The following is a 144179-nucleotide window of genomic DNA, read 5'->3' as shown; positions in this document are numbered from 1 at the left end:
AGTTCAATTGTACAGAGTGGTAGGGGTGGTGTGCCATCACCCTTCATCCCCATGCTGGGATAGGGAGGCATGTGTTTGTCCTTCGTTCCAAGTTGCATGAGAGAAGCTTCCAGAGAAGCACTAAGAATGCAGACACAGGAAATAGGGGTCTGGTACATGCCCACCTGAGGACCCTAATGGGGCTGAAGCTTTCGGCATCTCAGAGGCAGAGTGGAGCTGTTCTTGGAGGTACAGGGGAGTTGCAGGTATGAGGAGTAAGTCTGGCTGTTTTGGAAGTGTCTTCACCTGTGTTAGTCCACTTTGCATTGCCATAAAGAAGGATGTGAGGCTGTGTAATTTATAAAGAAAAGAGGTTTATTTGGCTCATGGTCCCACAGGCTGCAAAAGAAGCATGGCATGAGCATCAGCTTCTGGTCAGGACATCAGGAAGCTTTTATTCATGGGGGAAGGGGAGCAAGGGAGTCACATGGTGACAGAGGGAACAAGAGAGAGAAGGGAGGAGGTGCCAGGCTCTTTAAAAAACAAGCTCCCATGTGAACTGTAGAGTAAGAACTCACTCATCATGAAGGAGATGGTGCCAAGCCATTCAGGAGGGATCTGCTCCCCTGACCCAAACACCTCCCACCAGGCCCCACCTGTACTATTGGGGAATCACATTTCAACATGAGATTTGGAGGGGACACTCATTCAAATTATATCAATCACCCACGAGGACTGCTTGAAGGAGCTAAGTGACTCTGTGGAGAGGTGGCCATTGGAAGCTCAGGGGCTGAGGCTTGAAAGGGAAAGGTAGGGTGAGAGACAGGGCTGGGTAATTAGAGCTGTGGATGGAGGCTCATGTGAAACTTCTTGTGGACTCATAGGAAGCTCTTCAAGGAGAGATCATCCTTATTGGGAATCTGCTTTCCCAGAGGCCACAAAGACCAGATTATGTCTGAGCCTGCCAGTGTCCCTCTTACCTCTCTCCCTTCATTCGCTTCAACCCCAGTGGAGCCCAAAGGCAGCTTCATGGAGCCAAAGAGTAGAAGAGAATGGCCAGAGGAGAGAGAAGCAGCTGACTATGTATCTCTCCCTCATTGCAGCCTCCTAAGTGTGATGGTTGATATTGAGTGTCAACTTAATTGGATTGAAGGATGCAAAGTATTGTTCCTGGGTGTGTCTGTGAGGGTGTTGCCAAAGGAGATTAACATTTGAGTCAGTGGACTGGGAAAGATAGGCCCACCCTCAATCTGGGTGGGGACAATCTAATCAGCTGACAGCTCAGCCAAATAAAAGCAGGAAGAAGAACATGAAAACACTAGACTGGCTTAGCGTCCCAACCTACATCTTTCTGCTATGCTGGATGCTTCCTGCTCTCAAACATCGAACTCCAAGTTCTTCAGCTTTGGGACTTGGACTGGCCTCCTTGCTCCTCAGCTTGCAGACAGCCTATTGTGGGTCCTCAAATTGTGATCCTGTGAGTCAATCTACTTAAAAAACTCCCCTTTATATATACATCTATCCTATTAGTTCTGTCCCTCTAGAAAACCCTGAATAATACACTAAGCATGAAGCAGGACCCTGAGTTGGTACAGATATAAAATTTTAAATTGCATTAGTGGATGGTGTATATGTTACTTTAATTATTTAATTAAATCATTATTAAATTATTGAATGGTATATTTTAATTATTAAAATGAGGCTTTTCATGCCTGAAAGTGACTAAAGACAATATAAAATACATATATGTGTGTGTATATGTATATAAAATACATATACATATATAAAATCTGAGATGACCTGGAAAAGTTAAAGGCCTGCCTCAAGAGTTCCATTGCACAGGTTTAAAGGAACAGTTGAAAAAAGAAAGTTGCCTTCTGCTTATACACTCTGGAGTTCATTATGACCAACAAAACATGCTCACATCAAGTTGATATAATACAGATTATACAATTTTGAATTTTGCCTTATTATTTAAGATTATAACATGAGTACTTCCTCATATGCAAGAAGTTTCATAATATTTCATGGCTGTATGATGATCCACTCAATGAATGTGCTTCTCCAGTGATTAGATATTTGGATTTTTTCAAATAATTTACATTGTATGCTCAGAATTATTGCATATACAACTATATAAGCCAAGTGGAACAAGTAATGTTGAACTCTAATTTGTTTTTCATAAAGCATTGGAGTGAATGAATGTTACCACTCACTGGGGGGAATCAACCTAAAACATTAGATTTTCAAGAAATGTGGGCTTCTTTAAAACAATAGGCTAATTGTCCCACTTGACTAAACTTCAGAATGATTCTACACGGGAAGTGGGAGGAGTGGGATCTCAGCCCCCAGTTGGGCAATCTGACAAGCTTCCACAGAGGGTATCAGAGATGCCACAGATTTAACAGTGAACCAATACCCTGAATGATTTTTATTTCAGAATAGACAGTACACACAACCTAGGAAATTCCCTTTCCCGAAAGTTGCTGAACCTCTCCTATCTAGTATTATTAATCCCCAGGACCCACAGTATTTCATCAGGGCTTTAAAATAAGCCTGGCCAGTGAGTAGGAGAAATTCATTCTCCCCATTTGCAGATGAGAAAACTGAGGCTCAGAGCTTTTCCAAATTCACTCTATTGGTGGGTAGCAGAGTCTGAGGACCAGAACCTTCTCTCTCCTAATTCATATGTATGTATGCATGCATCTATGTATGTATGTATATAATTGACACTACTTGCAATAATCTGGAATGCATGTATATAGATATAAAATTTTGACACTGTTGGCAATAGTCTAGGACTGGAATGGTTTGCTTGGGTAAGGAGACCCTGGAATGTGATATGGTCTGATTTCACTGGTGCAGTGTGTGTTCAGTTCTTCAAATTCTTGAATTTCAAGCCAGAGCTGAGCATTTAGCAATTAAGAAAACTCAGTGAAGTATGGTCTGGAAGAGGGAGAGAGCTCTATTCAAAGTGCTTTTTAGAATATATAGCATTTCCTTCCCTTGATGAATACAGTGATCTAAGCCCTCCATTATTCAAACATGGGGTGAATAATAATAAGGTGCTGGCTGGGACTATTAAAGTGAAAAAAATACTTGGAGGGTTTTATAAGCCTTTACATTTAAACTCGTTCGACCTCTTCTCTTGGAGAAAACATTCCCAAGACTCCTTTGCTGCATGCTATTTTATTTTCTATTCAGGTAAGAGTTGCTAAGAAATCCTTGCTCTCTCCAGTGTAAGAGGCAGTGGGTTATAGAATCATCAAAAGGAGACACAGGGAATAACTGCAAGGCGATTGCCTTCCTCCTATGGGGACAAATGCTGGATTCCACCCTATAATGTGTTCCTCGTGTAGCTGAATCTGATTTCATTGGTGGGTGTAACCAGAGACCTTTGCCCCCAAATTCATTGCAAGCGGCTGTGGACAACAAAGGCCTCTGACGACTGACGAGGGGTTCTTCTGGAATGAGCGTAATCCAAAACCCATCACAGAGTTTTATTAGAACCAGCAAAGGCGACAGAACTATTGGTCATGACTCCAAAGAAGTTACAGAAAACCCACACACTTCAGGTACTGATGCAAAGTTATTGCTTTAGCCAGAGGCTTGCATCAGGGTGTTTTTTTTTTTTCTTTTTTAATTCCTTTCTCTTTGACTGAAGGTGGAAGAAAGTACCAGTGTTGTCAAATTTGGGCCACTATTTTGGCTTTATTTTTTTCAGCTTTTTGGGAAAATATGATCACAAACCTCTGTAAGCAGAGAACCTCTTCTGTTAGTTTAAATTTGACACATATCATCTCTAACTCAAGGTGCTTATGGGAACTAAGTAGAACTTAGGTTTAGCTTAACTTGTTTGCTTGGCAATATCCATTTATTTTTATTGTCTTTTTTAGGGGAGAAGACAATCCCTTAAGAATTATTGGAATACATTTCAGACTGAGTCACAAACCTAGCTTTTATCAGTTATCGGGATGCTACCCCAGGAAAAGTTCGCAACTTCCCAGTGGGTTTTGAGACAGCAATTATATCAAGAGCAGTCTAATTACTTAGGGCTCATCATTTTAATTTCACAGATGAGAAAATAAATGTTACTGAGAGAAATTCTATACTTTGCACAAAGAGCAGAGTGAGCAGGTGTGGAACTAGATGCTCACCGAGGCTTATTTACCATGCACTCAATTCGCTCTGCAGTGTTTCCTTTTGTAGAAAATACATTCTCTAGATTGCACTTTCCATAGGACATTCACCTACTCTTCCTTCCCCAGTCATGCACTTTGCCAAATTTTGGACCAACATATAAACACAAACCTTAGTTTAATTCTGAACTCCAATTTGCTTTTTTTTTTGAGATGGATTCTCGCTCTGTCACCCAGGCTGGAGCGCAGTGGTGTGATCTCAGCTCCCGGTTTCATACCATTCTCCTGCCTCAGCCTCCCAAGTAGCTGGGACTACAGGTGACTGCCACCATGCCCGGCTAATTTTCTTTGTATTTTTAGTAGAGATGGGGTTTCACCGTTTTAGCTAGGATGGTCTCGATCTCCTGACCTCGTGATCTGCCCGCCTTGGCCTCCTAAAGTGCTGGGATTACAGGTGTGAGCCACCGTGCCCGACCTCCAATTTGCTTTTAATCACCTCTCCTGCATTTCTTGATCTAAACTGACCTCACAATATGCTATAAATTATGGAAAGGAGGGATTTTTGATGTGTAGGATATCAGAGCATTCATAATTCTGTTTCCAGAAACATACTACTTTCTGGACCTCCCCAAATAGTACATCAATGGAGGTTTTGAGATAATTCTATTATGATAGCATGGATGATACTATAGTATAGTTTTTATTTTATATGTCTATCAAATCAACTAGTTTTAAACTCAAATAGGGCAGGTGATGAGTTTCCTAAATTTGTAAGTGAATTTAACTGGGTACATGAATTGGCTGTAGGACATTTTTCGAGACCCAACCAAATAAAAATTTACATTGGGTATATACACACACAGTCATTTAACAGCTTCATATTCACACTTAAAAAAATTTACTGTATTTAATAAACTCCTCCTTCATATAAGGCAATATACTGTCAATATACCAGGCAGCAAGCCATACATATGAGGTTTCTGCCCTCACAAAGCCTCCTGGTTAGCGGGGAAAACATAATTATACAAATAATGGCAAGTGTAAAAAGTTTAATGAAGAAATAAGGTGGGTGCTATGTAGGCATAGCTTTAAGAAGTGTGGGCAGACATTGCTAAGAGGGCTTTCTGGAGAGTATAGCATTTAAGCAGAAATGTAAAGAGTGGTCAGGAATTAATTAGGTAAACTGGGATGGGGGAAAAAGTTTATTCTAAGCAAAAGTAACCAACACATGATAACATCAAAAATGGGACAATCTATGGCACTTTTCTGACACCGACAAAAGTCCAGTGTGGCTGAACTGTAGAAATAAAGTTCTGTGGTGAGTTTGAGGGGATGCTGAAGTAATGGGTCAGGAATGTGGTGGCACCAAGAGCAATCGGTGTTGATGCATTTAAAATTTTGAGCAGCAAGATTTGATTTGAATTTTTAGAAAAATGCCAACATTTCCACATAAAGCACGAATTTGGAGGGTGCAAGGATGGATTTGAAAAGACTAGTAAGGACGCAAATATAATAAAGTTACATAGGCTGGTGGCTTTAACTAGGATGAAAAGTGTAGAATAGAAGAGGAAAGAGTTAAGCAAATAGATTTGAAAAATACTGAGGGAGTGTAATCAATCAGTTATTTACTGATTTTATCCATGTGGGAGGATAAAAGAAGTGATCCAAGATAAAGTTGCAAATTTCTAATTTTAACGACTATTGGGTGGTGGTACCATTTATCAACATAAAAAACCTGGGGAAAGAGCAAATTTGGAGTGGGATGGTGATAATAACTGTATTACCTGATAATTACTGAGCATTTACTATGTGCCAATAACTGTTTTATATATATGTATATGCTCATTTCATTTTCTAATTACTTTTAAGTAGATACAGTTATGAATAGTTTATTTAACCCCCCTGGCCCCCCCACACATAGAGTCATATAGCTGTACCTGGAAGGACTAAGATTTCAACACAGTCTAATCTTAGAAGCTCTGAGTTTACTTATTACCCTATTTGAGGGTTCATGTAGAAATGGTGATTAGCAAATGAAATATATAGTTCTAGATCTCAGAAGCGAAGACTAATCAAAAGATCTACATTAGGGTCTCATTGGATTAGTCATGATGGGCTATAAAATCTCAATGTTTTAACAGAAGAAATGTTTATTTCTTGCTTACACGTCCCTCTCTGGTGGCTCTCCTCGGCAGCCCTTCTCCAAACGTTGACTCAGGGATCTAGACTTCTTCCAACCCGTGGCTCAACCACTCTTTGGAATTTCCTTGGAGTCCTCCACTGGTTTCCCTGCATTCAGTTAGCTGATGAACTAGGAGAAAGGAGTGCAAGATTTCTCATGGTATTTTAAGGGGCGAGAACTAGAAGTGGTATGCACCATTTCCACCCAAATTATAGTGGCCAGAACAATTCATGTAGCCGTAACTGGTCACTTACATTTAGGTCTTGGTTCAGGAGGAAAATAGATTTTTCATAATCATATAGATGGTGACTGAAGCCATGGGAGTGAATGAGCTCACCTAGTGAATGAGTAAAGAATTAGAAAGATGGCCTAGGTCCGATATCTGACAAGATCTGTATAATAATGATGATGATTAATAATAGCTAAAACTTTTAGAGCACTTACCATGTTCCAGGCACATTTACATATATTAATTCATGGACTCCTTATAAAAGCCCTTTGATGTACTGCTATTATTATATCTTTTTATATAGATAAAGAAATAAAGTTACAGAGATAGTAAATAACTCTCTGGAGGTCACATAGTAAGTAAGTGGCAGAATAAGAATTTGAAGGCAAGTAGTTTGTTTCCAGAGTCTATGAGTTTAATCTATGTCATATGCTACATAATTACTAACCTCAAGTACCTGAAAAATGTCACATTAATATGTAAGTATCTTTGCTACGAGTTCCCAAGGGGCAGGACTAAAACTAATAAATGGAATTTAAATTATGCAAGTGTTCAGCCCTGGAAGAAGGCAGCTCTAACAGAGCTATCTAAAAGGAAGCAAACTGCATTCTGAGCTAGTGAGATTCTCATCAGTTGAAGTACCCAAGCATAAGAAGAACAAATCCTTGGTAAGGGTGTCATAGAGAGGATTCAAGCATCAAATGAGTGCTTGGGAGAGATAACATTTTTTATTATTAATTTTTATTTTAAGTTCCAGGATACATAACATTTATGTTCTCCATATATTCACCAATTTCTTCCAGTGAATGTCTAACACTTCTGCCAGCCTGATTTCTGAATTAGTTACTTATAGTAAGTTCCAATTTCTGTATTTTCCACGTACTGGCCCTAAAAGTAGGAGGAGAAAGGAAAGAAAACATAAAAGAAGAATGTGCCTCTGTCATTAAGATCTTACAACTTACTTAAAGAGAGAAGACACACATGCGTGTATCATCCCTTGAATTGCCAGAGAGCCACCTATTTAGAGTCTAATCGGGAAGAGATTGAGAAGTGATTTATAGATGGCAGAGGATCTCAAGGTTAGTTCAGATGTGTTAGCTCTCTGCACCAAAGTCCTTTTGTCCCTCCACAATCAAGGTGGTTCTCCAGTTTTAGCAAGCATTGAATCACTTGGAGGGCTTATTAAATCAACCTCAACTTTCTTATTCAGTAGATTTGGATTAGGGCCTGCAAATTTGCATTTCTAACAAGTTCCCAGGTGATGTTGCTACTGCTGGTCATGTGATCACACTTTGGGATTCCTGCTCCAAGACTTATCACTCAATACCATAATCTTCTGTTTGTGTGTCTAGCTTCTTCTTTTGAACTGGAACACAGACGATCTTGTTTGTCTTCGAATATGCAGGGTCTACCCTATTGTTCCTCAGTAAATTTGGGTGAAGTACGCAATTTGAAAGAAATGTGTGGTTTTCTAGAAGCACAAAGAGGGAAAGAAACTATAGCAGTCAGCAGGGAAGAATCCTATGTTCTCTCCTCCCACATGTTTGGAAACATGATTCATGCAAGGAGGTGTCTTAGATTAAAAGCAACCTTATGCAAGTACAAATATGTATACAAATACCCCATTTTATAATTACGCACACAGGACTACAGTCCCCAAAGGGGCATCAGAATATTTTCTTCTCACTTTTCTTTTTTGTCATTTTCCTTCCTCTTCAGACTGTTACAGCCACTTCATGAAGGAAAATATTCTTTCTTGTACATTGAATGTAATTTGCCCCTTCCTGGAGTCCATTCCCTTTGGGTTGGCGCTGGCTGAACTTTGCAGTCTCCACTGAAGGGGGAACCCTTTCTCACTGTTCTCTGGGAGAGCAGCCCCTTTGAAGTCACAGCTGGCTTGACTAAACTCATTTCCTCCATCCACAATGTGCCTCTGATGTAGTGTTGGCTGAGGCTCCCTCTTGCCGGCTCCCGCTCTTGAAACAGACCCAAGTGCAATGTTCAATGTGAGTGTTTGGCTTGGCTTAAATTTGGCCAAATCATCTGTACTTTGTTTCATTTGAAAGCCTTACTTTTTTTCTTGCTCTCTCTTTTTCTCTCTCAACTAGTTCATTCCAGATGTTTTTGATTTGTCTTTTTGTGGTCTACTCCACCCAGTTCCTAAATCAGTAAATCATTTTCATGCTTCTTCCAAAATCTAAGGAAAGAAAATGCTCAATTAGAGAGAAACTGATTATAGGTCTCATAGAGCTTATACTTGGGGATAGCTGCTCTCCTCAGGAACTACCTTTGAAAGGTAGGAGAAAATGTCTTCCAATTGAGGATCTTAGATTTGGCTTCACCATCCTTTCAACTTTTTAGCATTTGGAATAGGAGATTAGGCAAAATATTGATATGCTAATATAATGCACATCCAAGCTCATCCTCTACTTTAAGTCTTGATATATAATTGCTATTCTTGCTTAAAGTCGTTCAATTACTGAAGTGCAAATAGAAGTTCCCATTCTATGAACTCATATGTGGTAGCGATAGAATGCACTAACATATAATATTAATGGCCTTTCTCTCTTTACTGTCACCTTTTACCCTTCTCAGCATTTTGATTGTGGTGATGTGGGTAAGGGCAAAGTGTTTGCTTTATTGTCATCATGCGGAGTGAAGAACTTGTCCTTGGTGGAAATCACAGACCTGATAGACTAGTGAAGGAATTTAGAGAGAAAACTCAGTAGACTCCCTGAATTTGGGAAGAGAGTTTTGGATATATTGAGAGCAAAGATGAGAGATTGAAGGTAGCTGATTTTATAATAAGTTAGAAAAAAAATAGAGAAGAAAATTTTAAGACATTTTACCATTACAAATGCAATTTCTTTCTGGTGCCTTTTCAGGTGATTTTAGTTAAGACGTACATGTCTTTCCAAGAATTTTTTTGTTGAGGACATGTTTTGTCTTTTGGATTTGATATTCATATGAGACATACCGTTCAGGTTGCACCTATGAAATGTTGCGATACTTAATTTATTTCATTCTGCTGTATCATTATCTGACACCAGGACCCAGCAGAAGGCAAATGGCTTTTAGAGCTATACAGATGCTCTAGTATTTTTGTGAGAAGAAGAGTTCTAGTTACTCATGGAGTAGTGCATTTAATTAGGTTAATTACTCAACTTTTCTGAATCATTTCTTAAAGGTGATTCTATCAATATCCAACTTTCAGGACCATCTTAAACATTAAATGAGCTCATTTAAAGTACCTGTCACTGGTAAAATTTGTAACTGGTGTGTTGAACAACCATGAATCATAAAGTGGCATCAAAACGCAGCTTCATTTTGATCTTCAACTTTAACTTTGTTATTTAGTTACTCAGTTATCGAGGCCACTGGTTGAAAATGTCAGCAGATTGCATCAATTTTTGGACATTCTTAGATAATAGATAATAGACGATAGAAAATTATCCAATCACTCTGTATATCAAAATCAGATGAGTCAGAAATGTCCAGTAAATGTCCAATTCAACATGGTAATCTAGAAATTAATATTTTAGTCTTCATTCAAAGATTAGATATCTTCCCCTAACCCATTTATTAAGTTGGGCAACCTAATTAGGCCAGTCTATATTTGGGAGGATGGGGTATGATTAGTCCCCTCTTTTCACTCACCTTCCTTCCCTTCTTTACTGCATGTTCACCTATTTTCTTAAGCTTGAATTGACAGCCTGTCCTGGGCTGAATGCAGGAAGAGAATTTGGATAGATGTGAGAATTCTGATTTGGCCAGTTGTGAAATGCTTCTTATTTGAGCCTGGCCAATGAGTTCAGCTAACTCTTTCTCTAATGAGTATTTCTGTGGGATCTTCAGAGCCTCCTCAACTGAATTTCTTTTAGCAGGATGTCCCGGATGTAGGAAGTGTCTTGACTTTTGGTCAGTGTAATCCTGATCCACAGTAAACTCATATATCTGGCAGTCTACTCAATATATGCTCAATGGATGTCTTTGCCCTATGGCGGAAGCCCCATTTGGCAGATCTGTATTTAAATGACTGATCTTTCCAATGAAATTCAATATGAGAAGACTGCAGTGCACACTGACGGAGGTGCAGTGATTTTCCAGACCCCTATTCCCATCCTGTGATGGCAGGCCATTTCACCTTGTACCTTACCTGAATATTCTCCAGGCATATGTTACTCATCAGGCCACAGCATTTCCCCAAATTCTCTCCAGAATGCACAAAACATTCTCTTCAGCCAGAGAAACTCTCTTTAATCTTACGGTAAAATAAGGGGGGAGTAGGGGAGAGAGAGATGGCATCAGAGCACAGCTTTTTAAAAACAAACATTCTCCAGAAAAGCATTCTTTCTAATCTCTATTCTTTCATCACCCTTTTAACATGTCTGTGGGTTTTAGATCCATATGACTCTCAGACTTACTTTGAAACTTCTGCAGGTGACATAGCACCCCACCTTAGAACTTTTTATGTATTTCATCTTGCTGCTTTAATAAAACCTTCCAAGTTTACATCCTGTTATACACTCAAATGTCACAATTTTTCCATTTTAATGTTACCAAATGAAACATAAGTTTTTTGAAAACTGTAGCAATTATAATGTCTTTGGCACACTCTATGATGTACCTAATATGGCAATGCTCACAGAGATGTATAAGAAAATAGTTTTAATTAAATTGAACTCCTCAGGTTTGCCTTAATTAACACATACATAGAACTGTGGTATAGTTGAGTGTTCTATAAATATATGCTGAATGAAAGAAAATGAGTTATCATGAACTCTGACTTTGCCATTTGGTTTTGTAACATGAGGTGAAGCATTACTTCAAAAGATAGTTTCTTATTTATCAAATTGAAATTTTGTTGCTATCACCCATGAGCCCCTGTTATTAATAGCTATAAAAGCCTCAGAATTTTGTCATTCTACACATGGATTTTTCTCCTTATAATAGTTTCACATGTGTGCCTCATATGGTCAAGTAGACAGCAAGGGGAATGTGGGTAGGGACTATGAATCACCTGTGTGTTTGTAGGTGTAGATGTAGTCAGTAAAGTTTTTCACCTCATGTTCTATAAAGAGCCCAACTGTCCTAGATGAGAGAGGCTAATACAGATCAAAGGCAATGCCAAGGATGCTACTATTGGGTAACCTTTCTAATTGGTGGATGATTAAGAACTGATTAAAGGATATGTCACTATAGTGTTGTCTTTTGGAGTCTCCTCTTTGGTTTTGCTTCTGAACATTATGAAATTTGTGAATTTTGTACATAGATATATAGGCAAAATAATTTCTGTAGGATTCAGTAATCTACAAGTCCTATGCAGAAGAGCCATCTGTGAAAGCTCAAAGGAGGGAGCGGTCACTTTACCTCTGTGGGGTTAGGAGGAGTTTTCACAGAAGAGAGGAAGTTGGATGAGTCTTAGAGAATTATTAAGCATTTATGAGATAGAAAAGGAAGAAAGAAAGCTGACCTTAGGTAGAGGAAAGAGGAAGCATCGATTATCTCTTCCTTTCTATGGGATTGGCAATAACTGAGAAAACTATGAAGAATTAGGGATCCAAATATCAGCTTTAGCAATATATACTAACAATAAAAATACACCTACCTATGATACATTATTTCTTTTCTGAGACACACAACCTAGAGAAGCTGTCATATATGTGGACGTGGAAATATGTCACAAAATATTCGTTGCAGTATTATCTGTAATAGTGAAAAATGAGAAACCATTTAAATATTTATCATCATATATATGCAGCATATTGGTCTGTGGGAGTACTACAATAAGGTGAATGAGCTAGCAATAAGTCTATCAATATGAATAAATCCTTACAACATAATATTGAGTACAATAAAGAAACTTTTTGTAAGAATGTTAATATGATACCCTTCACATTTAAAGTTTATAAATATGCAAAAAACCTTGATATTGTTAAAGAATACTTTCATATCAGTATGAAAACATTCAGTAAAATGATAAACACAAAGTTTAGTGGTGGTTCTCTCTGGGATAGGAAATGTGTGAGAGAAGAATGGGAACAAAAAGGTATATACAAATAATATCAATTATATTGCTAGTGTTAGCTCTTAAGCCTAGTGGCAGGGGTATTTTTCTTTATGGTGTTCTTTAGAATTATCTGAACATGTTGGATGCCTGAACTATATGTGCCATATACATGTACACACACGAAACGTCTTTTTAAAAAATAAGCCTTATTTCTGACAAATGTACATTGGGACATATGACTTAGGCTCAAGACCAAATGGGCTCTCAGTGCTTCCTTCTAAACAAACTTCACCCCCCATCACAGAGCAGAAAATCTCTGCACTACCGACCTTGTCACAGTGCAGCAGGAACAGAGAAAAAAGCATGATCCATGGTCCAGGTAATGAGTCACAGAGGTTGACTAACTTGTTCCTCTCATCCATTAATCAGACAAATCTTTCCTCAGCAGAGACATGAGTGAGAGGTTGTATTAGTCTGTTCCCATGCTGCTATGAAGAAATACCCCAAGGCTGGGTAATTTATAAAGGAAAGAAATTTAATCGACTTGCAGGTCTGCAGGGCTAGAAGCCTCAGGAAACTTACAATCATGGCAGAAGGGGAAACAAACATGCCCTTCTTCATAGGGCGGCAGGAGAGAGAATGCCGAGCAAAGGGGGGAAGCCCCTTATAAAACCATCAGATCTTGTGAGAACTCAGTCACTATTACAACAACAGCATGGAGGAAACCACCCCCATGATTCAATTACCTCCCACAAAGTCCCTCCCATGACAAGTGGGGATTATGGGAACTACAATTTAAGATGGAATTTGGGTGGGGACACAGCCAAACCATATCTGAGGTGGAGGAAAGGTCAAAGCTTGTCCTCATTATTTCTGAGAAAGCAGAAGTTTCTATTATGAGCCCAATCGCTTCCCTTTCCTCTTTAATAGCCTGAGTCCTCAATTACTACTTACATTATTAGAAAATAAGTTTTATTGATATAAAATGTGTCCAAGTTATCTATAGCTATTCTACTATATAAACTAGAGTTGTAGTTAATATAATTAGATTTCTAAAGAGTTTCATGATTCTTTATTTGGAAAGATAAAGGAAACAAACACCTCTTGAGTGCCCATCATGGCTAGCCTTTTGTAAGCTTGGGAACTGTGATGCCCTGCTCTGACTGGTTCCCTGAAGAAGCATCTCAAATTGCAAACAGCTTATGAAACAAGAGAACCTGATTAGACAGCCTCAGGTATGTTCAGGTAACTAGTGTTCCACAAATTACTTAAGAAAGACTGATGGAGAACCAAGAAAAGCCTGGCAAGGTTAGCAATTTTTGAATTCATTCAGACATTACTCTCATAGGCTTTCGATGCAACATATTTTCCCCAAATTCTAATACCTGTAGATCACCTTGGGAGGCTCTGCATAAAAAAACATGGCCATGATGGCTGATGAGTGGAGTCTTGGGAGGGAAAAGAGGTATTACTGATTTCCAGAACCTAGTTCTACTAGGTTTCAAGGTCAGGAGCAGAGCCAGTTAGGAATTAAGAACAAGGTGTTGGTTGAAATTGGAGGTGAACTACCATAGTAGTTACCACAGTGAACCTTGAATAGGTACCTAAGAGTGGTACATGGCATTGAAGTTGGGCATCATGCCCATTCTCTCATCACCAAAGTTCTCTATAAGAGGAACAAATTGGAACTGCATGATAAATAATAAAAGTCATGTGAATTATATAAAGCATTAGTTTTTGTTCTATTTGATTTGTTACAGAGTAGATAATAAATTTTTCACTGAGAGAATAAAACAGGAAGACACCATGTCTTTTACGGAGGAAAACCTACTATGACTAATCTAAGCAATCTATAAGTCAATTCCTAGATATTTCAGTCTAGAAGCAACACTAAGAAAGCCAACAGTCAGATTGGAAGTGCCATATCACAGAAGCTGGAGGTTAGACAATGAGGACTCCAATCAGGGTTCCCAACCAAACAGTTCTATAATGTTGGGGGAGAAGTTGCTTAAGGTCTCTAAGTAAAATTTTATAATGTTACTGATCTTAAAGGTGTTCAGTGAGATAATGCATGTAAATAAGAATATAATGGGCCATTCCAAAGTGGACTTCACTTTTTCCCTTAAAGGTTGCTGCTCGACTTCAAAGCTGAGGATTTGAAGTTGAATCAAATTTCCCATCACCTAGCACCATCTGAGAATTCTAGTCACACACATTCAGAGAAACCTTTCTCACGGTGTTTCTGCAATTCTGTTGCCAGTCTTGACTAGGAGGCAGGGGGAAATCATTACAATATTTTGGAAATGCTTATTGAGTTTTAATTTTTGTCAGTGGTGGGTGGATTTATTTCTCTGAACACATCTGCCCTGAATTTGCATATATAATGAAAATGATTGTTTGTTAAAATGTTTTGTTTTGCGTGTGTGTTTAAATTTTTATTTTGAAATATTTTGTTGTGGCTGAAATACATGCTTTCCTAAGAGGAATTCCCTTATGAAAAAAATGTGGATAACCCATAGGGTATGGCTGCTCAGAGAAAGAACACAAGACTAGAAATATTCATAATGCCAGCAATTCCCAGCTGTGGGGAGGAAGGAGTCAATTATCATTTAAATAAAATGTTTATTGAGGTGTAGATACATACACAAGTCTTAAACATACAAATTAATATATTTTATGTATGGAATATTCTCTTTCTTTTTAAATTTTAGATTCAGGGGGTGTACGCGCATGTTGTTACATAGGTATATTCCTTCATGTTGAGGACTGGGTTTCTAGTTAACTTGTAACCAAATACTAAACATAGTACCCAATACGTAGTTTTTCAACCCTCATCTCCCTCCCACTCTCTCCCCTTTTGGAGTCCTCAGGGTCTCTTTTTTCCATTATTACGTCCATGTGTACTTATTGTTTGGCTTCTACTTAGTGAAAACATGAGGTATTTGATTTTCTGTTTCTGAGTTGTTTCACTTAGGTTAATGGCCTCCAGCTCCATCTGCATTGCTATGAAGGACATGATTTCACTCATTTTATGGCCGCATAGTATTCTGTGGTGTATATATATCACAGTTTTTAAAATCAAATCAACCATTGATGGACACTTAGGTTGATTCCATGATTTTGCTATTGTGAATAGTGCTGCAGTAAACTCACAGTGCAGGTATCTTTCTGATAAAATAATTTATTTTCCTTTGAGTATATACCCAGTACTGGGATTGCTGGGTCAAATTGTAGTTGTAGTTTTAGTTCTTTGAGAAATCTCCATACCGTTTTCTACAGTGGATGAACTAATTTACATTCCCACAAACAGTCTATAAGAATTCCATTTTCTCCATATCCTTGCCAACATCTGTTATTTTTTGACTCTTTAGTAATAGCCATTCTGACTTGTGTGAGATGGTATCACATTGTGGTTTTAATTTGGATTTCTCTGATGATTGGTGATGTTGTACATTTTTTCATATGTTTGTTGGCCACTTGAATGTTTTCTTTTTAGAAGTGTTTGTTCATGTCCTTTGCTCACTTTTTAATGGGGTTATTTGGTTTATTACTTGTTGATTTATTTATTTCTAATAGATTCTGGGTATTAGTCCTCTGTCAGATGCATAGTTTGCAAGTATTTCCTCCCATTCTCTAGGCTGTCTGTTTAACCTGTTGATTATTCCCTTTGCTGTGTGGAAGGTTTTTAGTTCAATTAAATCCCATTTATCTATTTTTGTTTTTGTTGTGATTGCTTTTGAGGACCTGGTCATAAATTCTTTCCCTAGGCAAATGTCCAGAAATGGTTTTCCTAGGTTTTCTTCTTGGAATTTTATAAGTTTACACCTTACATTTATGTCATTAATCAATCCTGAGGACTTATTTTTAATGATGTGAGAGATAGGGGTCCAGTTTTATTCTTCTGCATATAGTTTGCCAGTTTTTCCAGCACCATTTATTGATTAAAATTTCTTTTTCCCTAGTGTTTATTTTTGTTGACTTTGTTGAAGATCAAATAATTTCAGATCTGTGGCTTTATTTCTGGGTTCTCTTTTCTGTACCTTTGATCTCTTTCTGTCTGTTTTTATACTAGTATCATGCTGCTTTGGTTACTAAAACCTTGTAGCATAGTTTGAAGTCAGGTAATGTAATGCCTCTGACTTTGTTCTTTATTCTCAGGATTGCTTTTGCTATTTAGGCTTTTTTTTTGGTTGGGTCCTATATAAATTTTAGGGTTTTTTTTTCCTAATTCTGTGAAAAATGACATTGGTAATTTGATAGGAATTGCATTGAATCTATTGGTTACTTCGGGAAGTAGAGTTATTTTAATGATATTTATTCTTTCTATCCATGAGTATGGGATGTTTTTTCATTTGGTTCATCTATGATTTCTTTCATCAGTGTTTTGTAATTCTCCTTGCAGAGGTCTTTAACCTCCTTGATTAAATGTATTCCTAGATATTTGATGGCTTTTTTTTGTGGCTATTGTAAATGAGATTGAGTTCCTGATTTGGTTCTCAGCTTGAACATTGTTGGTATATAGAAGTGTTACTGATTTTTGTGCATTCATTTTGTATCCTGAAACTACCGAAGTCATTTATCAGGTCTAGGAATCCTTTGGAGGAATCTCTAGAATTTTCTAGGTATATAGTCATGTCATCAGTGAGTATGACAATTTTACTTCTTTTCCAATTTGGATGACTTCTGTTTCTTTCGCTTGACTGATTGCTCTGGCTAGAACTTCCAGTACTATGTTGAATAGGAGTGTTGAGAGTGGGCATCCTTGCCTTATTCCAGCTATTAGGAGGGATGCTGTCAACTTTTCCCCATTCAGTATGATGTTGGCTGTGGGTTTGTCATAAATAGCTCTTATTATTTTGAGGTATGTTCCCTCAATGCCTAGTTCATTGACGGTTTTTATCATGAAGGGATTTTGTAATATTTTCAATACCCAAGAGGGGGCCTTCATTTCACTTCCCCTACTTGCTGCAACCTCCTTAAAATCAGGTAGGCAATATTCTGACTACTGTCACCACAATTTAGTTCTTGACTTTTATGTAATTTAATTATACAAAAATAGTGTGTCCTCTCTTGTAGGTATCTTCTTTCACTCATTCATTGCTTTGCCTGTGAAACCCAATGGTAATATTGTTTGTAGTAAATGTTCTGTTTTATTGTTGCATAGTATTCCATTTTATGAATTTGCTGCAACTCATTTATCTGTTCTACTATAGATAGACATTTGGATTGTTCTAGTTTTCAGTTACTATAAATAAAATGTTTTGAAATTCTTATACTTTGAGTGGGGTTCAAAATGAAAGAAGGCTCTGCAACAGGTCCAGGCTGCTGTGCAAACTGCTCTGCCACCTGGGCCATATGAGCTAGAAGATATGATTCTTAAAGTGTCAGTGCTATATAGGGATGCTGTTTGCAGTCTTTGGCATACCCCTATAGTTGGATTGCAGCACAAGTCCTTGGGATTACAGAACATATTCCTGCCATCCTTCACAGATAATTACTGTCCTTTTGAGAAACAGGCTTTTTGGCCTGCTACTGGTGTTGTAACTGAGTCTTTAAAAGACATTTCAATTTCTATCAAACTGTCTACTTTAAGATGGTGGGGAACAAGATAAGACTAGTGAATCCTATTAGCGTGGTCCTATTGCCAAACATCTTTGCCCATGAAGTGAGTTCCTTGATCAGAAGTAGTGCTGTGTGTAATAATGAAGGTGGGTAAGGTATTCCATGGATGGTAGTTTTGGCAGAAGCATTATGTGTAAGGAAAGCAAATCTCTATTCATAGTAAATGTCTATTCCAGTAAGAACAAAATATTGCCCCTTTTATGATGGAAGCACTCCAATGAAATTAACCTACCCCAAGGAAATGTGCCATATTAGGGATCCTGTGTTAGTCTCTGTTGCTGGAAGATTGAGCACTCAGCAGTGGCCATAGCAAGATTGACCTTACTGAGTAGAAGTCCATGTTGCTGAGCCCATGCTTATCCTCTACTTCTGCCACCATGGCCAGTTTGTCATAAGCCCATTAGGCAATGACAAAGTGGCTGGGGAAAGAAGCTCACTAGTATCCACAGAACAAGTCATCCTGTTCATTTGATTATTAACATCTTTCTCTGCCTAGGTCACTGTTTGGTGAGCATTCATGTGGGACATAAACATCTTCATTTTCTTGCAGTTCAGAGAGGTCCATCTACATACCTCTTCCCCTGACCTCCTTGTCACCATCTTACTTCCAAGTCTGTGACTGCAACTGGAATTTACACCACTGGCTTTCCTGATTCTTAGGGCTTTGGACTTGGGCTGAAGCTACAACATTTACTCTCCTGGGTCTCCAACTTGCCAACTGCAGATTTTGTGGCTTCTCAGTCTCCATACTGTGTGAGACAATGCCTTATAGTAAATCATGTACATACATACAGGCATATTACATACATATGTACCTACATTTATACACTTACAGATGAAATATTATATTGGTTTGTTTCTCTAAAGAACTTAGAACAATACAAATTTTGGTAGGCAAATACGCTCATTTACCTATGCTGAGGAATAGAATTGCAGGGTCGTAGCATAGACATGTGTTTAGTTTTAGAAGTAGACAGTTTCAAAAGGTTTTTCAAAGTGACAGCTTTCATTTAAGGGGAAAAAGTGATTTTGTTTTCTTTGGAGAGGGAGAAAAAGAGAGCAAGAGATGCTATTGGACCATATCTTTATAAGTTTCACATGAAACAATGCGATTATGTTTCTCAGATATTCTCTGTGTTAGGTGGAAGAGGCGGAGAGAATTTTTGTTTTTAGGGACAATAACCCAAGGAAGGATACTGAGACCATTTCTTCCTTTTGATTCTTCTCCTTGTTTGCTGCCTTTTGGTAAAGACACAGATGACAGCCTACAGATGGATGAATAAAATAGAGATGTCAAGTGAAATCACAGAGCTAAACTGTAAATAACCCTGATGTTTTAATACTGAATCAAACTACAGAAAGATAGGGGGTTACTTTTTCTTAGATCTACTGTGGGAAAAGAAAGAAAGGAACAAGATTAGTAACAGATTAGTGAAGAAACTACATAATTATACCTGTGTCTCTTTCAAAGCTTAGAATGTACCATGTTAAATACAGTGTCTAGTAAAAATCAATGTTTACTTTGGAAGAAAAATTGTTTATTGAGGATTCAACTTCCAAAACTATACCACAAAAAAGATAACAAACATAGGAATCTACTTTATGGTTGCCTTGTAAAAGGAAAAGCAACTTCGGTTAACTTCTCTTTAGGAACCAGGTTATCTAATACCATGGTACTACAAATCACTATCTTGTTAATTATTCACATATGTTCTTGTTCAGACCTTGGTGAGTATGTGTTCTGAATATTTACAGGTGGCAATCCATCCCTCTCAGTCATGACAAATTTCTCTTAGGATCAGCAATACGAGTACATTGTCAGCTGCAGGCTTTAGAAGGCATCTAACTGTTATATAGGGCTTTGGGGGTATTTTTAAATTATTTGGTTCTATGCCCAAGCTAAATGGGGATCTGGCAACTACCTGCCTTGTGATCAGTGCAAACATATACAACAGATAATTCAGGTTCTCACAGGAAGAGCTACATAAACATTTTGTAATGTGAACTCAGGCATGTCACTCTCCCTCGTTGGCTCTCAGCCTTTTTATCTGGCAGAAATGGAGGTTGGAGGAGATAATCTCTAAAGGCATCTGCCAGCTCTAATGCTCGATGACTTTATAATTTTCATCTGGAAATGTGGTTATTTTACCAGTAGATCTCAGAGACCTGAATTGTCAATATTTATCAAAGAAAGCTAATCAATTCAACTAGACAAATAGCGTGTGACCACTAGTGGGCTGACACTGTTCAAAAAAAAAATCAAGAAAAAGTTGTGAAATAAATTGATGAATAAATAAATGCATGCATCAACACAGAAGGCATTACAAAACCAGAATGACAAATTTGTCTGAAAAATAATTACTCTACTTAGTTGAATGAAATACTAAAACCGAGTGCCAGTAGATGTCTGAGTAACTTTCCTGAAATCTCAGATGCCCTCTGATTACAGTGCTCAGTGTGGTATAGAGGGAAAGAACATGGGGTCAGAAGATCTGATATCACTTCTTGACCTTGCCACCTATCAGCACTGTGACATTGGGAAAATCACAGTACCTCTTTGAATCTGACTCATTAGCTGTCAAAGACTTAGTTGAACTTGATAGTTTAACTATCAAGGAAATAATTTCTTAGTGATCCAAGAATTGATGATATTGTGAAGATAAGGTTATTTTACAAACTGAAAATAACTATTCAAGTTTTTACTTCATATAATTAATAAACAATGTGGTTTGAAAACAGAAGGGAATTAATGCAAGAATTAGGACCGGCAGATATTGAGGAGACTTGACAAAAATGGCATTTGGCAAAATAACTGTGTTTTTAGTTCTTTCTATTTTCTGGCATGAATCAGGCATAAATTAAGGAATTCAACCTAAATTGAGCATTTATTTTATGCCAGGGCCTTTCTACATGTTAAAGATGCAAAAATACCTGTATGTGATTCTTTTAAAAAATTATTTTTATTTTTTGTGGGTACATGGTAAGTTTTATTTATGGGGTATATGAGATGTTTTGATACAGGCATGCAATATCAAATAAGCACATCATGGGCCGGGTGCGGTGGCCCACGCCTGTAATCCCAGCACTTTAGGAGGCCGAGATGGGTGGATCACAAGGTCAGGAGATCAAGACCATCCTGGCCAACACAGTGAAACCCCGCCTCTACTAAAAATACAAAACATTAGCCAGGTATGGAGGCGGGCGCCTGTAGTCCCAGCTACTCAGGAGGCTGAGTCAGGAGAACAGCATGAACCCGGGAGGCGGAGCTTGCAGTGAGGCCACTGCACTCCAGCCTGGGCAACAGAGTGAAACTCCATCTCAAAAAAAAAAACAAAAACAAAAACAAAATAAGCACATCATGAAGAATGGGGTGTCCATCCCCTCAAGCATTTATCCAATTGCACTCTTTCAGTTATTTTAAAATGTACAATTAAGTTATTACTAACTTGTAGTTCTTGATCTTACAAAGATCACAATCTTGTGGGATTCCTACATATTTGCTGAAAACTCTCTCTGTTTCAGGCAGCTGTTAGGTTCCAACAATATAGTGGGGAACATGGAAGGCACTGACCTTGTCTTGAAGCGTTTACATTCAGGCATAAAAGATAGACCTTCAGACAATCGATTTCAAGACAATGCCATAACTGCTATGATAAAGGACTTGTGAGTTGTTAAGGGAAGCCATTTGAGGGGTACTTAGACTAATGTGGAGAAAAGAGGAGAGTGTTTAGAAGTGGTGTAAATCAGTGCTCCTCAAAGCTGAGTTGCATAAGAATCACCTGCGGATCTTGCTACAATGCAAATTCTAAACCAATAGGACTGGGGTGGAACCTGGGACTTGACATTTCTAACAAGCTACCAGGTGGTGTTGATGCTTCTGTCCAGTGACTTGCAATGAGCCTTGTGGATATAGGAAACACAATAAATTTAAAAATAAATCATTCATTTGACATCTCTGCCAGACATGACTTTGCCTGGTTGATCTTTCTTTCTTGAGAAAACAAACAAAAGACCAACTTTTTAGCTTCCTTCCAATGGTTCTCAAAAGTTCTAAAGAGGTATGCTCTCTAGGGAGGCATGTCTAAACTATCGAAGATTTTTTTAAAAACTAAGCCCATGCCAGGCCCTTGGTGATCCCTTTTCCTGATAATCACCACTACAGTAAGCCCTGTTAAATAAGAGATTGTTGAAACTGTGTATCCTAAAGACATGTTGAGATTGAAAACCACTACTACCATTTATAACCTGGCACAGATTCAGAGTTTGATAATCTCCATGAAATCTGTTGATAGTTTTTTTCTTTAATTCTTCTCACTTTAAAATATCATTATGGAAATAATGTTAAAAGCCCCTCTTTTCTTTCTTCTCAGGGTGTAGGGATGAGTGGGCAAGTTGACTGTCAGGTTGAAGGATACACAGTGATGTGAATTACATTGAACCCAGACAATTATCATAGGGTGGACAATGTACTGGGTATACATGTAGACAAAGTCTGGGTGCCCAACTCTCTCTTTGTGTGGCTTTAAACAAATTAGTTAATTTCTCTGAGTCTTGATGCCTCACCTTAAAAAATGGTAAATAGCATATGTCTCAGAGGGTAGGTGTTAGGATCCAGTGAGATGATGTGGGTAAAACAGTTGGCAGGTAATAGGTTTTCCATCAATGTTAGTGTCCTTTCTCTTCCTCACTCTATTTGGAGTAAGAGAAGTTTGGATTTCGTGTTCTCCTTCCACAATTTTTTAAGAAAGTCTTCATCTCTGTCAAATAGAAGGTCTGGAAAACATCTGCTGCTTTTCCTTTCTCTTGACACCAAAAATGTGTGTGTGAAAGTCAAGGCAATGAGAAAGGTCACCTAAGTCTTCACAATTCAGTGCTTACAATTCAAATGGAAGGGTCTTTGTTTTTTCTGTGAGTTAGGACTCATTATTGAGTTCTGTCCTTTATCTATAGAGATATCTATTCATGAAGTTAGCTCACTATGACTGAAGAAAATCCAGCGATTGGGAGATTCAAGATCATTAGATATTTAATTAAATTTTTTCCCTATTACAGTTATGCTACAATAAAATGGGTTATCATAGGAGCTAGTGGATTTTCTAACACTGAAGGGTAAACAGATATTGAATATGGATTGTTTAATTAACTAATTCATGCATCAAAAACCTATTGGATACCTTCTAAGTGTCAGACACTGTGTTCAGCATTAGGGAAAAGAGTTGGGATTACACACATGATGACCGATATGACCAGATTGAGAACTTGGATCTCTTTCAAAGAATATTCTTTATTTTAAAAAATATTTATTTAGCAGGGTGGGTAGAAACTTTCTATAGACAAAGCTTCTATGTGTAATATATAGGACTCATTACATGTTCTATAAAATATTTTACTTGTTAGAAATTGTTTTAAAATTATAATTTTCCAAATTAGCCTACCTTATTGTGGTCATATTGAAGAGTTTAAATGTTAGATATGCTAATAAAGACACAAATTATAGTCAGTAGAACTAAATCATGCAGTATTTGGTCTGGGGATATAGCTGATTTTGCTGATGCCAAATGGTGCTCAGTTGGTCACCCCATATTAATGGTGAAGCCAAGACTGCATGCTATAATTTATACATGCCTGCAACAAAAAAGTCTAACAGACAGAGAGTAAGGCTGGTGAGGAATGTTTTAACATTTCACTCGGGTGTGCCATCTCCTTGCAAAGCAGTAGGGTCAGTTTCCATTTTCTAGCTGTGTAAGATTAGTGTGAATAAATATAATCCAATGAGTGCCATATTTCCAGTTTGCTCCAAATTTTACTATGCCTTATAGATTATATATCCCAAGAGGCTGCCTGACTAACCTCTTAATATTTCTTGTTCCCAAGTAGCCTAATGATTCATAAAAACAGGCGTGAAAACAAATAACCACAAGCTATTGTGATAAATGTGATTATTTCTGTTTGGCATCTGGTCAAGGAGAAACAAGGTGAGGCCACAGAGTGGTCAAGTGGTCACCAGGACTCTATGGGAACTGAGCTAGATTTGAAAGGACTTCTAACAATAAACAGAAAATACCTAGGCATTTCAGGTACAAGACAGGCTGTTGGTTTATGTTATTGTTGCTTTCTTTTCAACAAGATCATTTTGGCTATGATTTTATAGACTGTGTCTGTATAGAGGGAAAGCTAGTGATGAAATTCTAAAAAGGAAGTCATTTACTATTTTCTCCAGAGAATCTACTGATTTTTTTTTTAAAAAAAGGGGAGCCAGATTCTGCCATTTGAGATGTAAGAGCTCTTTCCTCCAGAGTGATGTTGAAGTTCAGAATAGGATTCACTTGGAATCTTTTGTCTAACAATATCTGTAATTAGATGATGTGGAAATGCTTCCCCTATTTTCACTTGCCTAGTTCATTTGGCCTGTGACGAGTATATAGGACCCATTATACCCCAAATACTTAAAAGAAGGAGAATGAGGTTTTGGGGACATAATGTCTTTGTGCTTACTCCCCAAGGATTTCTTTTTAAATCAGTAAAGAGAATATTTACTGTGTGTTTGTAGTGAGCCTTGAATTATGCCCAGTATTACAGGAGTTCTTCTCTCGCCCCAAACTCATTCTACCTCATCCAGTCCTATCTCAGTGAATGGTACCTGTTTCTACACAGCTGCCTAAGACAGAAATTCAGGACCCACCCTGCACTGATCCCTCTTTCTTAACTACTGTGTTAAGTAAAGTAAGTACTGTTGATCGGACAGCTGTGCTACCCGTCCTTTACTGATAAATGCTGAGTTACCCTTGTGTAGGTACCTTAATCACTTTGATTACTAAAATTACTTTTTTAATTATAAAAATTTCAAAAATACATAAAATTATAGTGTAACATAAAAACATCGCTATACTCCCCGCCCTATTATTGACAAAACTTAACATCTTTTATACATACTTCAAACTTTGTTAAAAATAAAACATAGGCCAGGTGCGGTGGCTCACACCTGCAATCCCAGCACTTTGGGAGGCCAAGGCGGGTGGATCAGGAGGTCAGGAGATTGAGACCATCCTGGCTAACACGATGAAACTGTCTCTACTAAAAATACAAAAAATTAGCCAGGTGTGGTGGCAGGTGCCTGTAGTCCCAGCTACTTGGGAGGCTGAGGCGGGAGAATGGCCTGAACTCGGGAGGCAGAGCTTGCAGTGAGCTGAGATGGCAACCACTACACTCCAGCCTGGGTGACAGAGTGAGACTCCCTCCGTTTCAAAATAAATAAATGAATACATATATACATAAATAAATACATAAATAAATAAAATACAACATAAACATAGTTGAAATTCCATTTAGTATTTATCTGTTTCCTTTACCTTCTTCCTTCCTTCATCAGAGACAGAGATTGTGCCACTGCACTCCAGCCTGGGTGACAGAGGGAGACTCCATCTCAGAAAAACTAAAAATGAAAAATAAAATAAAATAAAATAAAACATAAACATAGTTGAAATCCCATTTAGTATTTATCTGTTTCCTTTACCCTCTTCCTTCCTTCATTAGAGACAAGAAGCCATGCAATTGTTGTACATTCTTCTATTTTATGTTTTTAAAAATATTTATTACACATGCATTTATAAATAGCATTTGATATTCTGTGTATTAAAATACATCCATATAGTATTAAACTGTATACATTATCTTATCATTACAACTTTTTCTTTTATGTTTCAATCTTAATGAAATTCTTTACTTGTCATCATTATGGCTCATTCTAGCTTCTTCCCCTTGCTTATATGTAAACTCCTGGTCCAACAGCAAGAAATCTGACTCTTACCTTTGAGATCTGTTTACTTAATTGTTCAATTTCAGTATACAGACGGTCCCTGACTTACAATGCTTCAGCTTATGATTTTTCAACTTTATCATGGTGAAAAAGCAATGAATTCAGTAGAAACTGTACTTCAAATTTTGAATTTTGATCTTCTCTTGGGCTAGCAGTAGGTGTATTAAATGTATCTTCAACTTATGGTGTTTTCAACTTAAACTGGGTTTATCCAGGAGTAAGCCCACTGTAAGTCTAGGAGCATCTGCAATGTTTCATAATAACAGAATTGTTAACCTGCATCCCTGTGGGAAACAACTTTATCAGCTAGAGCACAGTACTTAAGTACAATTTATTTTGCCTTTCTACAGCATCTGCTTGTTTCCAAAGTTATTTGGGTCAACATTTTCCTCCACCCACCACTTAAAACTGATTTGTTTCATACATTTGAAATGTATGAAAAGCCAGAAATCCAGGACCCACCCTGGCCTGCTCCCTTTTTCTTACCTACTGTGTTAATTACTGTTGATTGGCAAGCTATGATACCTGTCCACTTTTACTGATAAGTGGTTACATTTGTAATGTATGAAACAGAATCTTTTGTCACAGCTGCATTCCATTGGAGTGTCTTGAACCTGTAAATAATTTTTAAAATTTGCATGCATAAAGGCTTACTCTTTGTGCCATAAGGTTCTATGGATTTTGCCAAATACGTGGTGTCATGTATCCACCATTACTGTATCATAAAAAATAGTTTGACTACCCTACAAAATCCTCCATGCTTTACCTATTCAGACCTCCCCTGGCAACAACTGTCCTTTTTATTGTTTCTGTCGTTTTACCCTTTCCAGAAATCCATTCATTTGAACCATGCAGAATGTAGCCTTTTTAGATTGTGTTTTGTTTGTAACTTAGCAATTTGTATTTAAGATTTGTCCACATCTTTTTTTGTGGCTAAATAGCTTATTTAGTTTTACCCCTGAATAATGTTTCATTATATAAATGTACTGCAGTTTGTTTAACCATTCATCTATTGAAAGACCTCTTTGCTGCTTTTAGTTCTTGGATATTATAAATAAGACTGTCATAACATTTATATGTATATTTTTCTGTGGACATAAGTTTTTGAACCAGTTGGGTAAATACCTAGGAGTGTGATTGCTGGCTCATATGGTAAAGCTAACCTTTCACATTGCTGGTGACAGTATACATTGCTACAAGCTTTCTATAAAGTACTTGCACATTATTTCTCAAAAGCCTTCACGTTCTAATACCATTTGACCCACTATTTCTATTTCTAGGAATGCATCCAAAGGAAATAATCACAAATGAGAATAAATATTTATGAACAAATACGTGCATTATTTATGAGAGTAAGAAACTGGAAACCACCTAAAAATCCAGTACTATGAAAATGAATGTGTAAATTGTTATGTATGCTCATGTGAAGAAACAGAATGTAATTATTAACAATTATATTTGTAATGTTTATTAATGATAATAAAAATACTTATAACATTAAATGAGGAAGGTAGATTATAAAATTATATTATCTCAGTTATGTAGAGAAAAATGCTTAGCACAAGTCTGAAAGAAAACATGTCTAAAATATTAATGACAGTTTCTTCTGGGTATAGAGAAGAGGTGATTTTCTTCCCTGTTTTGCTGAAGATGTCTGTAATTTCTGATTCTTACTCTAAGTGTTAAAGTATTTGATAATCCAGAAGGGGTTTTAAAGTCATTTTAGTAGGGTATTTTGGAAGTAGAGACAGTTTTACACCCAAATCCAAATACTACCTCCCCCGTAAAGTCTCCCAAAGTCCTCTCAGTTAAAAAATAACTCCCTACTTGACTAATTTTACTCATGTATTAATTTATCCATTTAGCAATCTGTATGTGATATGCTATGCTTGTGATAGGCACATATTCTATGCCCTAAGGGAGTCCTGGATTTATAGGACAGGAAAGCACATAATTTTTTTTCATTACGAGATTTGTGCAGCTTTATTACGAATAGCAAAAATCTAGAAACAACCCCATTGTTTATAAGTGGATAAATGGATAACAAACTGTAATACATTCATACAATGAGATATTACTCAAAAATAAACAATATCAAGCAACTAATATAAACAAAAACATGGATGACTCTCAAAAATGTTATGCTGAACAATGGAAGTTACAGGATAATGAAATAATTCTTCAATGGAAAGCACATAATTAACAGTGATTTAAAAAAGATGCACCACATCTAATGAATGTATTTATACAGTGGCTTGGGACAACAGAGGAAGGAATGACTAATTTGCTTTCCTGAGGAGTTAGAAATATTGAGTTGACTTATAAGAACTTTCAATGGTAGTCACCTGTTAAAGAGTCAGACATGGGAAGGTAGGGATTTGTAATCACAGGTAATAGGGGGTGCAAAGTTCCCAGTAGCTTCTGGATGGATGGGAGATTAACTACAACTGAGGAGAAGTTAGTTTAATTAGATGAGGGTAGATGATTTACGGACTTGCCTGCCAGGTCATGGTGGTTGGGTTTTATAGTTTATATTGTGTTAGGGAGCCATTGAAGGTTTGATTTAGTAGGGAATTGATACGACCACTTTCTTATTATTTAAGGTCTGTTTTCCCACAGCACAATCCAGTGTTTGGGATTCATTTTTTTTTTCTTTTTTTTGAGACAAAGTCTCACTCTGTCACCCAGGCTGGAGTGTAATGGCGCGATCTCGGCTTACTGCAAACTCCATCTCCTGGGTTCAAGCGATTCTCCTGCCTCAGCCTCCCGAGTAGCTGGGACCACAGGTGCATGCCACCATACCAGGCTAATTTTTATATTTTTAATAAAGACGGGTTTCACTATGTTGGCCAGGCTGGTCTTGAACTCCTGACTTCAAATGATCCACCCACCTTGGCCTCCCAAAGTGCTGGGTTTATAGGCGTGAGCCACGGCACCTGGCCTTGGCATGCAATTTTAAACAGGCTTGGTGCTCAACAAATGGTGGTGGTAGAAGAGAATTCTGACTTTGGTCAAGTGTAAGTTGTGTCTGAGATGGGCAGAAAAGATCTCTTGCAGGTGTTTGAAAATTGAAAACTAAAACCCAGATATAATTTAGAGCAGGAGTTCTCAATAGCTTTTCATGACTGATCCCATAAAGAGCCTTTTTAGATGATTTTTACCCCATAATCACTGCACCCCCGCAGAATTTGAACACTGCAGATACGCTTTTTATTTATCTAACTTTATGTTTATCTGTGCTTCCTACCAAAGAAGGTACAATTTTTTTTATTTCTTTCCCTCAAGATCAATTTTTGTCCACTTAGTGGTGATAGGATCCCCACTAAAAGTACGAGTTGAAACCTTTTAAAAAATTAATTATGGCAAAATACATATAATGTAGAATTTACCATGTTAACATTTTAAGGGTACATCTCAGTATTGTTAAGCATATTCGCATTGTTGTACAGCCAATCTCCAAGTCTTTTCTTCTTGCAAACCGAAACGCTATACCCATTATACAACTCTCCCTTCCCTCCTGCCCCAGTGCCTGGCAATCACCTTTCTATTTTCTATCTCTGTGAATTTAACTATTCTCGGTATCTCAGATAAGTGAAATCATATTATATATATGTTTTGTGGCCAGTTTTTATTTTATTTTATTTTTTATATTTTTTGAGACGGAGTTGCACTCCTGTTGCCCAGGCTGGAGTGCAATGGCGAAATCTCGGCTCATCACAAACTCCGCCTCCCGGGTTCAAGCGATTCTCCTGCCTCAGCCTCCCGAGCAGCTGGGATTACAGGCATGTGCCACCATGCCTGGCTAGTTTTGTATTTTTAGTAGAGACAGGGTTTCTACATGTTGGTCAGGCTGGTCTGGAACTCCCGACCTCAGGTGATCCGCCTGCCTCGGCCTCCCAAAGTGCTGGGATTACAGGCATGAGCCACCATGCCCAGTTGTGGCTAGTTTTTTTTTACTTAGTATAATATTGTAACTTATGTCAGGATTTCCTTCCTTTTTAAGGTTAAATAATATTCCATTATATGTATAGAACCACATTTGTTTATTCATTCTTATGTTAATGAACACTTGATTTACTTCATTTTTTTGGATATTGTAAATAATGCTGTTGTGACTATAATTAGGTAAATATCTCTTTAAGACCCTGCTTTCAATTATTTAGGGTTTATACCAAGAAGTGGAATTGCTGGACTATATGGTAATTCTGTTGTCAACGTTTAGAGGAACTTCCATACTGTTCTCCATAGGGAAGTGATTGCACTATTTTACATGTCCACGAACAGTATGCAAGGGTTGCAATTTCTTTCCATCCTTGCTGACATTTATTATCTTCTTTCTTTCTCTGTCTCCTTCCCTCCCTCCCTTTCTTCTTCTCCTTCTTCCTCCTTTCTTCCTTTCTCTTTCTTTTAATCGTATTCATTCTAATGCATGGAAGGTGGTATCTTATTGTTGTTTTGATTTGCATTTCCCCAGTAATTAGTGATGTTGAACATCGTTTCAAGTGCTTGTTGACTATATATCTTTTTTGGAGAAAGATTTATTTAAATCCTTTGCTCATTTTTTAATTGGGTTATTTGTTTTCGTTGTTGTTGAGTTTTAGAAGGTCTTTATATATTCTGGACAATAACTTCCTATCATATACAGAATTTGCAAATGTTTTTTCCTATTCTGTAGGTTGCTTTTTCACTCTGTTGTCTGAGTCCTCTTGAAACAGGAAAAGTTCCCTTATCCCCCTCACAAGGCATGTGATGAGGGTGTGACTCGCTTCTCCAGTGCCCCACTGCTCATACCCCTAAGTGAGCATGCAGACGGGCAGGTCGTTGCTCTGACACCACGGCAGTGTCTAGGGTTGAGTGTTTACAGCTCCCAAAGCCCCAGTGGGCATGTGTTACAGTGTGCTCTTTCAGTTTAGCCATCCATAGGCAGCTTGTGTTAATCAGCTCAATTAGACGTTAATCAGCTCAAAGGACAGAGGGCTTTCTGTATCCCGGGGTTCTTGCCTTAGTGTAACAGAAAAATCGGATCACACATGGGCTTGGAGAATGAGTGCAAGGTTTTACTGAATGGTGGAAGTAACCTTCAGCAGATGGATGGGGAGCCAAAAGGGGAATGGAGTGGGAAGATGGTCTTCCCCGCGAGTCACACCACTCAGTGGCTGGGCTCTCCTCTGACCACTCTAGGCCGAATTTCCCTTGACATCTGCTTCGTTTCAATGTCAATGGCCTGCCTGCTGGTGTGTTCCTTTCCATGTCCATCTACTTGTGTGTCTGTGCCTGCTATGGTCTTGAGGTTTTTATAGGCACAGAATGGGGGGTGTGGCAGGCCAGGGTGGTCTTGGAACATGCAACATTTTGGTATGAAAACAGGAGTGACTGTCTTCACCTAGGTCAGTTGGCATAGGCCCGAGGGTGGTGCCCTTGCTAGGGACACCACCTGTCTCTACTCAGCACTTGCCCTCTTCCCTACTCCCGTATCACATTGATGGAATTAGAGCTTTTTAAAATTCACTGGATGTTTAGTTTTTCCATGGTCTTTGACATTCTTTCCCTATTTCTTCTTCACCTGGGAACTAGGAGGTTGAAACTTGAATGGTGGTATTATAGGCCTGGGCAGACACTGAGATCTAACCTGTACCTGAGATTTGGATTGTGGGGTCTTAGGAATGTGCTTGATGAAGGATCTTATGGATTTCTGCATCATTCGTGGAAAGGTGGATAATGCAAATCATTCAACCCAAGCACAACATGATAGGAAGGGTAAATCACACCACCAAGCAGAGACAAGAAAGGAAAATGGGCATGAGAAGATGAGACACAGAAAAGACTGAAAGCAGACAGTCTCTTCTGAATATTCTTGTTTTCACTTCATTCATTAAGGCCATTGGCTATTAACTGTCAGCATGAGGTTGTCTCCACCTTGTCTATATAACCAAGTTTTCAACCTATCTCTCTCACTGGTGTTTTCTAGATGGACATCCAGAAAATTTATCTGAGGTTTTCTTTTTATCTAGCAATTTGGTGAGGATCAACACTGTGATCTTTAGCAGGTACAGCTCCAAAGCCAGGAGCTCAATACCTCTCAGAAAGTGAGTAGGTCTTGACTTCACTCTCAATTTATGTATCAACCCATCACCTGTGAGAAGATTAGACTTATTGCAATAGGAGAGAAAAAAATCTTCTCTGTTATTCCTATGGGAGAGAGGTAATCTATTTAAAAATCTTTCTGATGTCATGACCATAAGATTAATGCTTATGTAATCCAGCTTGTTATCTGTCTGCTATGTCTCCTTGTGTCTAGGATAAGTCAATTGAGCTTCACTTCTCTAATTGAAAACACTGTGCTGATGGAGTCTGTCTGTGGAAATGAAAGGTGGCTGCCATAATCTGTTGGGAGTTGAATTAATCCTCTGGGAGTGAGGCTGACCTAATTACTCAGAAATACTGGGCTTGCTTTCATTCTGCGGAATACAGCCATGGGAAAGAGGCCAGCATGCCATTTTCCTAATCTTTTCTTGAATTGCCTAAAACTCACCTAGCATGAAACTGAGAACTGCCTTTTCATTTGAAAGTGGTATTTCTTATGTTTTTCACCTTTTTGCTTGAAAGTATTCTTAAAGAAAGGAGAAACAGAAAAGGTGAAGAAGCCAAGAGGCTGGAGTTTCCTTTTGAAAGGATATTCATCCATGAAGCTGTTGATTCTGTTTTTCTGTTCCTCTGGGTGTCTATGCTTTTACCTCTGCTTGCCTGATACAACCACCACCAGTCACCTCACAGAATAACTCACCCCTTAAGAATCTGATCAAGAATCAGCCTTCCCTGATCACAAACACTGAGTTTAGAAGTCCCTCCACAGTGTCCTCTGTGACGCTGTGCTACCTCACTGCCTCATAGTTTAGTGCCATTTGTGTACATGCCTATCTTCGTCCATGGATCCAGAACAACCTGTAGAAATGATGGTACTTACCACCTTCAGTATTCAATGACTAAACTCTAATTTTAACATATCTGGCAGAATGAATCACTTGGGGATTTCTGCCAACACTACCAATATATTACTCCTAATTTGTAATTATTACTTAGTATGGATTATAGTACCAGCTGTTAGAGAGCCAATGTGGCAGACCCTAAGTGGAATAATCCTGCACATTGTGCACATGTACCCTAAAACTTAAAGTATAATAAAAAGAAAATATCAGTAGTAGTCTAGCACCATATATTTATTGGACTAGATCATTCATTCATTTGTTCATTAACTAATTTTTTCATTAAATAAACATTTATTAAGCACTCATGGTTTAGGATGCATTTTGTACATTTACTCATTTATTTGTTCATCTGACACATTGTTTATTGAAGGGCTATTAAGTGTTAACATTGTGTGTTTACTGGTGAATGTAACAGGCATGTTTCTCCTATGGGAATCTTTTAGGATAGTAGAGATAACAGACAATACAAATGTAAACATACAAATGTAAGTTATGTAAAATGTAAAATTATGAATTGTGATAAGTGCTTTGGAGGAAACCAAAAATGTGTAATAATAAAGAATAAAAATGAAAAGATAGGGGGCAGATGGGATATCTCAGAACCTTCCTCTCAATTTTGCTGTGAATCTAAAACTGCTCAAAAAAATAAAGTCTAGGCCGGGTGCAGTGGCTCACGTCTATAATCCCAGCACTTTGGGAGGCTGAGCCGGGCGGATCACGAGGTCAGGAGATCGAGACCATCCTGGCTAACACGGTGAAACGTCATTTCTACTAAAAATAGAAAAAAATTAGCTGGGCGTGGTGGTGGGTGTCTGTAGTCCCAGCTACTCGGGAAGCTGAGGCAGGAGAATAGCATGAACCCGGGAGGCAGAGTGAGCTGAGATCGCGCCACTGCACTCCAGCCTGGGCGATAGAGCGAGATTCCGTCTCAAAAAAAATAAAAAATAAAATAAAATAAAAAAAGTCTTCCAAAAAAAAAAAAAAAAAAGAAAAGAAGGAAAGGGTGGTCAGAGAAGGCCTCTCAGAAGAAGAGACAATTAAGCAAGCATTCTCCGAGATGGTAATTTCCTGAAGAACCGAGAGACTGCTGGGGAATGTGCATATAGGTGTACAGTGTGATGCCTCCTGTTGAGAACAGTTCCAGAGAATAGAATGTGGGTCAAGAACAAAGACGGGATTACCAGCTCTAATAAGATTCGCCAGGAAAGGTTTCCTAGAAGGGATATTTGAACTGAACCATGAAGAATGATAAGGCATTTTTGAAACCTTCCAGGCAAGAAGATTAATATCCTGCTTAAACTTCTCTCCCCATGACCTGTATTTCTACCCTCTAGTTCATGCTGCAAGATGAATCTTTCTAAACCTCATAGCGGAATATAAGAATGCTCTAATGAACAGGTTCTCATATACTCTACGGGTAACACAGACCAAGTATTAGAGCATGGCGTATTTTGTAACATGGTCTCAATGTTAACAACAGTTCGCTCCTTGCCCTCAACCTCATTATTTTTTAGCAATGGATTCTCAACTGGTCTCCTTCACACATTGCTTGTGAAGAATCCCAAGGTATTCTTTCTGCTTGGGCAAGCTCCAACTTCTAAGATTCCACTCAAGGTCCAGGTCACCTGGGTGACACCTCCTCTCATCCCTCCTCTCACCCCTACCCAAGTCCTAGGGAGAATTGGCCTCTCCTTTCTCTTGTCCTTCCACAGCATTTCCAATCTACCTCTACTTTGGAAATGATTTCACTACTCCTTAATTATTTTGAGGTTGGCCTCCCTCATGAGACCATTTGCTTCACAATGGCAAGGCTTATGTGTTAGTAATCTTTGTATTCCCAGGCTGAGAAAGTACTGTGATTATATTATAAGTGAACAATCAATGTTTTTTAATTGATTGAAAGAATGGAGGGAAGGAAAATGACTTACTGGGTGAATTCTCATGGAAACAGTTTAGCTTAAAGGATATAGGCTGGCATGAGGAACAGAAGGAAACTAAGATCACAGAGACAAAATTTAACTCTACAAGGAATAGAAAAGGAAGTAGGAAACATTGGCTCCATATTGCCAGTTTCCTGAATTCATAAAAGCCATTAAGGCAAAACAGAATTAAGTTATTAGCCACAGACATCCATGGATAAATCTGGGGATTTCCTAGAGCAGCCCTTATCCAATAGTTATATGAGAGCCATGTATATATATATGAATTTTCTAGAAACCACATTTAAAAAGTAAAAAAACAGACAAAATTAATATATTTTACTTAATCCAATATATTCAAAAGTCATTTCAACATGTAACCAATATAAAACTATTTTATTTGTTTTAATGTTATTTTATTTTGTTTTTGAGATGGAGTCTCACTCTGCCACCCAGGCTGGAGTGTAGTGGTGCGATCTCAGCTCACTGCAACCTCTGTCTCCCGGGTTCAAGCAATTCTCCTGCCTCAGCCTCCCGGGTAGCTGGGATTACAGGCATGTGCCACCATCCCCAGCTAATTTTTTTTTTTTTTTGTATTTTTGGTACAGACAGGGTTTCACCATGTTAGCCAAGGTGGTCTCAATCTCCTGACCTCGTGATCCACCCGCCTTGGCTTCCCCAAGTGCTGGGATTACAGGCATGAGCCACTGCACCTGGCCAATCAATATAAAAATATTAATGAAATATTTTAATTCTCATTTTTGGTACTGAATCTTCAAACTCTGGTATGTATTTTACTTAATTTTTAAAATTTATTTTTAATTTTTGTGGGCACATAGTGGATGTATATATTTATGGGGTGCATGAAATGTTTTGTTACAGGCATGCAATGTGAACTAAGTACATAATGAAGAACGGGGTATCCATCCCCTCCAGCACTTATTCTTTGATTTACAAACAATCCAATTATACTCTTTAAGTTACTTTAAAATGTATAATTAATTTATTATTGATTACGTCACCCTGTTGTGCTGTCAAATCGTAGGTCTTATTCATTTTTTCTATTTGTTTAACCCATTAACTACCCTCATCTCCTTTCCAGCCCCCCACAACACTTCCTAGGCTCTGCTAAGCATCCTTCTACTCTCTATGTCCATGAATTCAATTGTTTTGCTTTTTAGATCTCATAAACAACTGAGAACATGGAATTGGTGTGTGTATTTTATACTTACAGCACATCTCAGTTTGGAATGGCTAGTGGCTGTTACATTGTACAGTTCAGAGTTAGAGCATGTGTCTGTTCTTTCCCATTGCATAGTCAGGAAAAAAGAGAATGTTTACTTAAGTGAAGTGTTTGATTATTACTTTACACAATTGCACCAAACTGGTTTGTATAGGCTATCCAATTGCTTTGGAACTTGTATTGCAGAAGTTGGGGTTAGAAAAGATGGAAGAGAATGAAGAAAAACAATTAGAATTCCTATTTACAGAGAATTTTAAAAGGAGTATAAATTTGCAAGCTCTCCCTAAAAAGTTACCAGGATCCTTAAGAATGTTCATACCTACTATTTGACATAAGAATCCCACTTCCAGTAATCAATCTGAGGAGATATTTAGAAATGCAAGCTGAAACTTAGGCATCAAGATTTTCATTGCCATTTTATTTCACAAATTAGTCATTAGAAAAATCTCAAAGTCCAACATACTTGAAGTTTTTAAATAAATTATGGTACATATTTGTAATGAAATATCATGTTGCCACTCAAATTTATGCATAGGAAGATTTTCGATGATAAGGGGAATTGTCTATGACATAATGTTAAGTAAGAGGCACAGGAAACAATTGTGTATTCAATATAAAATAAACCATGTAGAAGGTGCAATGAAAGGCTGGAATGAAAGATATTAAAGTGGTAACTATCTCAGAATAGTGGAATTGTGGGAGTGACTCATTTTTTCTTTATATTTTCATTAATTTTATAATTTTTTTCACAAGAAGTCCATACCATATGTACATGCGAGCAAACACAATCAAGGAAAATACTACAGTTTGTTTACTTTCTCATGACCATCTTAGCTTTAGCAAGGAGCCCTTTCCCGCACCCCCTCTCCCCACCACACACATCCTAAAGCCATAGAAGCTTTGAGGAAGAATGCTCTGAGGGATGGTGTGAGAGATGAGCAAGTTCCCAAAGCACTGCGTTGACAAGACAGCTTGCTGGAGGAGAAGACGGGAGACCAGCCTTCTTGTTCTGGATTTCTAATGCTAGCTGGGAAAATCTCATCACCCCCTGGGTCTCAGTTTCTCATTTGCAAACATCAGTGAAGATCATTGAAAGGGTTCCTCTTCACCTCTTCTAACTCTCTATCAAGAGCGCTCTGACAACAAAAACAAAACAAAACAAACACATCCTCACAACACATACTTTCACCTGTGGCTTTTCTGATTCTGTGTGTTTATTTTACAAATGACATCCGAAGGTATAATTGACCCCCAAAATGTCTACAGCCTCCCTACTCCCAAATCCCCATAGTGCCTCCCAATTCAAACCTTTAGTTCAGCAAGATGTTCTTGGTTGACATATTTTTGGAACACCATTCCTCTCCTAGATCAGTAGCAGGAAAGAGAATCTTAGATCTATTTTAGAAATTGTGTCAAGTAATGACATCACTGTGAACAATGAACAGTCCTGTTTTGGAGATGTTAAGTTAGAAACTAGAAAACCTTTCCTGGTATCTCCTCTTGATCAGTTGCCTTTTGGTAGTCATGTGGAAGCTAAGGACATTGATGAACAGTGGTCTGCAGATGCCCTTGTGAGCTTCAAAACATGGCCCTCTTCCCTCTCCAAAAGATTACGCAAAAGGAATATATGCAAAAATAGCTCCAGAGTGGAACTTTGTCTAATTCTGCATTATGCATCATTCAGCAATACCTCTTTTGGGAAACAGGTTTTGCCCTTACTTTATAAGCCTTATGCAAACTTTTCTCTATGCAAATTATAACAAATGCTTTGAAAAACTAGACGTTGAGATCCTCAAGGGCCTTATTATAGCCCTGTTACCTATGTGCTATCTGGTAATTGGTAAGTCCTTCATATGTGCTTCTTGAGCAGAACCGTTCTTAGATTAATAAATCTCAACAAATTATTTAACTTCTGACCTTCCCTAAAAATTGTGTGTTGTATGGTTGGCAAACTTTTACAGCACCACAATATTATCTGCTTCCTGAGATGATGTTCAGTGCACTTTAACTTGTTCACTTGTTCATATTCATTATTTCATGAAATATTTTGGAGGTATTGTGCCAGTTGCTGCCTTTTGACACCTGTCAGCCAGCAGCAGACTGCAGAGAAGAGCATAAGCTTGAGATTTAAACCATTTATGATTCAAAGTCAAGTGCTAGCCCTTACCAGGTGCACAAACTTGGTCAGGTTAATCTCTTGCAGGCTCAATTCCATTTTCCATAAAATAGGGATATCACTACCTGTGTCACAGGGCTATTATGAGTATGCCATGAAATCACTTGTGTAAATCACAAACAGTTACTGAGATAAACTTGAAATTATTCTTTAAAGTAACTGTTTAAACTAGGTAGGGAGCGTAAAACAATTTTCACAAATGCTCCCTCTTGTAATCTGTTGTATCTCTGTGTGAAAGGTTGGATTATGTTCAGGTTTTGCATGAATGGGTATTGCATGAATGATTTAGGGGGCAGAAACTTCGGGGCAGGGTGGCCAACAGAACATTGGTGTCATGGAATACAGTCCTGATGCAATGATAATGTTTATGGCTAGAAGTGAGGTGTGCATGGGGTAACAGGTACAGAGGATCTTTGTAAAGTGAGATTTAGTAATGCTTTAAATATGGCCTGGCTAGGGAGAGAGCTAACATTTATTTATTTATTTTTTGGAGACAAGATGTCACTCTGCCACCCAGGCTGGAGTGCAGTGGCATGATCACAACTCACTGCAGCCTCAACCCCTACGCTCAAGCAATCCTCCCACCTCAGCCCAGCCCTACAAGTTAGATGGGACTACAGGCATGTGCCACCACATCCAGGTAATTTTTTTTTTAAATAGGGACAGGGTCTCTCTATGTTGCCCGGGCTGGAGCTAACATTTAAACGTTTACTTGTTATAACCTTCATTATTACCACCATAATCCTCAACCAACAGATGTGTTCATAAGTAATATATAGTTTCTCGTGTTGTAAATAATGAATACATAATAGTATATTCTCAGGTATAGATTTAAAAAACTAAGGTGAAAGACACTAAGGAACTTGTCTAACATCACGTGGCTATTAAATCCACGTTCTGATTCTGGGATCCTTAACTTCACCCTAACAGAACTATTTTTAGAAGTCAAGTTACAGATCAAGGTTAAGATTAATGACCTTTATGACTTATAAATGAATTCTAACATAGTCTATAACTCAAAATGTTTGCTACAGCTTTTCATATTTAATCATAAATGAAAATAAAAATATTTGCATTGTCAGGACTATAGGGGCAACTAGAAAACTGTGAAATTATGGCTTTGATTTGCATGCCCATGTTCTTAGCTTTGTCTTCATCTAATTTTTATATTTTCTGAGGAAAAAATAGTCATAATTGCTGCCTGCCTGGTAAGGTCGACAATATCCATTTATCTCCATCTGAATGTGGTCTTAGTCAGCAAGGTGTGAGCAATTTATCTTGTTGATATCTCTTCCTGATTTCACGTGTTTAGGTCACTATCTCACTTCTTAAAAATTCCTCTCACTTTACTCTTTTTTTAAAAAAAATCGTTTTGTTATACTTGGGGAAAGGCAGCTTTAGAGAGAAAGAAGACTCCTAGATTTGTGAATTTCTGAATGGGTGAGAAAGCAAGCTTGCCAAGTTAGATGCCACAGGTTGTGTACTGCAGTAACATAGAAGACACCATTTGCATTTCATATGATGTGAGTTGTGCAATGAGTGTTCTTGTACTTATATCAATATTGATGGGTGTGTTGTTATGGGTAGCATAAAAGTGTGTATAAATATGTGAAAAATATGGATTCATGATTGTGCACATGTGAATTTGTGGGTATATGTGTGGTTGTGTCTCAGTATAGGTTTTGATGGTGGAGTGGGAGATATGGGACAGGAGAGATTAAATATCTTAATTTCTATCAGGCACATGAGAGACCAGCAAGAGGAGTCACATGTTCCTCTTGTCAAATGAAAGAAGTAACATCAGGCATGATATTTGGTATGCTGCATTGACAAAGTGTCCAACAAATGTACTTAATGGTTGTCCAAAGCTCCTCCAAATATATTCATTTTTAAGGAATGTACTTCTTTTCCACCTGAATGGCATGATTTAATTTACTCCAGTATGGCAGAATATGTAATTGGAGCTGCAGTTCTGAACTTTATACCTAGCTTTGTAAATTTTTTTTCTTAGACCTATAAAAAGCATATCTATCTATCTATCATCTATCTATCTATCTATCTATCTATCTATCTATCTATCTATCTATCTTGTCTCATACCTCAGGGAACTGCTCTAAAATCAAATCATAAAAGTTAATGAAAACACATTATTAATTTATGATAGGTCATATGGATATTTAATACCAATTTTCTGCTTTTCTTATGTGCTAATATGTTTATGAATTAAGTACACTCATTCTTCAATAAACATTCAGTGAGCAAGTATATGCTTTCAGGCATTGTGTTAGATACTTGCGATGCCTGTACTATCCTCAAAGCACTTACAGACTGTAGGAAGATGCATGTTCATAAAAAGACATTACAATGAAACATATAGTTAAGAGAAATTCATGACTTTACTATACTCATATCCTAATTGAGGCAATGGGCTAATAAACCATAGAAATGCTGATGGATAACTACTGATTTTGACACATTTGTGGGGAACAACAGGGTTTAAGGGTCCAGATGTCTTTGTGAAGAAGATAACTTTTTATATTACTTTGTTTTATTGAGGTATAACTTATAACTAAGAAAATGTACCCATTGTGAGTGTCTAATTCAATGATATTTTGTAAAATTATAGACTGATACAACCATGACCACATCAGGTTTTAGAATAGTTCCATTATCCAAAAAGTTCCCTGGTGCTCTTATAGTTAGGTAATCCCTAGTGAGACCCTAAACCACATATTTGTCCACTTTCCATCTCTACGGGTTTGTCTTTCCTGGGCATTTCGTGTAAATGGAATCACACGTATATAGTTTTGTATATCTGGTTCATTTACTTAGCATGGTGTTTTTTGAGGTGCATCCATGTTACACGAGTGATTCTTTTTTATTGGTGAATAAGTTTTCATTGTATGTTATGTTACATTTTGTTTATTCAGTCACCAGTTGATGGACATTTATATTGTTTTTAGTTTGGAGCTATTATGGATAATGCTGCTATAAACGTTTGTGTACAAATCTTTGAGAGGGTATAGGCTTTTACTTCCATTGGGTAAATACCTATGAATAGAATTTCTGGGTTATCTAGTAATTTTTAAATAGGATTATTGAGTTATGATTCATATAATATAAAGTCATCGTTTTAAAGTATACAATTAAATGCATTTTAAATTCAGCATTTTTAAGAAACTGCTGAATTGTCATCTAAAGAGGCTGTACCATTTTGCATTCCCACTAATAGTGTGTGAGGGCTTCAATTTCTCCACTTTCTTTCCAACACTTGATATTGTCAGCCTTTTGGTTATAGCCACTCTAGTGGATATGTAGGGTTATTTTACTGTGGTTTTAATTTTCATTTTCTATTGACTAATGATCTTTAATATCTTTTCATGTGCTTATTGTCCATTTGTATATAATCTTTTTTTTTTTTTTTTTTTGAGACGGAGTCTCACTCTGTCACCCAGTCTGGAGTGCAGTGGCACAATCTCGGCTCACTGCAAGCTCCACCTCCCGGGTTCATGCCATTCTCCTGCCTCAGCCTCTCCGAGTAGTTGGGACTACATGCGCCCGCTACCATGCCCGGCTAATTTTTTTTTGTATTTTTAGTGGAGACGGGGTTTCACCATGGTCTCGGTCTCCTGACCTCGTGATCCGCCCGCCTCGGCCTCCCAAAGTGCTGGGATTACAAGCGTGAGCCACCGCGCCCGGCCTGTATATAATCTTTAGTGAAATGTCTATTTGCATATTTTACTCTTTTAAAATTGCACTGTTTATTTTTGAGTTGTGAGAGTTTACTATACATTATGGATATAAATACTTTATTAGATATATTATAAGTATACATGTGTAACTTTATGAGATTAAAAACAACCTATTTAACATTATCTGGTAAAGTTGAATCTATCTAATGATCTAGCCACTTTACCCCTAGTTATATACCCAATAGAAATGTGTGCACATATGAAACAAAAGATAGAAGTATGTTTATAGCTGAACTATTTGTATTATATCAAAAATGGGAAAAATGCAAATTTCCATCATTAGTAGGATAGATGTATACATTTTGGTATGTTCACAAAATTGAATTGCACAGTGACGGAATGTAGGCATAATAGCTAAAGCAACAACATGGATAAACTTAGAAGAGAACATGGAATATAAAGCTAGATAAAGAAGATACAAACTGCAAAATTCAATTTATATGAAGTTCAAAGATAGTCAAAACTAATCTATGGAGTTAGATGTCATATCATTGTTCTACTTGGAGGGGAGGAAGGAATAGCGATTCAGGGTGGGTTAGGAAGGGGCTTCTGGACTGCTGGCAGCATTCTGTTTCTTAACCTAATTGATGGTGGTTACATAAACGTGTCATTCTGTGAAAAATTGTGTTGTGTGTTTATACTGTGTGAGCTTTTTGTATACAGGTTATACTTCAATTAAAAAGTTTTTAGGAAAAAAAAATAAAACATGTACTCTGGTCCTAAACTCTCTGGGTACAAATCCTGGCTTCTTACTCCCTAACTGCAGGACCTTGGCTAAGTTACGTAACAACTTTATGTTCTAACTCCCTCCTTTGGAAAAGGTTGATGATAGTAGTACCTATCACTTGAATTGTGAGAATTATATTCCTCATGTAATGCATTTAGAATAGTGCTTATACTTAATGTGTGCTCAATACATATTGGCTATTGTTATTATACTCTAGATGTTTCTTCCTTCTTTTTTTTTTTAATATTGTCTCCATATTCCACCCTTTGAACCCAGTTTTTCTCCAGGATTCCATCTCAATCCTCCATTCATCTCACTCTGCATCTCTCATGTATTCATATCATCCTCTCTCATGCTTCCCCATCACCATTTATGTTGGCTTCTCAATTCTTCTCAGACATTTCTGAATACCTGATGACACCTCCTCTGACAATCCCAAAATTAGTCAACTGAACTCGATACTTTCCTTCAAAACCAGTTTTTCCTCTTCTGTTCTTAGTTATGCTCCTTATCCGTAGCCAGTTTCCTACACTTCAACCAAATGGATGTGGAGTCAAATCCTAGTTTTTCTTAGGTCTTTCTTAGCTGTCTTGGGAAATAAAATTAACCCCTATACACTTCGCTTTTTTATTACATAATATAAACAAGATGATATAACCTACCTAGGTTTGGTTGAGAGCATAAAATATTACCATGCTAACAGAGTAGTGAGTTTTGGTCTGGAACATGGTAGGCATATGATAAATGTTGGCTTTCGTTATTTTGTTATGATGCTATCAGTTTGTTCACCTTCATTCCTATCAATTAAGTTACGTGTGATTCTCTGAGTATGTCCCTGTTCTTTATTTTTACTACCACCAGCAGGCTGCAGTTTAGATTCTTATCATCTTTTGAGCTTCTACAAATGTCTCCTTACTTTTCCAAACTTGGACACTCAATTTCATCATCGACATTATCTCACACTGGTTTATCTAAAACAAAACCATGCCATCTACTGCTTAAGACCTCTTAATGTTTCCCTCTTATCTCTTGGATTATGTCCAAGTATCTGAAAGTGAATTGAATTCCATAGCAAAAGATGAAATCATCTTTTCTGAAAAGGATGTACCATATTGCCTTGATGCAGGGGTTTGGACCATATGATTTCATTAGTTCTCTTTTACACTTGGGAGTCTTGGTATAGAGAAGCATTTTCTTCTTTTGCAAAAGAGGTCAGGGAAAGGGCAGTACAGTGTTTTCCATTAATGAAATAAGAGTGGGAGATCAAGTCCCTCAAGGAGTTTGACTCTTATTTTTAGCTCAGCTCAAAAGGCTGTAGCCCATTTTAGCCAGCCCTGGGACTTCCCACAGCAATCTGACAGATAGATGCCTTGGCTGCAAATATGCTCAGATTTTTCAAGTGAAAGAAAGCCATGATTTTAGAGTAAAGAGATAATACCCATCACCAGACCAAGGAACGTATGTTTTGACTAAAAAGGGTTCAACTTTTTATGGAAACTTGGCCACAAGAAGTTTTATGTTAACATAAATAAAAGCTGATATTCATTAGAGAGGCCTGGGTTCCAATTCTGTCCCTATAAGTTGTTTGCTGTTTAACATTGAGTAAAAGAGTTAATTTCACTGAGCCTCAGTTTCTTCATCTGTGAAATAAGAATAACAATTCCTATCACAAAGTGTTACTGTGAAAATTAAAGATAAGACATGTACGATACCTGTCACGTAACAGGTGTTCAAAACATGCGAGGTACTTTCTTCCCCATGGTTGGTACATTCTGGAATGGCTACATGGATTTTCACTGGCTGTGTTACTGTAATATTACTATGGGCACAAGAAGGATTAGGAAATCAAATCTGGTTCATTTTCTGGACAAGGGATATTAAAATTGTCCTAGGTTGGCAGCTCAGGGCCATGAATCTATTCCTTCTGGCATATATTCTTGCTCCAATTAAGCCTTCACAATTTATTCCAGTCCTTGTAAAGGCTTCCTGCCTTTCCACATCTGAGTCCTGTTCATCTGAAAGGCTACGTATGGCATATTGGAAAGAGCAGAGTGTTAAACGGCCTCAGAGTCCTGTTCATTATTAAATCCAAACTTACAATTTGGGACGGATTATCTGCTTCTGGACCTCATTTGGGTTGAATCGTGCATATTGACCCAAATTTGCTTACTTCTATTTCACTCAATAAATTCTTCTATCTTAAGCTACTCTACAGAAATCTGGGATAGTTGTTTAGGTATCACAATTTTCTAAAAACAAAACGAATAGAAAAAAAAAGTTAACTGTGGATAGCTTTAAATATCTAAAATTTTATTACTATTTGGTTAAAAAGGGAAAATAAAGGAACAAAATAATAACCTGAGAAAGCTATTTGCAACATATTTGGCAGACCAATAATATCATAAATATATAATGATCTCTTACTAATTAACTAAGGGAAAATAATCAGCCAACAATATAATAGACATATTATAAAAGACAAGACCTAGTAGTTAGAAAAATAAAATAGAACAAATGAACCTATAAAAATTGAGAAGACTTAGTAATACTCAAAGAAATTTAAAGTAACACAAAAAATCAATTATTTGTATTCTGGGTGCCACATAGACATAGGCTTATGAGATGGTGACTCAGTGGCCTGTGAGTGGGTAGAGTAGAAGCTGAGTGGGAAAGCATGGGCAGTTTGCCCACATGATCTCTCATATAACCTAAAATCCTTTTGTTGTTGTGATGTGCATCTTGTGTTTGCTCACGTACATAGGACTGCTCACATAGGAGCAGTTTCCTACTGGAAATACTCATAGGCCAGAAAAGATACGAAGAATTTAATTGTGCCCTCTTTTCTACAGTGTTACCTGGCACATGGCAGATACCTGAATACAAAGCCAATTAACAAAATTGTCATGTAAATACCAGGTTAGTGAGATGTTACTGACTCCTCTCATGAGATGGACCAGTGTAAAATAGAATGGGCTCTATGCCAGAAAGAGAAATGGTTGGTTAAATAGAGAAACACATAAACATTTATTGAGCATCTGCTTTACTGCAGGGACTCTGTTAAGAGCCTTACACAAGAATCCTAGAAGGTAGGGAGAGTTACCCTTATTTAAAAATGGAGAAAGTGGCCGGGCGTGGTGGCTCACGCTTGTAATCCCAACACTTTGGGAGGCCGAGGCGGGCGGATCACGAGGTCAGGAGATCCAGACCACGGTGAAACCCCGTCTCTACTAAAAATACAAAAAATTAGCCGGGCGTGGTGGCGGGCGCCTGTAGTCCCAGCTACTCAGAGAGGCTGAGGCAGGAGAATGGCGTGAACCCGGGAGGAGGAGCTTGCAGTGAGCCGAGATCGCGCCGCTGCATTCCAGCCTGGGCGACAGAGCGAGACTCCGTCTCAAAAAAAAAAAAAAATGGAGAAACTGAGGCTCCGAGAGATTAAACCACTTGCTTTTGGTCTCAGTAAGGAAGAGAAGAGCTGGACTTTCTGATACCTGGATTTGTTAAGCCCATCAGAGAGATGAACAGAATAGAAGCCCAAGTTTTACATTTAGCCTTAGACTATTATTCAGGGTTTATGAAATAATCCTGATATTGTTTTAAGAAAAAATATATTGTGTTTAAATATGCAGTTTTTGAGTATAGCTAATATTTAAAAAAAAAAACAAACCTGGCAAAGAGTCTCTAGTTTTGAGCAGGAAAAACAATCGTCTCCTGTTCTCAGCAGTATTTGTATAAACAGAGAATGTTTGCTGAACAATAAGTGTTCTGATTTAAAGCTATAATTTTCAGAGGTTTTTTCAGAGTGACAAAGATTCCATGTGATAAGTAAATGTACACTTGAAAAAAAAAAAAAACCCTAAATTTTAAAACAGGAGAGCATTTTAAACTCCTTCATTTTGACATCTCGAAAAAGATATTTCATAGTTTGGAGAATATTCTCCATCTATTACAGTGTACATTAGGTTATACCACCCACATTGAGCTGTAATCACATGGAGCGATGTTCTGACAGAGAATTTTATGCTGGAGAAGATATTTCATTACTACGATAAAAAGCTATTTGCAGGAATTGGGTGAATAACATAGTAATTGGAAACTTAATGGCAAAGAGAAGGAGGGAGCTGAGGAATGGCAAAGTTCTTAATGCAAGAGGATACTTTACGCAGAATAGATTTTTCCTGAGGTTTCTGCCCATCCAATAAGCCGGGCCATTTTTTTGGATAGCTGCTATCTTCCTATGATGTGAGCCTTGGCCACCGTAATTTTACTATGTGACCCTGTTCCCCCAATAATGGCCTCCCATATGGCTTATAGAAACAAGATGGATACATGACACCCTAAAAGGGCCAACCATATTCTTCCAGTTCAGGATTTGAATTGGAATTCAAACATGTTAGATTCTGCTGGTTACAAATGAGAGGCATGTGAATTTTGGAGGTAGAGGATGGCCATTTTTTGTACCTAGAGAAGGAGAGAAAACAAGTGTGTAGAAAGAAAAGCATAAAGGAGGCATTTAAACAAACTTTGGGGTGGAGCTTGATATCCTAGAGAGAGGGACTGAGAAAGTTTGGGGCTCAAATTTTTTTTCTTCTACCAGTTTCTGTTTCCAGCTTTTAACCTATTCTGACTGTATTTCCTTTGGGTTCTAGGGAATATCTGTGTTTTCTTTGAATAAACTCCACCTTTCCAACTCTTCCTCCTTAAACTCATTTGTGTAGTTATTTTTTTTTTCTTTTACTTGCAACCAAAAGAGCCTTGATTAAAATCCTAGGCTGTCAGCCTCATGGATGCCAGCAGGGGCTATTTGTCTCTGGAATGGCCATGAGTTACACAGTTCTAGAGAGTGAATCAGCCAGGAAGCACAGTCTTCAGCTTCAAGGCAGCAACATCGAATGCTGTGAGCCATGGGCATAGCTGAGGCTAAGATTCAGAGAGAGCAAACCATGCTGGAGCCCAAGGGAAGAATGCCAGAGAATTTCTAGAGCAGCTTATTTCTCAGGGTTATTGTGAAGTCAGTGAGACAATACATATAAAATGCCTTCTTCAGTATAAAGGATGAGATAGTTTAGTGTTTCAGGGAACAAACTCCCTGCATTTAAATCTTGGCTCTGTACTTCGTAGCTGGGTGACCTTGGGTGAGTTAAACTCTCTTTGCCTCATTTCCTTTGATCTGTAAAATGAAAATGATATAGTTCCTGCTTCATAGGTTTACTTTGTTAAATGAGTTCATACGTGTGAAGCACTAAGAACATCTCCTGGGGCTTGGCAAATCCTGTTGAGTTTATGTAAGTGTTTGTTTTTATTAGTGTTTATATAATTGTATTGTTGGCCTTCACTGTCACACAGACATTGCAACAATATTCTATACTATAATCTACAAAGCAAACCTTATGTGGCATAAAGTAGCCTTGAGCTAAAGTTTTATGGTATTAAAAATAATAAAGTAAAACAAAAAACATTTATGAAGCTCCTCCTTTTGCCACATACACCATTTAGTTGAGGAAGGACTAGCAAGCCTATGCTGCATTTGTTCTTATCTCCATTTTCCAGATGAGGGCACTGAGAGTGAGAAACGTTGAATAGCTTATCTCAGAGGTGAGACATGGCAGAGTCCATTCAGGTCTAAATCCAAGATGAATTGACTTCATATTGGCAAGTCTGTGGCTTGAGTCTCAATGCACAGCCAAATATAAGGTCATGTAACAAACTTTCATATGGGTCCTTTGCTTTTACAGAGTCAAAGGCAAATTCCCCTGCAAGATTCCTCCAAGTAAGCCACACTTTGCAGCTGGCTGTTCTTTTCTCTCCGTTATCTGCTGATGAGCCAAAAAATGCACCATGAGATGACTGTAAAGTTTTGGGAAGTATGGCTGAGCGTGAAAGGGGGTAAGGGCAACACGAAAAGATCCAGGAGGTCTGGGTGTTGCTCAAGTCATAAGGCAGATTTGGGAGCATAGAACAGTTTTCCAGATGTCTGCTACAAGTGAACAGCTTTTTATAATTGCTAGAAAGGCTTACCTGATTAAGACAGGAATTGTGAGAGTTGGGAAGGCATGCAACAACCATCCTTCGGATTCTCTAGAACTGAACGTCGTACAGGCCCACAATTCATAATGTAAAACATAACTCATACGTAAAGGAATACAAATTTTGGTTGATATAGCAATATTTTCATAAGTTTACAGGCATGGATCAATTGATCCTGGAACATTTTTCTCTGTAATATCATATCTTCTGTGTTACAACTCAATCATACACAATTAAGATCTGAGGAACCTACTACAGGACCTTGGCATCTCCTTCTGTGGGAAGAACAGTACTCAGTTGCCAGTTGAGTTCCAGTGGTTCAACTGGTCAACCAAGTGAAATCGTGAAACCAAGGAATGATTAGGGGAAATTTTTATGTTTGTCAACACTTCTTTTCATGTCTTATGCAGGGAAGCTACCCTCAAACAGAAAACAGTATGTTTTCTACGACAATTCAGTTTCCAGTCAATTTTGCATTCAGTGATGTAAACTGGCTCTCAGAAAACAAAAACACAAGCAACCCTGCTTTGTAGCAATTGCTCATCTTTTTGTGTAAATACTTTCATTATGGCTGATTTCAAGGATGACTATATTTAACTAGTGGCCAGCAAAATTTGTAGTTGGAAAAATTTCAATACAAGCTGGCTCAAGCACTTCCCTTACCCTCCTAATAAAAATAGGAGGGTAAAAATACCTAAGTAGCAATTGTGGAACTAATATTTCCAAAGTTTAATGCACAACATTCTTTCCTCCAAGATATTGAAACCACCAAGGGATGCAGCCCCAGAATTAGCTTACCCCAGGCCAGCAAGATTTTCTTCTGCTTCTTTTTGAACTTTCTCCAGAAGGGGAAAGAAAAATTAAAACTATGGAATAAAAAAATTAGCCAGTTTGGAGCTTCCTTCCCTCACCTTTGTCCCTATTCTCAGGTTAAGTGAAGCAGAAGTGCCCATAACATTTTGGGAGAAAAAGCTTTATGTTTGCATTCAGCAAATAATGATTGAGTTCTTACTACATATCAGACCTGAGACTAGGCCCTAGATATGAAGTTGTATGCAAGGAGATGGGGAAATGAATGCACTCAATGTCTTCCTGAATCCTAGTCTCATAGATCTAATGACCCCCACAGTGATGACCATAGAACCCTATCCTGGAACCCGTTTCCCTTGCTGATCTCTGGTTCCAACCTTGCTTCTTCCTTATTTTCCTCCTTCTTACCAACAATACCTCTTGCTTCTCATTTAACAAATATTTATTGAGCACCTACTATGGGTCAGGAACTCACTAAGGTGCTTGAAATGCACCAATGTAAGAAATAAAGATCCTATATATTCTACTAGTAATAGATTCTACCAGCTCATCAAGGCATTATTAAACAGTTTCCTTAAAATGTCATGTGCTTTCTAACTCCTTGACTTTCCTCTATAAATACTTTTGGTCCCTTGTCTATCTGATTAGTGCTTAGTTCTTCAAGATTCATTTAGTGTCTTTTCCTCTAAGAAGTCATCTGACTCCCTTTGTCCAAAGAAACCTAATGCCTCCTTCTTTCATATTCTTATAGTATAGCCACATGCTTTCCTGTCTTTTTTTTTTTTCCACTTTAGGCTATGAGCTTCATGTGGAAAGAGATAGTAACTGTGTTGTTGTTAAGTATATTGGCCTACTATATACACTTACTTAGGTTTAACTAACATAAGGAACAAAAAGAATGTCTAATATTCCAGGTTTCTGATGATGCCAATTTATAATGTAAAGGATTTAAATATATACTGCTTTAATACATTCTTGCTTATGTTAACTTCATTTTAGGAGAGCTTCAGAAGAATATTAATCACACTTGGAAGCAGAGAGTATCTGAGAAATGTGGGAATGTTGGCTAAATCCAACATCCTTCATTATAAGTCTATAAGAAACCCTGAGGGATTTGCATTGTTGAACTTGAAACAAAAGAATAAGCAGCCAAGGATATAGAAGTAGGTGGTAATCTTCAAATCTCCACGGAATGCATTCTTTAGTAACCATTTGTCCCCATCCTTCCTGGACTAGATTGCACAGTGTCCTTTTCTTATTTGGAATGTTCAGGACAATGTGTTATTCATCTGTGCAGTCCCAGCACCTAGTGTGATACTGGCTATCAATGGGTGTTTGATGGATAAATGGCGCATTAGTTAAAAAACAGGTTTAATAGGTATTTATTAAACTGATCAGCTATTTCAACAAAGCGACTGAATTACCACAATGCCTTATTATCTAGGCACTACCAAAGGCATTACAAACTGCTGTTGCAGGCCAATTATGTAAGCAAATCTTAGATGTCAAAGAAAATGAGCAGCCAAAGATAAAATATGCTTACTACACAAAATATGAAATGAGAGGGTTTACTTTACAGTAAAAAAGAAAATCTCGACAATAATGAGAAGACATAATTTTTGTTGGACTAGGTTTTTCAATATAAACACAAAACGTTTATTGCCCAGTGGAATATTTTTAAAAACAACTCAGTTTTGTATCAGATGGAAAACTACCACTATAAAATACAGTCTCCACTAACAAATATTTACTGGGCATCCTTATGTCAGCTCATGTGGTACAAAAATTCATGAAATAGTCCTTTCCCTCCAAAGACAGTTTTAGAATAATGTAATTGCCACTGGGGTGAGGTGTGGTTTAATTAAGAGACAGCTGAAGGAACAATTGATAGATCTAGTCTTTATTTTTCAAGTATATTTAACCCTGGCCATGTCAGTTATGCTCTATATGTCCTGACTGCTTCTCAATTGTGCCAGATACTAGGCTAGGCTTTAACCTGGAAACTGATGCAATCCCTGGAACCATAATAGATACTCAATAAATATTTGTTAAATGTGTGAATAAATAAATAAATGGATGAAGGCAGAATATCAAGAAGTTGTTTGCTGCTGCCTTGTCAATAGTCAGGATTTGGTGGAAGAAGCATGATTAGGAAAACAATGTAAGAACTATTCTGCTTGAATGGAAGGTCAAGGAAGAGCTAAAGAGTTTTTCTTTCAACTGTGTTTTAAAAATACTAAGTTTTCCAAAACGATTGGGCAGTTCAGGAAGAAAAATTAGACTAAAAGTGAGAAAGACCTTGGTGGACTCTGGGATGTGAAATTCCCTTGGTGTGGCTGGGTAATAGGGTACAATAGGTGTAGAAGAGGGTGAAGTTAGTTGAGAAAATTATGTATCAACTTCATGTATGCATTCATGCAAAGATGTCTGTGAATAGTAGAGCGACTCAGGACAACAGTTTGACGGTTTATTACAAAGTTAAACAGGTACTTACAGTACGACCCACACCTAAGTATTTACCTGAGAACCATGAAAACCTGTGTCCACACAAAATTGTATTCATGAATGCTTATTACATCTGCATTCATGATCAGCCAAAACTGTAAACAACCCAAATGCTCTTCAATAGATGAATAGATAAACAAACTGTGGCATATTGGAACACTACTCACCAGTAACAAAGAATGCAGTATCAATAGATGAATATCCTGAATGAATCCCACAGGTGAGTGAAAGAGGTCATTTTTCGTTTCACAATGTATTAGATGATGTATGTGTTAGAGACCATGTCCCACAAAGAAAAGAAAATACTCACAGAGAACACATCTGTTGGTTTGTAAAGGTTGGGGTGTGGGGCAAGGGGGTAGCTAAAAGGGATATCCTGAATGAGTTTTTGAGGTAGATTACATGGTTCCGTGTGTAAGTTGAAGTGATGATTAGATGAATCTATACAATCTTTTAAACTGCATAAATTGTATTTGCATAAAAGTTAATTTTGCTTTATGATAATTTAAAAACTAAAAGATGCTGGAGAATGAGATGAAGCCTGTAAAAGAGCTCTTTTTAAAATCCTATATTCGATAGATATAGTCATTTTCATTCCTTGAGCTCACTGCATCTTGAACATTAGTTTCACCAAGTACTGGGAACATTCGTGTTGCCAAATAATATATTCTGCTTCTGACACGATGTTTTATTTAGACTACTAACATGTTTTTTTCTCTGTAAAAATGATACAAATCGCACTCTGTACTTTTAATTTATAAATTTGTGGGTTTTAAGCAGTTTCTCCTGAAAAGTTTCTGGAAGTACAAGTGTGTTCTATTTTGGTGGGAAAAGTTAGATATGGAATATGCAATATTATGTGCTTAAATTGGATGAGGATTCATAGGAAAAAAAGCCTGGGAATGAGACTGGAATTTCCCCTCAATGTTCCTTTGGCAGTGGACTGGAATATAAAGACCCCTGTGGATTCATTGACTCTATAGTCTCATGCTATGAGCCCTGAATCTCCAGTCCAGAGATGATGCTTGCTGCTGTGCTTTACCATAACTTTGTCTATTTTATGTATATTCTTAATTTTAAAGTTGTGAAAAGGCAGAAAAACAAGAGACATCAGAGCTTATCTTTTTATAGATGGGGAAACCAAAGCCTCTAGGGTCCAAGTTTCTTGCCCAAGGTCACACTCAGACCAGGAATAAAACCCAGCTATGTAGATGCTTGATTAAGTGCTCTCTGTTTTGTACTCTGCTGGGTGAAACTTCAACTATTTGCTTGTAGTTTTTGAGAAACTATCTCAGAGCCTTCTATCGTTTTGCCTTCATAAAATAACTTTAAAAATGATAGGAAGTACACAATTCATTAACCCTGTGCTTCGTAGAAATAAATCAAAATAGCCGTTCATTCTCTTTGTGGGCATTTGCAGGCAAAAGTGGCTTAATTTGAAAGTTCATACATGAGGGAGAAAAGGACCCATGAGAAGTAGCCTGACCTCAGTTTCTTTTTTTTTTTTTTTTATTGTACTTTAAGTTCTGGGATACATGTGCAGAATGTGCAGGTTTGTTACCTAGGTATACACGTGCCATGGTTACATACCCAAAGGATTATAAATCATTCTACTATAAAGACGCATGCACATGTATGTTTATTGTGGCACTGTTCACAAAAGCAAAGACTTGGAACCAACCCAAATGCCCATCAATGATAGACTGGTTAAAGAAAATGTGGCATATATACACCATGGAATACTATGCAGTTATAAAAAGGGATGAGTTCATGTCCTTTGCAGGGACATGGTTGAAGCTGGAAACCATCATTCTCAGCAAACTAACACAAGAACAGAAAACCATGTTCTCACTCAAAGTGGGAGTTGAACAATGAGAACACATGGACACGGGGAGGGGGGAATCACATGCCAGGGTCTGTCAGGGAGTTGCACACAGGAAAAATACTGTTGTCCTTCTTATGGGGTGAGCCTAGGCTCTGACATGGTTTCAAAGAGTGGAGTGTGTGGACATTGAGTCATCCACACTCTCTTGCCTGGTTGTATTTGTCACATCTAGAGTGAGTTTTCCAGGTGTCTTTCTCAAGTTATTATCAGTCGGATTGAACCCAGTTTCAACCTTTGAAGGAGCAGCTGGCCCAAATATCAATCTGATCTCGGATATAGGGTCATTTAGCACACTGAAAATGCAGTAGCCCAGGTGTTCAGCAACTTGATGTGGATGGCGACTTTGCCAGTAGCTTACCATGGGACCTAGAGCGAATTATTCTCCCTTGTAAGGCCTCACATTTCTTATGTGGAAAGCAAAAGATTGGTGAGTACCTGGTATACAGGCTACTCTTTCCCAATCTCAGGTCCATGAAAGCATCACTAGACGACCACAGACTAGATCTTCCTCTCTGAGTTCCAGAGCCCATGTCCATAGCCATAACATAGTACTATAAATGAGAATTGTAATCATTCTTATTGATATATCATCATTGACATGCACTTGATGTCAAAACATGTTTTGTTGAAGGAAAGATTAAACAAATACATTGATATTTGTCCCGGAACTAAAATCACTTTTTGACATCTTGCCTGACTGCATTTGGAGCAGCTTAAACCCTCTTTCCTATACCCTCTCCTGACACCACAATGCTCTCCTCCATGTCTGCTTCTCATGTGGCTTCTCTGAGAGTTGGACCTACCAGAACCGATTCAGTTTTTCGTGCCTCTTTAGACAAAGACCTTTGGGTACTGAGGTGAATAAAGCAGACTATTATCAGCGTCAAATGACATTATACAAAGGATATGCCTGAAGCAGGAACTGGCACATGGTTAATAGCCTGTCATCATCATTGTTACTATGATTATTATAATTGATAATTTAGAAAGGGCTTTTGCTGATCTTTTAGGAACTGATATTAAATATGTATTCTCTATCTTCTTGACAACAACAAAATCGACTGTAGCTTCCAGATCTGAATATTTATTGTCTACTCTCTGAGGATGGCTGAGACAAACCCAATTTTGGTAGGGTTATTATTTTATTATTTCTGGACTCTACTGATGGGCAGTAGTATGTGAAGGCTTATTGTCTAGGATTCCTTTCAAAGGAGTGGTTATCCCTTTTAACTAAAAAGAAAGAGAGAAGAAGGAAAGAAGGGAGGAAGGAAAAAAGGCATGCAAGAGAGATTCATTTTGCCCTACTAGAAAGTCAGTTCTCTCTTTCCAAGAAATGCAGTCATTCTCACAGGCTTTTCCTATGCCCACACCCCAGTCTCAAATAGATGTACCTATTATTTTCCATAGCATCATATCTATTTCTTTTGTGCATTTCTTTCACCACATGTATATAAATTTAATCTACACGAGAGGAGTGACTACTTCTATCTCACTATCTCATCTTCTTTGATTACTCTTAATTGAAACAGGGGTTTCTTAGTTATTTAAATCAATGATTTATAAGATAAGGTGGGAGGAGGAAAACAGTTTAAGAAGTCGCTTTCTTTCTTTCTTTTTTCTTTTTTAGACGGAGTCTCACTCTGTCATCCAGTCTTGAGTGCAGTGTTGCAATCTCAGCTCACTGCAACCTCCACCTCCTGGGTACAAGAGATTCTCCTGCCTCAGCCTCCCGGGTAGCTGGAACTATAGGTGTGCACCACCACACCTGGCTAATTTTTGTATTTTTAGTAGAGATGGGGTTTTACCATGTTGACCAGGCTGGTCTGGAACTCCTGACCTCAAGTGATCTGCCTGTCTTGGTCTCCCAAAGTGCTGGGTTTACAGGTGTCAGCCACCTAAGAAGTCAGTTTCATAGCTCCTGCGAGTAAGAAGAAATTCTTTTGACATCATCCCAAGAAGTAGAGTTACAGGTATGTACACAGCTCTTTACATTACTTAACACAAATTCTCAACCTAAGCCTTTGGAGACAGACTTTTAAAAATAACTGTTATTCTTGTGATCTTTTTTCTTTATAAATGTTATGCCCTCTTTTTTTCCTACTCAAAATATAATTGGGCTTTTAGATAGACAGAAGTGCAAAGTAGCCTTTGTTGAAGGTAAATGATGCTTAACAAGGTAATCATATCTCTGTCTCCCTATGAAACCAACAGCAGATTCCACATTTTCAATCGCTGCTTTTGGAATCCTTCCTTTCTCTCTCTCTCTTTCTCTCTCTCATTCTTTTTAATGCAACAATATGCTGGCATTAGTCTCAATGCAGAGAGCAGGGCTAGTCTGCAAAGGACTAATTACATCATGGTTACTTCTGCCACACTCTACATTGCCATTCATACATATTATCTTAAACCCTCATTTTAACTCTGCACGATAGATATCACTTCCACATTATGCATAACCAAACTAAGAATAAAAAGGACAAAGAATGTGTTCTAGGTTCTATGCTTAGTAAGTGGTGGTCCCAGGATTCCAGCCACATCCTGACTTTTATTAAACTCCACAGTCATCCCTTTAAGCTTTGTTGTCTCCTAAAGATTTGTGACATTATAGAAGCAAGAAAAGGGAATAGAGTTCTTATTTATTTACTTTTTTCTTTTTCTTAAAGTAACTGCAAGACACAAGACATGAAATGCGAAAGGGTATGGTGTATTCAGGGAACCCGGAGTTGCAGAGGTTACTCTGAGGAGTGTGTCAGGAAATGCAGTAGAGTGGTACAGTGGGAATCCAAGCCCTAATTTGTAAGTCTGACCAATAAAATGATGATAGCTAACCGGTAGCTACAAATACCACCCTACTCTCTTTGGGAACAATGGGGTAAAACCTGCTTATTCCTAAGAAAATACAGCCTTTCCTTTCAACTTTCAGCTGTGTAATTGATGATAGAAATAATTATCAAAGGGTTTTGAACTGGCTAAGATTCATAGAAGTCTCTCTTAAAAAAAAAAAAAAAAGGAATTCCATGGTAATCCGTGTTATATCCAATCCCTGAGTGGATGAGATGCCAATTACTGCCACCTGCCCCATCTTGTCTCAGTTACAACACCCCAGGGAAAGCCTAACTTAAGGCCCTGTCGAAAACGTCAGCTCTGCTTCTGGGGCCAGATGCAATAACTTCCCTTGAAGACTGCTGGGACAGGGTTCCACATGAAAAGCAACATTAAATCTTCCCTTAGGCTAAACAAGGACTGCCAAACCAGCACTCCGTTTTCAGCATACACAGGAAGACTGAACATTTCCTTCCAAAAGGAATGTGCCAGATGCTCTTGATAGGTTGTTTTATTTAATCCCCAATACTTGAAACCTATTTATCATCATTCCCAATTTACACATGAGAATATTGAGGCTCCAAAGTCAGTTGCTTTATCTGGGTAGACAGAGATTATTTTAGCAAATCATTCTTGCCCCAGCATCTATCCTCTACCTTTCCCATTATAAATGGTGAAAATTTGCTTATATTTATTTTGTATTCTTTATTTGGAAGCCCTCATGTAAATTTCTTCTTATGGCCTTGGAAATTTTTTGTATCCATCCCCAACAACCACCAAAAATCGAATTTCAAGTATATGGAGCTGAAACATGCACCACCATCTTGTTTTTTCGAAATACTACCTATAGAAATAAGATTGATACTAAGGAATGTCTCTGTTGAGATGGCCCCAACTGACAAATATAAAAACAAGGAAGTTATTGACCATATTTGCAAGTTTTAGTCAAAAAACTGTCAAAAAATGCAAGTGATTGTTACCAGCTTCTGAAAATGATGGCAGTATTGATGTCAACAAATCCATATACTAGATAAGCACTGTACAATTTCAAGTTGCTATTACAAGCAATAGGTCATTAGTTGTTCACAAAATTCCTATTCTACAAATAGATTGGGAAATATGGGTGTCCATCTGTAAAATTCCTGGCTCAATAACTTAAAGCTATAGGTAGCGGACTCAGAATTCATTTCTAAGTATTCTGACTACACCGATTGCTATTTTCATAGTGGCAGAGTTGCCTCCCAAAGCCTGTCTAATACTTAATTATTTAACATCTATTCACTTCTTTATTCATCTACCTACTCTTTCAACAGTATTAATTTTTTTTTCCATTAGACATTATGCTGAGTGTGTGAGACCAAAAGAAGAAAAAAAAGACTGAGTCTCTGTTAGCAAATAGCTCATAATTTCAACCAAAAGACTGGCATGCAACTAAGAATCATAATTTAGTGAAATAAAACAGACAAAGACTGAGATCATCACAGGGAGCTCCAAGGAGAGCTGGAGTTTTGTTTAAAGACTTCACAGACGCTGCTTGATGTGGACTTTGACAAATGATAAGATTTTGCCAGGTGGCCAAACATGCGATAAACTTTTCATGTTAATTTTTCTTGAACTGTCTATTATATTTAATTAAAAGAGGCTTGGCTTCAAAAATACACAAATGATACCAATATCCTAACTATAAACTTAATTTAACAAGTCATATGTTTGTTTTACTCCAGCTCAGGATAACATTTAATTATGTTGGGTCTGACTTAAATCTAGAAGCTCTTCCAGTTGCGTTGTTAATCAGTTAGTTAATGGTTGCTTTTCTGATTATTAACATTAGGAAACATGAGCATTCTTTGGCCTTTGCAGGAGTATTTGAATTTCACCTCAGGGAACTAGATAGTTCATATACAATTGCTTGCATTAATCTCATTGATTGATACAGAAACCTTTTTGAAGGGTACTGATTTATGTTTGAAAATAAAAGACAAAACAGAATCATGAATAGAAACAAACATACATGCTGGATGTTCAACACTTGCTGCATGAATTAACCATAGTTCCATCATTAGCTTCAATTAAATTATAATTTAGTATATGGCCATTAAAAACTATTGTAGAGTGTGTGAAAATTAGGTATCCTTCTTCCCAATGCTCTTAACTAGTGTTCAAAAAACAAATCCCAGCTGAGGCCAGACAGATAACTTGAATGAAATAGGCCACAATCCTGGGGAAAGAACATGTCCCATCTAATAGTGTAGCTTCAAGTCAGCTGCAATAAATACTTGCCATGCAGGAATGTGGACTATTGCTAGGTCTTCTAGCTTTTAACATGAATTTGAAAAAGATAAAATTGTACAGAAATCTCTGAATTTATATTGTTCATTCATCATTCATTCATTCATTCAAAATGTTGACAGCTAAGCAAAACACATTATAGGGCTGGTTAGAGTCTACCAGCCATTGATTTAGGAATTCAGCTCTAAATGGTGATGCGAAATCATGCAGAGGTTAAATAACTGACCCCCACATGGGAGAGTCAGTGTTAGGCCATCCTCATAATCAGGAGTACCACAGACCATTCTGATTCTATTTCTCATTGCTTACCCTTATAATACTTTTATCTAGGTGGGGTCAAACTGATCATGTTCTAGGCAAGGATTTATGTAGCAGTGATCCGAGAGACAGCCACTGCACTTAATTGAATGACGAGTGCTGTGGGAATGACTGTGGAGGAGGACGCTGGGAGGGTTGGATCTGTCTCACTGATACACCTGCTGGGCACCCTCTACTTCCCCAGCTCCATCATGAGGAGATGCCTTAAACAACCTCTGAGATCTCATCTAAAATATGCAGTTTTACTTAAGTAATAATTATGGAAGCTTTACTAAAAGTGAAATAATTTTATTCTGCATCTTAGATAAAATCCTGCTTACTCATTTTGAAGTGAGTGGAAAAATCAACCCAATCAACAGGATGATATATTATTTAACTAACTATAAACTCACAGCCTATTTGACCAAAAAGAAAAAAAATTAAAATGGTAACTTCTTTGTCTGAACCTCTGCATGATGTTTACTTTAAAAACTAGAAAATTGAGCTGTTAATTGTTCTGTGATTGTTTTCGCGTTTCTGTATTCTCTACCAAGTTAATGTGGGTGCTCTAGGAGAATGACTGTCCATGTTAAGGTACTGAAGTCAAGAGTTGCAATTTCTCTTCCTAATTCCAGCAACCTGAAGGGAGGATGGGATTGAAGATTCAATAGCACAGGCTCTGGGGCCTGGATGCATAAGTCTGAATCACTATATAGTAGTCTCATTGTTTGGTACCCAGGTGTTTTGGGCAATTCCTTTAACAGCTCTGGGCCTCAGTTTCCTCAGCTGCAAAGTAAGTAGGTGTTATGCAGATATAATGAGTAGAAATGGTTGTAACAGTGTCTGGCACATAATAAGTGTTCAATACATGTCATCTATCATGATTAGGTTCCTTATAGCATAGATGCCTGGGGGATACCCAGCTGATGGATTTCCATCTGTCTGATCAGTGGCTCCAAGCATGTGTTGATAAAGAACAAGGGATAAAAGTGGACTGAACGGCTATAGTAAAGGGACAACTTTGAGGGGAAAGGGATATAGAACGGGGGCTTCCCTGATGATCACCCCAATACATACCAATCCCCCTATGGATTCATGAGACCATCTTGTCCTTATATTCCACACCTTGTTCATCCACCTTCTCAAACTGATAAACTACTACTCAAGCTCCAGAGATCAGTTCAATGCCTCTGACTTTCTGGAGAAGCCCAAATCTCCCGTTTTCTTCTTGTGCTCTCACAACCCGATTTACACTCCAGGAGAGCAGAGCGCTCAGCCAGTTGAACGGTGTTATGCTTTTGTCTCCCCCCTTATTCTATGAGTGTCCCCCAGGACAGAGATCAAGTTTGTCTTTATATCCTTTTGCAAAATGCCTGGCACATCACACAGACTCAGAAAATATTTGTTCAATGAAAGAATAAAAATGTTCAGTGGCTTAAACACTGATGGAATTGATGAATGAATGAACAAATGAAAATAGGAATGAATTACATACACTTTCGGCACCTAGTTCAGACTTGACTCTCCTTTTAGTTTTCCCTGGTTTAGAACAATGTTTTGACTAATCTAATATCTTTTAAAACAGTCAAATTTTGTTGCAAACTGATTACAACTGTAAAAAGAAACTAGATTAGTTGCTCACCACCTGGATTACATAACCCTTGGTTAGCCTCATTTTCTACTCCTGTTCAACTCAGCACCACAGCTCAATGTGGTCTCCATGGGCTTGTCTGTCCTGCCACTGCCTGTGGGATTCTGTCTGACATGCCCTTTCTTCACTTCCCTTTGCCAGATTCTACTCATTCTCTGAAAAATCTCACTCTCCCCAAAAGTTGCTGTATTCATTTGACCTTTGTGAATATTTCACAATTACCATAATTATGAAAATACACTATTTTATAGTTTTATTATCTCCCTGAAGATTAGTAAATTTCCTGAGAAGATTTACATATCCTGTTTCCTCTTCTACATCTCCTATTCACAGTGATAACGTATTTCAAAACCAGCAACTGGGGCAAATATTGGAGCACAGGTATAATATACCAAAATACATTTTAGGTATATCAAATGTTTAAAAATAATGAAATGATAAAGGCTTACATAATATTAAAGGTAAACATACTTAAGACACTAAGTATTAAAAATGGCAATATGTAAATATTAAAAATGGCATTTTTGCTCATCATATTACTTTATGGCAAATGGTAAATAGCAGCAGATGGGTCAGAAAAATCATATCCTGCATATATGAAGTATACTTACAAATCAGTAGAAAAACATATCCAAAGGAAGTTAAATAAATACCTAAATAGTACAAAATAAACACAATAATCAGATAAAGCATTCATACTGTCTAGTGATCAAAATGCAAATTAAGTGAAAACCTAGCTAAAAATCAACATTAGAGTTCATATTTCTGTGATGTTTTCTGAAGGCGGTTTGGTGATAGTTATCAGAAAGGCTCAGAACGTCCACGTCCTCTCATCCAGAAATTCCACTTCCAGAAACACCAATGAGTGAGATGGGAGGGAAAGATGTGATCGCCAATGCTGATAGGGTTGTTTCCTTTGCTCTTTTTTTATGGTCTTTTCTCTTCTCTAATATATATATATATTTTATTCTTTCTATGAATAATGTATTATATATTTGTATGAAAAATTCTTAAAAGAACTTAAAAATGCAAAAATTCTATCATCTCTCATTCTGTCTATCTAAACATCTACCTATAGATCAATCGATCTATCTAAAAGACATACAGCTAATACTGTTGACTATGTCCCCCTTTTATGGTGCAGGGTAAGCATAGAAGCTTTTTGTCAGCTTTTATTATGTAGAATTATGAATTGTGTTTTAATAATCATGATAGAAAGAGTGGATTTTCCAAGAAAAAGCCAGGGTTTTTACATTACACACTTGAGTTGAATTATGGCTTTTCCTTCTCAGCTGTCCGGCTTGGGGCAGTTTCCATAGTTTCTCGGAAACTTAATTGCTTCATCAGTAACGAAGTTTTCTAACACCACCCTTTCAGGTGTGTTGTGACAGTCAAATTAAATAAGGTATGTAGAGAAGCCCGCAAAATTCCAGGTGCTCAATCCATGGTTACCGTTTCACAGGGGGGAGCTCTTAGAAACAATAGTTAATTGGTTTTAAATTGAGGAAGTGTTTCAACAAGGAGGTCCTGTTCTGAAAATGTAAGTCTATGGACTTTGCACATGCTGGGTGATTGAAGTTAACTTCTTTGGCTACAGAATGTGGGCCTATACTCTCTAAAGGCTGGGCTCTCTGATCCTGCCAGCATCTTTGGCTTATATCCTGCTTGGTGTGTTTTCTTTACACACTGAGCTCTCTAACTCGGGTCTAGGCATTACATGGAGCAATCACAGGGCTAACGTCCGGAAGCCGAGGGAAGAAAACAGATGTAGGAAAAAGAAGCATCAATGCCTGCTTGCTAAATCCTTCTTTATAAGTTTTCCCAATGAAAAAAAACCCTCTCTAAAGCCATTCTTTAACGCGCTCTCTCCCTCCCCCTCGCTTTCTCTCTAAAATTGTGTTTGATTTTTTTTCTTTATCACATTACAGTCTGTGAATTATCTTTAGGGTCTTACAGGCTCTTGTGGCTTTGTCATATCACCATCATAGGTTCCCTAATCCCCTCCTTTTCTGGCTAGGTGTGTATGATGGATAACGAGAGATGTGATAACAGATAGGGCAAGGGTCATTCTGGGCTCTGTGAAGTCTCGGCATGGCAAACAAGGCAGTGAATTTAGGACTCCTTGCCTTGAAGATTGATGCATTGAGGGCCAAGAACAAGGCAAATGGGGCCTGTTCAGTGAGGCATTTCTAGAATGTGGCGTAGAGAAGGTGTTCAAGAAATGTTTTCCCATCTAACGGTAAGCCTTGCCTATGAAACCTGCCAGGCTGTGTGCTTACAGTCCTGATCTACTAAGAGGCTGTACCCTCAAAAACAGTTTGTAAATCCCATTCCTTCTTCCCAGCCAAGTAATATTTCTGCCAAGTCCCTACATCCTTCCTTAAATACTTTCCGGGCAGCTCCATGTTAATTAAAATGTATGTGAGGTGGAAAGAATTTTGACACAGTGTGGGGTTCAGGCTGTCTAGGTTAAATTAGTTTATTCATCGAACATGTCTGACATATGGGAGGCCAAATGGAAATGCTAATTCTCAGCAGTGGGAAGGGGGGTGTCCTAGCAGATTCGCTGCTGTCTCTTTGGAGAAATCACCCAGATTTTCATGAGCAGCCTTTTTTACCCATGTCTCAGATACAGGCTTCCCTTATATAGACATTTGTCTGTTTGTCTGTGATTTGCTCATTCTTAAGTGCTCAATGAACAAAAGTTTCACATTCATATTATAGGAAATGATCTCAGAGACCAGAGACAGGAGGGGGACTACCCACTTACCCTTCTCTCCAGCCCCCCAACCAGAGAGAACCCCTGCATTGGAGGGGCGCTTTTGCAGCTTGGTAACCAGCTCCCACAGGGAAGGGGTGATGAGCAGCAGGGGTGGCTGGTGGCTCAAGGGTCTGGGCACAAAGCACTGGCTGTGGGTGGTGTGACCATTTCTGGGACAGAGTTAGTACTCATTCTTCTTTCCAGGATCTCAAGGATGATCCTCACACTGCTGCATTTCCCTCCTCATCCAGGGCTTCATTCTTCCCAGAGTAGGACAGAACTGTTTCAACTGAATCATCACATGGTTTGGTGTAGGTCAGATATTTACCAGAAACACGTATCTTGACATATCCTGGAAGGTTACATGGGAGATAAAGCAGATTCTTGCAATACTTATGATGAGACCCATCTTTGGGAACAGAGGAGAGAGAGAGAACATGGGGGTGGAAATGAGACTTAGTTGGTCTCATCCTTCCTTCTTTCTATGCAGGTTCATCCCCAAAGCAAAGCAATCCTTGGTGCCTTGGGAGGAGAGGTGAAGGGATGAGGAGCTAGTTCCAGAAACTGGAATTCAGAGAGCAAATTAAGTAGCAGAGACCAGCAATCTGTCAAATGGAAACAGGAAGGAGACAAGCCCTTGCCTCTGGTCACCCCTCCATGACTCAGGCTAAGTCCAGAGGCTGTTGTGAAAGTAACAATGACCATGAAAACAATCATAGCTGCCAACATAAACAGAACAATGTGAGCATTGTTTCATTTAATACACACATTTAATACCTGCATCTTCAGGTACCAGGTACACACACATGCACACGCACACGGGCACACATACAAGGTAAGCACCATCTTACTCTGTTTACTGCTAAGGGACCTGGAATTTGACAAGATTAAATAAATTGCCTGAGATTGTGTAGTTAGGAAGTGGTGATATTATGATATCAATCCAAGCTCTCTGGCTCCAGAGCTTCCCTTCAACGATTTCATTCTGTATTCTAGGCCTTTTGCTTCAGATTTTCTAAAAAACATTCACGTCCCTACATGCACATTTAAAATACAAACCATTTTCAATACTAAACTTTCCAATCACATATATCATTTAGCATCATGGCAGCAATGATAGAGACTGGGCTAATCTATGCACCCACCAACTATTTATTTTGTAACAGCATTTACTGAGATACAATTGATCTTCCATAAAATTTACCCTTTAAAATATATCCTCTCAGTACTTTTTAGTGTATTCAAAGAGTTGTGCAACTATCAATCTTACTGAAGTTTAGAACATTTTCAGAAGCCCCATATCAATTAGCTCATTTACTATTCCCCTTTCCCCAGTGCCTGGCAACCACCAATCTACCTTCTGTCTCTATGGAGTTGCCTATTCTGAGTATGTCATATAAATGGAATCATATGATATATTGTCTTTTGTGACTAACTTCCTTCACTTAACATAATGTTTTCAAAATTCATCAAAGTTGTAGCATGTGTCAGTTCTATTATTTTCTGTGGCTGAATAATACTTCATTGTATGTGCATACCGTAATTTGTTCATCAGTTCATTTGTTGATGGACTTTTGGCTGTCATGAAAAATGATGCTACGAGAGTTTGTGTATAATTTTGGTGTGGGAATGGCCGGGCGCGGTGGCTCACGCTTGTAATCCCAGCACTTTGGGAGGCCGAGGCGGGCGGATCACGAGGTCAGGAGATCGAGACCACGGTGAAACCCTGTCTCTACTAAAAAAAACACAAAAAATTAGCCAGGCGTGGTGGCGGGCGCCCGTAGTCCCAGCTACTCGGAGAGGCTGAGGCAGGAGAATGGCGTGAACCCGGGAGGCAGAACTTGCAGTGAGCCGAGATCGCGCCACTGCACTCCAGCCTGGGTGACAGAGTGAGACTCTGTCTCAAAAAAAAATAAAAATAATTTTGGTGTGGGAATATGTTTTCATTTTGGGGTATACGGCTAGGAGTGGAGTTTCTGGGTCATAGGGTAATTCTATGTTTAACTTTGTGAGGACTCGCCAAACTTTTTCAAGGTAGTTACACCATTTTACATTTCTGCAGCACTGTATGACAAGTCCAATTTCCCTACATCCTCACCAACACTTACTGTTTTTCTTTTCTTTTTTTTTTTTGAGACAAAGTCTCGTTCTGTCACCCAGGCTGGAGTACAGTGGTGCAATCTTAGCTCACTGCAACCTCCACCTCCTGGGTTCAAGCAATTCTCCTGCCTCAGCCTTCCGCGTAGCTGGGATTACAGGCTCCCACTACCACACCAGGCTAATTTTTGTATTTTTAGTAGAGACAGGGTTTCGCTATGTTGGCCAGGTAGTCTCAAACTCCTGAGCTCAGACATCTGCCCGCCTCAGCCTCCCAAAGTGCTGGGATTACAGGCTTGAGCCACCACGCCCAGCCTTGTTTTCCATTTTTAATTTTTTTATTTTATTTTATTTTTTTATTATACTCTAAGTTTAGGGTACATGTGCACAACGTGCAGGTTAGTTACATATGTATACATGTGCCATGTTGGTGTGCTGCACCCATTAACTCATTATTTAACATTAGGTATATCTCCTAATGCTATCCTTCCCCCCTTCCCCCACCCGAAAACAGGCCCTGGTGTGTGATGTTCCCCTTCCTGTGTCCATGTGTTCTCATTGTTCAATTCCCACCTATGAGTGAGAACATGCAGTGTTTGGATTTTTGTCCTTGCGATAGTTAGCTGAGAATGATGGTTTCCAGCTTCATCCATGTCCCTACAAAGGACATGAACTCATCATTTTTTATGGCTGCATAGTATTCCATGGTGTATATGTGCCACATTTTCTTAATCCAGTCTATCACTGTTGGACATTTGGGTTGGTTCCAAGTCTTTGCTATTGTGAATTGTGCCGCAGTAAACATACGTGTGCATGTGTCTTTATAGCAGCATGATTTATAATCCTTTGGGTATATACCCAGTAATGGGATTGCTGGGTCAAAATTATCATCATCTTACTAGGTGTGAGGAAGTATTTCATAGTAGTTTTGATTTGTATTTTCTTAATCGATAATATTGTTAACTATCTTTTCATATATTACACTTACTGGTCATTTGTATAGCTTCTTTGGAGAAATGCTTATTTAAATTATTTGCCCATTTTATTATTTTATTTTATTTATTCTATTTTTTTGAGACAGGGTCTGGCTCTGTCGCCCAGGCTGTAGTACAGTGCATGATTTCGGCTCACTGCAACCTCCGCCTCCTGAGCTCAAGCCACCCTCCCACCTCAGCCTCCCAAGTAGCTAGGACTACAGGCACATGCCACCATGCCCTCTAATTTTTGTATTTTTTGTAGAGATGATGTTTTGTCATGTTGCCCAGGCTGGTCTTGAATTCCTGGGCTCAAGCAATCCACTCACTTTAGCCTCCCAAAGTGCTGGGATTACATGTGTGACCCACTGCCTGGCCTTTAAAAGTGGCTCTCAGCCTGGGCATGGTGGCTCACACCTGTAATCTCAGCACTTTGGGAAGCTGAGACAGGTGAATCACTTGAGCTCAGGAGTTTGAGATCAGCCTGGATGACATAGTGAAATCTCATCTCTACAAAAAGTAGCCTGGCTTGGTGGTACATGCCTGTAATCCTAGCTAGTAGGGAGGCTGAGGCATGAGAATTACTTGAACCCAGGAGGTGGATGTTACAGTGAGCCAAGATCGTGCACTGTAAACTCTCAGAGAGGGAAGAAATACAAATTGAAGCAAGTAAAATATGACCTACATGTAACAGCTCTTTATGTATTCTGGATACAAGTCCGTTATCAGGTACATGTTTTCCAAGTATTCTTTCCCATTCTGTGGGTTGTCTTTTCACTTTCTTCATGGTCTACTTTGAGGTGCAGATGCTTTTACTTTGGATGAAGCCCAATTAATCATTTTTTGCTGGCTTGTGCTTTTGATGTCATATATAAGAAACCATTTCCTAACCCAAAGTCCAAAAGATTTTCTTCTATGTGTTCTTCCAAGAGTTTTACTGTTTCAGCTTTTAAAATTTAGGTGTCTTATCATTTTGAGCTAATTTCTGTATATGGTGTGAAGTAGAGGTCTGGCTTTACTCTTTTGAATATAGATATCCAGTTGTCTCAGCACCATTTGTTGAAAATCTGCCAGTTAATTTTAAATCATAGTACCATGTTTATTATTTTATAAATAATATAATAAATCCACCATGTGTGGATGTAGCAAGAAGGTACCATCCATGTAGCAGACACACCCCCTCACAGGACACTGAATCTCCTGGTGCCTTGATCTTGGACTTTCCAGCTGCCAGAACTGTGAGAAATAAATTTTTGTTTTTTACAAATTACCCAGTCTATGATATTCTTGTTGTAGCAGCCTGAATGAACCAAGACACCACTGTATTCACAGTAACTAGGACAGTGCTAGGTATATAGTATATGCTCAATAAATATCTGTTTACTAACTAAACTCTTAAATTATATGATGCTATCAACATATGCATTTAAATTTCAAACAAATTAGAGCATTCTACGGTAAGTCCCAGGTGCCAATTAGGTCTCTAGAATTATGACTCCTTATCACTGACGTCTCACAAGGCAGCTAGCAGAGGTTAGAAGACTCTGCATCTTCAGGTACCAGGATTTCCTCATATAGGACCACACCCAATCCTCTGCTAGCTGTCACCATCTATTACCTCTCAAAAACAGCAACAAAGATATTTCCCAATATGTTTAGAAAGCAAAAAGGATGGATGTAGTGATTCAAGGAGAGAAAGGGATAGAAAAAAATATATTAATAGGTATGTGTGGTTTTGAGGTTCTCAACCAGGGGTAATAATTTTGTGATTATCTCAAGGATTTGAGGATTGTACCACTAGAATAAAGGAAGAAGGAGCAAAGGATGATGAACAACCTACAATGTAAAGAATCGTCCCATGAACACACCCCTGATGCCAGGAGCATCCTTTTTGAGAAATATCAGTGCAATAGAAAAAGAGCTGATGGACAAAATTCTGAGTCTTGAGCTTGTTTTTTCACAATTACAGTGTAAGACCCTGGAAAATGAAGCCCTTAATTTCCTGTCCCTGAGAAATGGCATGAAAATAGTCTCTGCACAGGATAATTGTAAAAATTGAGATACCGTATGCAATAAAATCCCATTTTCAGTAAGGTATAAATATCTGCTTTTTTTTTTTTCTGTAGTCTCTTGGAAGAGAGAGCAAGCAATGAAAAAGGAGGAAAAAAAAAAAAATCAAAATAAAAGTCCGCTGCAAATGACCATAGTTTTACAGGTTGATCATTGGTTGATCTTCTGGAGGCCACATAATGTATAAAATATAATTTTATTGTTTCTAAATTTCTCTCTATGCTGTATTCCCTTTGTCCAGGTACTAGGCATATGTCATCCACTTGCCCACTCAGCTTTTAACAATTAGATTGCCTTCCTCAATTCTCTTTATACAAATTACAAACTACTAAAACCTGCCTCCATCTAAGCAGTATGGTGTTTTGGAAACGAACCTGAATTTGAATCTCACGTTTTTTAACTTACTAGGTGTGTGGCCTTGGACAAGTTACTACAATGCTTTGAGCTTCAGTTTCTTCAGTTATAGCTTCCTTTTCACTTGAATGTGCATCAATCACAGTTAAAGGAATCACCAAAGAACCAGAACTTGAAAAAGAATAGAACAGGCTAGGCATGGTGGCTAACGCCTGTAAACCCAGCACTTTTGGAGGCCGAGGTGGGTGGATCACAAGGTCAGGAGTTGAAGACAAGCCTGGCCAATATGGTGAAACCCCGTCTCTACTAAACATACAAAAAATTAGCCAGGTGTGTTTGTGGGCGCTTGTAGTTCCAGCTACTTGGGAGGCTGAGGCAGGAGAATTGCTTGAACCTGAGAGGCGGAAGTTGCAGTGAGCCAAGATCGTGCCATTGCACTCTAGCCTGGACGACAAAAGCAAAACTTTGTCTCAAAACAAAACAAAATAAAACCAATAGAACTAAGGAAACCAAGGTAGCCCTGGGAATCTATTAGGAGACACTGAACATTGTTTAGTTCAAGGCTCCAACACAGGTGTCAACGGGCTCCGACTTCTTCAGTTCTGTCTCACTTGGTTTAAGATTCAAATTCCTGAGGAAAAAAATCTGATTGGCCTAGCATCGGTCACGTACCCATCCTGCCACTCTAACTGCCACTCTTAGACTTAGAGGAAAGGGTTGTCCTATGGAGAGAACTGCTTGTTAGTGACTTGACCACTGAACAGGCACTCAATAGACCCATGGCGAGCTGGCAGAAAGAGGGCTGCAGGAATAAGTACCATGACCTTACTCTTTTCCAGCTCTTCCTATCTCTTACTAGTGCCTCCAACTGGCCAAAGCCAACTGGCAGCCCAGTGGCAAGGGCTCACGGATACGGCCTCTAAAACGTCAGGTTCATGGGCAGCACAGTTGCATGAAGAAGGGTGAAAATGGATCTGAAGGGGTTAATGGTACATACACATAGTTTGTATCGATAATGTCCCTAAAACATCATGGCAGTGAATCTCTTTCTCCCTTCTTGTTTAAGAAAAAGGCTCCAGTGACTTATTTTATTCCAGAAGAAAAACTGTGTGTGCAATCCCTGGTCCAGGAAATTCCTAATAACTTGGAAGTGGCCAAAGCCATGAGTCAGTGGGTCTCTATTCTCTTTTTCCTTGGTTAAGTCTTGTCTTCAGCAAGCCCCACTCCAGCTGTGAGCTGCCCCCTCCACCTACCCCATGCCTTGAGAAGCCTCATGGAGCCTGTGGGTGGCAGTTCTTCCTACGCTGGTGGCACTCTGAGCTTCTGCCAAGGTTGAAGGAAGCCACTTCAAAGGCCACCACTGCTACCACTGACAAATGGAATCAGAAGGGCCCTGCTTCAGCACAAACTATTTCTAAGTACTTTTCACCAAGGCCCATTCTTGAGGGTACAGAGTGGATTTGGGTAATGAATGGAGGCCTCTCATCCAGGCAGTCATTTGTCAAGTACAAACTCATCCCTCAGTGTTAGGAATGTTGGGGACCTGAGGGGTTCCATTTGAAAAGAGGGAAAATAGGGTTTCTTCCATGGCCTGCCTATGTGTTCCCTAGTTGCTAAGTAAGGTTGGAACACTTTTCAGTTTACTCTTAGAAGATAATTTATAATTTCTGATGCATTAGACATAGATGAACTCAAGTTAAATTTATACTTTTCTTCCATCATTTCCAAACGAATTCAATTGCTATGATTCCATTGTTTAGGAAAACAAATAAAAATAGATACTTGTAGCAAAGAGTGTTTCATTTTTACAAGGGCAGCATGATATGAGGAAGCACTGAAATGGGGCTCCCAAACCTGGTTAATAGTATTGTTTGAACTTGCAAAGCCATTTTTCCTCTTTGGGCCTCAGTTTCAACATTTACAATGAGAGCTGGGTGGACAAGAAGTGGATGATTCAAACAATCACTGTGATCCAATATACAAAGAAGGATACTTCAGAGCAGATGTGCTGAAAAGAAATTGTGCCTTCAGCAAGAAGCACATTGTGATCAGGGAGAGCTACAATGATTGGTGATTTGCTTTTTAAATTTTCCAAGTTGAGTTATGGATGCAAAAGAGTTTGCATTCCATTTTTCTTAATGCCTTTTTGTGTTTTAGTGTTTTTGTAATAACGAAACAAAGACAGGCCAGGCACAGAGGCTCATGCCTGTAATCCCAGCACTTTGGGAGGCCGAGGTGAGTGGATCACCTGAGGTCAGGAGTTCATGACCAGCCTGGCTAACATGGTGAAACCCCGTCTCTACTAAAAATACAAAAAATTAGCTGGGCGTGGTGGCACATGCCTGTAATCCCAGCTACTCAGGAGGCTGAGGCAGGAGAGTTGCTTGGACCCTGGAGACGGAGGTTGCAGTGAGCCAAGATCGCGCCATTGCACTCCAGCATGGGTAACAAGAGCGAAACTTTGTCTCAAAAAAAAAAAAAAAAAAAAAAAGAAACAGGATGTAAGACTGTTATTGTAGCATAGTTTTGTTTTGATCTCATAGTGCATACAGGTAGTATGTGGTAATGGAAAGAAACTGAGATTTCAGACTAGGGTCTAATCCCAAAGTCGTTGAACCCTGCATTAAGTCCTGTCAACTATAAAAATAAAATAATAATACTTACTTCATAAGGTTTCTCTGAGGATTAGAGATGAAGATGTAAAAGCACTTTATGTAAAAGTGCCTTGCATGTAGTAGGTATTCAAGAAATGAGGACTCTCTTTATTTCCGTGTTCATGCTCATTCACATTCGCCTGATAATGATACTCAAAGATCTTGGGGCAGGCCGGGCGCGGTGGCTCACACTTGTAATCCCAGCACTTTGGGAGGCCGAGGCGGGCGGATCACGAGGTCAGGAGATCGAGACCACAGTGAAACCCCGTCTCTACTAAAAAAAAAAATACAAAAAATTAGCCGGGCGTGGTGGCAGGTGCCTGTAGTCCCAGCTACTAGGAGAGGCTGAGGCAGGAGAATGGCGTGAACCTGGGAGGCGGAGCTTGCAGTGAGCCGAGACTGTGCCACTGCACTCCAGCCTGGGCGACAGAGCGAGACTCCGTCTCAAAAAAAAAAAAAAAAAAAAAAAAGATCTTGGGGCACCTGGGAGAAGAAGGCTTGGCCACATCGTGTTGATCTTGGCTAGCTGGTGTTTCTGCTGTTGGTATTGATCTTTTTACTCATTAACAGTTAACATTAACTGTGCCTCTGAATGATAGGAGCGTTGTGAAAACCAGTTCCTCAAGGTGGTCTGAGAAATGGTGGCAGCCACATCTAAATCTTTGTAAAAGCCCAGTTTTTAAAATGCAAACAAATTTTCATGGGAAAAGTAGGAGAGGAAGCCATCAGGGGATGGAATTGAGTCAGCAGAGGGCATCTAAGCCAACTTAGTGACAAGATTCCCTCCTGTTACTTGAAAACAAAAAGGTAGCATAGAAGAGCGGGTCAGAGCATCAACTCTAGAGCCAGACTGTCCAGCCCAATTTTGAACTTTGAATTTTCATTTGCTGACTATGTAAGCTAGAGGAAGTTATTTTTATTTAACCTGTCTTCACCTCAGTATCTTCACTTGAATAATGGTGTCAATAATCATGCCCAAAACTTAAAGGGTTTTTGTGCCAACTCTATGTGTCATATGTATTTTTTGAGATAAGAGTCTCGCTCTGTCGCCCAGGCTGGAGTGCAGTGGTGCAATCTCAGCTCGCTGCAACCTCCGCCTCCTGGGTTCAAGCAATTCTTCTGCCTCAGCCTCCTGAGTAGCTGCGATTACAGATGTGCGTCACCACACCTGGCCAATTTTTGTTTTTTTAGTAGAGATGGGATTTTGCCCTGTTGGCCAGGCTGGCCTTAAACTCCTGGCCTTAAATGATCCACAAGCCTCAGCCTACATAGTGCTGAGATTACAGGTGTGAGCCCCTGTGCCTGGTCTGTATGTGTCAATAGTTTTTAAATGCTTGGAGCAGTACTTGGGATGTGGTAAACAGTATACACATATTTGTTAATAAAACAGGTTACCAGGTGATAAAATCACTGTTTAAAAATTTAGACACTTCAGGAGAGACTTCAGATTAGTACTCACAGGTTTGGGTCAACTTTTCTCACATTAATTATTAATAATGAACTCAGGTGTCACTTGGGGCCTCTCTTCACAAAGGGATTTTGGTAACTTTGGCTTAATGCTCTAGAATGCTACAATTAGGCTAAGTGTAGAGCCTTCTCCATGACTTTTGAATATGTCTGATATCGTAATAGAGACTGGAAATTGAGCCTTAAGCTTCTCTTTCATACAGAAAGAAAAGTAAATTTGGTTGGTGGCTGTCCTGTAAACAAGAACCCGGCTGTCATTCAAATCTACCTCATGACTTCCATGCCCGAAGTCACTGCCTACTCCCAGATGGCTGCTGGAGTTCCAGCCATCACATTGCAGTTATAGGCCAGAATAAAGATTTTTAAAATGGAAGGAAAGAAAAACAAACCCATATTGACTATTTTTTTTTTAAGGACCCTTTGGCAGAAATTTAGAAATTTTAGAAAATAGTTCTGCCTCCATCTCTTTTACCAGAATTTAATTACATGGCCTCACCTACCTACAAGAGAGAATTTTAAGTAGCCTTTTAGATGAACACACTTTCAAGAGATAGATACTGGGAGGTAACTAACCATTCTTGCCATATAGTTCACTCATCATTGCTCGCAAATAAGCGCAGACCCACATACAGACCCAGCTGTACACCATGTCTCTCACCAGCTTTCTGAAGAAATCCATCCCACAATATTTTTATAGTCTTAGTGAATATTACCATGGGGTCAGAGACATGAGAATCAGAAGTGAGTTATTTGGCTATTTGAGCTTATATCACTGTCCCCAACAATATGTATATTCTGTGAACCTCCCCATCCTTCCAAAAATTGATTTTACAAGCCTCCCTTATCCTTCAAAAAATTGATTTTATAAAGCCAGAGCTTCCAACCCATAGCTTTTTTCTGCTGCACACAGATTGCTGGAATATACTATCTAGCCCCTGCTGTTTCCCCTGAGCTATTTGGGAGACTCAAGTGTAAATTGTGAGAAAGCTGGTTAATAACCAATGGATAGCAAGCATTTATGAAGTGCTCACCATGTGTCAAGTGCTTGTTACAAAGCTTTAATCTTTATCAAGGAACCTGCTGTCCCATTATTACCAATCAGAAAATTCAGGCTTAAGACACTATAGTAAACAGCACAATTTCATTTAAACAGTGCTTTACATTTTAGTGTGAGTCATTCATTCACAGGCTTGGGTCAACTTTTCCACTATTAATTATTAATAATGGGAATGCATGCATTCAATACCATGTTCTTTCATTAAATTTTTCATTATATTTTTATAATAGTTCAATGAAAGCATAAATGACAAGTTGGGGTCTCAACTATGGTCAAATAGTCAAATAAATTCTATGCTTTATGTGATTTTCTATCTACAAATCATTTCTCCTCCAAAAGAGATAAGCTTACTTTCTTCAACTCTCTCACAAACTGCAATCATTTCCAGATTCCTTCTCTTCTAGCACATTCTAATTTGGCAATGGCATTCTTGAAATGCAGCATTCAGACATGAGTCTAATTCCTAGAAATGGTCAGTCTAACAAAAACAAAATGAAACACAAACCCTAATTGGTAAGACTGTTTAGGTAGTTAGATCAAAGACAAAAACTACTCTAATTAAAACAATACATTTCTATTACTAGCACCAAGTGCTAAGTCTAGCATAAAATGAGTATTGAGTTTTTAAAAGAACTCAGGTTGAACAGTTTAGAGATGATTATATTTGGTGGAATCACAGAGCTGTCTACAGACGTCTGAAGGGTTGCCATGTGGAATTAAAATTAGAATTACCTCTACTATTTGTACTAAACTTCTACCACTATTAATAGCTATTATTTATGGAAAACTTTCCAATTATCAGCTACTTTGCTAACTATATGCCTTGGAATATCTGTTATTTATTCCCTATAACAATTTGATTATTTAGAATTATCGTATCTATAAAATACAAAAGCCAGCTGAGCTTTGGAGAAGTCAACAACCTACTTAGGAACTCTCAGAGAGTAAGTAGCAATAATGAGAATCAAACTCATGGCTCCTCTGATAAAACCCATAGCAGTGAAATTACTGAATTTTGGATCATTCCCAATTCTTCTCAGGGCCTCAGTTTCTCACCTGTAAAATAACAGGTTGAGTCATAAAGTGTGTATATAAGCAGTAGTATGCTGGAGCTGGTTCTGAGAGCCAATGGTTATAATTTTGTGAGCTGGTTTTAAGCATAGCCATCATTGACAATGAAATTATAAAAATTTCCAATTAAACATATTACATTAAAAATCAAAGATAATAAATACTCAAAATCATGATTTACTAATTATTTTACCTCATTTAATTATCATCCGTGCTTTTGAGGCTATTTACATCTATTGTATCTGTGCGATATAAATGAAGAATGTGCTGCTGCACTTTTATTCCCAGCTCTAATTCAATGAAGTCATGTTGGTAGCTTGAAATCTGCCAGGTGGGAGTATTTACATCATGGAAATCAGCAAATGCTACAAATCAGGTTTTGGATTATTGTTTTGTTGATTGTATTGACTTATGAAAGTGATGAAAAATATTAATAATGCACGTTAAAGTGTGTCGTACCAACAGTCATTAAATATGAGTAGCATCCAAAAATGAGAAAATATTCTAGTGTTTAAAAACTACTACCTAATTAAGAGAATAAGACACTCAATGCCATTGATGAATGAGAGAAGTTCCAACATATGTCTTTGTTGTTTCACTTTTGTTGCACCCATTAACATACATGAAAATGTCCAGTAACATTTATTTGTCAATTGAAGCTATAGGTTATCTATAATTAAAAGAGTTCAGTAAAAGTCATCAAAAAAATTTAGTGAGAATCAATTGGCCTTATGAAATTTAAAATAAAGAATATTGAAATTTATAATAAAGAATACTGTCTCTTTTATTATTATTTGCTAATTTGTGCTGAACATTCTTTATAGTAAGAAAGTTAAACATATATGTTTAAATATAAATGTAAATATAAATAACATGTATACACATACACACACACACGTGCACGCAAAGCACTGTTTTGAGAGCTGGTTGTTAAACGTTCACCAGCACACCACTGTCTGTACAATCTTTCTTGTCTTTAATTGTTCAGGGGTCTAACTAGGGCCAGTAGGTGGAGACTGCAGGGAAACAAAGACTATGAAGAACTTGTCCAATAGTTGGAAATGTGTAGAGGTGGAATGGGCTGCTGAGGGAGGTCTGCATCATTTTGCTGATGATAAAGCCACTTGATGTGGGGAGAAGGATGCAGATGATGTCAAAGGTTCTTCCTTCCCAATCAGAAATTTTCAGAAGCCTCAGAGGCAGGCTATCAATGTGAGAGGTGGGAAGAGTGCACTGACCAGGCAGTAGCCAGTGGTTTGTGAGACTTACAAGTAATGAACTTATTAAGAGTCTTATGTACTTGTTGTTATCTTTTCATAAATTGAAACTTTCTCAGTGACCAGAGTCAGAATTTTGTGCCTTGAGTCTATTTCCTCCACTTCTGTGAACGCTTCCACAATTGCAGTGCATTTAGATGTTTATATATGAGCCTGTGATGTGAGAATCTTCTGGGGCTGAGGCATGTGTCTAACCATAAATGAAAGAGTTGCTTGAGGAATTGTTTTTTTCTGATTCTGATCTGAGTATATTTTGAGGGAAATCAATACAAATTTAATTCGTTCTCCATTTTCAGTTCCTCAAGCTCTAGAACTATGCTGAGATTATAAGAAAACCTCTCAATAAATTCTCTCACATCCACAGCCCCTCTCCACTGCCTCATCTATAAGAACAGAGTTGTTTTTCCTTCATCAATAGATAACATCCTGACATGTTATCTCTGGATTACAGGGTTTAACTGTAGTGGGTTCCTCAGAAATTCAGGATTGAATTCTACCAGCAAATCAAATCGATTGGTAAATCAACTGAATTCAAAAGCAAATTAGTGAGTCTGTCTTTTTTATGAACCTGACATTGATCTTGGTTAGCATCAGTGAAAAGCCAAGTACGGAGAGTTTAGATGTAAGGATGCTCATTTTGATTGAGAATCCACTTTGTTTAAGAATTCTACTAAACACATAACACACACCATCTGTTTTAATCTTCCCCATTTTGTAAGAAGAGCAACTGAGGCTAACAGGTTAAGATAGCTTGCCCAATGCCAAACACATTGTAAATGGCAGAACCGTGATTTGAACCCTCAATTCCAAATACCACTGTTTTTCAAATGAATCCTGTGGCTTCTGTACAAAGCTTCTATTTTAAAAATCAACTGATGTTTCACAGTCACCTTTCGGAGTAGTTTATTATAATGACAAAGAAAGGGGAAAAGGGCTATTTGAAAAATAACATGGAGATTGCTTTGGTTGTTCTTGACTGACTCAAAGACAAAAAAAGGAATCAAAAATGGAAGAAAAAAAAATACCCATCCTGGGCCTGAGCCCTTAAACCCATATGACCCAGGTGCATACCATGCATTCAACTGTCAGGAAACACCCCACTTCCCTGCTTACTGGCTTTCTCTATCGCAGCCCACACTGTCTCCTTGGACATGATGACTGAGTTCAGCTTTCTTCCTTCAACATTCATGTTCTCTAAGTAGGAAGCTTCCCCTTACCCTCTGGTTCGTCACACTCTTGTTGTCTCCAGAGAACCTTTTCTATGAACTCCGGACCTTAAAAGCCTAATGCTGGCCCCAGTGGCTCCAGGTAGGGGCATTACGTCAGTAGCTGCAATGTGATTTTCCTTATTTGTTTCAACCCATTGCCTCTGAAGTTTTGTCAGTACCACCAAGGATGTGACATGGATGCTTTGCCAAGATTCACACTAATTACAGCCTCATATCGGCTCCAGAAGAATCTGAGGAAGTATCAGGCTTAAAAACATTCATCAGCATGTGGCAGCTCTCCATAGCCCTTATAACTCTCTTATTTATAGCTGCCTGCTGCATTTTCTCAAAGTAACATTAGCCCTTAAAATGTTGCAAAGTGATATACGTGAACCAATTATTAACTGAAGTATCTGGAACAATAGAAACTAAAAAAAAAAAGTGTTGTCTAAGGTTGAGAAATAAGATCTCATAACTGCTGAAATGACTACACACACACCCAAACACATACACACTCACATTTCATGGGAATTCAGTACAGTAATGGAATAAACATGTTTTGATCTAATTAATAGTCTCAGAAATAACCCTGTATACATTATTCTAGCATAAACTATGCACCATTCTAAATCTGCATGTTGGCAATGCTCCATATGCATAACTCCTTCTGCTAGGTTTCAGATACTTTCTTATGAGAATTAAGAAACCAGTGAATATCTTTAAGAAGGAGAGTTACAGCATTTGATTTATTCTTTAAGTACTTATAAATGATGGGGATAGCATAGTTTTGAGTAATACTCACAAAGCACGTGTATACAGAGCTTCAAAAAATGATGACTATTGGAAAGTCATATGGTGAGTTTTACTAAAGACATTTTTAAAAAAGTATTTTAGAGACAAAAAAGGAAGGAAGGGAAGGAGGAAGGAGGGAAAGAGGGAGGAAAGAAGAAAGGAGGGAGGGAGGGAGGGAAAAACTCTTCAAGCAGTCATACTTTGTTCTTTCCCTGTGCATTTGAAAGAAATGTACATTTTAGCATGTAAACCAGGACTTTGCACCAAGCCCAACTCTCAATTTATATTCTTTTTTGAAACAACTTATATTTCTTCCTTTTAATTACTGCAACAATGACTTAGAATAATGTTTCTCGGAACTCACAGGCTGTTCTTCATTTCCCACTGTATTGCTGGGCATTTTCTTACCAGCAATGGGTGTTCTACTGTTCCTCTGGAGTCACTGACCCCATTCACCTCCAACCTTCCTGCCTCCCTCCCTACCTTCTTGCCACAGTGTGACCACCATGCACCCTTGTGAATGGTAGAAACAGTGGCCTCTGTGGGCAAAAGAAGCACTGAGCCAGCAGATTCAGTTCCAACTCATCCCTTTTCCTGGAGTCCTTCTGCTGAAATGTACCAGCACACTCATGCATGGAGGCCCTGGCCACTGTCTCTGGGCTTGTAAACTTCTCATTTCCCAGTTCTGCCCCTGCCAGGTGTGGAAATATTCTAATTTTTCTCTGTTCTCCAAATTCCAACCACAGGGTATGTAGACTAACTTCCATACATCAATCTTCTATGGAATAGAAATGGAGAGATGCTTGCTTCAGGTAATGCTGAAATTAAAGTGTCATTCTACATTTCACAGGTAAAGTCAAAATGAGAAAACATTCTTCCATTCATAAGTTCATTCATTCAGCTGAGCAGGCTAGATTTATTACATAAAATATAAGACAAACATTGTCTCTGGGGATACAAGGATAGGCAATGTTCCTGCTGCTATGTGTTTTCTGGTGTTGGAGTGGCAGACTGTAAAACAGGTAAACAAAATCATGAAATAATAATAGATGGTAGAGGTTGGTAGGAGGGAGATATTCAGGATGCAGTGTTTGGAAATAAGGAACAAGTATGGACTTATTTTAAATAAGGTCATAAGGAATCTCTCTGAAGAAGTGTTATTTAAGATCAGAATGACAAGAAAGTAGCCATGACATACAAAATTAGATTAGTAAAATGCTATATAAATGATAGATTAAAACATAAATCAATGAAGCAGGATATTTCCCTGACACCTTCATGGGCAGGAACAGGAATGCATAGATGCTGGAAATATCCGGTTGCTTTGGTGCTGGCTGGGATAGACTCCACTCACTCAGTCCTACTGTGTTCCACCCCTTGCGGGAGGCGGAGTGTAGTTAAGTGGATCCAGGATCCAGGGCAAGAAAACTCCATGCAGACCCCGCAGCAGCATCTAGGGGATTGCCCATGACCTCTGAAGCCCCAGAAGGAGTGTTACAGTGCCCTTTTAGGTTTGCCATTCATGAACAGCTGAAGTGCTAACAGCTCAGTGGAAGGTCAGTGTGACAGCCTTTTGCACCTGCACTCGTGACATCCGAGCTCTTGTCTGGTGTCCATGAGGAATGAGGTCATGTGAATGAATTGAAGATGGTGAATGCAGGGGGTTTTATTGCCAATGAAAGTAGCTTTCAGCGGTAAGGGGAGCTGGAAAGGGTCCAGAGTGGGAAGGTAATCTGCCCCTGGAGTCTAGCCATCCCCGGCTGGCTGTCAAGCTGTCCCTCTGAAGTCAAGCCACTTCTCTCTGATGTCTAGCTGTTTCTCCTGTCGCCACCAGCTGAGCGCAGGGTTTTTATGGGCACAGGATGGGGGGTGGGGAGGGCCATGGCTGGTTTTGGGAAAGGCAACATTTGAGCGGGGAAACAGGGCTGTCTATTCTCACTTTGGGCAGCAATATTAGGCTTTTTGGCTTGAGGGTGGGGACCTTGCCAGGCACCTATCCTTTTCTGCCCAGAATTTCCCTGCCTCCTGCCCCTATCATTAATATTGGCCAGGAATAAAAGTAAAACTTCTAGCTATTCTTTTAATATTCCTACAGAAAGCCAGTGAGGAGGTTACAAAATATCGGGGTTTTTACCTTGCCACGTGTGGAAAGGAACTTTCATTTTTAAGAAACACAAGTTCTTTTTGTACATAAAGGCACAAATAGGCCTACCAGAGAGACACTGAATCTGATGGTTGCAAACACTTTCTATAAAGGGTGAGACTGTAAATATTTTAGGCTTTGTGTGCCATATGATTTCTATTGCAGCTACTCAACTCATAAAAGCAGCCACAGAAAATATATAAATATATAAAAATAAATGTGTCTATTTCCCAATCCTATGTTATGTATGGCTGTGATATATAAATTTTCATGTGTCAAAATATTATTTTTTGATATTTTCACAGTCATTAAAAAACATAAACACTATTTTTAGCTTGAGGGTCTTGCAAAAACAGGGGGTGGATTATATTCAATCTGCAGGAAATAATTCAGAGACTTTTGCTCTATATCTAGTGGTTAAAAGTGTGAACACTTAAGCCAACTCTCTGAGTTTGTTTCCAAATACCTCCATTTTCCAGTGGTGCATTTACATGTCCAGGTCAAAGAAAATTGGCTTTGATTCTACTTTGCTCTCTTTCTTATGTTTCTATTCTTCTTTTCTTAGCCAAACTTCTCAACAAATTATCTATACTGACTCTGTGACTTTAACATTTCCAGTTATTGATGCTCTTCCAAAACCATGATCCGCACCATCCACATCAAGAGGTGGTATTGATGTTCCTTTTCCTTGAAACCCAGCAGGTCTTTGTGAATCCTTCAACTAATAGAGTGCCACAGAAGGGATGCTATGAGTCTTCTATGCTAGATCATAAAGGCCATACAGCTTCTTCTTGCTTCTTTTAAGCCATGTGCCTGTGGCCCCTGGAGCTGCCACGTTAGAAGTATATAATGCCTATATATATATTTTAAGAGGCTTTCATTAGACTTCACCACAGTAGATCTGGCCATGGGCAATGGAAGAAAAGTGTCCACATGCATTGTGTGACTGGAGTGGGAGGTATATGGGATGGAGAGTTGGGATTTTAGGCCGGAGATGTGTACAGAAACCACTTCATGGAGGGCCTTGTTCATAGGTTAAGGGTCTTGGACTGGATCTTAGAGCAAAGAGTGGCCATTGGAGAGTTTTATGCACAGCAGTGAAATGGACAGATTTCTGTTTTATGGGGATCACTCTGGTTGCCAGATTAGAAGGAAATAACAATGGGTTTGAGAGACGGGGCTGAAAGTCCTCCATCTAGTCTAAATGATGGGGACCTAAGAGGAGGAGTGACACTGGGTATGCATCAGGGAATAGAATCCAGAGAGATCCCAGAAGCCTCCTGGGGAGGAGCGTACTGCCTGTCTAGCTAATAATATCAAACAAACAAAGAAAGAGTCGATATTTTAGTAACTTCTGCTACTGTCTTGTTAATTAGATTCCTGCCTAGCCCTGCTTTCTGTTTCATGATTTTTACATTTTTTTCCTGTCAATATGCAGTGCAGTTCCCATGTGGTTCATCAACTTTCTCCTAGGCAGACCCTGGGGAACCGTTCCTTGAAAGCGAGATGCCACAGATAAACTCACAGCTGGCCTGATACGGGTGCAAAGGGCTCCTCTGTGCTCCCCACTGGGAAACACCTGCCTCTGCAGGCCACAGACCCAGTCCCCAGAAAATACCATGGGAACCCCATCTCTGAGCATCCTCCGAGCTGTTATCTCATAGTAATCACTGTGTTCTGGGTTTTTAACCTGGGAGATTAAATCTTTATATGCTTGAGTGGAAAGAGCTCGTCCTTGTAATTTTTCACCTGTATAATTTCCCAGCTGCCTTAGTTTAACCTGTTGTATTTATGGCCCAACTGCAATTTAGGAGAATACTTAGAAAATGCCACTTTCAAGGGACAGCTCTGTTAAATTGCCGCTAAGAACAGCTTTCTGAGTGAGTGTAGTGAACTGTGGTAAAACTGATCATCTCAATTAGATTTTTAGGCCAGGCACTTTTTACTGTTTTGAAACAGAGAAAGAAAGAATTTCAAAGCTAAAATCAATCAATTATAGTCTAAATGTAGATCAAGGAAGAAGAACACAAAAAGCATATTTATACTTTCTTTCTGTAGAGATGAACCTAGTAGAGGTCATCTGAGTTCTATTTTGCATTAAATAGAAGTTACCATTTTAAAAAAAAAGGCCTAAAAAGACCATGGGGATAGAAGTTAGAGCCAAAGAATTAAAAGGCTGAGATGGAAGAGTAGGAATGCCTCAGCTAGGACAGAAAGGGGCTGTGAAGTGAGCACCTAAGCATGTCCAAGCAGAAAGGTTTTTCTCATAAAAACTTTACTGACCTTCGATTCAGAAAGTTCTATATAATTAAAATATAGCAGGAGACCATGACTTCAGGAAAAAGTTTTTGATTATTTTGTGATTTTCCATTTCGTGTCTCCAACCTAAGACAGGATTACAATATTTGCAAATTCTGAACTGTCAAAGAAATTGTGTTCTCTTCCTAGGCAACTGAAAAATCAAAACATGATTAGTAGTAAAGTAAGATTAAAGAACACCAACAGCATCTTAACATTCTCATAATATGTATTTTGCAATTTTCAAATTCAAAAACCTTTCAAAATAATTTCTCACATTAAAAAAAATAGTTCCTAGAGAGAGTAAAAAAAGGATGTAGGCCAGAACTGAATTTGATCCATCCAGAGGCACTAATTATGATGGTATTTAACTACCAAGGAGCATTCTGCATTTTAAACTCCACCTGTGAGGTTTAAAAAAATTGTTTAAATGGCACCTTTTTCAGGAAGCCATCTCGAAGCCATCTCTGACCAGTTCAGACAATTACAATTATACACTCTCCTGGCCTTCTCTAGCAGTTGTCTGCACTATTCACTTAATACTTTAAACACCAATTCTTCCTGCATGGTCTAGCAGAAGAAGCACCAAATTTCAACTAGTAGTTCTGAATCTGTTCCTCGTATTGCCACTTGTAGCCAAGCATACTTAGGTAAGTCTATCAACCAGGAGAACATCAGAAAAACAGCCTACAGTGGGGAGACAGATAGAGGTGATTTGATATGAAGGTATGATGAGAATTGTTAAGGCAAGCAGGAGATGGTGAGGCAACTGAAGAGTAGCAACAGGAGGAAGCTGCTCCCCAAAGAGGGATGGGAGGGATGCAGGGAGAAAGTGATGTATCGGAGCCCAGAAGCTGAAGCAGTCAGGCAGGAACTAAACTATGGTGGGGCTACCATATGGGAGCCTGAACCAAAGAGGGAGGAACTCTGTGGAAAGGATTTGAAACTAACTTCAGAGATGGCAGCCACTGTCAGAGATCACGCCTGGAGCTGAGCAAGAGGGGAGAAATACTTGGCTTCTGCCCTCTTCCTACTTTCCATTTTTTCACCAGTGCCACCCAACGGCCAAGCCTACCCAGAAGCCAACTGATTCGTCCCCAGTGCTACAGAGTAGCGGGGACACAGGGTGGTGTTAGGAGCAATGTGCAAGTCACTGGCACAATGTCATTTCCTTTCTGAACAATTGTGCCCTTCTCTATCAGATTTTAAAGGAATGCCTTTATAACCCACTTCTTGTGAATATCATATGAGAGTATTTTAATTCGTGGATGGGAATAAAAGCTGAAACTTTTTGAGGACACGTTGGAAAAAAATGTTTTAAGGATTTAGAGATGTTAGATAATGGATATTCCACTTCTAGGAAAATAGAAAGTCATAAATATGCATACAGATTTAGGTACCAAAATGTGTATATCTTGGTGTTTATAATACTGCAAGTTGGAAACAGCCTAAAATAGATGTGATATATTTGGAAATTACTTTTTTAGAAAAGATAATTTCTGCCTTCAAGGATATTGTGCTCATTCAAGGCAACACGCACTAAAGATCATAAAAATAGGATGAAGTGCTATGGAGATGCAAGGGTGAGAGAGGAGAGGGAGTATCTGCCGTTTTTAGGCTTCAAGAAGTGTGATATACAGTGTGTGCATTAGAAAGAATATAGAAATGCTTGGGGGAAATTTTGATATTTATATCCCCATAAGAAAATTCTTCCAGATGAAAGAAGATGACAAATTAGTGTGTTTTCAAATTTTCCAAGTTCACTCAAAAGAGAAACCCTGGGATTGAGAGGTTAGATGCCTAAGTAGATAAGCAAGAGATAAGCAAGCGTGAGCATAATTAGAATCCAAGTGACCTGTGAGTTCATTCCAGTCCTGGTTCTGATTCTGACAGTGACCTCATTCAGGCCTCTGCTCCAGTTTTCTCTCGTGAATAATGAAAAACAGAGACAGCCACATACCCCATTGCCAAGGGCTTTGCAAATGAATGAACAGGCTCTCCCAGGATCTGAGGCCTTATGGGTAACTCACTCCCTGGCCTGGCTAACCTGTGTTCTTTGTGTTCACCCTGCTAACAACTGTCAGCATAGTGGGTCTCAGTCTCATTAGAATCATGCTTCAAACGTGCTCTAAAAATTAAAGTTAGATGCTTAAATGTACATTTAAGACCCTGCTTTGTCTACTCCAAACTACCCTACAAGCTTTATCTTCCATAGTCCAACATGTATTGTCCTTGGAATGGGTCAGAACAGATTCTGAATTCCACTTTCATTGCTTTCTAGCTGTTTGATCTTTTGCAAGTATCTTCATCTCCCTGATTAAGTAAAACAAATAACATAGGAGAGGGGGGCTTAGCACAGGTTTTAGGTCATTGTAGGTGTTTCATAAATTTTAGTGTTCTTTGCCTTGCTTATTTTCCAATATGCCTCAGCCAAAAGTACTGTTTACTTTCCCTACAAAATATCTCATATATTCAGTGCTTCATGTCTTTGTTCATACTATTCTATTCAATGGGTGTGTCCATTTCTGTCCTTCTTCATGTGCCATTCAGTTGTGGCTTTCTCCACGAACACTTAGGTGGCTAACCAAAATAGAAGAGATATTTAAAAATTCAATAGCACTTTTTTTAACCTGACAAAGGCATCAAATCCTTTCCACTTTGAGCGATGTATTTTAAATTTGTGTTTCTCTAGCCTCCATTCTCAATGTCCTAGCTATCTCTCTAACCCTAGGTCCAAACCAAATGCTAACAAAGAAAGAGAAGAGATGTGGCAATTAGAAAGACATAACTGGGTTTGGATCCCAGCGCACAGTAAATGTTTGAGACATTTTTGTTACATGCTATTGAAGAGAATGTTTCCTTTTTGGCAGGTTCAAATTATTGGCAGGATTGAAAGAAATGCCCTAGGCAAAGAAAGAACTATCCCAATACCAGCCCCCAGCTGGAATGTTTTCTAGTCTATTCCCTTTTCTTGCTTAGCAAGCACTGAGCTTCCTGCTTCTGGTTTGGGCCTGAAGTGGAAGTTCCCAAATACCAACAGGAAGGTAATATTTGTGGTCTTCCTCCCTCACTGAAACCTGAAGCACTGGAATTTTACGTGGGTGTAATTTTCTCAAGAGATTTCCAGCTGCAATTCCCAGAGAAGAGGTAAGCCACTGGATGCCATTGCATCCACAACAATTCTCCCTCTTTTTTACTTTTCTAAGATTCCAATATTATCTTGCCAAGTATGGGTTCAATAATTAAAAAGAAGTCCAGTAGGGAGTACTGGGATTTTTAAACATAGGACAGAATCTCATTGACTGGAGTTGCGTTAGGAGATTTGTACATATAGGCAAGAGAAGAAACAAGATTCATCCATATATCCATTTACTGATTTACAAATATTGAGTACTCACAATATGACTAGCACTGTCTTCAAAGCAAGGTCTCTTCTAAACGGAAACACTGATTGAGTGCTAACCATACACTACTTGGTGCTTTTGCATATGTGATTGTCATCATTTTTCACAACAATCTCAAGAGGGTAGGATTGCATTGTTTTACAGATAATGAGACTTATAGTTAATAAAACAAGTTTTGAGTGATTTTGCAATTACATAAGAAACATGGTCAATGTGTATCAGAACCAAGACTCAACTCAATTTGAATATTTTACTACTGATGGACATTCGGATGGCTTACAATTTGTAGTGATTTAAAAAAAGTGCTGTTATGATAATTGTTGCCTTTGTCTTTTTTTGTATAAAATCAACATTTCTATTTGATACCTAGGAGTAGAATTGCTGGGTCATAGAATATGCACAAGTTAAGCTGTAGTACTAATAACGAGTTGATATGATTTTACCCTACATCTTTTTTGTAACTTGGCAAGCTCTGTTTCCCAAAGATAACCACAACAATATCTCCAACATCTTTCTAACATATTGAAACCTTAACAGTTCCTCTAGCATGTGATGTAGTCTAGGTCTCTTGTCCTTGAACCTGGGTGGGCCTTTGTGACTTCCTAGATGAGGGCTGCTCAACAGAACATTCTGCAATGATAGAAATGTTCTGTCTGTATTGTCTAACGCAGTAGCTACTAGCCCCACTGGGCATTGAAATGTGGCTAGGATGACTGTACAACTGAACTTTAATTTTATTTAATTTCAATTAATTTAAATTTAAATAGCCATTGCATAGTGGCTATAGAATTAGTAGAATTGATGATATGTAATTTCAGAAGCTAGATCATTAAAATGCCATACACTCTGCCTTGTTCTTTTGGAACACAACTACCATCTTGTAGCTGACTGACTCCAAGCAGATTGCGGAGTGTCTTACATAGAGAATAACCTAGGATCATGGCTCATAGGCATAAGGCACATGCCGCTCCCAGGTGGCAACCAAACTCAGCTCACAAAGCCCTGTGAGTAAGCCATCTTGAAAGCAGAATCTGTAGCTACAGGTCAAGTGGCTCTAGCTGATGCTGAAGGACTACAAACAACCCAACCCTCCTAAGCCTTGCCCAAATGGCAGATTCATAACCCAAAAGATGCTTTTGATTCTTTTATGGCACAAACATATGATCTTAAGCTTTATATCTAGTTGAGTTGTGCCTTCCCAGAAGTACCTTTCCTATGCATCTCACTCAAAAAGGGTACTATTTATGAATTGCACACACACAAAACCAAAAAACCAAAACCAGACCAAATCAAAACAAACAAACAAATAAACAACTATGTAGGCTAGGAAGAGCCCCAGAAACTAGTGAATCCATCTTAAATCAGTGGTAGTGAGCATCATAGCATAATATCTTGTTCTCCTGTTTGATCTCTGGTACAGTGAGGTTTCCCAAACTTGAACTTTCCTGCACTACAGGATAATTGGCACTCCAGAGGTCTGGCAAATGCAACATCTACATAATGTATCTTTTGCATATACCTCCTACTTCCCATACAATCCATTCTGTAAACTGCAGCAGCAGTAATTTTGGTAAAATATTGATCATATCATGTCACTCTAGTGAGTAAAATATTTCAATAGCTCTGCATCATTCTTGGAATAATATAAAAACCTGTTGTCAAGACCTGCAAATCCTTGAATGATCTGCCACCATTCTCACTTCAGGCAGCTCTACTCCTTGGCTTTTATATTACAACCAGAATAGTCTCCCATTGATTTGATGAAGGAAGAAATGCCCTCCCCTAATCCTGCCTTTGTACGTGCCATTCTCTCTGCTTGAAATGTTCTTCCTCTGATCACTGCACAGCTGGTTCTCTCCTATTCTTCAAGTCTGAGTCTGCTCTCATCTCCTTAGTGCAGCTGAAGTCCTGATACTCTCTTTAAATTAGGCTTTCCATCATCTCTCCATCTCATCACCTGCTTTCCTTTCAAATTATGAGCACTTATCAGTCATTGCATTATGCATTCATTTACATTTTGTTTATTGTCATGTCTTCCACCAAAGCGTAAGCTCTGCAAAGACATGGAACTTATTCATAGTGTATCTGCAATAGGTGACACAGTGCGTAGTATGCTAGGTATTCAGTAAATATTTATTAAATGAAGAATTGAAGGAATGAATTAAAGAAGCATGTATGAATTTTATTTAATTCTTGGCTAAAGAAAAAGTAATACTGGATACATAAAATGCAGAGAGGAGGTCAAATTGCCTAAAATTTCAGTCACAGGTAAAATAAAGTGCATACACTTATTGTAAAAATGAAGTGGAAAATTCCATGTAAAGTGCCTAGTTTATAATAAGATCTTCATAAATGTCAGTTGTCATTTCCTTGTTGCTTCTGCTTTTGTTGTTCAAACATTCTAGTCTTACTGCCCTGTCAGCTTAGCATCTATTATTTTTCCTTTAACTTTCTTGGTTATTTGATTCCTAGAAATCTCCTACTAGAAAAATTGCTGCTAAATGAGTCTCTCAAGTATTAGGGAGAGCAAAAAGAGAAACTTGGCCAATTATACAGCCTTTAATGCAATGATCCAACAAGCCAATTACTCAGGAAAAGTACCATTGTTTTTTGAACTGTGTATGCACTAGCATTTTTATGTGGTGATGAAATAGTTATTGTTCTTACTGTTTTAGTTTGGAAAACAGATAAGGAAAGTTTTAGTGTATTTTTGTTATTAAAGATGTCTAATTCACCTTCATCAGCTTTCCCAATGAACTGTGGAAATTTAAAAAATTATACAAGATTGTAGTAGCTGTGAAAATAGAGATGTTGACCAATGCTTTATCAATTTGGGAGAATATTACAAGCTTATGGAATGCTTTCTGTCTCCATCTGTGCATGAGGTGGCCACATTGTTGGAAAGTGCTGTTTCAGTCTGATTATAATTTTTTTGTAAGAAAATGTAATCCAGATGTTTTTGGTGAGGTTTGGTCTAATTTGTTAAAGTTGGCAAACAATTTACGTATCTAGCACAAAACAAGGAAAGCGGTGCCTTTTCAAAGCTGAGAACATCGAAACAGAAAAGGACTCACTTCAGAAAACAGAAAAGGAGTATTTAATAAAATAAAAGGAGACTTGACTCTGAAATAAAATATGGAAAATGAGAAGGAAAGATACCAGTTAAAAACAGTATTGGTTTAGTTCGTGTGGATTACTATCAGATTAATTGAAAATCTTTGGGTAATTCGTCTTTTGCATCAGGTTATTTTTAAGATACTTTACCTGACTTTTCATAGCTTAAAGTTTCACTAGAATGTTTATGGGTATATATGAGTTTTTAATTCCGCTTGATATATTTTGTGCTTTCTGTCTATGTGTATTTAATCTTTATTCTGGAAAAATTTATAGCCATCATCGCTTTAATATTTTCTCTCCTCCATTGTCTCAATTTTCCTTTTCTGTGATGCTGATTACATGTATACTGTAGCTTGCATTACATTTTTTATGTCTCTTACCCTTTAACTTTCTGTTTTCTCTGTCTCTCTTTCTTTTAAGAATGTTCTGCATTCTGGAGTGCTGATATCAAAATTTCCCCCCAGGTAAACAAAATCTTTCCTTATAGTGCACAGCTCCTGCTGGTATTCCAAGTTCCTTGCTCATTATGCTTACCTTCAGGAGGTTCAGCAATAAACTAGAAATTATGGGTTATCCAGATTCCACTGTTTAAAAGTGGGAGAGTGCTTTTAATTACCTAGTCTTTTATACTTTTACAGACAAAAATCAAAGAAAATTATTGTGAAAGTCATAAATACAATTTTCTGTACAAAGTAAATCAGAATATACATATTGGAAGAACTCATCATAGTGTAGGTAAAAATTTAAAAAATCAAGACTATGGTAGGGAAATATTTTGTAAAATTTTAGAATTTCAAAAAGTAATGAAAATAAAAATAATTCTAAATGCAAAGTATGGTACGTGGGGTAAGAAGAAACAGATTATTTTCAGAGGAACAAGTAAGACTGACCTGGGACTTTTCCAAAAGCTTATGGAATTATGAAAGATAAACATTGCGATCTGAGAACTCTATATCAAACCAATATGGTATTGTGTGTTAGTGTGTGTGTTTTATTAAAATAACAGAAAGAAATTCCCAGATATATAAAGCTTCAGAAAGTATATCTCTCAAAAAATATATCTCACAAATATATTTGAAGACACAGTCCTATGTAGGATTTATCTTGATGCCCCAGAGAACCAGGTTTAAGTACTTGCTCTGCTACTACCTGGTTTAGAGACCTTAAATCTCTCAATGTTCTCATCAATTCCCAGGTTGATACTACTCTTATGCTTTAATTACTCATGAACATGTCCACTGGATTAAACTCTTTAAAAGGAAGCAAGTCGAATGCCTCTTTGTTGTCTACATCACATAGCGTAATATTGAATGCATCAAAAGTAGTCAATAAATGTAAGATGAATGAGAGATTGTAGGAATTATTACCAACATGCCTACATACATGGAATATCTTTGTTAGAACTAAAAACAAAATCAAACTAAGAAAAATGATCCAGTCTTGTTTCTTTAAAAGTTATATTGAAATAGATATAATACAATAGAAGCCAAAGAAGACAGAAATAGCTATATTAGAAACAACTATGTATAAGAAGGAAATTAAAAAATATATGATACACAATTTTGCTTAACCTTATGCAAATAAATTTAAAAACCTGATTATAAAGCATAATAGTCTAGAATATATAAGAGATGTAATAAAATATATTAATAAATGTCAAATATTATCTCAAAAATCATTTAATTGGCAACAAGTCTAACAGCGAAACACAAAAAGGTCTTCATTATATTAAGAAACAAGATAAAGATGTTGACTATCATCCCTATTACCCAATATATTGTGCAAAATTCTTTCCAATAAATCGAGGCAAGATAAATAAATACGAGGTTTAAAAATTCTAAAAGACAAGAAAAATTGTCAATCATTTACAAATACCTAGAGAATTTTATAAGCCTGGAAAACTCAAAATTATCAACTGGGTAAATCCTTAAAAATAATGGAAGCATGTTGGGAGAATTTAGAAATTAATTTCTAAAACCCTGGTGGCTTTACTATTTTCACATAGGATGTACTTAATGTTACTCAAAGAAATCTCCATTAAATAAAAGACACAAAGTAAGAAATAAATCCTTAGAAATAGAAGTAAATAGAAATGTGCTAGCTTTGTATGAATAAACTTTCTAAATGCTCTCATAGGGCATAGAAAGGACTTTAAAAAACTTTTACTGTGAACCAAGAAACATAAAATACTATTTGGATTGATGGAAATTCATGCCCAGTTCTTGTAAAATTAATGCAAGATTGTAAAGATGCTAATTTATTCTATGTTAATTCATAAATTGAATGTGATTCCAATAAACTTACCAATAGAATTGTTTCTATTAAACTAGACATGCTGAACTTATAGTTCAAGTAAAGATTAGCCAGGAAAATTTTGAAAAATAAAGGTAAGGAAACATTATTATATAGTATTATAAAGCTTCCATAAGTAATAAAATTTGATACTAGTGGATGAATAGAAATTTCAAAGGAAAAGAGTGGAGTCTTGAGTGAGACTCAAATAATGTAAAAATTTAGATTATGATAATGTCAGCACTCCACATCAGTTTGTTAAAGACTGCATAATCAATCAATAGTGGTGGGACAAGCTACTGAGAAAAGAATAAATTAAGGTGAGTTCTTAATTTATCACTAACATAAAAATTTGGATCTAGATGAATCAAAATTAAGATGAAAATGTATTTTTTCTTGTAATCTTGCGGTAGTAAGTTCTTTCTAAGCAAGATATATAATTCAGAATCCCCCAAAGACTATTAAATATAATGTGTTAATATTTGTAAATATCTGCTTATCTAGAAATACTATAAACAAAATCAGTGTATATAGACAACTTGGGAAATATTTGTAGCATATATAGTAGACAAAGAACTGAGGACCATAACAAATAACTTTTTTTACAAATAATAAAAGACATTGGCTCAATAGAAATATGAACAAATACGTTCTTCAGAAAAATAAATGCAATTGGATTTTCAACATAAAGATTTTTAACTTCCCTCAAAATTACAGAAATATAATAAAAAGTATTTTTACTTTATACAGTGAAAATGATGAAACATTGTTAGTGTTGATGAGACTGTGAAACAATTCTCCATCCTACATCATTAGTGAGAGAATTGATGGGTATAATGTTATCAGAGGGCAATTAGGCAATATCTACCAGTATTCTAAATACACAGTTTTTTGCAAAGTGCACAATCTAACTATCTCAATTTATCCTACAGGCAACCAGCCCAGGTACAAAAGAATTAGGTCATGAGCTTTATGGTCACCTTGGTTGTAAGAGCAAAAGATTAGAAAACACATGAATATGTACCACAGGGGCTGTTTAAGTGCTTTATAGCACGTAATGTGGAAAACTTTGTAGATGGACTTATTTGGAATAATCCCCACCACTGAAAAATAGCAAAATGTATTGTAGTTTATTTCAATGGATATATTTGAAAATATATGTATAAATATGTTAAAATTGAAGAGAATTTTTTCTCATGGACATGAGAAAACTGGCAACCATGATTGTTCTGGAAGGGAACCCAGAGTAGGATGGAAAGTTTATCATCATTCTACAGCCATTTTTACTGCTTGAAATATTTACCAAGTACATGCCTTATTTTTTTTTTCTTAAAAACAAAAACTAATTAGTAAGGAAAAATTCCACCTCTTCAAAAACATCTCCTTCCTTGGACTGGCACACTATCAGAAATTCTCTCCATGAATCAGCCTTTGGGACGATGCCTGTCTCTGCTTCAAAGGCAATGTCAGAAAAATCCATGAAATCCCGGGCTCAGCAGCCTCTGCTGTCCTTCACATACTAGCTGCCTGTTTCTTCTTGCTTCGTGTCCAAAACCTACCAGGTCCTTTAAGGAACACCGCCCATCCAGAGCCTTCTCTGTTTCCTTTATGGGGCTTGTCCTTCCTGCTTGCCTTAAAGATGCTTTGTCAGTCTCTGATCAGCTTCATTCCTGAATTTTCTTTCTGGCCCCCCCAAAAAATACCTCCTAATCTTCTTTTACACTATCAACATTTAAGAAATAAATATTTTTTAAGAAAACAACCAATTTTTAATGGGCAAATATCTGAACAGACATCCAACAATAAGACACATAAATGGCAAATATGAATATGAAAAAATGGTCAGCATTATATACCATTAGGGATTTGCAAATCAAAACAATGGTGAGATACTTCTGTATGCTTATTAGAATGGCTGAAAGCCAAAACGCTGACAACACAAAATTCTGGTAAAAATGTAGAGCAACACGAACTCTTCCTCATTGGTAACAAAGCAAAAGATACAGCTACTTTGGAAGATAGATTAGTAGTTTCTTTTTTAAAAAATTTGATTTTATTTTAAGTTCTGGGGTACATGTGCAGGATGTGCAGGTTTGTTACATAGGTAAACAATAAATATTTTGCAATTGAGCAAATAAGTGACAGTGTTTTTTTAAATCAAAATCAATGTAGGGAAGAAAAAGTATTTTTGTAGCATTTATAATGTGCCAATCTGTCTGTGTATGTGTATGTGTGTGTGTATGTGTGCATTGCATCTTCACAATCTTCACAGCACCCCTATGAGGGGAGGGATCTTGCAGTTCATCTCAGATGAGGAAACAAAGGCTCAGAGAGGTCAAGTAACACAGCTAACCTTACCCAGCTAGTGTGGGTAGAGCTGAGATTCGAATTTCTGCAGCCTGGTTGCAGTTCACAAAGTGAGTGTTCTTAATCAGGAGGTTCCCCTTTTCCACTGTCCATCACCCTCACTTCAAGTCCTCAATTCTTCCTTGATCCACTCAAATTCCATGACCTAGCATTATGTTCCCTTCCTCACAAAAAGCCTCATCTCTCTGACTCTTATTACTTTTTTGGCTCTCTCAGGGCAAACTCCCAGCCTGATCAAATCCAACTTGCTGTCTCTCCCACACCTGTCCTGAAGAGGTTGAAGGAACTGGATAAATGCACACAGCTCTGTTCATGGGTTGTATGTTCCGTTTATGGCCAAAAACTCCAAGAGGACCTTCAGTCCCACCTTGCAATCCTGCTGTGACCCTCCCTGCCACTCTCCCGCTGGTCTTTTCACTTTCCCACTCTCCTAAGTGACTGTAATACACCATTGCTCTCTTAAAACCACCAGCACTTCCTTCTCCAGCCTCCCATTTTGCTGATGAATTTGCCTCTTAGTTTTCTAAGAAAATGTCCCCAGGGGCCAGGTAGCTCACATAAAACCCCGAAGTGGAAAGACTGCGTACTCAGGAGTGGTGGGGACAAAGCTACTCATCAAGTGAAAGGTCAACATAGATAGTGTGACTGCTGCTCAGCTCCCATTTATAATGGTCATAAAGTGCACCAGAATGATGTGGCCAGAAAGTGTGAGCTGTCGAAGAGATTTGAAAATTCAGATTTTGATGGAAATTTTCTGGGTTTTAAATCACTTACGAAAAAAATGTGTGTGTATGTGTGTGTGAATATATATATATATTATATATATATGTAATTATACATATTTCAGCAAGCTGGGACAATGTAGCTTTTGGGCACTCCAGTTTGTAACTCTGCAGATAAATGTAAAGTTATTATATTATTGAGGGGAATCAGTTATCGTTTGAATGCAATTTCAAAGAAGGCAACCAGATTTTCGGTTAGTAATAGTATTTAATTAGAGCTACCATTTAATTGCAAGCAATTTCTCTTTAAATTGCTGAGATCAGTTCAGGGGCTCAGAAGGAATTTTGAATTGTTTGAGATTGTAATAAAGAGACTATTTTTAATACCATGGGCAAGGTATAGAAAAGATAGTATACTGGAATTAAGAAGATAGTTTGCACACCTAGGACCGAAGTTACCAGAACCACTAATGGGGGAACTATCAAGTCCGGTGCATCATAGGGCATCAATAGATTTGTAATTCTGTGAGCTAACATCTTTCTTCTAGGAACACTTTGAGACCTTATCCTTTGAGACCTAAGATTAAACTAAAGGAATAAATATTCTTACCTCATTCTTTCTTACAAAACACCAGGGGTCCAGTATAGGTTCTGCTGCTCACTACATAGAAAGCCAATCACTGAGATGATGAGTATTGCCAGGAAAGAAGGCTTTCATCAGGTGTTGCAGCTGAGGCAACGGGAGATCAGTCTCAAACCATCTCCCTGATTTACTAAAATTAGGGGTTTATATAGCAGGGAAAAAATGTAACTATGTGTGGGAAAATAGGAAGCAGGGGGAGGGAAAGAAGAGAAGTTGGTCAACAGGAAACAGGTGGATGATTAGGAAATCGTGATTGATGAGGTGTATGGCATCTCATTGTCCAAAAGCCATGATCTGCTAAGTTTCAGTTCCTTGATACAATCTGGGAGGCCCGATGGTTGGTTTCCTGAGAAAGGAACTCAGGTAAGACAAATGTAACTTTCTCAAGTTTTAAGACTAGGAGGATCAATTTCTATGTTTCTTTAAAGAAACCGTAAACAATTGGGCTGGTTTCATTTTCTCCCTCTCTCCATTGGTAAAATCCAACTAGAATCCAGAATACAAGACAGACGACTGGCGTGGTCCTTATATGTGGACCTGTCGGTATCCAGAACAGGTTCTGGAAGATGGAGAGTGGGCTTAGGGGGAAAAAAATCAAAGACCAAACAAAGACCACCATGAATGTTATGAAAAGAAACAATAAGTATTCTCTTTTTAGAGTTGATAAAATTGAGACAGATTTACTAACTTACTTAACAAACAGCAACTGATGGGGCAGGGATTAAAAGCCTGGTTTTCTTAACTCCAAAGTTTAAAAAATACTTTCCTATACTGTCTCTTCACCATTGCATTTTATAGTACATGTAAAATGTATTTGAAAAAAAAAATCACTAGGAGAATTCAATATTCTATCCATGTTAAGCTATTACTTCATGTAGGGGAACTGATTTGCCTGAAAGCTACAGATTTATACATTCTACACATATTTACTGAGTGACTGCAGTGCTGTGCATAGGGCTGAATAAGACAGATAATGTCCCTGCTTTCACAGGGAGAGAGCTGATATGGTTTGGCTTCGAGTTCCCACCTAGATCTCATGTTGAATTGTAATCCCCCATATTGGAGGTGAGACCTGGTGGGAGGTGATTGGATCATGGGGGTGGTTTCTAATGGTTTAGCATCATCCCCCAGTGCTGTCTTGTGATAGAGTTCTCATGAGATCTGGTTGTTTAAAAGTGTGTAACACCTCTCCCTTCATGCTCTTCCTCCTGCCCCAGCCACGTAAGACATTTCTGCTTCCCCTTTGCCTTCCACCATGATTGTAAGTTTCCTAAGGCCTCCCAGAAGCAGAAGCCATGAGACAATTACGCCTTTTTTTCTTTATGAATTACCAAGTCTCAGGTATGTCTTTATAGCAGTGTGAGAATGGACTAATACAAGAGCTTAGATTTTAGCACGTGATACTATAGAAGTAATATAAATATGTAAATAGATTTTTTTAGATGCTAAGAAGTGACATTTAAAAAAAACTCACTAAAAGTAATGTGGAACTGAGGGTCTCAAATGATAGCTCACTGGTCAAATTCTGTCTACTGCCTGGTTGTGTTTGGTCTGTGAGTTAGGAATGGTTTTTTACATTTTTTAAGTGTTAGAAAAATATCAAAAGTAGGATATTATTTTGTGATGTGAAAATTTTAGCAAATTTAAATTTCAGTGTCTATAGATAGAGCTGTAAGGGATCACAGTCATGCTCATCTGTTTACATATTGTCTACGGCTGCCTTTGTGCTACAATGGAAGAGTTCAGTAGTTGCAACAGAAAGAGACCATATAACATACAAAGTCCAAAATGTTTACTGTCTGGCAGTACACAGAAAAGTGTGTTGACCTCTGTTAGAGAAAGTGACTTCTGGGGATGTCAACTACTTTAAATTGGGTGGTCAGGAAAAATGTTTTGAAATGAATATGTGTTATGACATGAAAACTAAAGAACAGGGCTTTATTCCACATTAAATTGGGTTGTCCTACAAACTTTACTTTCAAAAGTAGTGTAGCAACTATTCTGCTTTTTGTAGTCCTCCCCAAAAGGAAAATAAATGGCATACTTCAGCCATCATCCATCCATATGCCAAGTTTCCAAAATATAGAAATTTTGGCTCCAACAGGAATGTTTCCAAAAGGTTATATATGAAAACAAGGAGAGGAATTATTGTTATAACACCACGGGTGAGCTTTTTCAGCCAACGATTGCATATGTTATTTTGATTTTAGACCATCGGATAGATTAATCAGAACCCTCTATAAAAGTGTTTGTACCAAAGGAAACTAGCTCTTTCTGCCAAAAGTCCACTGAGTCATTAAGAGAATATAATAAAGATTTGAGGCTTTAGTTTAGGAAAAGTTGTTATAAATTCTCCCAAAGAGGAACATTCTACACAATATATTTCTCCATCCAGGAACTTTTGCAAATTCCACCCATATTTTAGGTGGAGACTGGATACAGCAGCTGTTCACAAACTGTGAGTTGAGGAGACCTAAAGGGATCTTCTCTGTCATCTATCTCCCAACTAATGTCTAATTAAAGAATCATTCCTCAAGCTAAGGCGAAGAGAACAGAGAAAAGGGTGAATTACCTATTAGCTACTGCTGCTTTACATAAATGATTTATTTAGTTTTTGTATAAAGTGAGAACACATACAATCTTCATAACTTAATTTGTATGAGAATCATACGGATTAGAAAAATTAGATAGTGAGACGTAAGTAATTATTATCATCCTCTTTTTACAGTTGAAGAAAGTGAGGTCTATGAAGGTCTTTGCCCAAAGACTCATAGATGAAACAGCTAGAATATGAATCATGTTTGTGTAAACAATTCTACAATATCCAGTGAAGATGTGCATCTTGTGTACCTTAGGAATTTCTCTCCTATGTATATAATTGAAAGAAGCTCACTCAGGTTTACAAGGAAACATGCTCCAGAATGCATTGTCATAGCAGTGTTTACAGTAAAACAAATTGAAAACACACTAAACAGCCTTATGTGAGACTAACAATACCACTATTATAAATTCTGATATTTTCACAGAATGGAATACAATGCAAGGGTTAACCTGAATAAATAAGAACTACATGAATTTGCAGGCTAGATTTAAAAAGCAATGTTCAGCTAAAGAAAAAGAAAAAATATCTTAAAGAATAATATATACCATATGATACAATGTAAATACGATCTAAGATATGCAAAATAATTTCATATACATAAGATCAGCATTTAAAAAGTCCTAGGAATAAAAAACACAAAACTGTGGATGCTGGTTGACTCTGACTTCGGAAGAAAAGCCGTGATAGAGGGAGTATTCCAGTGACCCAAGTACAGTAGGCTGTGTTTCATGTCTTTAAAAATACTAAACACATATTGCAAAGTATTAAAACAAAATATTACAAGGGTAACAAACTATTTGTTATAAGGAACTCCTGTAACCAATATTGCAGGTCCAAAAGAATTCCATTTCCAGATCAGGTGCAGTAGCTCACACCTGTCATCCTAGTGTTTTGGTAGGCCATCCTGGGAGGATCACTTGAAGCCAGGAATTTGAGACCAGCCTGGGCAACTCAGTGAGACTCTAGCCATCTGTACAAACAAAAACAAAAACAAATGTAGCCAGGGGTGGCGATATGTACCTGTAGTGCCAGCTACTGGAGAGGCTGAGACAGGAGGATTGCTTGAGCCGAGGAGTTTGAGGTTACAGTTACCCATGATGGTGCCACTGTGCTTCAGCCTGGACAACAGGGTGAAACCCTGTCTCTTAAAAAAAATTGCTGTTGAATTCCCATTTTAGGAATTATTGTATTTCGAGTCACTCAAAGAAGAAGAGATTTATCAATTTATTTATTTATTTTTTTTTTTTTCATTTTTATTTTATTTTATTTTATTTTATTTTATTTTTTTTGAGACGTAGTCTCGCTCTTTCACCCAGGCTGGAGTGCAGTGGCGCAATCTCGGCTCACTGCAGGCTCCGCCCCCCGGGGTTCGCGCCATTCTCCTGTCTCAGCCTCCGGCGTAGCTGGGACTACAGGCGCCTGCCACCTCGCCCGGGTAATTTTTTGTATTTTTAGTGGAGACAGGGTTTCACCGTGTTAGCCGGGATGGTCTCGATTTCCTGACCTCGTGATCCGCCCGCCTCGGCCTCCCAAAGTGCTGGGATTACAGGCGTGAGCCACCGCGCCCGGCTTATTTTTAATTTTTTAGTTTGTTTTTCTTTTTAGCTATCTCCTATAGAAAGGAGAATAAGCATGGATTTAAAAAATTATCTAGATGGCTATTTTTCCAGCCATTTTATAGCAGAATTTTTCCTTATTTTCAAATAAATTCTTACCCAGACTTCTCTATGAAAGCATATGTAAGCAGATCTGCTCAGCCCCTTGGCATCCCTTCCTGACTAAATGGAGCCAGGGCTTCTTGGAGAAATGGCCGATTCCAGTCTGAGGCAGGGACTACACTAGATGAGCCTGGCACTTCTTATGCCAGAGGGTAAAGGGACACTCAAAGACTAATGGAGTCACATCAAAAGGACACAAGAGACAGTTTGAAAGAGCTCTCACTGGCCTAAGGTAGGACACTGCAGAATCAGAAAGAAGAATGACTTCAATGCATTGAAATACATCAAGTACATCACAATCTACAAGTCACAAATGATACTAAGAAACGAACACAAAACAAAATTCAAAAAAATCCTTACTGGTGACCATAAGAAGTTGCTTGAGCACAAACTCTTTAAAATTGACAAGGAATGGAACACATTCAAATAAACAAACAAACAGAAACAGGAGACCCAAATGCCTGGCTGCTTACATGTTTTTCTTGACCTGCCAGGCTATGGTTTAAAAATCACTGATCTAAGCCATCCTTGTGTATGACACTTACGTATCCTATAAGAAAGTTCTGACAAATTTCGCTAGCGCTGGGGGGTTCTTATCCATGTCCTCTTGAGCCATCCATTGAATCTTTAAGTGAATAGTTTGGGTCAAAGAAAATTAATTTGTGTTTCTATAGCTTTTATCCATTGAGTCTTTCCCCCATCAGGCATTAAAAATAAAGACCCTAAACCCTCTTCTCTTAACTATTTTTCAGGTGTGTGCAGGCAGCTTTCAGGTATCTACCTGTCAGTTCCAGGATACTCACCTCCAGTTCCTTTAATTCTTGACCATATGTCAATTTTTGTTTCCTTTCCATCTGGGTCCACTGGATAGACTATATTCCATATTATCTTTCCCTCTTCTCTATTATGCACTTAGAATTAAAGATAGCTTTCCCTCCATGTGGAATGTGACCAGTACAGCATAGTGAGGAATTATTGTTAATACTTGTGAAAATATCCCATATGAATAGTTGGCTATATAATAAGTTCACAAAAAAGAAGCGTTATGCATAACTTTTTAAGGTTGGAATTCTGGTGCCATTCAGTAATCATCGTACAGTTTAAAAAGTTACCAGTGAGAAGGAAGAAGGATTTCACCCTCGGGAACTCCTTATGGGTACATTTTACACATATTGCAAGAGAATAGAAACCTGATGTTTGGAATAGGATTTTGTTTTCCTTCACGCCATGCAATTTGTACCAGAGACTTAATGCTGTGTGAGAGATGCTAAGAATGCGGACATTGTCTCTAATTCCTGTAAATAATTTGGCAAGTTCTTCCTGAAATAATTACAGGACTCTATTGCTTTCTTGAAAAATTAATTTGATGTATTTTATTACTAGTTTTTACATGCATGAATATGAAATAAGAACAGTATCTAATTGGGCTATTTGTAGGGTCGCTAAGTATTCTCATATTGAAAATCTTCGCGCTTTAGATCAGTTTTGGAAGATGGCTCATGCCCTACAAAAACTTCAAAACAACAGAAGGGATTATGTTGCCTGGTTCCTCAATTTGTGCTATACCCAAGAAAGATGAGATCCTTTAGGTCTGGGAAGGAAGTCAGAGTTGAGAATAAATGCCTCCCATGAAGAACACATTTTTAACATACTAGCTATTAAGTTTATTATTCCCATTATAGCTTAAATAAAGGCCACCAAGAAGGGACTCCTTAAGATACATTTTTGTGAATTGTAACAGATTGTGTTCATACCATTTTTGACACAATCTTTTTGAAGCTTTTAAGTATCTAAAAGTAGTATTTGATGCTGTTTAAGCATTAGGTGAATTTCTAAAATAACTACCCTGCCTCAAGCAGCTAGAAATGAGAAAGAAAGAACTTAGGGAATACATAGAAATAGCAGATACAGAAGGGAATGGAGTATTTTGAAGGATCGAAGAATTAAAGGCTATGATATTATTGAGACAAGCATAAAAATGAGTGTCTCCTTCATTCATCAGTTTTTAAAATTAAGTACATCCTATGAGCTAGGTACTTTGTAAGATATAGGATATTACAAGACAGACTTGGTTTGGGGTCTCATGTAGTTTACAGTCTAGTGGGAAAGACATATATTGAACCGATAAATTATAAGCAGCATTAACTAATTGCTATCGTTATACCTGATATTAATGATCTTTAGATTTCCAATGAGACAGAAAGTATGGCTTCAATCTAATCTGGGTGGAAGGGGTGGCTCATCTTCTCTTGGGCAATAGAATTAGTTAAACAGACAGCAGGGGCTGGAAGGGGAAAGGATAGAAGTGTGGAAAGGGAGATTTCTTCAGCCAGAAGGAAAAGCATATTTGAAATCCCTGAGACCAGGTTGGCAGATTCAGGGAAGTAAAAACAGCCTGTGCCTGGAGCAGAGGGAAAAATCTGCAAGAGAGACCTAAAGTGAGGCTGGAGAGACAGGCAGGACTGTCCAGGCCATGGTAGATTTCCCTTAAAAACATGTCAGTTAATGAAGATTTTTATGTGAGTAACATGGTTACGTATTCAGATTTAAAGTATCATTTTGGTACTATAGATTGAAATGAGAGGAGTGGTGTGTGTGTGTGCGTGTGTGTGTGTTTGTGTGTGTTTAATTATTTCTCTGTTGAGTGACCTTGTGCAAGTATCTTCAAGTAGCTGAGCCTTGTCATTTGCATTGGCAAAAACAAGGGATGAAACTAATAATTTCAAAGATGTCGCAGCTCTTTAAGTCTATGCCCTGAATTGCCCTGACATTCTTACTTTGTTCCTTTGCCTTGACAAATTTGATTTCCTTTAACTGACAGCAGTAACTCCTACACCTGCTCTTAAGATAATTTGCTTTTTGAGAACCATGTCTTAAAAGTATGAATGTCAAATGCAGCTATGAATTGGAAAAGGGGGAACAAAATTATCATTTATGCAGATGATGGGATTGTCTCTAGACATTCTAAGCATCACTTAAAAATAAGAACTAAAAAGAGAGCTCAGGAAGAAGGCTAGGCACAAATAAATCTTCAAATCATTAAGAATTTTTCTACATGCCAGCAATGACTAAAAAGCAAATAGACCAAAGCACTTTATAAGAGGAAAATACCTCCATAGTTGATTGAATCATGATTCCTAAAAGTAATGTCCACCCAGAACCTGTGAATGTGGCCTTATTTAGAATAAAACACGGCTTGGCAAATAGATCTTAAGATGAATTTACCCTAAATTACTTGGATAGGCTCTAAATGCAACGACAAGTGTCCTTATAAAAGACTAAAGAAGGCCGGGTGCAGTGGCTCACGCCTGTAATCCCATCACTTTGGGAGGTTGAGGCAGGCAGATCATTTGATATCAGGAGTTCGAGACCAGCTTGTCCAACGTGGAGAAACCCTATCTCTACTAAAAGTGCAAAAAGAAAAAATCAGCCAGGCATGATGGTGCATGCCTGTAATCACAGCTACTTGGGAGGCTGAGGCAGGAGAATCGCTTGAACCCTGGAGGCGGAGGCTGCAGCAGTGAGCCAAGATTGTGCCACTGCACTCCAGCCTGGGCAACAGAAGGAGGCTCCATCTGAAAAAACAAAAACAAAACAAAACAATAAAAACTAAAGATGAGAAGACACAAATAGAAAAGGGAAGCCAATAAGGATGGAGGACAGAGACAGAAACTGGAGTGATGCAGCCATAAACCAAGGAACACCTGGAGCCACCAGAAGCTGGCAGAGGCTAAGACGGAATAGTAAGAGAATAGAAGTGTGAGAGAATAGATTTCTGTTGCATCAAGCCCCCAGGGTTTTGGAACTTTGTTACATCTGCAACAGGAAACAGAGACAGTGTCTCAGGCCCCTCATTGCTTTCCTACTGTGTCTTGGTGAAGAGGAAAGTCATCCCTTTGAGCATGGCATTAGCCAATTTCTACCTCCTTGCTTTGGAAACTGGATGAAACAATGTGCAGTCAAAATTATTCTTTCCTCAAAATCTGATGCAAAGGGTTTTGCATTATGGGATAGTTAACAGTGACCTAAAATAAAGAAAATTGCTTTTCAAATATGAGGCCACTCTTTAAGAGCCATTGTACAGCCCTTGAATTTGGAACTTCGAGCCTCTACTTGCTACAGTTCACACCATTTCTTTTGGATGAGGACTTGTGAGAGGGAAGAGGCTATATATGACCCTAAGTAAACAGCACTTTTAAATATTTTCTTTGTGCATAACAGAACAATAAAGAATTTGGAATTAGAAGACTTGCTGTAAAGTCCTGTCTCTGCTACCTGTTTGCTTCATTCCTCACAATGTTTACTTTGCTTTCTTCAGCTTCAAGTTGCTAATTTATGAGGTGGTGCTAATTAATATTCACTTCAATGTATCTTATAAAGTTATTTTTGAAGATCAAGGGAATTAATGAAATTGAACATGCTTTAGTAAACTATGCAATGGTAATAAACCTTAGGGACTATTAGTCAGCATTTATTTCTATTACAACTTCAATTATTGTTGATCAAATAAATTGAACTAAAAAATAATGAAATCTGACTGCAGCTGTATTAGTCTGTTTTCATGCTGCTGATAAAGATAAACCCAAGACTAGGTAATTTACAAAAGAAGGAGGTTTACTGGACTTATGGTTCCACATGGCTGGGGAGGTCTCACAATCATGGCAGAAGGCAAGGAGGAACAAGTCACATCTTTTGTGGATGGCAGCAGGCAAAAAGAGAGCTTGAGCAGGGAAACTCATGTTTTTAAAACCATCAGATTTCGTGAGACCCATTCACTATCACAAGCAAAGCACAGGAAAGACCTTCCCCCATAATTCAATCTCCTCCCACTGGATTCCTCCTATGACACAGGGGAATTGTAGCAGTTGCAATTCCAGATTAGATTTGGATAGGGACACAGAGCCAAGCCATATCAGTGGCTTTGGGAAAAGAGTTTGAAATAGCTAGCCTCCGTGTCACTATGTTGCTTGATGTATGAGAGGATTGTGCTGGATCTGTGCTTCTTCAGCTGGCTGACCATTAAAATCATCCATGGAGCCCTGAAAAACCAACCCAGGAAAATCCAATGATAACTCTTGGAACAAAGTCTACACATAGGTATTTTTAACAGCTCTCCAGGTGGTACTAATGTGAGCAGGAAGCATTGAGAAGCATCATGCTACAATCATGAAGGCCTCTGCAACTCTAAACTTCAAGGTTGTCTTGGCTTTTCACTGTAAATATTATTCCTGTCCTTTCTGATTTGGTATTATGAAAATGGGATTGCCTTTGCTTAATTCCAAAATCACCTAAACAAAGAGTGGAAAGAAGCAGTTACTCTGAATGCTCTGTTTTATATGATTGTAAACATGCAGATATTCTCAAATATCTAGATGTTTGTCCTGTGGTTGACAAGACCTCTAATTATCTATGAATTTTTTCTCATTTTTTATCTGAAATAACAAAAAGGATGAAACAAATAGCACCTCTTATGCTTCAGGAATTGTCCAAGATGTTTTATGGGTGCTGTGATGCACATTCTCAGAACTATCCTATTGGCAGTATTAGACCCATTTTATAGAGAAAACTAAGGCTGAGGGAGCTTAAAAAATTTAGCCAAATAATTCAGTCAATAAGTCATTAAATCAAGAGTCAAATTGAGCACTGTCAGCTCCAAATAATGTACATATTTCTTTTTTACCATACTGTTTTGGCAGTGGTACTATAAGATCTTTTATCCATAAAGGCAGTCTGAGAATTCTGGGAAACAGAGAAATTAACTGAATAAACAAATTCCAGTTTACTTGGAGTATTTAAACAGACTTAGCATCCAGTTATCTACTTCTTTATAATTTATATTATGCTTATCTCCAAAAATGATTAGCGGCATGGTCCCCTTCTATATCTGCACTCCTGATGTTTTGGAAAAGAAATAAAATAATATGATTGTATTGGCATTGTAATGCTCTGGGACAATCACAGGCAGTATCTTTAAATTAACCACATATGTAGATCAATGTTTAAATTAACCACATCTCCAAGATGGCCTCCAGTGGTCTCTGTCACCTGCCTATGTGTAGATCTGTCCATCAAGGAATAAGGTTGACTTGAATAACCAACAGGATATGACAGAAAGGATGGTGTGAGACTTCCAGCCTAGGTCATAAAAGACATTGTGGCTTTCTCCTTGTTCTCTTTTGTCTGATCATTTGCTTTGTGGAGAAGCCAACAGGTATATAATGAGGACTCTCAAGTGGCCCTGTTGAGAGGTCCTTACAATGAAGAACTGAAGTCTCCTGCTGGTAGCCGACACCTACTTGCTAGCCATTGTGAGTCAGGCATCTTGCAGATGGGTCCTCCAGCCACGGCCAAGTCTTCAGATGAGTACACCTCCACCTGCTATTTGGACTGCAAGCCCTTGAGAAAGCCTGAGCCAGGACTATGCATCAGCTTCTCAATCCCTGACTTGTAGATTGTGAGAAAATAAATGTTTATTACTTTAGACACTAAATTTTGGAGTAAGCTGTAATGCTTTAATAGATAAGAAGCCTCTCTTCTAGCCTGCCTTTCTGTATTAATTTGTTTTCACACTGCTATAAAGAACTTCCCTGAGACTGGGTAATTTCTAAAGGAAAGGGGTTTAACTGACTCACAGTTCCACGTGGCTGGGAAGGCCTCAGGAAACTTACACTCATGGCAGAAGGCAAAGGGGATGCAAGCACCTTCTCCACAAGGCAGCAGGAGAGAGAAAAGCAAGCAAAAGGGGAAGAACCCCTTATAAAACCATCAGATCTCGTGAGAACTCATTCATTATTATGAGAACATCATGGGGGAAACTGTCCCCATGATCCAATCACCTCCCTCCCTCTACATGTCGGGATTACAGGTCCCTCCCTCAACATGTGGGAATTACAAATTGAGATGAGATTTGAGTGAGGACAGAGAGCCAAACCATATCACCTTCCCTCTGCTCGTTCCTTTCTATTTTGCTTCCCTTTTTTCTTTTGTCTTTTCTTCTTCTTCTCCTGACCTTCCCTCATTACCCCTCTTTTTGCCGTCCCAACCTTCCTCCCTGTCCTCCTCCCAACATCTCGTCCTACCTTCCACAAAGTTATAATGGGTGCTTACTTAATGCTTGGTGCCACAGAGCTATGAAAATTAAAAAATACAATCCTGCTGTCAAAGGACAATTTAGTTGTGATTGGGCTATGAGCCAAAAATAAACCCCATATGTTACAATGCTGTTTTGGAAATTATCTGATGAATTCAGGAAGTGGAAGCATAGTGGAAAAAGGGTCTAAACCTCTCTGGGGAAGTCAAGGAAGATTCAGCAGATGGATTAAAAAGGGACAGTGGAGGAATCCAGGGAAGGCTTTTCCAACAAAGGTAAAAACATTTACAAAGATGATAAGGGTCTCAGAGAAAAGGACAAATTCAAGAAACAGCTAGCAGTTCCAATTTTGCCTAAGCGTGAGCTACTAAGGATAGAAGTTAGAGATTGTAATTTAATCCAGGATTTAATAGTAAGGATGGTGATACCCTAAAAAGAAGTATAGATTTGGACGACTCACATCAAGCTCTCTGAGCCTTTGTTTCTTTATGTATAAAACACAACACAGTACCTACCTAATAAAGTTGTGTGATGATTTAAGAAAACACAGAATGCCTAACACATTGTAGGTGCTCAATCAGTGTGGCTCTTCCTCTAGGCCATGGTCATACCTTTAAAACTTTAGGTCCCAAATTGTCCTCTATCTTCAATTAAAATGTGTCAAAAGACCCACTCTATGAGAGATAGGATAATTAAGCATCAAGAGTTATTTCACCCTCAGAATATATTAAAATGCATATTCTCTCCCTCCTAATGGTCACTACTTGGGTAATTAGGCAGAAGAGCTCTTTGTATCATTTGACTTTGGGGAGAGAATGGCTGGAAAATGGGAGGGAAACAAACGCTATTTCTGAGAAGTCTTGGAACCACAAGGGTTTCCCTTCCTGAGAACAGTGATCCTGGATCTTACTGCATTTTAGTGCATCCAGAATGTTCATGCTGAAAGCATTTCCTCTGGATAGTAATACCCTTGAGAGGAGTGAGTTCCAGGTCAGTACATCCTTATTTATTAGAATTTACTGAAGTTGCATTTGAAGTTCATTGTGCCAGTCTAGCCTTTTCAACTTCTCAGAAAAGGGCGTGTTGAAAAAATACCAGCGTTTTGAAAAGTTTTCTATATGAGATGTCTATTTGTGTGGAAGAGTTTTTACGTGTGTCTCATCTTTTCCTCAGATGCTGTTCCCAATTCTTATTTTAAACATTTTTTTTACCCCAAAGTTTTCCAGATCTGTCTTCTCCATCTTACGTCTGCTTAACATTTTATTTTTCTGGCTGTTAGCCACTGAGTCTCATTTGAAAGGAATCTAAAAACTCTGTATGTTTCCCAATCAGGTGCAGAGTTAATGCGCTGAAGTTTTCCTTAGATTGTGTTTGTTTTACTCATATCCCTTATGGGTAAGGACATATGGAAAATCTTAGCTGAGGTTTACATATTGGTTTTGGAGAGACCTCAATGTGACATTTGTCACTTTCCTGGTTACCAGGCTTGATTCAGCTGTTTGGGCTGGCTGGGGGGATGGGTAACAAGGATAAGAAGTGGGGTTGTATTCCTTCAGCATTGATGTACATAATTTGAACCAAGGGTTCATAGACTGTTGGAGGGAGAAGCAATATGAAAGATAAGTATGTCCAATCGTCTTATTGTAGACATAAGAAAATTGAGACCAAGGAAACTGGATGCTGTTATCCAAAGCTCTACCTAGAAAATAACAGAGAGGGAATACGATTCTTGGTTACATCAATTACTGTTTTGGTTTGATAGAAAGAAAATAGATTTTGCAGTTAGACAGGCATGGCTTTGAATCCCTCTGTGGAATTCAAAGCCATGCCTAACTGCAAAATCCACATCATTTCTGGTGATGTGACCTTGTTAAAGTGGCCTTGTTGACAGGGCTGTTTCATAGATTGTAGATAATTTATGTAAAACATCTCACACATTATAGGCCCTCAATATAAGTTAGTTTGGCCATCGACTGGAGAATAATGTCTGGAGAAGAATTCCAAGAGCTATACAATACAAAACCAATATGAATGACGATAATCCACTTTGTTAACTGATTAACAGAGTTATGTCTGGAAGTTTTATAATTGCTTGCTGGAAGACCCTCTGTGTGTTTTTCATTTTAATGTCCAAAGGTGAAAGGAGTTTATTGCTTGCCTAGCCTGCATTTCCATTTAAAAGAAAAAAATCAGGTTGAACTATGTATGCTCTTTGCATTATTTTCAGAGAGAAAGATCCTGAAACCTTGAATAGAGCCAACAGTGTTTTATTTTTCTCTTCAAAGAGCAAGTCTGGCTACAGCCAAAATTTTGGGGTTAAGAGAAACTTCTCGGGTTATTGAGACCTTGTAGTTATCTCTGCAAACAACTTGCTATTGTATCACCTGGGAAAATGGGAGGAAGATAAATTCCTCTTTCTTCATTCTCTTCTACAAATCATAAGAATTAAACTTTGTATAAGACCCTGCAGTTTATGAAGCACTTTAATGTTGATAGGTTTGTTTTTGATTCTGAAAATAATCTTGTGAAGTAGACAGGGGAAAGATGATTATCTTCCCCATTTCAAAAATAAGAAAATTCATCAGTAAACATCAGCATTCTTGAATGCTCCCTTCACCTCAATGAATACTCTTCAGTATTATTTGGTATACCATCATGAGTTCAAGCCCCAAATTTGGTTACGTTTCCATGATCTAAATCTTATCTCCCTCTTTGCTCCATGTTCTGCATCTCTCCACTCTCATTTCACAAAGTAACATGATGCATTCCTTGGAGTTGATCTCAAGTCATTCTGCAGCTGGGCTGTTGTGTGGATTAAATGAATCTATATATGTTAAAATGCTAAAGAGAGTGGCTAGCATGCAGTTAGGTTATATGAAGTGTTACCTTTTACTGCTTTGTTCATGTTCATGTAGATCTTTCCTCTATCTAGAAAGTAAGTCCTTTTGACCCTCCTTTTCCTGTCTAACTCTTAGACATCCATCAAGACCTCTTCTGTGCCACTTCTTTTTGCAAAACATTTAGTTACTCTACACAAACCAGGTTGTCTGGCCTTGTCTTTTTTCACACCATTTCTTCTTTATTGGAATCCAAGTACTTGTAACACTGTTTTGTCAATCTGTGATTATCTCCACCTCCCTTTCTGGATTCTATAAAGACCTGTCTTTATCTGTGTCCAGCTGACACTCATATACTTGTGTTTCATTCAAGTTTACACCCCTGTAACTACCCCAGTGCCTCTTAAGAAATGCTGAACAGAAACTCTTTGGCTTCAGTCAACTATCTTTTTTTTCTCACTAACTGAATTGGCAAGTCAATGAGAAAGAAACCATGTTTGTTCTCTTTAAACCCATCACAGCTCCTCTAGCACAGGGCCTCCCGGTGTTCAGGCCTTCTATCATAGCAACCCTCAAGATTCACACAGCCCATGTTCCACCCAGGCCTCTGTGCTCCTTTTCTCAGGCAAGTAGAGGTCATAAGCCACATATCTTGATATCTTCTGGTGAAAGGAACTAAATGCCTCCACTTTCCTTCCTACTGAGAGGCAGAAAGTTCACAGGAGCTGTGTTCTCTTTTCTTCGCTGTCTTCACTGGGAGAAAGGAGTATGCCCAAGGCTCCTGCTGCCATAGCACCAGTTCTCACTCTTGTCACTGTTTAAGTTACTTTACTTCCTCTGAAAAAGATTAATTAGCCATGAAGCCAGCCTCTACCTAGGCTCCCTGATTTGGGTTCAGTCATGGTATTTTGGGACTAACTGGAGACAATGCAATTGATTTAGAACATATGTGGATTTCTCAGGAAATCCTCTGTAGAAGTCATCAATAATAATAATTAAAAAACTCTCTGCTTGCAGTTGACATAAATATAATTATGTGAGTGAGTTCAGCTTTAAACACGAATGTGCTTCCTGTTGGGGATCCCAAAACAATCTGTGAGCTAGCCATCTAATTATTTATTGTAAAAGATGTCAGGAACTATAAAATACTTCAAACAGGTTTATGAAAGGTCTTGACTTTAAGAAATATGAAGAGTAAATGCATGTTTACATATTTTCTTTCCCCAAAAGCTATCAAAAGGAACCAAAAGTGAGAAAAAGATAAAAAAGAAAAAGAAAACATTAACTTTTAGCTTAAGAAATGGACACCTCCAGATGACTACCCCTGAAGAATACTTTCCAGATGTAGCATCATTTAAACCAAACAGAATAGGGACATCACCTACTAAAGTTAGCAAAAAAGCAAAGTTAACTACTAGTTCATTATTATTTAGCTTTGTTCCAGAGAGTCATACTAAATGACACTTGTCAAGAAGAAGAAATAGTTTTAAAGATTTGAAAAAAAAATGGAATTGTAATTATTTCTATGTGAAATGATGGTAGACTTAGAAAAAAATAAAAATCTCCGTTTAAAAAATAGAAACAGAATTTAGGAAGAGCGCTGATATATTGAAAACAATTTAGACAAACTTTTTCTTTAAACAGACTCAGTGATATGAAGCTTTCAGTTCTCTATTAATATACAAATGTAATAATCTATAAGTTTAATGTGTGCCCAATAAAATATAAATTGTTTTTTTTTTTTACTTGAAACTGGGTGGAAAAATGAGAATGGATAACAAAATGTAGCACAATGGGAAAAGACAGAATCTAAGCCTAACAAATATTTAGGTGGGTTATGATGCTGTAACGAATTTAAATGTTTTGTTCTCATCCATGAATAGAATGACAGTTGTTAGTCACATGAAATAGGGAGAGTATAAATAGATTACTTTTGTCAATAAAAGTATGAAAGTCATGAGTCTTAAAAGATACTCAGCTGAGTGTGGGGGGAGGGGGGAGGGACAGCGTTAGGAGGTATACCTAATGCTAAATGTTGAGTTAATGGGTGCAGCAAACCAACATGGCACATGGATACATATGTAACAAACCTGCACATTGTGCACATGTACCCTAAAACCTAAAGTATAATAATAAAAAACAATAAATAAATAAACACACAAAAAAGATACTCAGCTTCACCTAATAACTGTTAGCTACCACTTTTTACAATCAGATTGGCAAAGATCAAATAATTTACCAGTGTACCACATTGGTTAGTAATATGGTTAGGCTCTGTGTCTCCACCCAAATTTCATCTTGAATTGTAACCCCCATAATGCCCAAGTGTAACTAAATTACTTTTGATTTTACAGGTTCATAGGTGCAAGGAACCTGCCTTATTTCAGATAAGACTTTGGACTGTGGACTTTTGGGTTAATACAGGAATGAGTTAAGACTTTAGGGGATTGTTGGGAAGGCATGATTGTGTTTTGAAACGTGAGGACATGAGATTTGGGAGGGGCCAGAGGAGGAATAATACGGTTTTGCTGTGTCCCCACCAAAATCTCATCTTGAATTGTAATCTCCATTATCCCCACATGTTTTGGTAGGGACCCAGTGGGAGGTTATTGAATCATGGAGGCAGTTTCTCCATGCTGTTCTCATGATAGTGAGTTCTCATGAGGTCTGATGTTTTTATAAGCATCTGGCATTTCGTCTGCCGGCATTCATTCTCTCTCCTGCTGCCCTGTGAAGAGGTGCCTTTCATCATGATTGTAAGTTTTTTGAGGCCCCCCCAGTGATGGGGAACTGTGAGTCAATTAAACCTCTTTTCTTTATAAATTACCCAGTCTCTGGTATTTCTTCATAGCAGTGTGAGAATGGACTAATACAGTAAGAATTGTTAAATATTCTGTTCATAAAAGTGTAAATTGATTCAGCTTCTTAGGAAGGCAGATTTGTGTTACCTTAAAAACTAAACACAGTTTGATCAAGCAAGGTAACTTACAGGAATTGATTCTACAAGTTAAATGTATTTGAATTTAGTCATGTATAAAATAATGTACCTTTCATGCTATTTGTATATTAGTGTAGAGGATCCTATCTTAATTAAATAAACCACTAAATTGACCTATAAATCACAATCAAAGTTATTACAAACTTATTAATCAACCTTATTACAATCAAAGTTTATTTCATTCATGTCTAGATGTTCTCACTTTTTAGGGACACCAAATAATACTTTAGAGATATGGCGTTATTCCATTGTGTACCAGCAGCCATTATTGGACTTCTAAGATTTCTAAAGGAGGGAAAAAGAATGTAGTTGCACGTTAGTCACCAAATTCAGGAAGAGGCTCATGTAACTTTCGCCTACATTCTGTTGGTCAGATATCAGTCACATGGGTGTACTTACAAGGAAACTGAGAAAACAGATTTGATAAAGGACTTTACATTTTGATCCATAGCTAATAATAGGATACTTGTTAAATAGATTATATCACACCTCTAAAATAAATGATGATATATTTATAAAAAAGAATGAGCTGGATTTGCAATGTCCCAATATAGAATAAGATATGTTTCAATGAAAACAAGGTAAAAGGAGTATGAAAGATTAAAAAAGCGAGTTCTTAAAAAAAAATTACCAATATAGACACATTGTTCTGTTTAACTTCTTAATCTGATAGATGACAAAGAGATAGATGAAAATTATGCAATATTAAGAATAATGGGATTAAAATTATTGTAAGAGTATACTTCATGAGACACCATAACACTTTCATAAATCTAGGGGAAATTATTAAAACTGTCCCCAGTAAGTAAAAAAATTGAACAGACCCATGATCAAGAAAGCAAGATGATTAAAGGTGTAGAGGAAAAAAGATGTACCAGAGCAAGGCAGTTTCATAGTTGATCTCTAACTAACCTTTAAAAAACAATACTGCTAAGGTTATTTAAACAAAAACAAAAAGCTCAGAACAGTGTTTGTAGTATAATTCCATTGGTTAAAAATGTTTCTGAATTAATACACAATTTTTTTTAAAAGAGGATGCTTATGAAGTCAGTGATGATGGATCTGAATAAAAAAGAAAGCAAATTCTTTTCTTTGCATGCCATTTTAGACTCCCAGAATTCTTATCCTTGTTTTTGAAACAATTTGCATGTGATGTTTTTTAATGCAAAAGAAAAGAGGAAAATGTGAATAGGTGAACCCATTCTTCCTATTTTAAGCACAGGGTTATGTGCTGGGGCAGCTGGGTAAGTCTGGAAGACCCAGATATCCACATGTACGGAAGGCTCTATCAGCTACCTTCTGACAACCATTCCACATTCTTCTTTAGTTATGTAGGCTTTACTTACAGCTGGTCATATTACCACCTAGCAAAAAAGACTACATTTTCCAGTCTCTATTGAAGCAAATCATGGCCATGTAACTAAGGTCTCTCCATTGAAATGCAAGTGAAATGTTTTATGCCACTTTGAGGGATTCTTCTTAAAAGGAGGAATGAGTTCCTATTCCCCTTTCCCCATTTTGCTGCTGGCAAGGTAGACATGATGGCGGAAGCTCAAGCAGTCATCTTGAATTACGAGGTTGTAGCACATCCTAAGGATGAAAGATGGAAGAAGCCTAGACCCTGATATCATGGAATTGAGATATAAAACCTTCTAGAATGCCAGCTGGACTTCTCTAAGGAGGGAAAAATGCATTTGATTTAAGCCACTCTTGTTTTTTCTGTTTTATTGTAGCTGAACTTTATCCTTATTGACATGCCTTACAAAGGGTTCATTTTCTTCCTGCATCATCAATGGGGTGGTCATGCTAAGCCAGAAATCATTTGACCATACTATTTTTTTTTTCTCCAACCCAGATCTCAAAACCAAGATCAAGGCATGGAAAGTGAGACTACATCAGGCCAGAACTGAAAAGCAACAACTTAAGAGTCAATTTCGTAACTTCAATCTATTTTACAAAACACTGAATGTGTGTTCTGTGAAAGCCTCTCACCAGGTGACTGGCTTACTCTTGAGGTGAGAAGTGAAGGATTCAGAAAACCTGAAAGAAGCTACCTTCTCCTCAAAATATAGGTGGTCTCATTGATAAAAAGGATTTACATATTCTTTTTTTTTTTTTTTTAAAGAATGTGCTTCTTAGCTTCATTCCACATCAAATATCTGACTGAAGCAGGTATGAAAAGCATTAATGGTCAACCTTCTATCCTAAATTCTAAAGGAAATTTCAAGTAGAGATTAGGGAAAGAGGGTGTGTGCAATAAATAGCTGAAATTAATTCAATAGTTGAGGCCATTGTCCTCAGCAAACTAACACAAGGAACAGAAAACCGAATACTGCATGTTCTCATTTATAAGTGGGAGCTAAATGATGAGAACACATGGACACATAGAGGGGAACAACACACACTGGGGCCTTTCAGAGGGTAGAAGGTGGGAAGAGGGAGAGGATCAGGAAAAATAACTAATGGGTACTGGGGTTAATAGCTGCTGATGAAATAATCTGTACAACAAACCCCCATGACACAAGTTTACCTAGGTAACAAACCTGTGCCTGTACCCCTGAACTTAAAATACAAGTTAAAAAAATCAGTTTTAATTTCTTCCTCATACTGATAACATTACTATTCACGATAGTAGATTTTGAACTCTTCTTAGTTCCAGAAACTATGCTGAGTGCTTGAAATACCTTATTTAATCCATACAATTCTAAAAGTTAAGTCTAAATATTATTACCTTTATTTAGATGCAAGATCCTGTGATACAGAGATGGGCTAGAGACCTAGGCCAAAATCATGCAACGGATATGTAACAAGAACAGAATTTAAGATAAGCACAACCCCAATTATTCACCTTTACGCTGTAATGACACTCACAGAGTCTGCAAATAATCTGAAGAAGTTTAAGTAAAGGTACGAAAGTAGGCAAAGTTCATGGACACAGATATATAATTCCCAAAGAAAATATTATCAAATTAAGTCTTTTATAAAAAGGCTAATTACAATAATTTAAATTCAATGCAAGTTTAGGTTAACATTTCATAATCAAAGTAATCTATCATATTAATAGGATAAAGGAATAAAAGTAATGTAACATCCTAAAAGACACAGAAAATATAAATATGATAAAATTTATACCAATTTATAATTTTAAAGTGAACAAGTCCTCTGTAAATGGCTGTGTTAATTTCGTACTGCTGTTGCAACAAATTACCACAAACGTTATGGTTAAAATAATACAAATTTATTACCTTACATTTCTAGAGGTCAGAAGTTGAAAATGGGTCTCACCAAGATAAAATAAATGTGTCAGCAGGGCTGCTTTTCTTCAGTCAGCTCTAGGGAAAAGTTAATTTTCTTGCCTTCTCCAGCTTCTATATTCTGCCCACATTCCTTGGCTTGTGGCTCCCTTCCATCTTCAAAGCCAGGAATAATTTGGTCTTTCTCATACTGCCTTTGCTCTGACTCTGCTACTTCCTTCTTTCACTTATAAGGACCCTTGTGATTATATTGAGGACACCAAGATAATCCAGGATAATCTCACATCTCAAAATCAGATGATTGGCAACCATAATTCCATCTGTAACTGCAATCCCCAACTCCCATCCCCTGCCACATAACATAACACACTCATAGGTTCCTGGAATTAAGAGATGGATGTCTTTGTAGAGCCCATTATTCTGCCTGCCATAGCTAGGAAATAAAAACTATTTTAATGTATTGTATATTTCTTAGCACTGGAGTAAACTCTAGCCTTTGAAACACTGTAATATTCTTTCCATCAGAAATTTAAAAATTCTTTAATCCAAAATAGTTATTTAATAATTAGCCTTGCTGGCAAAGAAAGATATAAGGAATTATCCCCTTTTTACCCTGGTTGGCATAACAACTTTGTGACAGATTAGTGTTAGGGGAAATAGAAAAAATGTAGACCGAGAGATTGTAGTGTGGATAAAAAAGTGTTCATTCTAAAATGCTCTAAGTGTTCAATGGCAGAGGCATGGATCTTTCCAAAGCCAAGTCTATAGTCCAAGCAATGTAAAAACACATTGTATGCAGTCTCAAGCTTAGGCTCAGTAAAGCCAGAAAAACCAAAAGCCATTCCAGAACCTGAACTGTGGAAAGTACTTCATAAATATTTGTTGAATAAATGAATGAATGAATGAATGAATGAAGGCAAGAACAGATGGAACTGTATGATTGAACCAATGACTTTTCCTTATTTTCTACAAGTATGAATATTATATGCAATAACTAGGCCTCTTAGGAATTATCTAGCCATGAACCAATATTGTGTACGCTAACGATTTGTTCCTGCCTTGTAAGGTCAAAAGACAGTTATTGGAAGATGGCTGATATTTTTGTGGCCCCATGATTTATTGTGGCTGGAAACATTTGTCATAGGTAGACACTGCTTCCTGGAATTTTCCTGAAATATTGGCAAAGCTCCTCTAACTCTGAAGATATATTCCAGAAAAGTTGGTCTCCTGTCAAACTAAATCATATGTTAAATGCTGAACCAAACATAGACACATATACACACAAACACATGTAATTTTGTAGGCAAGCTACAGTGGCTTCTGCAATGACATAAGAATAATACAAGGTGAAAGGAATCACCATATTCTCTAAAATGAAAAAGGCAGAGTAGGAAACAATCATTTGTATGTGAGAGATATTTAAATATTTATAAAATGTTTATAGTTTTTAGTATGATTTGGGTAGATTTTATCTTCTTTCTGTTTATTTTATTTTATTTTATTTATTTATTTATTTATTTATTTATTTATTTATTTATTTATTTACTTTGAGGCAGAGTCTCGCTCTGTCACCCAGGCTGGAGTGCAGTGGTGCGATCTCAACTCACTGCAACCTCCACCTCCTGGGTACAAGAGATTCTCCTGCCTCAGCCTCCCGAGTAGCTGGGACTACAGGCGCCCGCCACCACACCCGGCTATTTTTTTGTATTTTTAGTAGAGACAGGGTTTCACCGTGTTAGCCAGGATGGTCTTGATCTCCTGACCTCATGAGCCACTGTGCTCGGCCTTTTTGCTTACTTTTACTTTATAATTAAAAAAAATAACATGTTTGATATAAGAAAAGTTTTATTACACTGAAAGAAAATAATTGCCTCTTTCTAAGGATCACTTTGCATTCAGGAGTTTTCATCCAAAAAGCTTAGGGAATCACTAAATCCGTTTATAGAATAGTTTTTATAAAGCTATATGCCTTCTATGCTTTCTTTGAGCACTACATTCTTTTCCATTGTTCCAAAGGTCATCACGTACTTCTCACCAATGAGCTTCTCATATTGAAATGAAATGTTCATACAATTAGTAGGTGAGGTCTTTAACAGCAGGATTTTACTAATTTTTCTCTGCTTAGCAGTTAAAGTCACACCTTCATCATAGTAGGAATTAATAGTTGCCTATTTAAAGTATGAAAAAAAAACTGCTTCATCTTGCCTGTAGGCACTAGGTGAGCACCTGCCTGATGGTTGGCTTCACCTCCTAAGAGGTAGCATAGCTTCGAGGCTCAGACTTTGAGCTGTATTCCTACTCTGCTAACACAATCACTTGGAAGAGTGACCCTGTCTATAGGGACCTTGGAATGAGGCCTCTTGATTCCACTATGCCTTGTTGGATTTCTAATTTAGAGCTAAGGTGGATCTTAGAAATGATATTTTCCTTTTCCTTTCTTTCTTTTTTCTTCTTCTTCTTCTTTTTTTTTTTTTTTTTTTTTTTTTTGACACGGAGTTTCACTCTGTCGCTCAGGCTGGAGTGCAGTGGTGTGATCTCGGCTCACTACAACCTCTGCCTCCCAGGTTCAAGCGATTCTCTTGCCTCAGCCTCCTGAGTGCTGGGATTACAGGCGTGTGCCACCATGACCAGCTAATTTTTGTATTTTCAGTAGAGATAGGGTTTCTCCATGTTGGTCAGGCTAGTCTCAAACTCCTGACCTCAGAAGATCTGCCCACCTGAGTCTCCCAAAGTGCTGGGATTACAGGTGTGAGCCACTGCGCCCGACCAAGATAATATTTGAATAATTATGGTACTGTGTATGTTTTGCATGCTTACTGTGTCTCTTGTATTGAGCTAAATTGTGTACATGCTCTTTTTCTCAATGTTATGTCAGAAATAACCACTATACATGACTTGTAAAATGTTCTGAAGTTAGTTTGTAGCAGAACCAGTGCTCTAATTCACATTTTCTAATGCCGAGCTAAGGATCTTCCTAATTTTGCCTATATTATCTTATATAATAGGGTCTCCATTACTCTTAGAGACCTTGGCAGATTTCAGGTTGCACAAGCCCCTATTTGGTTTATTTCCTCTGCCACACAGTGAAATCAGGGCTATATGTCCACAAAACATCTTATGTTTGAGTAGAAGTTTATTCATTTCAAAATATTGGGGGTCCAGGAACAGGGTCACACACACATGGTCAAATTAGGTTTTTACAAAGGTGTGAAGGCAATTTGATAGAAAAAGAAAAGTCTTTTTAACTGGAACATTTGTATATCCATGCTCGAAAACACAACTTGCATCCTATACAAAAATTAATTCAAAGTAAGCCATACCTCTAAGTGTAAAACTGTAAAATATCTAGGAGAAAACTTATAAGAAAATTCTTGTGAGCTAAGATTAGGCAAATATTTCCTTAATAGGACTCAAAGAATCAAAATCCATAAAACAAAAAAAAATTTGACTTGATCAAAATTAAGAACTTTGGCTTTTCTAAAGATACTGTAAGAGAAAGGAAAGGAAAGCCTCAGAGTAGGAGGTAATGTTTGCAAATTCCATATCTGCTAAAGGACATGAACATATAAAGAACTCTCAAACCCCAATAAGAAGATAACAAACCAATAAAAGATAGACAGAAGATTGGAATGTACATAAATACATAAAAGTGTCTTATCTCATTAGTTATTAGAGAAATGTGCATTACAGCCGCAATGAGATACTATTACATACATATTAAAATGGCATGACAAGGAAAAAAAATACAACTCGACAATACCAAGGATACAAGGATGCAGAGCCACAGAAACTCTCATACATTGCTGATATGAATGCAATAGAGTACATCCACTTTGAAAAACACTTTAGCAGTTTTTATAAAGTTAAACACATACTAGACAACATACAGCAATCCCACTGCCAGGTAAATATTCAAGTGAAATGGAAACTATGTTCACACAAAACCCTGTAAGTGGGTGCTTGTAACAGTTCTAGTCTTCCTGATCATCAGAAGCTGGAAGCAACTCAAATAGCTACCAGCTAGTGAATGAATGAAAAAACTGTGGTATATCCATATATTGGAACACTACTTAGCAGTAAAAAATAAATAACTACTGATACACATAATATCATAGATGAATCTCAAAATGCATTACACTAAGTGAAAGAAGCCATATTTAAAAGTCATTATACTGTATTCCATTTACATTCCATTCTTGCAAAGGCAAAACTATAGGGATGGAAAACACATGGGTGGTTGCCAGGGACTGGGAACTGATGGCCAGTACTCATGGGGAAATGTTTTTGGATATTGGAACTGTTCTATATCTTGATGGAAGTGGTGTTCACATGACAGCAGGCAGTTTTTGGATTTGTGTTACTGGCTGGGTGCAGTGGCTTATGCCTGTAATCCCGGCACTTTGGGAGGCCAAGGCAAGTGGATTACTTGAGGTCAGGAGTTAAAAACCAGCCTGGACAACATGGTGAAACCCTGTCTCTACTAAAAATACAGAAATTAGCCAGGCATGGTGGTGTGTGCCTGTAATCCCAGCTGCTCGGGAGGCTGAGGCAGGAGAATTGCTTGAACCTGGGAGATAGAGGTTGCAGTCTGGAGCTCCACTGCACTCCAGCCTGGGTGACAGAGTGAGAATCTGTCTCAAAAAAAAAAAAAAAAAAAAATTGTATGATTGTAAAATAAATGGTGAGTTTCTCTGCATGTACATTAGAGCTTGATTTTTAAAACATAAAATATGTTACTGGGTGCTGTGCATACCAAATCAAAACCTTTAAAAAAACACACACAACAAAAAGAGAAATGAAATTAAAACGAATAGAATAAGAGTTGAGATCAGAGGCCCATGAAAGATTCCTATACAGATTCCCCATAAGAAATACCCTGCCTACCCTTGTACCCCCAGCTTTAAGGCAGCCTTATGAGCCAGTCTAGTTGTGAAATCTGTGATGATTAGAACTTGGGTGTCCCATTGAGTTCCTTTAGGGGCTATTTCCAGGAGTGGGGTGCAAGGGCTGTGCTGGTCCTCTAGTTCCCTCTACTCATTGTAAATATCCTTCCTCCTGCACTACGCTTGTGTATTGAGTTTCAAGGGAAAGTTTTATTAACAGAAAGCCATCCATGGCTCAAAAATAGTTTGAAAACTACTGGCTTCATCAAATTATTGTCTATTTTTAGAAAGAGTTAGAGATTTGCCTATATTTCTTTGCTACTTAATAGCAGAGCTAGCTCAGGAACTGAGATGCCGAACTCGACTATCAACAGCACAAGATAACCTCTAAGAGGAAGGTAGGCAGGGAGAACATTGTGGCAAACAGAGTGTCCCTTCTTCTCCAGGGCCCTGGCCACCGCCATGCAGGTGTGTATGTCCAGAGACAGCAAATCTTTCCTTTTTTTTTTTCTTTCAAAAGACGCTTGGATCTGGATTGTCATAAAAAAATCTCTTGATTTTTATGTTATTATTATTATTATTATTATTTTTCTTGAGACAGAGTCTTGCACTGTCACCCCAGGCTGGAGTACAGTGGTGCGATCTTGGCTCACTGCAACTTCTGCCTCCCAGGTTCAAGCGATTCTCCTGCCTCAGCCTCCCGACTAGCTGGGACTACAGGCGCCTATCACCATGCCTGGCAATTGTTTTGTATTTTTAGTAGAGATGAGGTTTCACTGTGTTGGCCAGGCTGGTCTCTAACTCCTGACCTCGTGATCCGCCCACCTCTGCCTCCCAAAGTGCTGGGATTACAGGCTTGAGCCATCATGCCCGGTCAAAATCTCCTGATTTTTGAAAGCCTTAAATCATTTCCTTTTTTGTTCACATGCTGTCCTGATAAGATAAAAGCCATCTGTCTGTGGGCTGGAACTGGCCACAGGCCACTGATTTGTGATCCCTGGCCTGAGCGGGACTATCAAGCCCATGCTTTGTTCTTTACATGGTCATCTGCCTCACTCGAGCTATCAGCTCAGAAACCTCAGAAGTAGAACGTAGAGGAGCTGTCTTGCCTCCTCAGAACTATCTGGACAAATGGCAGAGCTTCTGGACAGAAGAAATCCCTCCCTGCATATCCTTTACCCAGACATGCTTAAATAGTGTGTTTCTTCCACCCACACTCAGACAAATCCTCCATGCTTTACCAGGCAGCCTGCTCTGGGTTGAAATGGCAGCATTCTTGCATACAGAGACTGTAAATTATGTTTTAATGGCAATGTAGAATAGTGTAAAAGACACATGCTTGAGAGTGAGACAAACACACACTACCTACATAACTTTGGGCAAAGTACTTACAAATCTCAAGGCCCCATTTTCAACTATAAAATGAGAATGGCAGTACCTAAAGGATAGAATTGTTATAAAAATTAAATCATATAATGTGTTGAGCAAAGTGGCTGGCCACTTGTTTTTCTTTTCATCTATATTATTATTATTACTGTAAATATTATTAATACTTAGGACAGAATTAGAGTTCTGTAACTAGCTAGCCCAGCAACTATGGGCAAGTCATAGAATCTCTCTGAGTTTGTTCCCTTCTCCAAAAAAAAAAAAAAAGAAAAGAAAATACCTAGATCACAAAGCTCTTGTTCATTCTTGTCAGTGATGACATATTAAGGGGGACTAGCAAAGTTTGTGGCCTACTGTAGCTCTCAATAAATAATTTTTATGAATAGATCATTGCTATAGATATGTCTTTATCAGTACCACTCGACAGTGTCAGTGATGTGCTCGTGGTTACTTTTCTGCAAGGTATCAAGCTGTGCAAGCTTTTCTGGGGAAGTCAGGATGATATCCAAGTACTCATTTTCCAAATAAGAGATGCGCTGGCACTGTGCCTGGACATCCAACCTGCAGTGGATGTCAGTAGACGATCACTTTGGAGCACCTGTCTCTTTAATTTTGAAATGCAGCCAGTGTGTTTTTCTCCACCAAGATTCTGGGACTAGTAGGGAGGCCCTGAGAGACTCCTTAATCTCTTAAAGATACTAAACTGAATCCTTGCATAGACATTCAACTGAAATCTGAGGTTGGGACAAAGTCCATTTAAACTTTTAAAATTCTCTCTGTGGGACTGGACAAAGCTCTTAAACATTTTATGGACCCCTAGGCAGCTACTTAAAGCAACCATGGCTCCTTGAGAGCCAGGCACAGCAGTGAGTTGTGAAAACACAGCTTGATAGATTCCATCCATTCACTTAGCACTTAATCTGCCACAGGCTCATGTCATCTCCTGTATTGTTTCTTTACATTTCTATTTGACTTTTCATGAGACTACATCTGGCCTCCCCAGTTGAAGTGAGGGGCCCCAGAAATAAGACCATGGCTTCAATGTCACAACAATCATTGACTCATATGAGAAGGTAGAATTTTTCAAATAAATGTGCCATCCATCTTCCACCTTGATTTTTGCTACCATCCATTAATTGAATACTTTTATTATTATTATTGTTGTTGTTATTTTGTCTTCCATTTATAGATGAGGAAACTCAAGCTCAGCAAAATTAAGTGACTTTCCAGAAAACACTATTTGAGAAAGTGGCACGGCTAAGTTTTGACACAAACCAGTCTATATCAAAGCCAGTGCTTAGGCTACTGGATAAGACAACACCACTTAAGATGTGTCTTGGCCAATTTTTTATTGCTATAAATGAATACCACATACTGGATAACTTACAGTGAACAGAAATTTATTTGGCTGATGGTTCTGGAGTTAGGAAGTCCAAAAGTATGGTGCTAACATCTTGCAAGGGCCTTCATGCTGTGTCATCCCATAGAAGAAGGTGGAAGGGCAAGTGAGTGCACAAGACAGAGAGAGGAAGGGGGCTGAACTTGTCAGTGCCTACTCCTGTGATAACTAACCCACTCCCATTATAATGGCATTAATCTATTCATAAAGGCTGAGCCCTCATGACCTAACCATCTTTTAAATGCCCCACCTCTCCACACTGTTGCATTGGGCATTAAGTTTCCATCACACGCACTTTGAGGGACGTATTTAAATCATAGCAATGTTTCAGGAAGATTTTGTTTTGTAATATTGAGGTAGCTTGGATGTAGTTTATTATAGTTATCTGATAACTGGGATGGAGCCTTAGTTGGGACTCAAATCTGCAGCATTGTGTGTTAAAGTTGTTTAATCTCTAGTCCTAGCCTAAGGGGAACTGGTCTTCTGGCTTTCATAGCCTCTCCTTTGCTAGATTTCTTTTTATAATTGCAAAAATCACTAACATTTTTATATTCACAGACTCATCTACAGAGGATATGAGTCTCAGGTAAATCCAATTTTCTATTATGTAAAATTACAGAAAATAATTATTAATAGGGATAGATGATTATAAAGGTAGAAAAAACCCTACATGTGTTTAAAAGGAAATAGATTGTACAGACAGAGGCTAGCTTCCTTTTGTTGATGGAGCCACTCAGTTGAGAGCCTATATCAGCTACTAATGTGTGTGTGTGTGTGTGTTTTGCCACAGTTGAAGAAATTTCTTTCATGTGACCCTTATTACCTGTCTCTCATTATCCCTCAGCAGCCTTAGTTGTAACAGATTAGGAAGCCTCAGGTTTGTCCATTAAATCATCAATTCTGTGAATACCTACTCTGGGTAAGGCATTTGCCAGAAACTAGAAATCTAGAAATATAAAGATAAATGAGTTAAGTGAGTTGGGAAGTCTCTGTCCACACAAAGTTTCAGACTTTTTAAAGTCATAATTAGCTTGATTATGGTAATCATTTCACAATGTATATGTATATCAAATCATCATGTTGTATACCTTAAATATACATTTCCTTTGTCAATTACACTTCAATACAGCTGGAGAAAAGTTTCTGGTCATTTAGAATTGTTATCAGTTTGTACAGTATTGACCAATTACAAGCAGGGTAATAAAACATTACAGATGGGGAGACTGAAGCACGGAAAAGAAGAGCTATCCCATGGTCACACAGTTAACAAATCTGGACCCTGAATGTGAACTCGAGTCACCCCTGGGACATCCAACGGCATTTCCATCACACCATGCTGTCTCTTAGCTATTCAATAAAGATTTTTTGGAAGAATGCATGGGCTTAGCAGCTAAGAAGTGTGGAGGCAGTGGCAAGAGAGGAGATGAGGGAAGTGAAGTCATCTAAGCTTTAGAAGCTGAGCTTTGCTGGCACTGAAACCCAATGCATCAGGAAGCTACTGGACATATGTAAAGGCAGAGGGTGGAGCCCCTCTTCTGCCCACAACTGTACTTTGAACCGTGTATTTTCCATATATTTCCCCAATTAACTTTTCAGAAGTGAGAATGTGCATTAATGAAACTGGAAGTTTATACTTCCCACTACTAAAAGGAAATTTGAAGAACTGGATAATAAACCCTGTGAGAGCTACTAAAATGCAAACAAGAAGAGAATGGGAGGGATTGATGGAGGTTAGAAGAGATAATCTTTCTAATTTCCTCTGTACTGGGCACTCAAACATTTCCTGAATGAATCATTTGGCTCTTCAAAAAAAGAGATTTGGAAGGATGTCTACATCCCAGAGCTGTGCCAGTTCCATGACCACCTCTTTTCATCTTGCAAGGAAAAAATGCTGTAGCACCTCATTGAGGGTGCAATGTTGCTATTAAAGGAGGAACTGACAAGCCATTGAGTGAAGAACACTGAAAAGCTGGCTCAGCTCCCACAGAGTTCAAGCAAGCATTCAAAAGGAGGTGGCTGAATAGATTACTCAGCATCTATAACCTCAGACTAGAAGCAGCCCAGTGATTGTGGGGGATAATGTTGTACCACTGTGTTTTATACTTGAATTAATTAATGTCTTAATCTTTCCTTGACACTAGAAAATAGCATCCAGAACTCTAAGGGACCTTACAGATCAACTGTTAATGCCCTTTTTTTTAATACATGGAAAAACAGAGGCAGCATGTAGTGAAGGCACTATCTCACCTTTGGATATTCACCAAGTTCTTGGCAGAGTTAGAACTGGAATAAAGGTTTCTTTACTGGTGTGGCAATAAACTGTTTTTTTAATCCAAATGCAAATATTAAAATTTTCAATATTCTTTTATATTTTCTGTGCTTTCCTTTGGACTTACCACAGTGGACAATACATAGCGAACTCTACTAAATAGCTCAAATGATAGAAACATCGGTGTTCAAATGTTTTTTCTTTGAAAGAAAATTACAGAGATCATCTAATGCAACTCCCTTAATTTTCACATGATTGTCTAAAGGTCTGGAAAGTAGAAATAATTTGTAGAGAGCCATACAGTCAATTAATAGAAGAGCTCTGTCTTATAGCTAGAATGTGGTATCCTGATCTTAAAGCAAGTGTTAGCTGATGGATAATGTTTTCCTTCATCACAACACAAATGCTCTCATATGATATGTTTATTTTACCATAGTTATTTAACAGAGAAAATGAGACTTCAAATCAAAAGACTTTCATTTGCATCTTCAGTGATAATATCCTTTTATACAAGTCTCTGAATATGTCAGACAAAAGTTTCTGCTAGTAAATCAGGTTCTTCATGCAGAATCTAGAGTCATCCTGAAGTCAGTCACATAGTATAGTAGAAATATTATAGAAGAAGAAATAAGGTTATGAGGTGATAGTGTATTAAATATTGAATGCCCAGTTTTGGGATATACAAATGGAGATACACAGAAAGAAAAAAACTGTGGGCTGTGAAACATATTCTGCAGTAATCAACATATAAACAATATTAGGAATCTTCATCTTAGAATATAAAGAATGAGATGAATCAGATGACCTGAACTAAATTGTAGTCTTAAAGAAGAAAGCAGAAGTCTTGTACTGAAAAAAAAAAAAAAAAAAAAAAAAAAAAAAAAAAAAGAGATTATAATAGTGGTCATGTAAAGGGTGGAGAAAATTTGAGAAAATTGATTGGGGGAAATGGGAGGAGAAGCTGAACAGAAATCCACAGAGGAATCCCCATAATGAAATGCTTAGTCGATTTCATTAGAGACTCTAAGATTGTGACAGTGCTGATCCTCATGGCTGGGGCACCTTCTGCAGCCTGCATGGTACCTGGGTGGACAAGTGGAAATGTAGCCTAAGGACATTAAAGATTCTCTGGAGATGTGGCAAGGTACCTAGGTTTCATATGGGTTCATAGGAAGTAGAGAGAGAGATTAGAGTTGTTCTGGAGAAAAGGGAAAGTTTCAGAGACTCAAAATGCAAAGTAGGCTTGGTGGAAACACTGAAGAGAGAAATATCAAAGAAAAGGGAGTTATAGTCCCAGACTGAAAGGCTGACATTTCATGTCTTAGAAATGGGAAAACGTATTTCAGAAAAGGAGTGGTTTCGGTTGTCTCCGATAGAAAATGTTCCTGAAATGGAGTGGATGTGATGCCTGCTGGAATCAGGAAGGTGAAGGAAAGTTAAAGTAAAACAGTGTGATGAATTACCAACATGGATGCCGAAGTTGCTAATGGCAACATTAGACCTGTGATGTGATGCCTGGCAAAAGTCCTGTTGAATCATAGAGATTGTCAAGAAAGTAGTAAATGCCGGCAAGGAAGAAAGTGGTGGAGTGACCAACAAGAATGGAAGAAAGCTGGTACAAATTCCTGTTCTATTACCCCTTGATGGAAGGGGGACCTGGCTGGATACATCACAAATCAACACAAATTAGTTCAGAAGGAGGCCTGGGGCATAATTACACTGAATAGCAATACGAATCTATTCCCATGGGAAACATTGTTATTATTATTATTTTACAGAAGTTACCAACTCCTCAATAGCTCTTAATAAAAGATGATCTATGTTGATAAGTAGGATAAATGATTGCAGTACCCTAGGGCAGAGAGTGAAACTTGTGAATTCAAGAGTTTTTGCCTATTGTATTAGTGAAGGTCCTCCAGAGAAACAGAACCAATAAGATTTATACAATGAGGAATTGGCTCATAAGATTATGGAGGCTCAGAAGCCCAGCCATCTTCCATTTAGAGACCCAGGTAAGCGGGTATTATAGTTCAGCCCGAGTCTGAAGGCCAGAGAACAGGAGAATTTGATGATGCAAATCCCAATCTGAGACATAAAAACATGAAATATTCCAGCACATGCAGTAAGGTAAGAAAAAATAGGGATGAATTCCTCTTTCCTCAATCTTTTGTTCCATTCAGGCTCTCAGTAGATTGGATGATGCCCGACCACATTGAGGAAGGCAATCTGCTTTATTGTGTCCACTGATTCAAATGCTAATCTCATCCACAAACATCCTCACAGACATATCAGAAACAGTGTTTAATCTGGGCACCCCATGGCCCACTCAAATTGACATGTAAAATTAACCGTCACACCTACATGTCAGCTACTGCTCACTTTCAACTAGTTTAGGCCTTTTCCAAATACAAAGATGATCCCCACCACACCACCAAACACACATACACAAAAACCTTTTGCAGGTGCATTATTCAGACTATAGAAACAGCTTTCGATTGTTTTTGAAATCCTATGTCTTATCCTTAGACATAGATTTAGTCTAAGGGCTAAATCCCTGTGGGACAAAAGAAAATTATTCACTATTTGATAATGGATTGAGCAAATTTCAAAGAAAAGGAAGTGCTATATGAAGGTAGATGGTGATTTGAGATTGTCCATGAAGAAATATAGAACTTCTATCTGCCCAATGTTCAATGAACTAAGAATGGCGGATGGCGTGATGGAGGTAGGGAAGGAGAATTAGTGCTCCTCCAGAGACCCGTGGAGGAGCAAATCTTTTTGCAGATTTCTTTTGGGGACAGGAGGTGGGGAATTTATTTGTTTAGACTCAGTGATTTTTCACACAGAAGAATTTGAGAGAATGTCTAGAGAGGAAAGGTATTAAGTAGGGAGAAAGTGAGAGGGGCTAACCTGTGAGGGGAAATCTTTGAACATCAGGACCAAGAGCTATGAAGAACTGGCTCTCCTGAACTTTCTAAGTAAATGAAGCCTGAGCGGACTGGTGGCCAGTTGTCTTCCATCTTTGTTCAGAGTTCCAAATGCAATGTTTGCTGAGGAGTTATATGATTCTGCAGAAAATGTAGCCTGAGAGCCCACTGGAAGTGGCGAGAAATGACCATGAATCTGGCAGGAGAGTTAAGAGAGGACATTCAGTGGCTGTTGATGTGGTTCCCTTCCATGGTTTTTGTTTTTGTTTTTTGAGATGAAGACCCAGGCTGGAGGGCAGTGGCACGATTTTGGCTCACTGCAACCTCCACCTCCTGGGTTCAAGCAATTCTCCTGCCTCAGCCTCCCGAGTAGCTGGGATTACAGGCATGTGCCACCACGCCCAGCTAATTTTTTGTATTTTTAGTAGAGACAGGGTTTCATCATGTTCGCCAGGTAGTCTTGAACCCCTGACCTCAAGTGATCCACCTGCCTTGGCCGCACAAAGTGCTGGGATTACAGGTGTGAGACACCGCATCCGGCCCTTTCCATGGTTTTTTCAGGGGGCTTGTGGTGGCCTAGAGACCCAAGTGCTCATCTGGTGGGACTACACATCTTCTGGATTATATTGATTAGAGAGAATGATAATGTTTAGTGTTGGTCTTTCCCCTAAATTCTAAGCTTCAAGTGAACAGAGGCAGCTCATTTCTTATTCCTTTGTTTTAAATAGTAGATGCTCAAAAAGTTGCCTGTAGTTAGTTGAATAAATAAGAATACAAACAAGTATAATAATAAATTACCTTTATTGAACTTTTTCTATGCGTCCGGAGGTCTTCTAAGTATTTACACTCATTAACACGATTAACATTCACTATGATCCTGAATGAATAAATGTTAATTGTAAGCATTCTATGAGTTTACTTTATTAGAGGAAATTTTGCTTTGAAATAAAGAAGCCAGTTCGTTGTGAGAAAAACTTGACACACACACTAGTGTGTGATATACATATGTGTTTATTACCATGTATTGGCTTTTTTGGATATTTACAAATCTAGAAAGAGAGAAATATACTTACTAAATATATGAGAGGTAGTTGATATAATTTTCTATTTTTGTCTAAATACTAGAATTTGAACTTGATTTGTTTTTACCATGTGGAAAATCATTTGTGTAATACATTGTGAGTCTTGTGCCTGTAACCCTGGTTTATTCTTCATAGTAAATACATATGCCAACAGAACCTTGAGGAGTTTTGAGGAGTCTTTCCTGCTGGGATGACACTAGTACCGGGTGGAAGAGCCAAGATCCATAGCTAGGCTAAGGGAGCAGCTGTTCTTTGTCATGTCTACATAAGGGCACAGCTTGGCCGTTACCAGCGCACAGCTTCTGTGTGAGAGCACATGTATCCTTTATTTATTTTGAATAGATTTTTCCCCTATTTGATGAAACAATTTGACTTATTAACCCTCACCTCTCCGTACCAACCACAAATGGGATACTATAAAAACGGACAAACATACAGAACCCTATATTTTATTAATTACAAACTGTGTTTGTTGTTCAACTCTGCCATCTAGGTACTGACTTAAGGGTATTAGACTGGGGCAGAATGTTATAAAGGAGGCACATGAAACTGATTTTAAGGTGCATTTGTTATCTGGAGTTTTGGTCTTTCCTTTTTTTGCAAATGTGCTTTCCCCTCTAAATATCTCCATCCTTGAGACGTGCTTGAAATGAAAGCCAGTTCTTGCTAGACTTGCAAAACTGCAGCACAGGTGGGCAAAGCCCCTGGGAGAGGCCATCTCATCCATCAGGCCCACTGGCTTTTGAAAGGAGAGGCCTGTGAGTAGTCAGGATGATGAATCCCAATGGCTGGCAGCAGCCAGATTACGTACACTGGAGGATGCCAATGCATACGGTGGTAACCCTTAGCATACACAGCAATGCCAGGATCCTCTGAGAGATCAGCTCTGTCTGATATTGAAGTAATGCACACACAGATAGGGTACAGACTGTGCTCTGCCTCCCTACACCCAAATGTAGCAGAACAAAAGTGGGGAAGACATGTGAGAGGCCAGATATTTTAATAAGCAAATTGGTGAGTTTCTCTGCTATTGAGTTATTGCTATAGCAGAGAAACTCAGCATTAGAAACATCTTTGTGCTAACTTCTTCCATCCCTTCTGCTTGTGATCCAAGTCAACCCACTGATTCAACTGGACAAATTTATGGAACACCTGATATGTGGCAGGCACTGGGTTTACTGCTGGGGCTAAACCATGAGCAAGACAAACATGGTCTCTCTTATCAGGCTTGAAATATACAAAGAAAAATTTATAATGCAGTGTAATGATTATTATGAAATTCCTGAACTAGACAGCCAAAGAAACATAGCTGAGTAAATATAACCTGCCTGCCTTTAGCTGCATAGCTGTGTGGTCACTAAATTTCACTCCTGGCCTGTATTCTTTCCCTAGAGCTGTTGTAGTAATGACCCTAAACTGGATGACTAAACACAACAAAAATATTCTCTCACATTTTTGGAGTCCAAAGGTCTGAAATCAAGATGTTGGCAGGGCTACATTTTCTCTGAAGGTTTTAGGGAAAACCTTTCTCAACCAATTCCAGCTTCTAGTGGCTCTGGGCATTCACTGGCTTGTGGCAGCATAACTCTAATTCCTGCCAGCATCTTCACATGGCCTTCCTCTCTGTTTAATTCTTTGTGTGTACTATCTCCTTTTCTGATAAGGACAACAGTCCTTGGATTTAGGGCCCACTCTAATCCAGTATGACCTCATCTTCACTTAATTACATCTACAAAGAACCTATTCCCAAATACGGTCCCATTTTGAGGTTCCAAGCATTTAAATTTGAACATTTCTTGTTAGGGGACACAATTCAACCCATTACACAGCCTAAGATTTTTGACATTTTACCATTGTCTTTCTCCAGCCCTGGCTATCTTTTTGGGCAATTGACCTGCTGGATGCTCAACCCTTTTGAAATGTTTGGAACTTGGCTTTCAATTACCTGTGTCTCTTGCTGCTTTGAGTTCCTCTATGTGAAAGACTTCTTTCATTCTCAATAGTGGCTCACCTGATGCGAGTACGGGAGGCAGGTCCACCTCAGACCCTGGGGGGAGACCAGACCCTAGCAGAGGATTGTTGAAGGAAGCGAATAAGGAAAACTGATAGGTTCATGTAGCCTTAACAAGCAACATATAGTGAGAAGCTGTCCTCTGAGGAGGGGGGCCTTTTGGAAGGACTCTATCTCTACCCCTTTGAGGGTGCCCCCGTTTTGCCTAAAAAACCATAATACACACGCGTTATAAACTCCTGATTATTTCAAAACTTCCAAAATTTTTTAGGAGTTTCCTCTTTCCATTTGGTGGAGATGGTAAGCAGCTAACTATAGCAACAAAATCTCCAAATGTTACTATAGTAATGCAAAGAAGAAAACAACATATTTGCCTGATAAACCAGGCTGAAGCCAGTCAGAATGTTGTTTTTTTTTAGGATTCATTTCCACAAATCCTCAAATTTACAAAGCTTAGGGATGTCTAAATTCTTCTCCAAGATTTTAGCAAATGCCCAAGGACTAATAATCATATTTTCACATCCTACCACCGAATTGGTCCCGTGTAAACCCAAAATCAGAACTAAGCCTCTGTACCACTTTCTAAAAGAAACCTAGCATCAGATTACAATTCATTGTAAGGGGTTATGGCACTGAGCACATAGAATTCCTCTTCCTTTCTCTCTGTCTTCCCCTCACTCTTTTTCTCTCTCCTTCTCACCCCCAGGCTCTTTGCTCTTGAGCTCTTTGCCTGCTATAAAGCAGATGGGTTCTCTGTCTCTGAAGCCATAGCATGAATCCTTTTTACATGTTTTAGGAATCATATACTCCAAGGGGGCTTTTTTCTATATATTTTCATGATACCAACTTGTCTTTGCATAAGAGGAACATCCTACCAGATGCTAAAAGAATAAACATTTTTTCCATCTCATTATCCTAAGATAAGAAGCCAGTATAATTTTAGGGGCTTAATTTGTAGGCTCTAATAATTATACTTTACCACCTATTACTATCTTTCCTCTAACTAAAGTTGTTGCTCCCTTTTTACAAGGAAGAGAAGTTTTAAAGACCTCTTTGGCATTTACTAGTATTTTGGCAGTTTGGGAGTTAAATACTTAGAAAACATGATTTTATCAGTGCCCCTTTAAACTGTCTGAAATATGAATACAAAGCAAAGAGGCATTAGATTTCAGTTATTTATTTATTTATTTTAGCTGAGCATGGAATTGGCATCTCTCAGAATTACATTAACAGCCATTAATAGTCCTCGTGGTATCAGTTGTGTCCTGGGCTTTATTTCAATACCAGAACATATGTCAGTAACCTCTACTGAGGAATGCCAAGTCTCTTATAATAAGGGGGTTCTGTTAATATATTTGCCCACAATGAGGCAGGACAGTGCAGAGCAGTCGTTCTTAATTCTGACTGCACATTCAAATCATCTGAGGGCAAGGGAGCTTTTAAGACACATTGATCTCCTTGGCCCACCCACAGAGATTCTAACTTAATTGGTGTGGGATGGGGCTCAGAATTTGGGCTTATTTTAAAACTCTCCAAGAGATTCTCATGTGCAGCAAAGAAACCCCTGGTATGGCACAGTGCATCTCAAACTTGACCCTGTGCATGATTGTGACTCGGTGGGAGGCCTAGGGACAACCCTGACGTTCTGTGTTCCTATTTAGCTCCTACATGGTGTTCATGTTTGGGGTTTTCAGGACCACACTTGGAGTAACAAGAGCAGGTTAAATTTGGCATTATCTTGAATATTGGACAAACCTAAGTCTGAGAGTTGATTTGTCATTTGGTTTTGTTCATATTTGACTATAAAGCACTGAACTTTAATCCTGTCTTCTGTAAAGTGGAAATAAAATGTGTTGCATTTAAGGGTTAACGTATAGAAGCAAAAGTGTTATAAAAGGCAGCTGGCAAAGGGCCTGGCACTCAGTGGCTCAATAAAAACTACTTCCATTTCACTTTGTTCCTCTCCACCTTCCCAAGCACCTCCAACCTTCAAAAAGGCAAAGTTGTCATCTAAAAAGGGGTTGTTAGGGGAACGTTGTCCTTTGGAAAAAAGGAATGGAGGGTATCAGTAATCAACATAGCTTAGTGTGGACTGGTGTGTTGGTTCACGCCTGTAATCTCAGCACTTTGGGAGGCTGAGACAGGAGGATTTCTTGAGCCCAGGAGTTCAAGACCAGCCTGGACAACACGGCAAGACTGCATCTCTACTTAAAAAAAAAAAAAAAAAAAGAAGAAGAAAAAAAATGTAGCTTAGTGGCTACTAACCCAGGAATCTGGGAAACAAAACCAAACTTGAGGTTACAGTTTTAAGTGGAAATCTTTATGTTTTTGAAATATAACATCTACTCAAGGTCAAGCTCTTTGCCTTTGATTATATTGGTCCTCTCATCTAGAATGCTCTCTTTCCTCTCCATTACAAATTAGAGCCTCTAAATCCCTAGTTCCGAATTAAAATCATCATTTAAAGGTAGGGAGAGTCTACTAGGCAGGTATTTTAAGGGGATAGAGTATATGGGTTATAACAGCAGATCCAGCTACTGGAACATGCCACATCAATCTGGAAAAGATGTTTGAGGCCAGAGTTTTAACACCAGATAGAGTTGGAACGATATGCTGGAGGCAATGGGAAGGCCTGAAGGGTTTGGTAACATAGAATAAGTGTAGCGTTTTTGAAACGTCAACATGCTTGAGTTGGGGGTGGATCAGAAGAATGCAAATGGAAGAGGAGCAGAGAAGTGAATGTCACTCATTTGTTCACATTTACTGATTGCTAATTGTGTGGGGGGCACCATGCCTGATGGAGGAAATGTATGGTCAGTAGACAAATATTTTTCTTGCTCTAGTGACATTTTCATCTACTATGAACTTCCATCCTTTGACTAAGACAGAGAGTAACCAATGATTAACAAAAATTAGGACAAGTGTCTAAAGGAAAAACATAGAATGCAATGAGAATAAAATAACAAGAGAATCTGACCTCTTGAGGTCAGGGAAGTCTACCCTTGGAAATGACTATCAAATGCTCTCAAGCTGAGCCCTTACAAGCACTCTCTAAAGGTGGGGTGGAGGTGTGGGGTGAAGTACGAAATGTATTATTTACATCCTGACTGTGCCACTTACTAAGTGAGAGACTGGACAAGTTATGTTTCCTCTCTTGTAAAAATATATATATATATAGTTACACACAATTTCAAGGATTGCTGTGATGCTAAATGAGGCAATTCATTGTTAACAGCACAGTGCTTCGTACATAATGAAACTTAAAAGTGGTAGATACCAGGCCTTGTTTTTCAGTCCCACTTACTGAGTGCCTAAGTCTCTGTGGCAGAAACAGCAACTGCAGGTTGATTATTCATCTGGTGCCCCACCTTCCAGTCCCTTTTGGAGGAGCATGTGGTTGGTTCTGGTTGTGAGAAGACTGACACGTGTCACTTCTGGATGGATTCGCTACTCTTTTCTCCCTCCGTGTTGACCATGTGGGCAGGTGTTGAGATATTAGGGGATTCAGCTGGGTCCTTGTATTTACTATGTGGGGCACAGCCTCAATCCCCTCCATAAACCTCATTCAATATGTAGCTTGAACAAGAGTAAATCTTGTTTTTAAATAAGTCATTTTAAAGGGGTAGATTTCCTATCTCTAAAGAACCTAGCCTATCTTTTCTAAAAGAGTACCCAACACCAAGAACTTTTCGTATGTTTTTACTTTATAAATATTACAAAGTAAAAAATTATAGAATATACTTTAATATATTAAAGTAGTATAAGTTCAGAATCTATTGCATTTATACAAAGTGAGATAAATGACTGAAGAAAACAAAATTTTAAGCCCATGTTAAAGGAGGTAACAGCAAGGCTTGAGAAAACAACCCTTTACTTATTGTTGCTGTTTGTGCAATAACTTTACACCAGATACAGCAAACATTGGAAGAAAGGGAGACAACATTTTGTGCTTCTAGAACAAATTGCTTTGCATCTCATGTTGCTTTCGGTCTTTGCTAAGGGTCTGGACTTCAGTGTAATTTGTAGCCTCATTCGACGACTTCCCAACCCCTGCCCGCTGACATGTAATCACAGACTCAGGTTTGTTCAATTTCTTTTTTAGAAGTGGATCTACTGCTCTTCTATTTACTGAGTTACCTCTTGAAGTGGTCTTGCCCTTGTCTTCCATCATATCTCTAGGTAACGCTTTCTGCTGCTCTTCTCTTTGACTTCTTGATTTGCCATGGATACAGTTCAGGATTGCAGGGGTGGTAAAGGCTGCAGGTTTGTTGCCATGGTGCTCAACAGGTGAAAGAGAAAGTGACTGCTTCCTTGGGAAACATCACGTAATAGACCTGTATCTTTTCCCCTCTCCCTCCTTCCACCCCTCCCATTGGTTCTTTGTGGTGGATACAGACACATTCTTGTTAGGTATGAGAATTCTTCTTTCTTTACTTGATGTAAAAATCTTCAAACTGGATTTCTGTCAAGCTCCTCCATTCCACATCTCCTGAGCATTATGAAACCAGCTTCAACATCAACTTGTGCTCAGATAATAGTGTTTTGATAAGCTTCTGATAGTGTGTTATTCACATATTTCCCTTCATATAGAAATACTAAGCATTTTCTAAGTATCTTCTTCAGCGAAAAGATCTTCTCCAACATTAAAAAGAAGAAAGAAAAAAGAAAAAAATATTCACCACCTCTTAACTTGAATATAAGTAACTTAACTTTTGATATTGGCACACTGGGGTTTTTTTCTTTGCAATTATCTTTTGCAGCTAAGTTGTAAAAGAAAAGGAGCTGAGTGATAGAGGACTGGCTGGATGCTAATTTTGGCTTGGCCACCAAGTAAGATAGAATCATCTGTTTTTTCAATCATTCTTTTATCCTGAACACTGATGATGTCTCAGAGACATATCTAAGTATCAGGGATACTGCAGCAAACAGAAAACGTACCTGCTTCAGGAATCTTTCATTCCCTGGTGGAGACAAACTGTAAACCAGGGTCTCTCAACTTTAGGAAGAATCCAAATCACCTGCAGGTGACTATTAAGACACATTTCCTAGCTCTGGAGTGGGGTCCAAGAATTTGCATTTCAAAAAGGTTTTCAGATGATGGCCATGGCCCAGAAAACACCCTCTGAGAACAACTGATATAAACAAATGAATAGGAAAATATATAAAATAATGCCAGTTAGTGATGAATGTTATTGTTAGGGTCAGGGTCAGGTTCCAGCCCATGTCGAGGTCCGAAGGGAGTGGGTGGATGAACAGCAGATAGCTGAAAGAACACTCGGAGGGCCATAGGTAGGTGAAATATGGCTTTATTCAGCAGCTCTCTCGTCAGCAGCTCTCTGACACTGTCTGCTTTGTCTCAGCTGCTTGCCCCGGCCGCTCCCACACATAGCTGCATGGCCGGCTCTCCCTACAGGGTCAGCAGCTTAACTCTTTCTCTCTCTGGGCACAAGTGCACCTGTACAGTGTCAGCAAGGCAATTGTATCTTTTTTTTTTGAGATGGAGTCTCACTCTGTCACCAGGCTGAAGTGCAGTGGCGTGATCTCGGCTCACTACCACCTCTGCCTCCCAGGTTCAAGCAATTCTCCTGCCTCGGCCTCCCGAGTAGCTGGGACTACAGGCACGCGCCGCCATGCCAGGCTAATTTTTGTATTTTTAGTAGAGACGGGTTTTACCATGTTAGCCAGGATGGTCTCGATCTCTTTGCCTGGTGATCTGCCCATCTTGGCCTCCCAAAGTGCTGGGATTACAGGGGTGAGCCACCATGCCTGGCCAGCAATTATACCTTTTCAGAAAATAGTGGCTTATGGCCAAGGGATGGCCTTCTCATATTATGGCTACATGGGTGTGATCACAGGTGGAGTTATATGCCTGCACTCCAAACTCACTGAGTCACACAGGATGTTTACCTCAGCCTATGCCCTCTTGGCCACAGCACAGCCATGTTCCTTACACTCCACCCCCTAGGCAGAGGGAGACATAGGCGTTGGATACACAGGTTATACACATAAGCTTTGGGTACATAGGCTTGATATACACACTCTGGCTCTATACATAAGTGTTGGGCACATAGGTTTGATATACAGGCTTGGCACACAGTTATAAAGCCAAATAGCTCAGGGAAAGAGAACCGAGGATGATGCAGTGCAGTGTGTGCTGCTATTTTAGATTGAAGCTTCAGAAAAGGCCTATCTCCTGACTGAAGTGAGGGAACAAGGTTTTCGGGTATCTGGGAAGACAACTGCAAGAAGAGCAGAAGCACCTGAGGAAGCCTGGGCCTGGAGCCGCTGGGTCTGGCTGCTGTCATCCTGGTTGCTCTGTGCCCACAGGATGCCACATGCGTGTACCACTGCATTTAACCTGATGTATGGTTGGATTTGTTTTGTGTTTTAGTGCCCTGTAGCATGGATAGTGCCATTTTCATACTTGAATCCCAGAAACCTTAGTACCAAGAAGTAGCTCATTAAGTGAACCTGGCACTATTTGAATCACTTCAAACCAAACAAACCCATTTGATCCTCATAAAAGCCACAAAACGTATGTCCTGTTGTCATCCCCATTTTACAGGACAGGGAACTGAGGCACAAAGAGTTTAAGTCATTTGCTTCGGATCATAGAGATGGGAAATGGCAGAACCAGGATTTGAGTCCACCTCTCCTAAAGATTGGGTAGAAGAATGGATAGATGGATGAGTGAGATGTTGAAATTGAGCCAAGAAGAGTTATCAACTGGCTTCTATATTTTAAAAGAGGATTTGTAACACAATTGGAACCAAGAGGTGGATGTTTCTCCTGCGGAGGAAGAAAAATGCCCTGGGTGGTGGAGTCCAGGTGAGAGGATGCATGTGGGGGCAGGTCTAGAAGGAATGAGACCAGGTGTGTGGCAAAGTTGCTTGCCTAGCCAGGTAACAAGCTCCCCCTGCATGAAAGCAGGACATGTCTTTGGAAGCTGGAGGACAAGAGAAAACAAATCCAGCAAACCCCTTCCTCTTGAAGGACTCTGACAAGTTGTGTTTTAATCTAATTAATGCATTCAGGAAGTTGGACCAAGAGGAATGTGATGATTTAATTGTTTTGTTCAAAGGGTACAAAGCAAGCTATTAGTCTGGGGTCATGACTCCAAGGTTCATATCAGGTTATTACCAAGGAGGGTTTTGGAACAAGAGTGGCTGATTGATTCTTTCCCGCTGTTACCCTCATTAATTTACAAAGATTCATTGTGTCAGTGCTAATTTGCAGAGTCTGGAACAAAATGTAAAACAGACTCAGACTGATAAGAATTGTTTTGTATCTGCAATTCCATCTTGTTCCTTCCCCTACGTTTTCCCTTCTAAAGATTTTCAGGTACATGAATTTCCAGTCTGATTATAATGAACTCTTTTTCCACATGACAAAAGTTGTCTCTATTGATTAAGCAACAAGCAGGAAGTCTATACTTGGCATTTTATTTCCAGCCCAGCAAAAATGTGGCTCTTCTGTTACTCTCCCTATGACCCAGAAAAAGTCATTTAACTTTTACTGCTAAGATTCCCCATCTGGAAAATCAGGAAAATAAAATGCAAATCTGAACACCTTATACCGACCTCCCCGTTAAAATTTTTACATCACTCCCATGGTCTGCAAGAGAAGCTTCAGGGTTGATGTTTCCAAACCCTTGATGATTGGCCTCAAACTTCTTTTCTAGACTTAAATTCTGCCACTGTTCAACAAGTATTTTCTGTTCTATTGTATCAAACTATGGCTTGTATTTAATCTTTCTCTGGAAAACCTTCCCTCACCTCTGGATATTTGCCAAATTTCTTTTCTACCTTTAACTTGTCACCATTTTCATGAACCTTTTCCAGCTCCTGTAGGCAAATTATTAATAATCAATGACTTATATATCCTTTCTTAGTTCTTCCATTAATGCTCACCACATTTTATCATAATTATTTGTCTAAATGAGTATTTTATTGTAGTGTTATGTGTGTGTGTGTGTGTGTGTGTGTGTGTGTGTGTATGTGTGTGTATCCTCTACTTGACTGAGCTTCTGAGGGCAGGGAAGTAGATTATATCTTAATCAGATCTGTATGCCAAATTGCTAACAACCTGACTGGCAACAACAGGAACTTACGTATTGATTGAGTGAATAAAGGAAAGAATGTCTGGCTTGCCTGACCCCTAAGATTATAATGAGCAAATCCTACGTTAAATGCTATCGTTCTTTGTAAACCAAAACAACACAATAGTGTGCTGATGTTAGGAAACATTTCTTTATTGAAGTGCTCTAAAAACATTTTCCAACTCCATCTTGATCATGAAGCTTTAATATTTTCTTTCTCTTTATAAAATGCAGTCATTCATTCTTTCTTAATCTCAGAGTATTAAATATTTTCTGTTTTTTGTCAGAAGCAGTAGAAGCAGTCATTTATTCATTCAGCCATTTTTCATGTAATTAACAAATATGCCTGCCAAGAAATGTGCCAGGCACTGAAGACAGAATGAAAAGTTAGAGAAAAGTGGCCGCAGGCCTCACGGATCTCACAGAGGCACCATAGATGAGGCATGAGTAACTCCTTCAGGGTTTGGGCTGGTCAAACTCTTCCCAGTTTGGGCTGCCACCTCACTTTAGTGCCTCTCCTGTGCACTGACCGCAGGTGGTATCCTATCACTTGGGCCTTTTATTCATCATAATGCGTTGATCCTTGGTTGGTCTAACCTTACATCTGACCATGTTCCTTTTTTGCTCAGCAGGGCTGGATCCAGGTTATTGGAGATGCCCCAGGGTGCTCAGCAGCCAGTTTCCTGGGCTGGTCCGCCAGATTCTAGCTGCCATGAGCTGCAAGGAAAAATGCAAATGAACCATTTCTTGGAAGGATTTGGCCAAAGGCCTAGACTTCAGTGTCTAGGACTATGGGTTGCCTTTCAGTCTTTTTCAACCTTTCAGTTCCCAGACATCATCAAAATAGAATCAAAGTATTGACATACAATATCTGAACTTCCTTTGATAAATAGGCACAGTGAGAAAAGCAGCCTGAACCTAATTTTTCTTCCCAGTCTGTTGTTTCTTATCAGAAACAAACACTTTGCTTCTGTAATCATTAGTAACAGCTATGAATTTCTTCACTCAAAATTGTCCAATTCAGCACCTCACTAGATTTAACTATTCTTGGCAGCCTCTGGCTGAGACCAACTGGTTTCTAATGACCATTTTCTTGAAAAGTGACCTGTCTTTCCTTGCCTGAGCTTGTCCCCCTGGCTCTCCCATAGCTTCCATCAGGAGGTTAGCTAAGAAGGTTGTGGGGAGGGACAAGGGGTCAAATCTGTTACCTTTTATAGAGGCAGAGTGAAATTAATTTCCTGTGAAAGCTGAGGACATTCCTCCATTAGTTTGGCTTCCTGCTCTGTGTCTTATATGCTGGGTCATTTTTTTTTCTTTTGGAACTTCTATGGGCCAACTTCCCGTGCCTGAGGCTGCTGAAAGAGATTTACAGACTCAGCTTACTACACAGCAGTGAGCCAAGGATGGTGATGAATGAACAGAAGAGAGATGCCTAAGCCATTCCTGAATGTTCTGAACATGAGTTCAAAGAAGCCTCCAAGAAGTGTCCTGGAAAGCAGTCACCGATAGAATTTTAGTGTTAAGAAAGACCCAGTGGGGAAAATATATTCCACCTCCATGTCGCTTGGATCTCAATGATAATTCTCCCCAAATTGATCTTTCATACATTAGTCAGTATATACTTGTTGAGAACCAACTGTGTTGTTGCACGTTGCTCTAAAGGCTGGATGAATCACACAATGGCCAAAAATACAACTCAAAGAGGCTGAAGCAGAAATGTATTATGGTTCAATCAATCAATCAAGCTAGACTATTACTATTACTTTCAAAAACATGACATAACTTATCCATCCAATATGCAGGAGTGATTCAATTTGGTATCACAGGTTGGCCTGATTTTGTGGCACCTTATCAAGGCCTGAGAGAAGATACCAGTATGAGGTCGAAACCACATAAAGGTGATTAAGTGATGAGAATAAAAGATGCCAGATGCCATTACACACATCCATATTCATGTTACTCTGGATCCTTAAACTATTCTAAGTGAAGAAATTACCTATAGCCTTTCTTAACTTTTTGACATAAAATTATAAATTTTGTAAAATATAATATCTGGAATAATTTTATTTGATGTAAATTATTGCTTTGGACACTATACTTGTTTATTTTTTTAGTGATGAAAGAGAAAGATCAATTCATATTTTCATCTGTACCATGCCATACTCTCTTCCAACAGAGAAACATCATCAGTGGTATAGAAGAACTCAGGGAAGCAAGGAGGGCTGCTGTGAATGACACCATGAATTTCTGAATGTGATGTCCCTTCAATTCATGAGGTCAGTTCTTTCTACTTAATATACTTCTGGAAGTATCAAACTAGTAAAAAAATTTTTTCCTATTTTTCCTGTCACAAATATTTGGCCAGAAAAAAAAAGATTTAATCACAGACCAGCCAAAGTCAAATTCATAAATAATGTTATTTAAAAGGTGAGCTACCCCTATTCCACCCAAATGGCATATCTTTACATTATTCCTATTTGCGTTGATCTTGTCTGAATTTTTAATTTTCCTCTGTGTAGGGGAGACAATCTTTTCTTAAAAACCTGCCTTGCTTAAAAGGCAACATTTTGATTCCTTTGAGAATCCATACTGTGTGGTATTATGATGTTTTGAAAAACAGACTCAAATAATATGTCAACTGACTTCCCTTACTTATCCTGCTAATGGTTATTAGGCATACTGTGTAAATAAATTTGTAGTTCTCATGTGAAAATACTAGAAGAAGAAGATAGGGAATTCAGGTTTCAACTTCAAGATGATAATTCTAGGAAAAAAAAACATTGAAAATTCCTAAACTCCAAAACTATGATTACTGGCCTAATTTCTACTTTTAAATTCATAAACTCAGCAGCTTTTGTTGATTTTGGAGGGAGAGGGGAGAAGAAATGTTTAAACTACTAAAAACAACTTGCATTCTCTTCATTCTGGGCTACCTCAAGTTAGTGAGAAAGACACAGCAAGGAAACAAAAATGTGTGGAAACCTGGGGAAAGGCAGTGAGGTGGGAGACTATTGAGAAGAGTAGACTGCTTAGTGATGGTCAGAGCTACATAAAGAATAGCTGAGAATCTGAAACCTGGTGTCTTGGAGGAAAGAGTCTGCAACTAAGTGACAAAAGAGGTGAATTTCTAGCTCAATTTTCATATTCATTAGCTCTGTGATATAGGCCTCGGTTTCTGTACATATTTAACACATATGCATAAAGGGAAGACCCTCCATATCTGCTATGCCCACTTCTCCAGATGAGTGACAAATAAAATCCTGAATGTGTCTTGTAAACTCTAACTTGTGAGATGGCATTAATTTTGAGCATTTAAAAACAGTCCTGGCAGGTACAATGCCTCAGGCATAATGACCTGCTTAAGGCTTGGGAATAGTGAAAAGCAGATAGAAAGGAGGGGTTTTTGAAGGTAGCAGAGCAAAGATGGAAAACTCTAAATCCTACAAATTAAAGTCAGCATTGTGAAGCAGGCCAGATGGGGACTGCACATAACCTTCTTAAAGGAGGAAACCACTCCTCAGTCCCAGGCTATCACTATTATTTAAGAATCTGAGCCAAAATTTTCAGCTTTTTCAATTACCATGAGAAGCTCCAAATACAGACATTCATGTGATAGAAACGAATTTTAAAATTTAACATTCAAGAGAGATGGGAATAGGAAATTACTAGTAGATAAAAAAGGTTGAGAGAATGGGCATAAATTACCTGTTCTATAAAAAGGGGGAGACTGATCCTTGAGGGAAAAATGAGATATTCAGCTTAAATGTATTATACTTGCATCTATTTACCCAGC

Source organism: Symphalangus syndactylus, chromosome 7, assembly GCF_028878055.3.
Source record: "Symphalangus syndactylus isolate Jambi chromosome 7, NHGRI_mSymSyn1-v2.1_pri, whole genome shotgun sequence".
Classification (NCBI taxonomy): domain Eukaryota; kingdom Metazoa; phylum Chordata; class Mammalia; order Primates; family Hylobatidae; genus Symphalangus; species Symphalangus syndactylus.
The sequence above is the reverse complement of the archived record's forward strand: the minus strand, read 5'-3'. Positions refer to the sequence as shown.